Here is a 120,554-nt window from a genome sequence, read left to right as displayed (position 1 = left end):
TCAGTTACTCCCCAACCCTGCGTAGACATCAGTTGTCCAATATGTTTATATATTGTATTAAATACTTTCTAGGAAAAGCATTTCAAAGCATTAGAAGGTAAGACATCAGTTGATAAGTTTGATTATGATTTATTACTTAACCAAACCATAGTTTCTAATGCTGTTGAGTGTTCCATTGCATTTCTTCAAATCAAAAAGTATGATTTAGAAAATGTCTAAGTAAATCACTGGCAGTGACATTTCCCATCTAACATGAGCATAATTATTTATGAATAGGAATCAAAATAATTGCAATATCACTGCATGCTAAAATTAAATTATTCAAATGATTGTGTGCAAGATAACCTATAAACATTCATAACATGTCTTGTTTGTAATATAGTTAAATAATATGTAATTAATCTGGACGCTATAATCAGCAGCTTGAAAGTCATTAAGGGATAATTTCACAACATTTAGCACTTATGAATGAATCTTTTTTAAAGTGGGTGTTAATAATGACATACTGGTAAGTATGTACCGTTTAACTATTTTAATTGCGTTATATTTATATAATTTACTACTGTTTTGGGTATATTTCATGTGTCAATATGATTACAAATGTTACGTGCAATTTCTGACATGAAATAACATTTGATATACCCTTTTTCACTTGTCCCCTTTTCAGACGTGGCGACCACCAAATGAGTACCGAACCTGTTGCCTGTTAAGGGCATCAGAAAACGAATGCTTTGAGGTAACTGTTCTTTGATGGCTAATTTCTTGGCACCAAGAGTCTTGGTTGCTTTGAACTTGAGCGGTATACTCAAAATATATCTTGTCTCTTGGAAATTCACGTCATGGCAGTGGACTCATCAATTACTGGAATTAGTGCATACATTACATGGAGAAGTGTACCTGGGATTGGATGCATATTGCAGACGGCGTGTGGATATTACATGCTGGACTAGAAGGTTGTGTTAAGGTATACCCATCTATTTATACACAGGGTATTTTCCTAACATTGAGTTGCACCCACCCCTTTTTGCCATCAGAACAGCCTCAATTCGTCGGGGCATGGACTCTAAAAGGTGTCGAAGGCAATCCATAGGGATGCTGGCCCATGTTGACTCCAATGCTTCCCACAGTTGTCTCAAGTTGGCTGAATGTCCTTTGGGTTGTGGACCATTCTTGATACACACAGGAAACTAATGAGCATGAAAAAACCCAGCAGCGTTGAAGTTCTTGACACAAACTGTCTCGCCTGGAACCTACTACCATAACCTGTTCAAAGGCACTTAAATATTTTGTCTTGCCCATTCACCCTCTGAATGGTACACACACATTCACAATTGGTCTCAAGGCTTGAAAATCCTTATTTAACCTGTCTCCTCCCCTTCATCTACACTGATTGAAGTGGATTTAACAAGTGACATCAATACGGGATCATAGTGTCCACCTGGATTCACCTGATCAGTCTAGGTCATGGAGAGAGCAGATAATGTTTTGTATATTCAGTGTATATTGAAGGCTAGGAATATTTTTCAGATACTGTGTAACCTTGACAAAGGGTGTTTTTCTTTCCTCACAATGAGGTATTTATTTACAAATTGATACACATGGTGGTATTATGACCTTAGATGAGATATTGCTTTAATGTTATTCTAACCTTTGTTCAGTGTCCCAAAAAAGAAAATGAATGTAAATGTTTACGCTTTTAACTTCAGTCATGTTGTTTAAAGCAATACTCCTGTGTATGATTTTAGCATAGTGTTGTGTAGATTCGAAATGTAGCAATACATCTGTGTGGAGAAAGTCAGTACTACAGTATACTGCTGTACTACACATTTCCACCAATCACGTGTGTTTTGAGTACAAGATCAAAAACAAACTCGATGTGGCTTTTCCCTCCTACCCTTTTACATTTTATAGTGAAAAATAAAGTATTTTCCTACAATATCTTAATTTGTGGGGGTCAATTGGTTATTTCATTAAATTGCTCACAATCAAAATGTATTTCAATGAATTTTCCATCCACATTGTCAAAGGATTGTTATTTTATGATGATTATAAGAATATCCATTCAAAGTCTTTGGCTCTTTACTGCCCTTCATTTGGATCAAACAAACAGTCCTCAGCCGTTTAGGAAGTACACATAGAAGTAGTCTTGCTATTAATTACAGTACACACAATGATAAAAGGTAGACTACATTTATTTCCTATATTACAGTGCAACAATCAGCATACAATAGAAGTTAAATCTGAAATGGAAAAATAGCTACAAAGATGACACTGAGGAACGTGTAATGTCAACATTATTTCACTAAACAGAAAATAATAAACAAGGATATCACTCATTATTAAATTGTTAATAAATTATAACTGCTGGTCCACAATGAGATGACGGACTCATAAGAAAGTCAAATATCACCAAATGGAGTCAAGTAATCTAGATATCAAACCTGAAGGACAAAATAACACAATCACACTTACAAACCTTACAAACTTTCAACTTGGTTATAGATGGGTTAGCAGCTAGCTGACGTCATCACGAAAAAGATGTACACGCGTTTCCACGGGGCAGTCGTCAGCGGTGTTTGTTGTGATTCTGGACGGACAGATTGCTAGCAAGAATGACAAACTGCCACGTGGGAAAGTGTAAGTGGCTCGTTTCATCTTGTTCTTGGTACCATGTCTTGTTTTGACTGATTTCATGTCAATAATAATATGGCTAGAATTCGCTAGCTAGCTAAACAACTAACAATGTATTTGAGAGACAAGTGGTCATTGTGCACATTTATGTTTTCAATAAACATTGGAGATTAAATATAGTTTACATGTTGTCAACAATTTAAGCCAACACCGTCTGTTTCGCCCCATTGGTTGTGCACGCATCAGTTTTGTTGCTAAACCAACCCACCTATTAAAATAGTTTGACAATTGCATTTTATATTAGTGGTGAACAGAAAGCGAAATTTCAGACGGTCTTTTCAAACATCTCTTACACATTATCAGAATTTTCACAGTATTATTCCAACCTCATATTGTATCTTTGAAATATGTATAAAACACAGGAAATCATGTTTTTGACTACACTGGGCCTCTTAAATGAGAAGTTCTTAGATGAGAATATATTGTGTCACCATGGCCTACAAATATAGTGCTTGAGGTTTTTTTCTCCATGACATATTCATAGATAATAGGTAGAATCTACCACTGTGTGGCCTTCTCTGTCCCACTATTGTTTGTGGAGATATGTTCTGATGAAGGTTGGCTGCCGGAAAGCTCAGCTATAATTAAGTTACATTTGCATCTGACTGGATGTGTGCAGATACTTTTTCCTGTTTCTCCAACTATGACAAATAAAAAAAATAGAAGATATTCGGGAAAGTGTATATTTTCACAGCACCCCAAAGTGGTTTGTGCTCCACTTAATCTATGGGAGTTGTGGGTTAACAATGACATGTATAATTCAGTATTAGCTCAAATTAAGATGTTATTGTAGATGCAGTATAAAAAATACAAAGTGTAGTAACTAAATGTAACATGTCCCAGCATCACTGCAGCAACACATAATCTGTTCTATTTGGACAATAACACTACGTATGACCTGCTTTATGCTGAACAGGTAAACTCTAAATCCTAATTATACAAGATAACATGTCGACACACTCAGTTATTCCCAGAGCTCATAAAGCCAAATACTTGTAACATTTATTCAATCAAATATAACAGTTCCAACAGTGCTTCCTTTTCATTTAGCAATGAAACAAGGACGTGCAGCTTTGAAACGTGTTTCAATAATATCAAATAGTTTTAAGGCCTCGTAGTAAAAATTGAATTTAAGATGGGATGTATATTGGTCTTTATTTCCACACAGCAAAATAAACAAAACCTACAAAAATGACAGAAATCTACTTTTAAAAAACACAACAAAGATCTAAGTAAAACTTTGAAATGCCCTTGGTGAGATAACTAACCGTTGACCGAGTTTGGGAAACGCTGGGCTATCTGTGCACGTTTTGGTTTTAGCCCTAACATTACACAGCTGATAAAAATGATCAAAGCTTGATCATTAGTTGATTATTCGAATCAGCTGTGTAGTGCTAAGGCAAAAACATGTACCCGTTGGTTTGGGAAACCCTGTGTTAGCCTGAAAGGCTGCTATGATAGAGGGTGCTTCTGCCCTTTTCCGTTTATTTATTGCATTCCTACTGAGCCTATGGACATGGGTGGTCCCTCTGGCTCACTGGAGGAGGTTCTGTAGCATGGCTGTGGCATACGTGGGCCTGGCCTGCTTGCTTTCAATGGCATTTCGCAGGTATGTGATCCCGTCGCAGCGTTCCCAGATCTCCTCAAACTGCCGAGGCAGGATCTCAGCCCCTCTCTTCCGGGTCAGCCCGGTCTCTTCCAGGCTTAGCTCACACATCTCCATGTCGTCTTTCCCTGAGGATGGAGGGAGGGAGATAGAGAGAGACACTGACTGTCAAAACAGGATTTAATAGGGTAGGGAGAATGCATACACAGAGAATATATATGATTGAATAGGGATATTTTCAGGACACATGTACAAAACCATCTACTTGACACACTCATAATTACTGACCAACTAAATGTAATAACTAAAACATGCACTAATACATACTGCGCTTAGAGTTTCATATTACAAACACATCAATGTACATATCCAGAAGATATCAAAGCTGATCCAGCTAGAGGGACCCACCTGCCACCAGCAGGATGGGCTGCTTGTCTGGGTGCAGTTCCAACTGCCTGGCGATCCAGGGCCCGTCAAAGTGGGCGTACCACCAGCCCTTCTTCTTGTTCTGGGGGTCCTTGTACTGGTCAGCGGGCCGGATGAAGGGAATGCGGAAGTATCGTTGCTGGCGGTTCATGGCCATCTCCTGCTGCTGGGTGGCCACGGCCGGGGCCGGGTTCTGTTGGGCTGTATGTGGCGGGTTTGATGTCATTATACTGCCAGATATGATATGTGATCACATTTGGAATTAGGGGTGTTTTTGTTTCGTAAGAGGAGCAATCCTGTGTTGGTCCCGTGTGGCTCAGTTGGTAGAGCATGGCACTTGCAACGGCAGGGTTGTGGGTTTGATTTCCACGGGGGACAAGTATGGAAAAAGAGTATGAAAATGTATGCACTCACTACTGTAAGTCGCTCTGGATAAGAGCGTCTGCTGAATGACTAAAATGTACAATTTTATACAGAGAAGAGTCCATTAATGTTTGAAGCAATTTCCTCTCTGAAGTTAAGAGCATGACTGAGTTGAAGGGGTGAATCTTTGGGTGGTGGAAGTAAGCAAAAACATGAAACTCTGAAAATATGAGACATCAAAGATGAGATAAAATACACAAACGCATGCCATAGGGGGAAGCCAGGTAAGCTGCTTACAAGGCAGACTTTCAAGTACTTGCTTCCTGAAGCCAAACCAAAAGGCAAAGTAAATGGGACCTTCGAGAAAGCTTTCACATCAATAGAGACATATGCAAATACAGGGAAAGCAACTAAATCTGTCTGTTCCTGGGATGAAAAAGAAATGAAGGGCAAACAAGGAGACTGTAGCTTTCATGTGCGTAAAGAATACATTTACTTTAAAAGTGTTTTTTGGGGTCCGAGGTGAATGCATCATGCTTAGCTGGTTTCTGAGCCCGAGATGAATGTATCATGCTTGGCTGTTTTCAAATCAAATCAAATTTTATTGGTCACATACTCAAGGTTAGCAGATGTTATTGCGATTGTAACGAAATGCTTATGCTTCTAGATCCGACAGTGCAGCAGTAACAGGTACTATTTAACAATTCCACAACAAAACCCAATGCACACAATCTAGTAAAGGAATGGGATGAGAATATATAAGTATAAAATATATGGATGAGCAGTGACAGAGCGGCTAAGATGCAATAGATAGTAAAGAATAGATAGTGAAGGGTACAGTACACAGTATACATATGAGTTGAGTAATGCGAGATATGTAAACATTCTTAAAGTGACATTATTAAAGTGACTAGTGTTCCATTTATTAAAATGGCCAATGATATCAAGTCTGTAGGTAGGCAGCCGCCTTTCTGTGCTAGTGGTGGCTGTTTAACAATCTGATGGCCTTGAGATAGATGTTTTTCAATCTCTCTGTTCCAGCTCTGATGCACCTGTACTGACCTCGCCACCTGGATGGAAGCGGGGTGAACAGGCAGTGGCTCGGGTGGTTATTGTCCTTGATGATCTTTTTTGCCTTCCTGTGACATTGGGTGCTGTAGGTGTCTTGGAGGGCAGGTAGTTTGCCCCCGGTGATGCGTTGTGCAGACCGCACCACCCTCTGGAGAGTCCTGCCGTTGTGGGCGGTGCAGTTGTCGTACCAGGCGGAGATACAGCCCGACAGGATGCTCTCAATTGTGTACCTGTAAAAGTTAGTGAGGATTTTCGGTGACAAGCCACATTTTTTCTGCCTCCTGAGGTTGAAGAGGCGATGTTGCGCATTCTTCACCACAGTGTCAGTGTCTGTGTGCATGGACCATTTCAGTTTCTCGGTGTACACCGAGGAACTTTAAAAAACCTTCCACCTTCTCCACTACTGTCCCATCGATGTGGATAGGGGGGTGCTCCCTCTGCTGTTTCCTGAAGTCCATGATCATCTCTTTTGTTTTGCTGACATTGAGTGAGAGGTTATTTTCCTGACACCACACCCCGAGGGCCCTTAATGATGAGTTTGGAGGGTGTTGAATGCATCATGCCTGGCTGTTTTCTGGGTCTGAGGTGAACACAACATGCTTGGCTGTTTTCCAAGGTCCGAGGTGAACGCATCATGCCTGGCTGGTTTCAGGGTCCGAGGTGAACGTATCATGCCTGGCTGGTTTCCGGGTCCGAGGTGAACGCATCATGCCTGGATGGTTTCCGGGTCCGAGGTGAACGCATCATGCCTGGCTGGTTTCCGGTTTCGAGGTGAACGCATCATGCCTGGCTGGTTTCCGGGTCCGAGGTGAACGCATCATGCCTGGCTGGTTTCCGGGTCCGAGGTGAACGCATCATGCCTGGATGGTTTCCGGGTGAGGTGAACGCATCATGCCTGGATGGTTTCCGGGTCCGAGGTGAACGCATCATGCCTGGATGGTTTCCGGGTCCGAGGTGAACGCATCATGCCTGGATGGTTTCCGGGTCCGAGGTGAACGCATCATGCCTGGATGGTTTCCGGGTCCGAGGTGAACGCATCATGCCTGGATGGTTTCCGGGTCCGAGGTGAACGCATCATGCCTGGATGGTTTCCGGGTCCGAGGTGAACGCATCATGCCTGGATGGTTTCCGGGTCCGAGGTGAACGCATCATGCCTGGATGGTTTCCGGGTCCGAGGTGAACGCATCATGCCTGGTTGGTTTCCGGGTCCGAGGTGAACGCATCATGCCTGGCTGGTTTCCGGGTCCGAGGTGAACGCATCATGCCTGGCTGGTTTCCGGGTCCGAGGTGAACGCATCATGCCTGGCTGGTTTCCGGGTCCGAGGTGAACGCATCATGCCTGGATGGTTTCCGGGTCCGAGGTGAACGCATCATGCCTGGCTGGTTTCCGGGTCCGAGGTGAACGCATCATGCCTGGATGGTTTCCGGGTCCGAGGTGAACGCATCATGCCTGGCTGGTTTCCGGGTCCGAGGTGAACGCATCATGCCTGGATGGTTTCCGGGTCCGAGGTGAACGCATCATGCCTGGCTGGTTTCCGGGTCCGAGGTGAACGCATCATGCCTGGATGGTTTCCGGGTCCGAGGTGAACGCATCATGCCTGGCTGGTTTCCGGGTCCGAGGTGAACGCATCATGGGTGGATGGTTTCCTGGTTCGAGGTGAACGCATCATGGGTGGATGGTTTCCGGGTTCGAGGTGAACGCATCATGCCTGGATGGTTTCCGGTTTCGAGGTGAACGCATCATGCCTGGTTGGTTTCCGGGTCCGAGGTGAACGCATCATGCCTGGATGGTTTCCGGGTCCGAGGTGAACGCATCATGCCTGGATGGTTTCCGGGTCCGAGGTGAACGCATCATGCCTGGCTGGTTTCCGGGTCCGAGGTGAACGCATCATGCCTGGCTGGTTTCCGGGTCCGAGGTGAACGCATCATGCCTGGCTGGTTTCCGGGTCCGAGGTGAACGCATCATGCCTGGCTGGTTTCCGGGTCCGAGGTGAACGCATCATGCCTGGATGGTTTCCGGGTCCGAGGTGAACGCATCATGCCTGGCTGGTTTCCGGGTTCGAGGTGAACGCATCATGCCTGGCTGGTGTCCGGGTCCGAGGTGAACGCATCATGCCTGGATGGTTTCCGGGTCCGAGGTGAACGCATCATGCCTGGCTGGTTTCCGGGTCCGTGGTGAACGCATCATGCCTGGCTGGTTTCTGGGTCTGAGGTGAATACATAATTCTTGGCTGGTTTCTGGGTCTGAGGTGAATACATAATTCTTGGCTGGTTGGAGCGAGTGGTCATGGTAGTGCACCACTAAACCCGATGAGGCGTCGTGGCAGCTGAGTCTTTTTGGACGGGAGCTACAGAGCCGGGCTTTTTAGAATAAAAATTGAATGTCTGAAAAGAACATGCGGGCTGTTTATAAAATGTGCATTAATCCTCCTCCATCATCATGAGAAGAGATGACGCCATGGACACCCCTGTTTTTACCGTCTAGGGCTCACTGGAGCATTGCTGATTTTTCTTGCTTCTATTCCATGTTAATACAACAGGAATGCAAATATGTGACATTTTCCCATTTTAAAAGCTTGCCAGACACATTGGTCAAGTAGTGTTGTCATGATACCAGAATTTTGACTGATACGATACAGTTTTAATATCACAATACTCGATACCATCATGATACCAAACTGATACCACAGCAAATAAAAGAAGGCATATTAACCAAAGTGACAGAATGGCACTTGATCCAGACAGATAACTCTGCTCCCCCTACAATCGCTGGGCATCTTTTCAGTTCAACATCATTTCATTTGAAAAAGGTTACATAAAAATATTTTAGAGACAGTTGATTAATTAATGCATACATGGCTATATAAATCATACGCTCAATTTTACTTTGTTTTTTACCAATCTAACTACATAACAGTAATAATTTATTTGAATGGTAAATCTCTATTGATAAACTGGGTCAAGGCCTGGGTCAAGGCCTATTCACAATACAGGTGAATGCATATTCAATAGTAGTCTGTGCATGCATTGAGTTACTGAGCCTGTTTTGGCTGATTTCATGGGGCTTCAGATGACAATCTGTTTCCCTTCCATTTGGAACTTGTGTTGTACTGATCAACATTTGCTTAGAAATATCTTCTTTTAGAAAAGTGTGCCCTGTCTCTTTAACCAGTAAGAACGTCATTGACGAGGCCAGAGGGTGCCGGCCCGTCAGAGCCCTATTCACACACACAGTTTGTTCAATAGATAAACTTTGGAAGAAAGAGACTGATGAAGTGGATAAATAAAGTTTGTCGCAATCAGCTTTGAAATCAGCATATTTTGCGTTATGGTTTGCATATTATCACAAACAAAGTACTGATGTTCTAGTAAGGGAAGTTATCCTACAAAGCTGGAAGCTAACGGTATCTTCTTGCATTGTAACGTGTTCTAGCTGGTAAGGACATTGTTTTGCCATTAGCTTCAACAGTTCTACATGTCGTCTTGCATTATTCAAGTGTGTTAACTTCTGTGCAGCATGAGGGAGGAGCTAACATGATGCAGGCTAAGTGGAGCTTGAGGGAGGAGCTAACATGATGCAGACTCCCAGTGAAGGCTAAGTGGAGCATGAGTGAGGAGCTAACATGATGCAGACTCCTAGCGCAGGCTAAGTGGAGCATGAGAGAGGAGCTAACATGATGCAGACTCCTAGCGCAGGCTAAGTGGAGCATGAGGGAGGAGCTAACATGATGCAGACTCCCAGCGCAGGCTAAGTGGAGCATGAGTGAGGAGCTAACATGATGCAGACTCCCAGCGCAGGCTAAGTGGAGCATGAGGGAGGAGCTAACATGATGCAGACTCCTAGCGCAGGCTAAGTGGAGCATGAGGGAGGAGCTAACATGATGCAGACTCCCAGCGCAGGCTAAGTGGAGCATGAGGGAGGAGCTAACATGATGCAGACTCCCAGCGAAGGCTAAGTGGAGCATGAGGGAGGAGCTAACATGATGCAGACTCCCAGCGCAGGCTAAGTGGAGCATGAGTGAGGAGCTAACATGATGCAGACTCCCAGCGCAGGCTAAGTGGAGCATGAGGGAGGAGCTAACATGATGCAGACTCCCAGCGGAGGCTAAGTGGAGCATGAGGGAGGAGCTAACATGATGCGGCCCAAACTCCCAGTGCAGGCTAAGTGGAGCATGAGGGAGGAGCTAACATGATGCAGACTCCCAGCGCAGGCTAAGTGGAGCATGAGGGAGGAGCTAACATGATGCAGACTCCCAGCGCAGGCTAAGTGGAGCATGAGGGAGGAGCTAACATGATGCAGACTCCCAGCGCAGGGTAAGTGGAGCATGAGGGAGGAGCTAACATGATGCGGCCCAAACTCCCAGTGCAGGCTAAGTGGAGCATGAGGGAGGAGCTAACATGATGCGGCCCAAACTCCCAGTGCAGGCTAAGTGGAGCAGGCACAGTGCTTTTGTCCTATAAGGGGGACATTGGCTGCGCTGATAGACAGACTTGATCTGTGAAACACATTTAACAAAAGTATTGTTCTAGTATTGAAAAAGTAGCGACGTTTCGTGAATATCGTGCAGAAAGAAATAAAAAACAGATGAAAGAAACTGATAAAAAAGGATGCTACTGTAGAAAACGCGGAGTCCTTCATGGACACAAATTGTGATAGCGGGGTTAAGCCAGAACACGTTAATGTCTGAACACAATCCTGAGTTGAGGAGGGCAGTCTACAGTAGCACAACATCCCAGGACGGGGAATCTCACCGTAGTCAGTGATAGATTTGGGGGCTCTCTGCTCAGCAGCTGTGTCACGCTTCTTGTTCTTGGATTTCCAGGCGTGGTAGACCTTGAGACGGCGATGGAACTCCTCCCTGCATGCCGCCAGCAGCTCAATATCTACACAGGGATGACAACAGTAAATTAAACGTGCTTAAGGTTGTAGGAGTAGGCCCTTCTCTTTTATGCCTCCATTAATGTAATTTCTGTGAAACAAATGTGGAGTATTTTCTATACCACCTTTACCAATAAAATATAGATTGGAAAAAAATATAAACGATAAACGCAACATGTAAAGTGTTGGTCCCATGTTTCATGAGCTGAAATAAAAGATACCATACAGTTTCCATACGCCCAAAAATATTATTTCTCAAAAATGTTGTGCACAAATTTGTTTACATTCGTGTTAGTGAGCATTTCTCCTTTACCAAGTTAATCCATCCACCTGATAGGTTTGGCATATCAAGAAGCTGATTAAACATGATCATTACACAGGTGCACCTTTGTCTATACAATGCCACAGAGGTCTCAAGTTGATGGAGAATGCAATTGACATGATGACCGCAGGAATGTCCACCAGAGCTCTTTCCAAAGAATCAAATGTTAATTTCTCTACCATAAGCCGCCTCGAACGTCGTTTTAGGGAATTTGGCAGTACCTCCAACAGGCCTCAACCTCAGACCACCTATAACCATGCCAGCCCAGGACCGCCACATCCGGCTTCTTCACCTGTGGGATCATCTGAGACCAGCTACCCCGACAGCTGATGATCTGTTGGTTGGCACAACCAAAGAATTTATGCACAAAACTGTCAGAAAATGTCTCAGGGAAGCTCATCTGCATGCTCGTCGCCTCATCAGGGTCTTGACCTGACTGCAGTTCGGCGTCAGTGGGCAAATGCTCACCTTCACTGGCATGCTGGAGAAGTGTGCTCTTCACAGATTAATCCCGGTTTCAACTGTACTGGGCAGATGGCAGACAGTGTGTACGGTGTCGTGTGGGCAAGTGATTTTTATGTCAACGTTTTGAACAGAATGCCCCGTGGTGGAGGTGAGTTTATGGTATGGGCAGGCATAAGCTACGGACAACAAACACAATTGCATTTTATCGATGGCAATTTGAATGCACAGAGATACCGTGACAAGATCCTGAGGCCCATTGTGGTGCCCTTCATCTGCCGCCATCACCTCACAGACCCATGTCGCAAGGTCCCAGTTGGCCTGCATACTCACCAGACATGTCACGCATTAAGCCTGTTTGGGATGCTCTGGATCGACCCATATGACAGCGTGTTCCAGTTCCTGCCATTATCCAGGAACTTCACATATACATTGAAGAAGAGTGGGACAACATTCCACAGGTCACAATCAACAGCCTGATAAACTCTATGCAAAGGAGATGTGTATCGCTGCATGAGGCAAATGGTGGTCACACCAGATACTGATAGGTTTTCTGATCCACGGCCCTATTTTTTTTTTTAACGGTATCTGTGACCAACATAAGCATATCTGCATTCCCAGTCATGTGAAATTAATAGATTAGGGCCTCATTTATATATTTCAATTGACACATTTCCTTATTTGAACTATAACATTTTTGCATGTTGCGATTATATTTTTGTTCAGTATAATTTCTGTGAATCAAATGGAGTATTTTCTATACCTCCTTTACCAATAAAATGTTGGTTATATCGATATAGTTTGAACATTCACAACTGGCCCAATGGACAGTGAACAGGTAAGTCTACACTTACATACAGTCGTTGCAATGTTTTTTATAAACAGATATATCGATATGGAAAAATGCAAATGATATCGATACAGATTTTCCATATCGGTGCCCATCACTAGGTACACATGTAATAATATTCAAGGTAATACTCAAGTTTTAATCTGCACCGGTCAGGAAACGACAAACATTAAAATTGGGGGTTGTGGACATAGGTCACAAAATTCAGTTTTCCTCACAGTGAAAATGCAAGGAGAGAAAGCTGCAACAGGATGGGTGTAAATCATTCAAAAGGGACGTGGAGAACGTAACAAAATCGTTACAACCCTCCAGATTTAATTTCCATCACAATTAATGCATTAGACAATTAGACAGTTTCCCATCCACTCATATAGGGGACTTCAGGGCTGTGAACTAAATGAATCGGGCTATTAGCAGAACTGTTGGTCCGGAGCGCTCCCTAACTGCCAGCTGGCCTATTCATCTGTTGACATGTGGATTCAGACAGACGGTAGACTCTCCTCCATGTTTTACTACTGAAACTGCCACAGAGAGCAAAACACTGTAATCCACCATAATGGTAATCATTTCATCGTCTGCCATCGGACTGCATCCTTATTAACGTAGCAGCTGTGCGTACACTCTCCCGTCGGCCCTGGTCGACATAGAATTTCCGTCAGTTTTGCCCAGCTGCAATCTCCTCGAAATTACCCTTTGGCTGTCCCTGAAAACTATAGGAGAAATCACACCAAGGCAGGAAACTCAAGAGCGGGGCGAAAAAAACTAAAAACATACCACACTTTTGAAGAGGTTACATTACTGAAAACACGGCCAGATGTTCAATTATTAACAGAGGGGCTGCATTAATGATGGCGTGAGTGATGGAGGTGCACAGAGCAGGATCAAGAATCTCCCCGAGAGCTCAACACCTTGCCTGTTTCTCCCAGGGCTTTTTCAGAGTAGCATAGTGAATGGAAGGGGCCCCATGCTGATAGTAGCCCTTCAGGGCTGGTAGTGGTGAGAGGGGTTGTGGGGAAAGTCTTACCGCACGAGGTGTTGATGACGTCCCGCAGCTCGGCGTATTTCCACTTGCTCAGGTCGTACTTCTTCACGCCACCGGCTTTGAGTGCCTGCACCTGTGAACCCCTGCAGTCTCGGCAAGCAAGGGAGAGAAGAGAGGAAGTCAATTTAATCGTAATTGAACATCTGACAGGTCCGAGCAGTGGGACGTCTCGGAATCCCAGCTCGGATTGGCGCACCATAGTGCTGTGGTCATGTTCAGAAACTAAACTACTGGTAACAATCAGAGAAGTTATCAAGTGCTAAGTTGGGAAAAAAGGGGGAAATCTGTCTGTAGGGTAGCCGGACTGCATGTATATGCCCATTTCACCCTATAACCTACTCCCTAGTCCCCCCAAAAAAGAAAGTCTGGTCAAAATGTTAAAACGTGTATTTTTCCATATGTGTTTTACTAAAATCAACTATAAATGCATTGAGCTCATTGTTTGATGAAATAAGACAAGTAACTCAAGAGGGAGCCAGAGATCAAGATAACCTGACCATTCTCCCGCTCCTACTGGCTTTCGCAGGTTCTACTGTTTCTCTCCTGAAGTTGCTGGTAATACGCTACACGAGGAATCGGCAACCTTTCATGTGGAATTCCAATTTATCTTCCCATTTCTACCGATCCGCGTACCAGTTATGGTTTTCATATGCACATTTTTGTGGAACAGTTTAATTTAATTTCTAATAATGTCTTCGTATCTCGAAATCATTGTCATGTGGTTTATTAAAATTCTATCAAAATCTAAATTAAAATTCTACAAACCTAAAAAGTAACTTCTATTGCCATTTCCAACTACGTAAAAATAGCCTTTAAAGCCAACAAATAAAAACATTGTAGCCTGCAGGGAAAAAATATCCTGATAAAAATAAATATTCTGTAAATCACATTGGCTACATTGCAACAAACTTGAAACATTGTATCCATTAACTTGGGTCCCTCCAGAAGCCGGAGCGAGCGAACTTGCAACATTATAAAATATTCTGGCCCAGTGAGCTCGGGCCAATTTGAGCAAGGGATAAAAAGTAATAAGGTAGGCCTATTTCATGACATTTCCACGATCAGAGAGCTGGAAAGATTTTTCAAATACATTGTCATTCTCAATGGATGTAAAAACAGACTTCATTCGCTTGATGTTTGAGGTATAGAAAACATTACTTTGAGAAGCTCCACAGCTCATTAGCGGTGGTGAGTTAAGCCAAACAGAAGTACTATAAGATCCCCAAATGGGCACATTTATATGCCTACATTTGTACGCGGGCCAGTTACCCTATAGGCCTAATTCTATGTGTAATCAGGTGCGTGTCCTTACTCAAAATTGACAGGAGTGCTCAAAACAAAAGACAGTGACTAAATTTACAATTTTTTTAAGTGGAATTAAATAAACCAAAATGTTTCTTAAAAGTGTAGCATAAGTTGTGCACTCTACAAACAATGTGTCCACATCGACAGTGAGAACAGTAAAAGACTGGAATAATAATAAATTGAATGCATTAACAGAAATAACCGTAACCAAACAAACATTGTAGAACAGAAATTATAGGAATTAATGGTAAATGTACTACTGGTGATGTACGTAATGGAGAATTGGTAGACACTAACTTTCACACAATGAAGTTATGAAAAAATGAATGTGCACAAATTTGCGTGAGCGTGCGCATTCTGGAGATGAAAATTGTACATCTCAGCCACACGCCGCTTCTTTGACTGTGCCATCCCCGTGGCCTCCACAACGGATTAGTCTCGGCCTCCACAACGGATTAGTTCACGGAGATGGGCGCGAATAAGATAGGTGTCTCATGTGCCCCAAAAAAGTATATATTTGATTTATACATAGTACCAGTGAAAAGTTTGGAGACACCTACTCATTCAAGGGTTTTTTCGAAATTTTTTGACTATTTTCTACATTGTAGAGTAATAGTGAAGACATCAAAACTATGAATAAACACAATTGGGATCATATAGTAACCAAACAGGTGTTAAATCAAAATATATTTTATATTTGATTATCTTCAAATAGGCACTCTGTCTTGACAGCTTTGCACACTCTTGCCATTCTCTCAACCAGCTTCACCAGGAATGCTTTTCCAAAAGTCTTGAAGGAGTTCCCACATATGCTAAGCACCTGTTGGCTGCTTTTCCTTCACTCCGCGGTCCGGCTCATCCCAAACCACCTTAATTTGGTTGAGAGGTTGGGGGATTGTGGAGGCCAGGTCATCTGATGCAGCACTCCATCACTCTCCTTTCTTGGTAAAATAACCCTTACACAGCCTGGAGGTGTGTTGGGTCATTATCCTGTTGAAAAACCAATGATAGTCCCAATAAGCCCAAACCAGATGGGATGGCATATCACTGCAGAATGCTGTGGTAGCCATGCTGGTTAAGTGTGCCTTGAATTCTAAATAAATCACTGACAGTGTCACCATCAAAGCACCCCCACACCGTAACACCTCCTCCTTCATGCTTTACGTGAGAAATACACATGCGAAGATCATCCGTTCAGACACACCGCGTCTCACAAAGACATGTCGGTTGTAACCAAAAATCTCCAATTTGGACTCCAGACCAAAGGACAAATTTCCACCAGTCTAATGTCCATTGCTTGTGTTTCTTGGCCCAAGCAAGTCTCTTCTTCTTATTGGTGTCCTTTAGAGGAGGTATCTTTACAGCAATTCGTCCATGAAGGCCTGGTTCACACAGTCTCCTCTGACCAGCTGATGTTGAGATGTGTCTGTTACTTGAACTCTGTAAAGCATTTATTTGGGCTGCAATTTGAGGATGGGAACTAATGAACTCATCCTCTGCAGCAGAGGTAACTCTGCATCTTCCATTCCTGTGGCGGTCCTCATGAGAGCCAGTTTCATCATAGCGCTTGATGCTTATTGCGACTGCACTAGAAGAAACTTTCAACATTCTTTACATTTTCTGGATTGACTGACCTTCATGTCTTAAAGTAATGATGGACCGCCATTTCTCTTTGCCTATTTGAGCTGATCTTGCCATAAAATGGACTTGGTCTTTTACCAAATAGGGCTATGATCTGTATGCCACCCCTACCTTGTCACAACACAACTGATTGGCTCAAACGCATTAAGGAAAGAAATTCCAAAAATACATTTTTAAGGCGGCACACCTCGACAACAGCAAGTGAAATTGCAGGGTGCCAAATTCAAAACAACAGAAATCCCATAATTAAAATTCCTTAAACATACAAGTATTATACACCATTTTAAAGATAAACTTCTTGTAAATCCAACCAGTGTCCGATTTCAAAAAGGCTTTACAGTGAAAGTACACCACGCGATTATGTTAGGTCAGAGTCTAGTCACAGAAAACCATACAGCCATTTTACAGCCAAGGAGAGGGCTCACAAAAGTAAGAAATAGCGATTAAATTAATCACTAACCTTTGATGATCTTCATCAGATGGCACTCACAGGACTTCATGTTACACAATAAATGTGTGTTTTGTTCGATAAAGTTAATCTTTATGTCCAAAAACCTCAGTTGAAATTGGCGCGTTATGTACAGTAATCATTGTCTCAAACAAACATCCGGTGAAATTTCAGAGAGCCACATCAAATTACAGAAATACTCATCATAAACATTGATGAAAAATACAAGTTTTATGCATAGGATTAAAGATATACGTCTTGTTAATCCAGCCGCTCTGTCAGATTTCAAAAAGGCTTTACGACGAAAGCACACCACACGATTATGTTAGGTCAGCGCCTAGCCACAGAAACCATACAGCCATTTTACAACCAAGGAGAGGTGTCACAAAAGTCAGAAATAGCGTTAAAATTAATCACTTACCTTTGATGATCTTCATCTGGTGGCACTCCCAGGTCTCCGTGTTAGACAATAAATGTTTGTTTTGTTCGATGTCCCTCTTTATGTTCAAAAACCTCAGTTTTGTTGGTGCGTTTAGTTCAGTAATCCAAAGGCACAATGCGCACTCTCAACATCGACGAAAAGTCAAAAAAAGTACAATAAAAGTTTGTTGAAACATGTCAAACAATGTTTAAAATCAATCCTCAGGTTGTTTTTGTCATAAATAATCAATACAATTTCAACCGGACAAAAGCTTCGTCAATAGAAAAGGAGAAACAAGAAAGGCGCACTCCCGATCACGCGCTGGACTCATGTCTGGAAATGTCCACTGTCCACTCATTGAAAGTGCTGTAACACCCTCATTTTTCAGAGTAAAAGCCTGAAACAATGTCTAAAGACTGGCCACATGTAGAAGAAGCCATAGAGATTGTGAACTGGGTCCTAAGTTTTTGTCTGGTGGATAGGCTTTCAATGGAAAAACAGCCGTTCAAAATAATAGTACTTCCTGGATGGATTTTCCTCAGGTTTTCGCCTGCCATATCAGTCCTGTTATACTCACAGACATTATTTTAACAGTTTTGGGAACTTTAGAGTGTTTTCTATCCAGATCTACTAATTATATGCATATCATAGTTTCTGGGCCTGAGTAGCAGGCTGTTTAATTTGGGCACGCTTTTCATCCAAAATTCCGAATGCTGCCCCCTACCCTAGTGAAGTTAATTGAAATTAATTCCAGGTGACTACCTCATGAAGCTTGTTGAGAGAATTCCAAGAATGTGCAAAGCTGTCATCAAGGCAAAGGGTGGCTATTTGAAGAATCTCAAATATAAAATATATTTTGATTTGTTTAACACTTTTCCATATGTGTTACTTCATAGTTTTGATGTCTTCACTATTAATCGACAATTAGAAAATAGTAAAATAAAGAAAAACCCTTGATTTAGTCGACCAACAGTCTATCAACCAAACAATTGACCAGTCAACAAATTGGGGTCAGCCCTACCACCCACCCACCCTGAATCAGTGTGTTCCTGGGCTTATTTAACCTCATGGGAGGAGGGCCAGCCTGGGCAGATAATAGAGCGACAGAAAGATGACAGGGAGAGACAGTGGAGCGCGTGGTGGTGACAGCTCGTGGGGCTGAGTGCTGGATAATTGACACGTCACCCCCTCAAAGTGCTCCTGGGGTAACAGGGATTGATGGTTAGATAGAGACTCTGGGGGGTGTTGGCCAACGTTGGAGGGATTAAGAGCTACTGTAACAAGGGCTTACAAAATAGTGCCTACTGAAGATGAGGCGAGCAACTGATGGATGTCATGCCTTTAAGGAAGTTAGTTGTGTTTAAAGTGCTATAGCTGTTATCAAACCACAGAGGACACAAAATCTGATTTTATCCTAAAATAGACACACACAATCTGATTTCAAGATTCAATACATTTAACAAGATAACACCCTTGGCAAAAATGTCTTCATTTCCCATTGCTCACTAGGATTTTTAACTATTTTATAACGAATAAAAAAATGATTTTCGGAAATTATTTGTTTGATTAATTTGGATGATTCTGGTGATCGTGTATCTGGCAACAAACTATTTATCGCCATTACCACCAAGCCAGAAGTTGACATTTCCAGGGCCATTTCCTCCCTATAAACACAATAATACCAGTGTACAAAAATGACTGAACAAGGTCTCTGAATCATACATATTCATACACAGGTAACTGCCAAAATAAAGGAAACACTTGAGTAAATGAGGGATACAAAGTACATAGGTAGTTATCAATAAAACGTCACAATACTGTGCAGAGCGTTCAATTTGGCTGCTGGGGGGCAAGGAGATCCCCAGCTCCGCTAAAACCATTGATAACTATATGCCATTTTCATAGGAGTTAAATCTTATAAATATTTGGTTTTATTTTCATCACCTTATAAAAAACATAGTCCGATATATTTTTTTAATTTTTCCATGCAAAATGGTGAAGTTTTATTGATAACGACCTATTGCAAGCAGGTGCTTCAACAGACGTGTGGTTCCTGAGTTAATTAAGCAATTAACATCCCATCATGCTTAGGGTCATGTATAAAAATGCCCAGTTGCCCATTGTTTTGGCTACCATGGCTAGAAGAAGAGATCTCAGTGACATTGAAAGAGGGGTCTCAAAGGAGCATAGGGGGTTTAAAATGTGTGTGTCTCTCAGTCACCAGATTTTAACCCAATAGAACACTTATGGAAGATTCTGGACTGGAGCCTGAGACAGCGTTTTCCACCACCATCAACAAAGCACACAATATATTGTGGTGTCGCATCCCTCCAAAAGAGTTCTAGACACTTGTATAACAAGGCACATTGAAGCTGTTCGCCCTATTAAAATACACTATGTTGGTGTTTCACTTATTTTGGCAGTTACCTGTATCCGTAGTATAATAGTATTCCCCATTAGTCACGGAGACCAGGGAGGCTTCCACTAAGAGCTGTCTGTGCAGCCATCTGATACGTGATGTCAGCGCGTGTTGTGACAGTCTCACACTGTTGTGACACTTGTGGCGTGTTGACACCTGTGAGCGGTGGAAGATGCTTAACTGTATCCCTCAGTGACCAGTTGTGAAGAAGTCACCTGATGGGTGAACAGGTACCTGTAGGCCAGGTGTTCAAGAAACACAAATACAATACGACTCTGTTCCAACTGTAACTAACCATGACTAAACCTATAATCTCTATGATGGTAGGTGCTACTGATACCATTACAAGAGTGTTAAGACTGAGTACTAACTAGTTATTAAGTCTCTTCACCAACGGTGGTTAGGAGTTAGTTCTACAGTACATCGCAACTGTGTAGTTGATTAGTTTACAGAGGGGAATGAGCATTGTGTGTTTGTTCAAGTAATTGTGCAAAGCTAGCTATTAAAGATTACAATAGGAATGGAAAATAAATGTTTTCCATGTCAATAAGAACAAATACAATGTATGAAAAAAGCCATAGAATATACATTGTGAATGCCTGGAGATGTTGATGTCCATCAGCGATGCAAACAGACGATAGTGTATGATTAGACTGGGGCAACAGAAAAACCATCAGAAGCTGATTGGAATTACCTATTATACATTCCTGTTTAGATTTGGCACGCAGTGGTCATGGTCATATGTTTGCGACAGGCTAATTATCAGACGTGCTTATCCCCTGGCCCTGTTGATTCATGCCCTGGGCGGGGAACACAATGCCGGATTGAATCATGACTGGAACGCAGTGTTATTTGGTTCTATCCAATGTGAAGAATTAGCGTATTGTTTATGATGGCTTTGCATGGGCTGGTATAATCCTGGATCTAGGTTGATGAAAGATTAGATGAGGTTGAGATGAAGGATTAATGGGTTGTGTTAGGTTACTGGAAGCAGGAGGCTAAGTTATTGGCTAATGTCTTACATGGCTCTCACTGTGTTTGGATAGAGACCTGAGAAAGACCCATTGCTGGGAGAGGGGAGAACAAGAGGAGAAAAGAGGTTACACATGCATGCAGTGGACAGGCATAGTCTCCTTATGGACCTAAGAAATACAACAGCTATTTTTATTTGACGTGTTGAATCCTTTCAGCTCCTATTAAAACATTTCTGGGTTAAACAACAACCTTGGTTAGGCCCTGTAAAAACCTAATCTAGGGCTTGAGTATTGACACGTGACAATATAATCATACTAACATATAGATGGACAGCGAAGTGTGTATATCTGTATGTGTACCTGCGCAGACTGGGGTCCATCTGGACCTCGTCGTTGATGAGTTCGGCTTCGCTCTGGGCGATCCTCAAGGCCAGCTCTCTGTCTCTCCTCTCCTGCTCCAACAAGGCAGATCGCTGGACGTCCTCCTCCCGCTCCAGAGCTATCTGGATGTCCATCTCCGCCTGAACACAAACACACATTCATCATCGTCACGGCATCACAATTCTCAACATCCCCATCGCATCATCATGAGTCGTTCATCTACAGGGCATACAATTCCTATATGAAAACCGTTTTTGATGTGGAACATCACTAGAGCAAAGAATAGACTATCATTATCACTAGGCCTCGACTTTCAAAAAGTTGAAATTTAAAAAGTTAGGAAGAGTATTTATTAACTTCTTATGGCTGAAGGGGCAGTATTGAGTAGCTTGGATGAAAGGTGCCCATATCAAATGGCCTGCTCCTCAGTCATAGTTCCTAATATTTGCATATTATTATTAGTATTGGATAGAAAACACTCTAAAGTTTCGAAAACTGTTTGAATTATGTCTGTGAGATTAACAGAACTCATATTGGCAGGCAAAATCTTGAGTTGAAATCAAAACAGGAAGTCAGAAATCTGAGCTTGTCTGTATTCACCAGAGTCCCTTAAGAAATCCATTTGAGTTATGAATGGCGTTGCACTGCCTAGGGGTTCCACTAGATGTCAACCATCAATAGAAATTCCAATGAGACTTCTATGATGTTGTGGGAGAGAATGAGAGCAGAATCAGTCAGGTGTCCATCAAGCAGCCATTTCCTGATCATGCCTTTTCTTCATGCAAGACACTGACGTTCCATTGCAGACAAGAACGAATACTCCGGTTGGAACTTTATTGAAGCTATATGTTAAAAACATCCTAATGATTGATTCAGTACTTAGTTTGAAATGTTTCTTCGACCGGTAATATCACATTTTGAAGTTTTTGTCCAATATAACGCTGACCAGAATTAGCGTTTGGATACGTAAACCAGACGCGCTAACAAAAGAAGGTATTTGGACATAAATAACGGATTTTTTCGAACAAAACAAACATTTATTGTGAACCTGGGATTCCTGGTGTGCTTTCTGATCTAGATCATCAAAGGTAAAGGAATATTTATCATGTATTTTATTGTTTATAGTGACGCCATCTTTGCAGCTGTGGTATGCTGTTTTTGAGCGCCGTCTCAGATTATAGCGTGCATTTCTTTTTCCGTAAAGTTTTTTTGAAATCGAACATAGCGGTTGCATTAAGGAGAGGTATATCTATAATTCAATGTGTATAACTTGTATTATCATCTATATTTATGATGAGTATTTCTGTTGAAACGATGGGCTATGCAAAGTCACTTGATGTTTTTGCATTTAGTGAATCTTGTAGCCTCAATGTAAACTCATATTTTTTTATATAAATATGAATTGAATCAAACAAAACATGCATGTATTGTGTAACATGAAGTCCTATGAGTGTCATCTGATGAAAATAATCGAAGGTTAGTGAAGTTTTTGTGAAGCTATCTTTAGCTGGGAAAAATGGCTGTGATTATTGTGGTTTTGTGGTGACCTAACATAATCGTTTGTAGTGCTTTCGCTGAAAAGCCTATTTGAAATCGGACACTTTGGTGGGATTAACAACAAGATTACCTTTAAAATGATATAAGACACATGAATGTCTGAGGAATTTTAATTATGAGATTTCTGGTTTTTGAATTTGGCGCCCTGCACTTGGACTGGCTGTTGTCATATCGGTCCAGTTACTGGGACTGCAGCCATAAGAAGTTTTAAATGCCATAGATTCACATTTTCATAGTGATTGACCGAACACGCCACTTTTAATCTTCAAACACAGCCAGTAAACACAGCTCGGATGTTGTTCTTCTCACACTTTTCAGGGGAGAAATCCAGAGACCTCTGTAGCCAGACATTAGAGCAGGGCCAGGGGCTGAGGGGCTGTGCCGGGCCAACTCTACCCCATCAGTCTCTGTCATGGGGAGTGATGGAGCCTCGATTAGCCCTGAGTGACAGGAGAAGAACTTAGGCAATAACATGGCCTGCTGTGTGGTAAGGCCTGATTAGATATATTATCCTGGTTGTAACAGCTGCTAATGAGTCTCTCCCTGTGATTTCGCATCTAGACGACGCAGAAGTGCACCCAGCAGACAGAAGGGTACCCAGCAGACAGAAGGGCACCCAGCAGACAGAAGGGCACCCAGCAGACAGAAGGGCACCCAGCAGACAGAAGTGCACCCAGCAGACAGAAGGGCACCCAGCAGACAGAAGGGTACCCAGCAGACAGAAGGGTACCCAGCAGACAGAAGGGCACCCAGCAGACAGAAGTGCACCCAGCAGACAGAAGGGCACCCAGCAGACAGAAGGGCACCCAGCAGACAGAAGGGCACCCAGCAGACAGAAGGGCATCCAGCAGACAGAAGGGTACCCAGCAGACAGAAGGGCACCCAGCAGACAGAAGGGCACCCAGCAGACAGAAGGGTACCCAGCAGACAGAAGGGTACCCAGCAGACAGAAGGGCACCCAGCAGACAACCACAAAAACAACTTTAAATCAGAGACTAAAGGTCAGTGGGAACTCTTAAGACGTTATGAAGAAGTTAGAGGGCTGTTAATCGGAGGGCTGTTTATCGGAGGGCTGTTTATCGGAGGGCTGTCTAGGTAGGCAGCAAAGGAAGCTGGAGAGGGAGAAACAGATTTTTGCTGTTCTAGACAAACTCTGAGAAGTTGCAGAGGAAACCTTTGAGGTAGGTTGAGCTGAGGCTCTTGTGGTCCTAAGAGAGAGGCTTCAGAAACTCATAACCGAGGAAAGTTTTGTGCGTGAAACGGTCCGCTAAAAGCAACGTATATATGAATATCAATGCTGGGCTGGGTTGAGCTGAAAAGAGCAGACGTGAGTGCTTCCGCTTGCGGTCCATTCATTGACCTATCGTCGGTACTCCTAGACTAGCATGAGAGCTTTTAACAGACCTGGGCCTTTACCCCTGGTAGATTAGAGAGAGTGTAGTGGTGGTGACCTCCAGGAGAGAATCACCAAGGCGATAATAGGAGGGTAGAGGAAGACGCAAAAGGGGGTAGAAAGGGAAAGAATAGGAGGGCAGGGAAAAAGGGAGTGCTGGTGGGTTGAGGGGCTCCAGCGGTCTAAGGCACTGCATCTCAATGCTAGAGGTGTCACTACAGACACCCTGGTTCGAATCCAGGCTGTATCACAACTGGCCGTGATTGGGAGTCCCATAGGGCGGCGCACAATTGGCCAAGCATCGTCCGGGTTTGGCCGTCATTGTAAATAAGAATTTGTTCTTCACTGACTTGCCTAGTTAAATAAAAACAGGATTGCAGGGGAAAAAAAGGGAGGGCTGGTGGGTTGAGAGGGACAGAACAGGATTGCAGGGGAAAAAAAGGGAGGGCTGGTGGGTTGAGAGGGAGAGAACAGGATTGTAGGGGAAAAAAAGGGAGGGCTGGTGGGTTGAGAGGGAGAGAACAGGATTGTAGGGGAAAAAAGGGAGGGCTGGTGGGTTGAGAGGGAGAGAACAGGATTGTAGGGGAAAAAAAGGGAGGGCTGGTGGGTTGAGAGGGAGAGAACAGGATTGTAGGGGAAAAAAAGGGAGGGCTGGTGGGTTGAGAGGGAGAGAACAGGATTGTAGGGGAAAAAAAGGGAGGGCTGGTGGGTTGAGAGGGACAGAACAGGATTGTAGGGGAAAAAAAGGGAGGGCTGGTGGGTTGAGAGGGACAGAACAGGATTGTAGGTACTAGAGAACAGTAGAGCAAGAAGAGAGAAGACTGGCGAGAGAGAAGGCGAGAGTGAGAGAGAGCTACATTTTCCACTTCATATTACAGTAACTAGGCTACTTTTCATTTAAAAGTTTTAATTGGTTAGTCCATCGTGCCCGCTCTCACTATAATGAACAATATGCATCTTCGAGCGATCTGTTGATAGGATAGGCTCCAAATGAAATCAAATTGTATTTGTCACATGCGCCGAATACCTTACCGTGAAATGCTTACTTTACAAGCCTTTAACCAACAATGCAGTTCAAGAAATAGAGTTAAGACAATATTTACTAAATAAACTAATGTAAAAAAATAAATATTCTAAAAATAAGAAAATTACATTACAATAACGAGGGTATATACAGGGGGTACCGGTATCGAGTCAATGTGCGGGGGTAAAGCATAGTGACTATGCATAGATAATAAACAGCGAGTTGCAGCAATGTAAATAGCCAGTGTGACCTTTGATTAATTGTTCAGTCGTTTTATGGCAGAAGCTGTTGAGGAGCCTTTTGTGGTCCTAGACATGGAGTTCCGGTACCGCTTGCCTATGACTTGGGTGACTGGAGTCTGACAATTTTTGGGGCCTTCCTCTGACCACCTAGTATATAGGTCCTGGATGTCAGGAAGCTTGTCCCCAGTGATTTACTGGGCCGTACGCACTACCCTCTGTAGCGCCTTACGATCAGATGCCGAGCAGTTGCCATACTAGGGGGTGATGCAACCGGTCTGGATGCTCTAAATGGTGCAGCTGCATTATCTTTTCAGTTTCTTGACTGCCCTCTTCACAACTGTCTTGGTGTGTTTGGACCATGGTAGTTTGTTGGTGATGTGGACACCAAGGAACTTGAAACTCTCGACCCGCTCCACTTCAGCCCCATCGACGTTACTGAGGGCCTGTTCGGCCCGCCTTTTCCTATAGTCCATGGTCAGCTTCTTTGTCTTCCTCACATTGAGGGAGAGGTTGTTGTCCTGGCACCACACTGCCAGGTCTCTGACCTCCTCCCTATAGGCTGTCTCATCGTTGTCGGTGATCAGGCCTACCACTGTTGTGTAATCTGCAAACTTATTGATGGTGTTGGAGTCGTGGGTGAACAGGGAGTACAGGAGGGGAGTGAGCACGCACCCCTGAGGGGCCCCAGTGTTGAGGATCAGCGTGGCAGATGTGTTGTTGCCTACTCTTACCACCTGGGGGCGGCCCGTCAGGAAGACCAGGATCCAGTTGCAGATGGAGGTGTTTAGTCCCAGGGTCCTTAGCTTATTGATGAGCTTTGAGGGCACTATGGTGTTGAACGCTGAGCTGTAGTCAATGAATAGCATTCTCACATAGGTGTTCCTTTTGTCCAGGTGAGAAAGAGCAGTGTGGAGTGCCATTGACATTGCGTCATTCGAGGGGATGGCTTATTTTGGACCCAAACTTGTCGCTTGCCTTCCCGCCTTTGGGACAACGACTCCCATTGTTAGTGTGGAGACAGTAGCATCTCGTCATACAGATCTCTGGTTGCAGTCTAATTTCTTTACACGGAGGAGGGAGAGAGCATGATGCTTGTGGATTAGCACATCCCATGTAACATAGCTGAATTCAGAAAAAAGTGGGCCATCATTTAAAAACTGGGAAAGCTTAATCCTTGTTTATTCCTTGGTCTGACAAGTGAAAATCAAAACTATTGTCACATGATCAAAATCATATCACTTCACTAGTGTGACATTGATGGGGGCAGAGCAAGCTCCCAACAGGGAGCTCACTCTGCGAAGCAGATTTTTTCTATTTTGACGTTAAGGTTATAAAACGGTCATAAATAATGCACTGTGCAAAACTGTGATGTAAATGTAAATACCATGTACTGGTGCATCAAAATAAATAAAAAGTGGCCAATATTATGTTAAAATGTTATAATTTTTTTAGTCCCGCTTTATCAACCATAGCTAGCTAAAGTAGGACAGTCTTATAGGCATTTTCAATTGATGAAAGCAATCCAGTGTACTTAGACTAGGCAGGCCTCTGGTTCTTGTAGAACTGTTATCCTGCAGCAAGCAGAACTATAATATTTAAGTTGCTGTCCCTGTAGACCTAATGCGAAATTAAAATATGGTTTTGGCTCAGTGTACACAATTGGGTGTGTCATGCCTGTTGTGAAAATGATATCAACATTTGTCCTTTTTGTGTAATTAGGAAACATCTTGAGGATTTCAGAAATGTATAATGTGTTGGGCTAATATGTTGGATAGATGTTGAAAGAGGTTACAGAAGACGGAAATGCAAAAAGTGCCCCACTTACTTCCGAACTCACGAATTCCGAATTCAAGTGGTAACGAGGAGTCGAAATCCACAACTTGGCCAAACTATTGTTTTCTGATACATACATTTTCTTTTGAGTGTTGCGCATAGTAGGCCATTTACTGTGCTTTGATTGACAACTGAACAGCAAGAGTTGACTAGTTTATAAAATGTGCCTAACTGACTGAATATAGACGGAATAAAGTTGATCTTCTATATCCCTTTGCCATTCAGAAATCATGCAACATGGTTATATATCCATGGTAACGAATTGGGACAAGTAAACCAAAGGATTTTCTAGGATGTCGGCCCTTGCCAGACAGTGACTTTAAAGTGAGTGACTCTCGTCTCGTGGTGAGGCGTTATGCCCATAGGGGGTACGTGCCCCCCTTTGTTCTGTTTAACATTTATATGGCTCTGGAAAAGTTGTTTCAGGTTTTTGAAAAAAGCATTCTCCAACTTCCGGTTGGGGTGCCTAGCCACTGCCCAGCCATCCTCCCGTACTTTGTGTACAACAAAAATAAAAATAATAAAAAACATAATTTAGAGAACAAACATCGGTGGCAATACATATCTTACAGTAAAACTGTAAAGACTTTAATCTCAAGAGAGGACAGGTTAAATGTTAAAAAGGTTTAATGTTCTCTTACTTAGAAAAATGTTCCTGATCAGATCAAATCAAATTTATTTGTCACAAACACATGGTTAGCAGATGTTAATGCGAGTGTAGCGAAATGCTTGTGCTTCTAGTTCCGACCATGCAGTAATATCTAACAAGTAATATAACCTAACAATAGGCCTAGACAAGATCCAAAACATCTAAAAATACACTGAATTCAAACATATTCAGTAATATAAATATTAAAGTAATGTCTTTCAACACAATACCACAACTATTGTTTCCAATCTATGAGGTAAACTTGATAAAGTATTCAATCATTTCACTGTGTATTTTAGATGGAGTCAAGCCATTAGAATGTACCAGAGGCCAACAAAATACACCTCATTCTGCAAAAAATGTCGAACCACCGGCCCAGGGGTGGCCGGCTACTGTATGTACTTGTGGAACAATGTGATAAATGAGGAAGGAAGAGGGGTTGATGGAGATGGAGAGTTGAGAATAGAAGAAGAATGAGAGGAAAACGGAAAAAAGGAGGGGGAAAAGGGGGCCCGAGGATGGGAATAGAGGGCAGAGGAGGAGAGAAAGAGGGAACAGCATATGGCAATACAAGACAGAAGAAAAGGGGGATGAAGGTAGGAAGAGGGCCAGAGGAAGGACAGAAGAGGACAGGCAGGGGAATACAGGACAGAAGGGGAAGGCGGGGGAATACAGGACAGAAGGGGACAGGCGGGGAATACAGGGCAGAAGAGGAATACAGGGCAGAAGAGGAATACAGGACAGAAGAGGACAGGCGGGGAATACAGGGCAGAAGAGGAATACAGGGCAGAAGAGGAATACAGGGCAGAAGAGGACAGGCGGGGAATACAGGGCAGAAGAGGAATACAGGGCAGAAGAGGAATACAGGGCAGAAGAGGAATACAGGGCAGAAGAGGCCAGGCGGGGGAATACAGGGCAGAAGAGGACAGGAGGGGGAATACATGACAGAAGAGGACAGGCGGGGAATACAGGGCAGAAGAGGAATACAGGGCAGAAGAGGAATACAGGGCAGAAGAGGAATACAGGGCAGAAGAGGAATACAGGGCAGAAGAGGAATACAGGGCAGAAGAGGCCAGGCGGGGGAATACAGGACAGAAGAGGACAGGAGTAGGAATACATGACAGAAGAGGACAGGCGGGGAATACAGGGCAGAAGAGGACAGGAGGGGGAATACATGACAGAAGAGGACAGGAGGGGGAATACATGACAGAAGAGGACAGGCGGGGAATACAGGGCAGAAGAGGCATACAGGGCAGAAGAGGAATACAGGGCAGAAGAGGACAGGAGGGGGAATACATGACAGAAGAGGACAGGCGGGGAATACAGGGCAGAAGAGGAATACAGGGCAGAAGAGGGATACAGGGCAGAAGAGGCATACAGGGCAGAAGAGGACAGGCGGGGGAATACAGGACAGAAGGGGACAGGCGGGGGAATACAGGACAGAAGAGGACAGGAGGGGGAATACAGGACAGAAGAGGACAGGAGGGGGAATACAGGACAGAAGAGGACAGGCGGGGAATACAGGTCAGAAGAGGCATACAGGGCAGAAGAGGAATACAGGGCAGAAGAGGCCAGGCGGGGGAATACAGGGCAGAAGAGGCCAGGCGGGGGAATACAGGGCAGAAGAGGGCAGACGGGGAATACAGGGCAGAAGAGGACAGGCGGGGGAATACAGGGTACGAGAGTACAGGAGGGGGAATACAGGGTACGAGAGTACAGGAGGGGGAATACAGGGAAGAAGAGGACAGGATGGGGAATACAGGGTACGAGAGTACAGGAGGGGGAATACAGGGAAGAAGAGTACAGGAGGGGGAATACAGGGTACGAGAGTACAGGAGGGGGAATACAGGGTACGAGAGTACAGGAGGGGGAATACAGGGTACGAGAGTACAGGAGGGGGAATACAGGGTACGAGAGGACATGAGGGGGAATACAGGGTATGAGAGTACAGGAGGGGGAATACAGGGCAGAGGAGGACATGAGGGGGAATACAGGTCAGAAGAGGACAGGAGGGGGAATACAGGTCAGAAGAGGACAGGAGGGGGAATACAGGGCAGAAGAGGACAGGAGGGGGAATACAGGGCAGAAGAGGACAGGAGGGGGAATACAGGGCAGAAGAGGACATGAGGGGGAATACAGGGTACGAGAGTACAGGAGGGGGAATACAGGGTACGAGAGGACATGAGGGGGAATACAGGGTATGAGAGTACAGGAGGGAGAATACAAGGTATGAGAGTACAGGAGGGTGAATACAGGGTACGAGAGGACATGAGGGGGAATACAGGGTATGAGAGTACAGGAGGGGGAATACAGGGCAGAGGAGGACATGAGGGGGAATACAGGGCAGAAGAGGACAGGAGGGGGAATACAGGGTACGAGAGGACATGAGGGGGAATACAGGGTACGAGAGGACATGAGGGGGAATACAGGGTATGAGAGTACATGAGGGGGAATACAGGGCAGAAGAGGACAGGAGGGGGAATACAGGGCAGAAGAGGACAGGAGGGGAATACAGGGCAGAAGAGGACAGGAGGGGGAATACAGGGCAGAAGAGGACAGGAGGGGGAATACAGGGCAGAAGAGGACATGAGGGGGAATACAGGGCAGAAGAGGACAGGAGGGGGAATACAGGGCAGAAGAGGACATGAGGGGGAATACAGGGCAGAAGAGGACATGAGGGGGAATACAGGGCAGAAGAGGACATGAGGGGGAGTACAGGGAAGAAGAGGACATGAGGGGGAGTACAGGGCAGAAGAGGAATACAGGGCAGAAGAGGACATGAGGGGGAATACAGGGCAGAAGAGGACAGGATGGGGAATACAGGGCAGAAGAGGACAGGATGGGGAATACAGGGCAGAAGAGGACAGGATGGGTAATACAGGGCAGAAGAGGACAGGATGGGGAATACAGGGCAGAAGAGGACAGGATGGGGAATACAGGGTAGGAGAGAAGAAAATAAGCAAACTGGCAAATGGTAATGGAGGGCAGTGTGGAAAGCAGATGACTCAGTCTAGAGGGAGCAGGGTAGGTCTGGGAAGGAGAAAGTCAGCAGGAGTGATCCATCATCAGCTAGCGATGACCCACTGGGGAATCTGATGAATGCTAAGACGCTGGCAGTCTCCCTGTGAGACGGGGGAGCAAATTACTTTCACTCAGCGGGAACAGTAGTGTAGATCAGTTGGTAGATCATAGTGCTTGCAAAGCCAGGGTTGTGGGTTCGATTCTCATGACTAAGTCGCTTTGGATAAAAGCGTCTGTTAAATGGCATGCATATATCTTATTAGGTTGGAAGAAAAATATATACTTACATATATACAGATCAAATTTAGAGATATCAGTACAGCAAACACGACTGGTAAGCAATCAATCCATTACTGCTCCATAGTAAGAGACTACAGGCTGCTCCATAGCAAGAGACTACTCCATAGCAAGAGACGACAGGCTGCTCCATAGCAAGAGACTACAGGCTGCTCCATAGTAAGAGACTACTCCATAGCAAGAGACGACAGGCTGCTCCATAGTAAGAGACGACAGGCAGCACTAATAGCAAGAGACGACAGGCTGCTCCATGGTAAGAGACGACAGGCTGCTCCATGGTAAGAGACTACTCCATAGCAAGAGACGACAGGCTGCTCCATAGTAAGAGACGACAGGCAGCACTAATAGCAAGAGACGACAGACTGCTCCATAGCAAGAGACTACAGGCTGCTCCATAGTAAGAGACGACAGGCAGCACTAATAGCAAGAGACGACAGGCTGCTCCATGGTAAGAGACGACAGGCTGCTCCATGGTAAGAGACGACAGGCTGCTCCATGGTAAGAGACTACAGGCTGCTCCATAGTAAGAGACTACAGGCTGCTCCATAGTAAGAGACTACTCCATAGCAAGAGACGACAGACTGCTCCATAGTAAGAGACGACAGGCAGCACTAATAGCAAGAGACGACAGGCTGCTCCATGGTAAGAGACGACAGGCTGCTCCATGGTAAGAGACGACAGGCTGCTCCATGGTAAGAGACGACAGGCTGCTCCATGGTAAGAGACTACAGGCTGCTCCATAGTAAGAGACTACAGGCTGCTCCATAGTAAGAGACTACTCCATAGCAAGAGACGACAGACTGCTCCATAGTAAGAGACGACAGGCTGCTCCATAGTAAGAGACGACAGGCTGCTCCATAGTAAGAGACGACAGGCTGCTCCATGGTAAGAGACGACAGGCTGCTCCATGGTAAGAGACTACAGGCTGCTCCATAGTAAGAGACTACAGGCTGCTCCATAGTAAGAGACTACTCCATAGCAAGAGACGACAGACTGCTCCATAGTAAGAGACGACAGGCTGCTCCATAGTAAGAGACGACAGGCTGCTCCATAGTAAGAGACTACAGGCTGCTCCATAGTAAGAGACGACAGGCTGCTCCATAGTAAGAGACGACAGGCTGCTCCATAGTAAGAGACGACAGGCTGCTCCATAGCAAGAGACGACAGGCTGCTCCATAGCAAGAGACGACAGGCTGCTCCATAGCAAGAGACGACAGGCTGCTCCATAGTAAGAGACGACAGGCTGCTCCATAGTAAGAGACGACAGGCTGCTCCATAGTAAGAGACTACAGGCTGCTCCATAGTAAGAGACGACAGGCTGCTCCATAGTAAGAGACGACAGGCTGCTCCATAGCAAGAGACGACAGGCTGCTCCATAGCAAGAGACGACAGGCTGCTCCATAGCAAGAGACGACAGGCTGCTCCATAGCAAGAGACGACAGGCTGCTCCATAGCAAGAGACGACAGGCTGCTCCATAGTAAGAGACGACAGGCTGCTCCATAGTAAGAGACTACAGGCTGCTCCATAGTAAGAGACTACAGACTACTCCATAGCAAGAGACGACAGGCTGCTCCATAGCAAGAGACTACAGGCTGCTCCATAGTAAGAGACGACAGACTACTCCATAGCAAGAGACGACAGGCTGCTCCATAGTAAGAGACGACAGGCTGCTCCATAGTAAGAGACTACAGGCTGCTCCATAGCAAGAGACTACAGGCTGCTCCATAGTAAGAGACTACAGGCTACTATCAGGCAAAAGGGTCAATATGTGATAAAGTGGGCAGTGTTTGGAGTGTCTTGTAGGTGGAGAAGGGTAACAAAGCTCTCCTTTACCACAAAAAGGTCACTTCAGTGGGGTCACAAACCTGCATAATCTTCTTTTCTTCCTCCCTCCTCTTCCTCTCCTCCTCCTCCTGCTTCCTCTTATGCTCCATCTCTGATTTCCTAATGAGAGGGGGCAGGGACGACGGAGGTGGTTAATGCTCTTATATGGCAAAGCGCCATGTTACTTTAGATCACAGATGGACATGCCTCCAGCCTGATCAATGTTCTCAATGACATGATCAAACCACGAACCATGTATAAGCTCAGTCACTGAGCATCAACTCTGGACATATCCTGTTAGGGGTTTCTTTAAAATTGAGAGGTTTTCATGCTAATGACTTCAACCAAAATATGAAAGGCTGCTTTGGTGCACTTGTGCAGGCTTTTACTCCAGCCCAGCACTAACATACTAGATCCAAAAGCCCTCCACTCCCGAAATAGCCCACCCCAGTGCTAGCCCATATATGTTCCGACCCCCCCCCCCTTACTTCTTTCTGTCGTTCTCCTCCTGCTGCTGTTGCTGGTCGTCCTCCTCCCTCCTCTTCCTCTCTCTTTCCATCTCCTCTTCGATGCGCTGCAGCCTCTCCATCTCGTCTTCCTCCTGCTTCTTCTTCTGCATGGAAGAGAGCAGCTGCTCCAAGCTCTTCACCAGCCCCTGGTACTCCTGGTCAATCTCCTTCCTGGTCATCACTGTGGCCTATAGGAGGAGGCATAGGTCAAAGGTCATAGGAATGGTGTCATAGGCCTATTCCAAAAAAATCAATAGGCTAAAACCAGAATTATTTGGACTTATCTGTCATACAGTATGTCATGGTCAGTGTTATAAACATATACAGTGCATTTTGATAGTATTCAGACCAGTTTACTTTTTCCACATTTTGTTACGTTACAGCCTTATTCTCAAATGGATTAAATAAAAAAATGTTCCTCATCAATCTACACACAATATCCCACAATGACAAAGTGAAAACAGGTTTCCCCAAAATATTTGCAAATGTATTAAAAATAAAAAAGAAGTACTGTATTTACATAAGTATTCAGACCCTTTGCTATGAGACTCGAAATTGAGCTCAGGTGCATCATGTTTCCATTGATCATCCTCGAGATGTTTCTACAACTTGATTGGAGTCCACCTGTGGTAAATTCAATTGATTGGACATGATTTGAAAAAGGCACACACCTGTCTATATAAGGTCCCACAGTTGACAGCGCATATCAGAGCAAAAACCAGGCCATGAGGTTGAAGGAATTGTCCGTAGAGCTCCGGGGCAGGATTGTGTCGAGGCACAGATCTGGGGAAGGGTACCAAAATATTTCTGCAGCATTGAAGGTCCCCAACAACACAGTGGCCTCCATCATTCTTAAATGGAAGAAGTTTGGAACCACCAAGACTCTTCCTAGAGCTGGCAAATGGGGGAGAAGGGCCATGGTCAGGGAGATGACCAAAAATCCGATGGTCACTCTGATAGAGCTTCAGAATTCCTCTGTGGAGATGGGAGAACCTTCCAGAAAGACAAACATCTCTGCAGCACTCCACCAATCAGGCCTTTATGGTAGTGGCCAGACGGAAGCCACTTCTCAGTAAAAGGCACATGACAGCTCACTTGGAGTTTGAAAAAAGGCACCTAAAAGGACTTTCAGAGCATGTGAAACAAGATTCTCCAAGATTGAACTCTTTGGCAGGAACCGCAGACTGGGGCGAAGGTTCATCTTCCAACAGGACAACGACCCTAAGCAAACAGCCAACACAACGCTGGAGTGGCTTTGGGACAAGTCTCTGAATGTCCTTGAGTGGCCCAGCCAGAGCCCGGACTTGTACCTGATCTAACATTTCTGGAGAGTCCTGAAAATAGCTATGCAGTGATGCTCCCCATCCAACCTGACAAAGCTTGAGAGGATCTGCAGAGAATAAATGGGAGAAACTCCCCAAATACACGTGTGCCAAGCTTATAGCGTCATACCAAGAAGACTCGGGGCTGTAATCACTGCCAAAGGTGCTTTAACAAAGTACTGAGTAAAGGGTCTGAATACTTATGTAAATGTGATATGTTTATTTTTTTCTAAAAACCTGTTTTTGCCTTGTCATTATTGGGTATTGCGTGTAGATTGATGAGGGGAAAAAACGATATAATCAATTTTAGAATAAGGCTGTAAAGTAACAAAATGTTGAAACTGTCAAGGGGTCTGAAAACAATGTAGACAACATATGCCTTCATAGACTAAACCTTTTTTATCGTTGGTTATGATTCCCAATATGTGCTACTACCATTCCCATTAGCACTGCTGCAGACACAGGAGCGCACCGACTAACACAGGCATATGAGATAGTCTTTTCAGTGTATGGGGAATATGCTAAAAGTAACATCCAATTCCCAATATCCCAGAATCTCATTTAATTCAACTTTTTCTTATTTAATCCTTGTTTCCTATACAAGTGGTGTAATTAAAACTGTCCGATTCCAGGAAGTGAGAGGGGGTGCCCTCCGCAGTGGGCCTGGCAGAAATCCCCTTGTCTGTTTAGGGTTGTGACACCCTCCAGATCTATCCAATAAGCTAACCAGAAAGACATCGACTGAGAGCCCCACCCCCACCTGCTACCACTGCTGCCCTGGTCACCTTGGTGTCACACCCTGTCTGTCAGTGGGGGTTTAGGGTGGATTGATTTCCCTGACGTGGTTCAGACAGACACCACAGGGGGAAATGACAAGCTGACTGAATGACAGCTATTGTTTATGACTATTGTATAATTCAGCTAGTGATGCTATGCTAGGCCCTTAGCGATGCTACGCTAGGTGCGTCATAAAGGGCTAGGAATAGCATCAGGCGCTGGTGAACACAGAGCAGATGCCAATGGGCTAGCAGAGGAGCGCAGGGTCAGGCAGACGCACAGAGGTGACTGAACTAGGGAGCGAGGGAGAGAAAGAGAGGAGACTAGAGACATTTGCTCATGTGGAAATTGTTCTGCTCGGATGCCAGTCATCTAGTCTCCCGAGTGGTGACTGATGTTTCTAGCAGAGGGAGAGAGGGGAGTGTTCGATTAAATGGACAGGAAAAACACAGTATTTCTCAACCTCTTTCCCTAAAGAAATACAGCCAAAATGCTGTAAAGTTTGGCAACTCATTTCAGAAATAATTTGAACCACATGCCACCAGAGGTCTCTTCACAGTCCCCAAGTCCAGAGCAGACTATGGGAAGCACACTGTACTACATAGAGCCATGACTACTTGGAACTCTATTCCACATCAGGTAACTGATGCAGCAGTAGAATCAGATTTAAAAACCAGATAAAAATACACCTTATGAAACAGCGGGGACTGTAAAGCAACACAAAACACACACACACACGATAACATAAGCACTACACACACACACGTACACATGGATTTTGTGCTGTAGATATGTGGTAGTGGAGTAGGGGCCTGAGGGAACACACTTAGAGTGATGTGAAGTCGGTTATGAATGTATTGTAATGTTTTTAAAATTGTATAACTGCCTTAGTTTTGCCGCACCCCAGGAAGAGTAGCTGCTAATGGGGATTCATAATAAATACAAATCCCTTACCATATACAGACTGATGTTTATAGCAGAAGAATAGAGCGCAGAACCATTACCATATTTAGCCATATTAAAGGATTACAGATCAAAACAACCCCAGGAAATGGCTTCCTGACAAGATGACAGGGAGATGAAATGAGATTAGAGAGAGATGTGATGAGATGAGCGGGATTAGTTTAGAAAGTTAAGACATATGAGGGTGTGTTCGTAAATTCACTCTCGTAAATTCAGAGCGTTGTCAGATTGTCCGTTCCTAATTTCAGAGCGTTTCGCTCTCGGGAGTGTTCAGAGTGCACACTGGACGATCTGGCCGAGGAGTAGGGTTGATCCGAGCATTCTGACCTCACAACGGCAGTCAAGCACCCAAGCTAACTGGCTAAAGTTAGCTAGCTTGCTAGCTACTTCCAGACATAAATGAGAGAACACCTCACTCTGGCCATTTTTCTTACCCTAGCAGAGCTGGTTAGGCTGTTCTCATGTTATCCAGAGCGTTGGTGACTGTAACTGTGCTGCTCGCAACAATTTAATTACGTTTTTTTTGCCAAGGTTTACTGACACCGGTCATATTCAACGGGGTGTTGAGCGTTCGTAAATTCATCAGTTATTCTAAGAGCGAATTTACGAACGCACCCGGAGTTACCTTGGCCTCCTTGGTGTAGGATGAAGATGGCCCTAGACCAGTGTTCCTAAACTGGAGGCCCACTGGCTGAATTTGGCCCGTGGGTGATTTTATTTGACCCCCAAGTTTTCTGAGCAATTTCAATATTTTTTTTATTGTTCGACATAAAAGTTTGTAAAACACAAGCAAATCAGCTCCAAGTTATTTTAATTTTGGAAATCTGTTGCAAAGTATTCCCATGCATAATAGAGTGATATGTGTATACAAATTAAGCAAGGTTTGAAATTATGTTTTAGGCAAATATCTTTTTGGGCTTCTTGTGGTCAAAAATGTAATTATGAAAATTATGCTAATGCACTTTCAGTGTAAGATTTGTTTGAAAAGACCGTCTGACATTTCAGCCTGCTGTGGCCTTACCAGGCAGTAAATTAGTTACAAACCAAGAAAAGCCTCTGCCAATAACAGCTAGTTTTCAGTTATCCCCACTCAGACAACTCTCAGACAGTCCTAGAATTTTGCTAAGAAGCTATTTTTGTTTATTTTTGACCATTTTAATTGAAAACTAAAATCACAGTAATGTATTTAATTGTTAGCCAGAAATGATTTGATATTGAGATAAAAACAGCTGCATTGGACCTTTAAGGTTAGGAATGGGGCAGGGGAAGCTGATCCTAGATCTGTGCCTAGGAGAGCCCTCCTCACCTTGATATTGGCCATGAAGGTGTCGATGGAGGCCCCCAGCTCCTGGACCTGCTGGGCCATCTCCTGCTTGCCCTCCTTCAGAGCGCCCACCACCACGTTGAAGCGTTCCATACGCATCTTCAGGTTACGCACCTTCACCATGCCATCGACGCTGTGGCCGTATGAGCCCACGCATACACACGTAAGTGTGAGCACACTCGCACGTGCACATACACACGTACATACAGTCAGAATACCATGATAACAAAACAATTCAAAAAGCCATCACCCGGATGGATGCATTCACCAAAGCAATATATATTTTCCAAATGCAATACGGTGACAGAGACGGCCACGAGTCACGGCTGAGCTCTCCAGATTGATTTGAACTTCTAACTGCAGAATGTGGAGAAGCCATCAAAAGGCACAGAGTGTGAAGCACTTTTAAACAAAGATAATGTGTGTGCGCGCGGGCGTGTGTGTGTGTGTGTGTGTACACCCACCGTGGCTTATGTTTCTTCTTACAGAGCCACATGCGGACGGTCTTCTGAATCTTAACAAGGGCAGAGGCACGATACTTCATCTTCTCCTTCACTGGGGGGGGGGATAAATTGTCAAATCTAGTCAACATAGTATTGTCAACATATCCTACATTACTCATCTCATATGTATATACTGTTCTATACCATCTACTGCATCTTGCCTATGCCGCATGGCCATCGCTCATCCATATATTTATATGTACATATTCTTATTCATCCCTTTACATTTGGGTGTATAAGGTAGTTGTGAATTTGTTAGATTACTTGATAGATACTACTGCATTGTCGGAACTAGATGCACAAGCATTTCGCTACACTCGCATTAACATCTGCTAACCATGTGTATGTGACCAATACAGTTTGATTTGACTTGATATTGGGCCAATTCACACAGAGATAAAGGAAATAAAATGGAAGAGCAGCCAGCCATCACAATGCATATATCCTCAGATATGGGATATCCTAACGGTGAAAAAAGCAGGTAACTGGTGGGCCGAGGCAGTCTACAGTTATTACTTACAAGGTGATATCATTGATTTGATACTTTACCCTAATAAGCACTGCCGGTGCTGCACTTTGTTAAATGGGAGGGAAAATCAATATAACTTGGGACGGAGGGTAATGGTTCAAGGAACAGCTTTTAGTGTGAAAGATTGCCTCGAGCAATAGAAATGTGAAACATAAGAACTATGGTAGTGGAATACAGCTGCCGGAGTGTGGTAATCAGTGTTCGACTAAATGGAGGGGAAAAAACTATTTCTCAACCTCTTGCCCTGTGAAGAAGTAGAGTCAAAATTAGGTAAAGTTATGACAAGTTTAACAACTCCTGACTCAGCAGAAATCATTTGAACCCCTTTCATTATATTGGCTGTTTTGTTTGAGAAGTTAGTTTGGTCTTTTCCACCATTTTAAAGCCCATGTAGGGACTGACGCTGCAAATTAGCTCAACCTAAAGCATGACGCTACAAATTAGCTCAACCTAAAGCATGACGCTACAAATTAGCTCAACCTAAAGCATGACGCTACAAATTAGCTCAACCTAAAGCATGACGCTACAAATTAGCTCAACCTAAAGCATGACGCTACAAATTAGCTCAACCTAAAGCATGACGCTACAAATTAGCTCAACCTAAAGCATGACGCTACAAATTAGCTCAACCTTAAGCATGCCGCTACAAATTAGCTCAACCTAAAGCATGAGGGTGCAACGTGTCAATTTTTTCATATCGGTCCCTAACAACTAAATCCATTATTATTGTTAACTAGGAGGAGGGCTATTGTTCTACAGTACATTGTCCAGCTCAGTGCGAGTATGAGTCAGGGGTGTTGACGTACATTTGATGACAGAAAGGGAGCACCACTGGACCTTCTTCCAACGGCTGACGACCAGCCACTGGTTGACCTTCTTCACCAGCTCTGCCAGGTGGTCCGGGTCCGACTTCATGATCTGGTCAAACTCCGCAAACTGACCACGAAGCAGGACATCAAGAGAATTACTCAAGGTAATTTGGCCCGTATGACCTTCATGCACATTAAAAAGAGAGCTGAAAGCAGAGCTCACCTTCCCAGGGCGGAAGAACACTCTGGTCAAACCAAATTTGTAGTCATTCTCATTCAGCCCCAGCGCTTTGAACAAAGCCTGCAGAGGAACAAGAACAAAAACCCCCAGTCAAAGTCTTCTAAAAGTATGAACATCTGAATAATACAAGGTTTATATGAAATGGAATGCTGATCTTGGGGGAGCCACCCACCTTGCAGAAGAGCCTGGGGTCCAGTCGTGTGAGCTTGTCAGGCATGTACTGTTTGTACATGTTGTAGAGCTCATGGAAGGGGGCTCGGGAGGGGAAGCCTCCCTGCATCAAGTCCAGCACTGACACCATGCCTGGTGAGGTAAGGGGAGAGAATGGTGTTTGTGTACGTGTGTGTATCCGTAGTCATCTTCAGAACGGATAATGAACGACTGCATTTTGTAACTTTTTTTAATTCTGTGAATATGTTAATAATAGTTTTGCGAGTATGTTCTTCCTCTCCTAGCCAATACCTGAACATTGCAGCTGAGACAGAATCTGGGCTCCTTCAAACTGGTGGCTCACCATCTTCAAGTTGGGTTTCACACAGCGAATGAAGCTGGAACCCTTTGAAAGACAGGTAAAACATATCAGATGCAATCTGAGGCCAGTTGCTGACTACCAGTGTGAGAGAGAGGACATCAGATATGGCAACACAGATACTCACAGTGCTGCAAAGCTTCTCCAGTAGTACGTTCAACTGGGTCTGTGAAGGCAGGCAGAAAAAGAAGCTTGTTTAATACTTAGTCTGAATCCCACCACACTGCACAAGAAGGTCCTTAGGAGCACGTACAAACAAATTGGTAATATATTTGACATTGCACATTTAAAGCTGAAAAGAGCATTAGTTATAATGCTGACATACCCAATAGAAAGTAAGACAGGTGAGGGATAACAGCACACAGAAAGACAAAAAGATCCATGCATGACTCAGGAGGATTCTGCAGAAGCCACTTGCATTGTTCTCAATAGGATTTGCTTACAACAGTCCTAAATTAAATTGAATGTTTTCGTAAGATATATATAAAACATTTACTGAAACTGTGCTATGTAGATAATTTTATGCAACACAAGATAATGACTCTGTGCAAGACCCAACTTGGCAATATTTCACTGGTGATAGTAGAGATTCATATTTTAAAACATATTAAAATAAAAAAATAAAACTTACTTATGTTCCCTTCCTCACAGCATTGCAATAGATTGCCTCATTGTTATTTGATGTTTTATTAATAAAAGCACATCTGTGTGTAATCAAACTGAATAGATCCGTCTTTCTCTTTTCTCTACAATGCTACACTCGGGTAATTTTGTCATGTCTTATGTGATGAATTATTAATAAAAGCATCAACTCAAGCATCCCCACACACAAACAGACCATACAGGAAGACAGGCGGAGGAGGAGTTTGATAGGAAAACAGCAATGGGTGCTGTGTGTGCGCATCTGCTGATGCAGTATTGGGTTATCGAAACAATCAACAGTGAGACAAGTTACCTTCTGTCCCTGGCTGATGCTACACTTCTTCATGACTGACTTTTAGCCCTGTGCTACTTTCTGACTTTTTCATACCCTTTTCTCTAGCTGACTTTATCCAACTTTTTCCACAAAGGAAGGATTTCTCAGGAAAAGAGGCGGGAGACTGGAAGAGGCCTACAGGAAAGGAGGGATAGAAGAAGTGGCAAGGAGAGCGGCAGGGAGAGGAAAGGGGTTTGAAGTTCAAAGGTCAAAGTTGGACATTTGGAAAGTTGAAAACACAGTTCTCTCTAGCATTGTGTCAGAAAACATCTGAAATAAGAAAAATGATTAGACTACAAACTACTTTAGAGGCCCATATCTTGGCAAATTTCCTGCAAATCTACCATTTCTCCTTGGAGCTGAGAGAAATGCTTGCAGTTTAAAAGCAAATTTCCTGCAGTTCTACAACTTTTGCCATGCTGCTGAGAGAAAATGTTGCAGTTTAAAAGCAAATTTCCTGCAGTTCTACAACTTTTGCCATGCTGCTGAGAGAAAATGTTGCAGTTTAAAAGCAAATTTCCTGCAGTTCTACAACTTTTGCCATGCTGCTGAGAGAAAATGTTGCAGTTTTAAAGCAAATTTCCTGCAATTCAATTATTCTGGCTAATGCTGTGTTCTTTTGCTCAAACATAAAACCTATACTGATAAATTCATTGTTTTTATTCATTTTTAATTCTCCCTCACGGTCTTTTATTTTGGTGATTTTTAGTTCTCAAAGATTATTTTCTTAAAAAATATTTTACACTGAAAGTTTTTCCATCCCGAAAATGTATTTTCACTTTTTGGACTTGGGCAACCCGAAAAAATACTTACACAAATTAACTTGAACTAGAAAAATGTATTTTAAAATCAAAGTGACATCTCAGGACCAAATGCTGCTACAGTCTCCTTCCTCACCTTGAATTTGTTGCCCACACTGATAAAGCTGAGTTTGCCAGCCTTTTGTTTGGAGTCCTTGCTGTTGTTGGAGTTCTCAAAAAGCTCCCTCACAAACTTATCCTTGGACTCACACACCAGGCTCTCCAAGGACATATGGAGAGCATCATTATTCTTCTCTACAAACTGGGTCTGCAGACACGCGCACGCACGCACACAAAAACAAATACCCACGCATACACAAAACATTTAATTAACAGACTTTGCCATGTGTGCTACTGCTAACAAGCTAAGAAGACTATTACCAGCAGCAGCTGTATATTGTAATGAAAACATTTCAAAAACATTTCTTTTTAAATGGTTACACCACGTTTGAGATATAACGGAGTACAGGTTGACCTAGTGTTATCAACCAATCATCCAAGAGCAAATCGACATATAACCATCGACGTGCGTGACGGTTACCGTCTCGTAGCACACGGCTCCGGCAAAGTGTCTGACGATGAATCCTTCATCATCTCTGACGTTCCTGTGGACAGCCAGTTTGGACTTCCTAGGAACCTGAAGAGACAGCAGCAACATAATATATTAGACCCTCTTTACATAATTCACATAGTGTCTGTGTACATGTGTTGTTTTGTGTGTGTGAGCATGTGTTGGTTTGTGTGTGTGAGGTGTGCGAGTATGTGTTGGTGTGTGTATATATATGTGTTGCTGTGTCGGTGTGTGCGTGTCTGTGTGTGCGTCAGTGTGTGTGCGCGTCGGTCTGTGTGTGTTTGTGAATGTGTGTCGGTGTGTGTGTGAATGTGTGTGAATGTGTGTTTTTGTGAATGTGTGTCGGTGTGTGTGTGTGAATGTGTGTTGGTGTGTGTGTGAATGTGTGTTGGTGTGTGTGTGAATGTGTGTTGGTGTGTGTGTGAATGTGTGTTAGTGTTGGCATGTATGTGTGTGTGTGAATGTGTGTAAGTGTGTATGTGTGTTGGTGTTGGTGTGTATATGTGTGTGTGAATGTATGTATGTGTTGGTGTGTCTGTGTGTACGTGTGTTGGTGGGTTTGTGTGTGTACGTGTGTTGGTGGGTTTGTGTGTGTACGTGTGTTGGTGGGTTTATGTGTGTACGTGTTGGTGTGAGTGTGTTGGTGGGGTTTTGTGTGTTGGTGGGGTTTTGTGTGTTGGTGGGGTTTTGTGTGTTGGTGGGGTTTTGTGTGTTGGTGGGGTTTTGTGTGTTGGTGGGGTTTTGTGTGTTGGTGGGGTTTTGTGTGTTGGTGGGGTTTTGTGTGTTGGTGGGGTTTTGTGTGTTGGTGGGGTTTTGTGTGTTGGTGGGGTTTTGTGTGTTGGTGGGGTTTTGTGTGTTGGTGGGGTTTTGTGTGTGTACATGTCTATAAGACCCTCATCAATTTGCATGACCAGTGCTAACAGTATGATTTTACATTGTGCGTGGATACTATTTATAAAAGAATACTCACCTAGCTCTGGAGGTATGGCATTATGATTCATATTATACAACCATAAACAACTGAGAGAATATTATTTTCAATATGAAAGGGATGATTAATATCACCTAAAAACATCTGCAGCCGGCCCAGTCTAATCCTTTGGTCTGAATTGATACCAATGCAGCATTTCAAACAGGATTTTTACACCTGTTAAAAATGTATAGAAAAAGGAACAAAAGTTCCCTAAGGGAATGTGGCTGCTGGTTCACAATAGCTCTCATGTTTCACATAGAAAAAGTAGCAGAACGTCTATTATAATACCATTCTGATCCCTCGGCATGAAGATCTGGTTAGACAAGGCAGTATCAGTTGACTAAAAGCTGAACCAAGGTCAGTTTAGCATTTTTCAATATAAATGTTTCAAGTTAGGATCCAGGATGGGTAAACTGATCCCAGATACGTGCCTGCAGGCAACTTCTACCCAAAGCTCTCACCGTCAGTCTGAAGTGGTCTTTGTGCTTGCTGTGGATGGCCTCTGCAAAGTGCTGGTCGCTGGGCAGTGGTAGGCGGTTCTCTTCATCCAGAATGTCCAGGATGCCCACCAGCTTGGCTTCCACCAGGTCTATGGGAATAAATGAGATGCATTATTACGGATGCAGTCGGCAGCATGTTCAGTTCAAGTCCAACTATTGAGATAAGAAAGTTCTTTATTGATCCCAAAGAGGGAAATTAAATGTAAAAAGTCCTGTGCTCCTAATGTTGCAATGCCATCAGCGTTTTTAAAAGTTTGTCAATGTCACTGTGTGAAGCCATATGCAAAATGTCCACACTGTGTGGACAATAAAGTTATATTCTATCCTATTCCAGAGAGGAGCAGTCAGTGAATCAATGTTCCCTTTCCCTGGGAAAATTGACAACTTTTGTGTCTGTCTTTCATTGTGCGGTGTGGTCTGAGCCGTCTGGTTTCACTGTGCGGTGTGGCCTGAGCCGTCTGGTTTCACTGTGCGGTGTGGTCTGAGCCGTCTGGTTTCACTGTGCGGTGTGGTCTGAGCCGTCTGGTTTCACTGTGCGGTGTGGTCTGAGCTGTCTGGTTTCACTGTGCGGTGTGGTCTGAGCCGTCTGGTTTCACTGTGCGGTGTGGTCTGAGCCGTCTGGTTTCACTGTGCGGTGTGGTCTGAGCCGTCGGGTGTTGAAATTGGAGGCACAATGCCTTGTTTATTCAGATGTTCATCATAATACGTCCCAGTGAATTATTCATTCAGTACATGATTGGAATAGGATCTGACAGAGGCACACCAATACATTTGCATTATTAGGCACCTGTGCATAAATTGGGGGAGATTGATGATATATTTAAATGGACATCCAAGCAGGTCATTTGCAAGTTAAATAAACATTATTCATGGTTGCCAGTTAACCTGGCAGCTGAATAATCATAACTCTGTTTGATATACAAATCTAAAATGGTTCACCTTGCCACCAATGGGACGTTTTATCCCATTCACTGGAGGTGGGGTTGTGAAAACACAGGCAGCCTGGCTGAGTCTCTCAGTCTCTCACCCCAATTCAGGGGGTTCAAAGAACACTGACAGTCACTCATTACACTGACCGGTTCCATTCAGAGCCCTCAGCGATGGAAACTTCCTGGTTTAATGAGGAGCCACATGTTGTGGTGCCCTCAAGTCACTAGCACCGGATAAGTTATATTGTTAAGCCCACAGCAGTAGGGAATGAGCCCAAACTGTTTTAGCCAATCTCAGTTTCTGGAAAGTGTGAGTGCTCTGTGGAGGGCTACTTCTCCGTCAGTCTGCACCTCTGCCAGTCTCTCTGTCAGTCTGTATCTCATCTCATCATGTCTTGCATGAGCCTTCAACATTACATGCAGACCAGACACGACACGTCACACTTGGTTCTATTTGTGACGCTCAACGCGCTGCAAGTCCGGCATCTCCCATCTCCTCATTGGTGTTTAGGAGCATATACCCACGTGGGTGATTGAAAGATTAACTGACGTCCACACTCCAGTTGGTTGTAGTAATGGATGTAAAGTTTGTTGCCAAGCGCCAAATAAAGTCCAAAGAAGAAAAATAATCCTGAAGGAAGGAGGAGAGATGACGAGAAACTAATTTGGTTTACCGTTTTATCTGTGGATTAATTGGTCGGAGTAGAGGACCTTGTGCATTTCAGGTAAAATAACAACCCAATGTTTATATCCCAAGACAAATTATCTAGCAACAGCAAGCTAGCTAGCTAAATTGCCATAAATATTTAATGCTTTTCGATCTGACCCCAAATTAATAAATTTGGTTCCAAGTTTGTTCTGATATTTCAACATACGTGTCCTTATCGTGTCTGGTGTGGGGGTACAAAACCAACAGGCGCGGTTTGGCCAGCATGTTAAACATACAGGGATTCAAGTCAATCCTATTTCTATATTTCCTCCTGCTGCTGAAGATTTCCACTCCAATCTCTACAACGTGCACACTCAATTCTCCTTGCCTCTCCTTCTGTTTGGTTCTTAGAGGCCACCCCTTGCCAGACCCAGATCCCAACTCTTTCCTTCTATAGCCAATCCAGAATCAGATCCCAACTCTTTCCTTCTATAGCCAGTCCAGAATCAGATCCCAACTCTTTCCTTCTATAGCCAGTCCAGAAAAAGATCTCATATATCTTTCCTTCTATAACCAGTCCAGAAACAGATCCCACATATCTTTCCTTCTATAACCAGTCCAGAATCAGATCCCAACTCTTTCCTTCTATAGCCAGTCCAGAATCAGATCCCAACTCTTTCCTTCTATAGCCAGTCCAGAAACAGATCCCAACTCTTTCCTTCTATAGCCAGTCCAGAAACAGATCTCATATATCTTTCCTTCTATAACCAGTCCAGAAACAGATCCCATATATCTTTCCTTCTATAGCCAGTCCAGAAACAGATCCCATATATCTTTCCTTCTATAGCCAGTCCAGAAACAGATCCCATATATCTTTCCTTCTATAGCCAGTCCAGAAACAGATCCCATATATCTTTCCTTCTATAACCAGTCCAGAATCAGATCCCAACTCTTTCCTTCTATAGCCAGTCCAGAATCAGATCCCAACTCTTTCCTTCTATAGCCAGTCCAGAATCAGATCCCAACTCTTTCCTTCTATAGCCAGTCCAGAATCAGATCCCAACTCTTTCCTTCTATAGCCAGTCCAGAATCAGATCCCAACTCTTTCCTTCTATAGCCAGTCCAGAAACAGATCCCAACTCTTTCCTTCTATAGCCAGTCCAGAAACAGATCCCAACTCTTTCCTTCTATAGCCAGTCCAGAAACAGATCCCAACTCTTTCCTTCTATAGCCAGTCCAGAAACAGATCCCAACTCTTTCCTTCTATAGCCAGTCCAGAATCAGATCCCATATATCTTTCCTTCTATAGCCAGTCCAGAAACAGATCCCAACTCTTTCCTTCTATAGCCAGTCCAGAATCAGATCCCATATATCTTTCCTTCTATAGCCAGTCCAGAAACAGATCCCAACTCTTTCCTTCTATAGCCAGTCCAGAAACAGATCCCAACTCTTTCCTTCTATAGCCAGTCCAGAAACAGAACCCAACTCTTTCCTTCTATAGCCAGTCCAGAAACAGATCCCAACTCTTTCCTTCTATAGCCAGTCCAGAAACAGATCCCATATATCTTTCCTTCTATAACCAGTCCAGAATCAGATCCCCTCTTTCCTTCTATAGCCAGTCCAGAATCAGATCCCAACTCTTTCCTTCTATAGCCAGTCCAGAATCAGATCCCAACTCTTTCCTTCTATAGCCAGTCCAGAATCAGATCCCAACTCTTTCCTTCTATAGCCAGTCCAGAATCAGATCCCAACTCTTTCCTTCTATAGCCAGTCCAGAATCAGATCCCAACTCTTTCCTTCTATAGCCAGTCCAGAAACAGATCCCAACTCTTTCCTTCTATAGCCAGTCCAGAAACAGATCCCAACTCTTTCCTTCTATAGCCAGTCCAGAAACAGATCCCAACTCTTTCCTTCTATAGCCAGTCCAGAAACAGATCCCAACTCTTTCCTTCAATAGCCAGTCCAGAATCAGATCCCATATATCTTTCCTTCTATAGCCAGTCCAGAATCAGATCCCAACTCTTTCCTTCTATAGCCAGTCCAGAAACAGATCCCAACTCTTTCCTTCTATAGCCAGTCCAGAAACAGATCCCAACTCTTTCCTTCTATAGCCAGTCCAGAAACAGATCCCAACTCTTTCCTTCTATAGCCAGTCCAGAAACAGATCCCAACTCTTTCCTTCAATAGCCAGTCCAGAATCAGATCCCATATATCTTTCCTTCTATAGCCAGTCCAGAATCAGATCCCATATATCTTTCCTTCTATAACCAGTCCAGAAACAGATCCCATATATCTTTCCTTCTATAGCCAGTCCAGAAACAGATCGTATCTATTTCCTTCTAAACCCAGTCCTTACATTATGTTTGACCTTGGAGCGTACAGTACAGGTACAGAATGCATCACCTAGAGACTTGTTGTCAGTGTGCTGTCTCACATATTAAAACAGCCAAATAGTTTAGTAGCTGCTCTTGGGGAGTTAGACTTCCCACCCTGATGAGTTGAGATAGATTGTGTGAGAACCAGGTTCTGGGAAATATCCTGGAATCTATCTAGCTATACTGTAAGTGCAATATTAGAAAAATGTTGGGGTTATGTAAGAGCTCCACCATAGAATGAAATATAGCATAGACATCTCAATGAGCTTCACAGCTTACTGCAGAAGACAACAAGATCTGTGTAATAATACATCGACCCACTTCCCTCCCAGCTGTGTCATGAGAAGTTGTGAGCGCAGTTCTGACCCAGAAAGGGGCGTGTTTACGGAGTCAATACAACAACATCTAACTTCAAATGCAGTTCAAGTTAACAAACACGTAATCAGATGTTTATCGTCTACAACATTGCAGATGTCTTCGGAGGATGGAATACCTAGCAAACTACCTCAATGTGTTGTGAAATCTGTTGTGAAATGTAGTCTGAAATTAAATCTGTCATGAAATGCAATCTGTTCTGAAATGTGATCCAAAATTAAATCTTGTGAAATGTATAACGGTCTTAATTTTGCTGGACCGCAGGAAGAGTAGCTGCTACCTTGGCAACAGGTAATAGGGATCATGCTGATCATAGCTATAGTCATCCGTCTTGTGTTTTCATGGTCATCACTCACTTAAATTTGTCAAGGTCCCATCCTGACATCTGCATGTTGCTATTCTGCTATAGGGCTTTTTGACGCAAGAATGAGTGCGCATCACTCAAACGTGACGTCTGCTTGTAAACAAAAAAAATGTCTCTATGGAGTAAGGTGAAAATGGTTTGGCAGTGGCACCCACCTATACAGTCCTGGTTGTCGACATAATGAACTTCACTGACTCCCAGTCCCTCCTTCTGATACAGCTCTTGTTCCTGCAGAAAGAGTGGCAAGTCAACACTGAAGTAGGAAGATGTTTCTCCTAACCACTGATGCTGGCTCAGATCTTATTTCATCCTCCTAATAGGGCTAGTGCATTGTTGGTTAAGGGCTTGTAAGTAAACATTTCACTGTAAGTTCTACACCGGTTGTATTCGGCGCATGTGACAAATAACATTTTAATTAGTGTAGATCTAGCAACACTCATGACTTACTGAATCAAGTACTGAAAATGGCTTTTTATTTATTTATTTTTCTGGATCATTTAAGGCCAACAGACACAAATCTCTGTTTTATCTAGTTCAAACATTGTGAAAATTCCTTAAAATTATCAATTGTTAATTGGAGACTGTTGCAAATCAACAGGAGTCCCCAGTAGAGAAGAGAAACACTCATCTCCACAGACAGAAACATTACCATTATAATGAATGTAACGTGCAGAGTGACTCTTCTATGGAGAGATTACACAGGCTGTGTGTGACTGTGGAGAGACCGCACAGGCAGGCTGTGTGCGTCTGTGGAGAGATCGCACAGGCAGGCTGTGTGCGTCTGTGGAGAGATCGCACAGGCAGGCTGTGTGCGTCTGTGGAGAGATCGCACAGGCAGGCTGTGTGCGTCTGTGGAGAGATCGCACAGGCAGGCTGTGTGCGTCTGTGGAGAGATCGCACAGGCAGGCTGTGTGCGTCTGTGGAGAGATCGCACAGGCAGGCTGTGTGCGTCTGTGGAGAGATCGCACAGGCAGGCTGTGTGCGTCTGTGGAGAGATCGCACAGGCAGGCTGTGTGCGTCTGTGGAGAGATCGCACAGGCAGGCTGTGTGCGTCTGTGGAGAGATCGCACAGGCAGGCTGTGTGCGTCTGTGGAGAGATCGCACAGGCAGGCTGTGTGCGTCTGTGGAGAGATCGCACAGGCAGGCTGTGTGCGTCTGTGGAGAGATCGCACAGGCAGGCTGTGTGCGTCTGTGGAGAGATCGCACAGGCAGGCTGTGTGCGTCTGTGGAGAGATCGCACAGGCAGGCTGTGTGCGTCTGTGGAGAGATCGCACAGGCAGGCTGTGTGCGTCTGTGGAGAGATCGCACAGGCAGGCTGTGTGCGTCTGTGGAGAGATCGCACAGGCAGGCTGTGTGCGTCTGTGGAGAGATCGCACAGGCAGGCTGTGTGCGTCTGTGGAGAGATCGCACAGGCAGGCTGTGTGCGTCTGTGGAGAGATCGCACAGGCAGGCTGTGTGCGTCTGTGGAGAGATCGCACAGGCAGGCTGTGTGCGTCTGTGGAGAGATCGCACAGGCAGGCTGTGTGCGTCTGTGGAGAGATCGCACAGGCAGGCTGTGTGCGTCTGTGGAGAGATCGCACAGGCAGGCTGTGTGCGTCTGTGGAGAGATCGCACAGGTAGGCTGAGTGCGTCTGTGGAGAGATCGCACAGGCAGGCTGAGTGCGTCTGTGGAGAGATCGCACAGGCAGGCTGAGTGCGTCTGTGGAGAGATCGCACAGGCAGGCTGTGTGTGTCTGTGGAGAGATCGCACAGGCAGGCTGTGTGTGTCTGTGGAGAGATCGCACAGGCAGGCTGTGTGTGTCTGTGGAGAGATCGCACAGGCAGGCTGTGTGTGTCTGTGGAGAGATCGCACAGGCAGGCTGTGTGTGTCTGTGGAGAGATCGCACAGGCAGGCTGTGTGTGTCTGTGGAGAGATCGCACAGGCAGGCTGTGTGTGTCTGTGGAGAGATCGCACAGGCAGGCTGTGTGTGTCTGTGGAGAGATCGCACAGGCAGGCTGTGTGTGTCTGTGGAGAGATCGCACAGGCAGGCTGTGTGTGTCTGTGGAGAGATCGCACAGGCAGGCTGTGTGTGTCTGTGGAGAGATCGCACAGGCAGGCTGTGTGTGTCTGTGGAGAGATTGCACAGGCAGGCTGTGTGTCTGTGTGTTGCGTGTCACACATCTTTAGCTTGTTGACCGACATCCTCCTGGGTCTTCAATGGGGGTCCAGAGCTTAAAGAACACTAGCAACCCACCTCCGCGCCCCCCACAAGTCTCCATCAATCACTCACCTCTTTAAGTATGCGCTCGTTGAAGAACTGCTGCAGCTTCTCATTACAGTAGTTGATGCAGAACTGCTCAAAGCTGTTGTGCTCAAAATACTCTGTGGGGGGGGGGGGGGGGGGGGGTAAGAACATGAAAGTGTAAATGATCTGCCACGTCCAGTGTTGGAATGAATAATGATCATCTTCAGGCAGTTACTGGTACTGTATATATTCAATTAAGTCAGTAAAGTTTTTAGAAAGATAAGAGTTTATGTGAGGCCATGCAGGAAACAAAAGCCTTCCAGATAAATGAATGGTGAGATGGATAGATAGACAGAAAAAGGGAAAAAAAGACAGACAGAGGGAAAAAAAACAGACAGAGAAACTCACTGCTCTAGAACGACATACTTACCAAAACCAGCGATATCCAGCACCCCAATGAAGTTGGAGGAGGTGTTGAAGGGGAAGCACTGGTTGACCCTCCTGACCACGTGATCGAAGAGGCAGCTGTACACGGCCTTGGCCAGGGCGTCCCGGGCATTGTTTGCCTGCTCCACCTTCAGAGGCACCCTGGGGGGAAAAGACAGCGGGGCACTGAGCAGCCAAAACTGTGACAAGGCTACGTCTTAATAAAGATACACAGTTTTAATCAATGCAGCCATTTCTCAAACCAGGTTAATGTGCAAAGAAAGTTGGAGTTGTTTCTTAATTAGTATTTACAGGATGGTATAAGTGTGTTATTTTCTAAGACAAGGAGGTCCGGAGGTCAAAAGAGACGCTATTAGAAGTGACTGTACTCCCTGAACCCTGGCTCACTCTCATTACCATAGCACTCTCCAACACCACTTGGCTTCAATTATTCAAAGTGGTTGAATAGTTCTTCTGAACTGAACAAGTTCAGCTATAGTGTAGTGCTCCCCATCCTGCACCCAGTCTTGTGGCTGGTATCTAAAATGGTGGACTGGAATACTATTCAAAATGTATCCTGCTGTTTTTTCTCTCCTGAACAGGCTTAGAGCTGTAGCAGCCGGTTCAGAGCAAACCTTTGACCTTTTGAAGTCAGGCCCAGATACCATTTCTGCCCTCAACATATTCTCATCTATAATATACTCACGATCAGCCTCCTTAAATGGTTCTCCATATAGACCTTAGCCAGCCACTCCACTTCAGATCCAGAGACACCAGCCACTCCACTCACCCCCCCCCCCCCCCCCCGATTCTCAACCTCCCCAGGAAAAGGCAAAGTGTCTGGGGCCCAAATGACATGGCCCAGCCCCTTTTCCGGGGTGGCAGGTAGCCTAGTGGTTAAAGCGTTGGGCCAGTAAACGAAAGGATCGAATCCCAGAGCTGACAAGGTAAAAATCTGTTGTTCTGCCCCTGAACAAGGCAGTAAACCCACTGTTTCCCAGTAGGCCGTCATTGTAAATAAGAATTTGTTCTTAACTGACTTGCCTAGTTAAAAAAAGTTTAAAACATTTAAAATCCACCTGCTTTCAAGGCACCAGGCTCCAGTCTACCTCCCCTCCCCCCTCAGAAACAGCTGCATTATTCATGGCGAGAAAAGACTGAGGCCAGGCTGCATCTGGGCCTGTTGAAATATTAATCCAGCCCTGTTACTCTTGGATGGTATCAATACAGCACCACTGGGTTGTTTCCTCCTAGGATCTCTGCTTTGAAATAGCTGTCTAGGAACACTGTGGGCTCTATTCTCAGCTGGCGTTAAGGAGGCACAAATGTCAAATGCAATTTCGTTGTGTAAAAACGGTCATTTTTCAAGCCCTTATGCCAGGTTCGTCAATTTACCTGTCTAACATCATCTGGCTTGCGTTGAGGTGGGAGGGGTGGTGATGGTAGGCTATAGCTATATATATATCTGGACGCAGTAACGATGAGTGAATGTTCCCCGTCTCTTTATATTGGCTCTTTTTCCAGCTCCTATAAAAATAGTTTGAATGTGTGTAAAATCCTAAATTGTTTTTTCCCCTCATCAATCTACACACAATACCCCATAATGACAAAGCAAAAAACGTTTTTTTTTTAATATGCTGCAAATTTATGTTAAACCCCCCCCCCCAGAAATATCACATTTACATAAGTATTCAGACCTTTTACTCAGTACTTTTTTGCAGCGATTACAGCATCGAGTCTTATTGGGTATGACGCTAAAAGCCTGGCACATCTGTATTTGGGGAGTTTCTCCCATTCTTCTCTGAAGATCCTCTCAAGCTCAGTCACTTTGGATGGGGAGCATCACTACACAGATATTTTCAGTTCTCTCCAGACATATTAGATCCGGTTCAAGTCCAACCTTTGGCTGGGCCACTCAAGGACACTGAGAGACTTGTTTTCCGAAGCCACTCCTGCGTTCTCTTGGTTGTTGTCCTGTCGGAAGGTGAACCTTCGCCCCGGTCTGAAGTCCCGAGCCCTCTGGAGCAGGCTTTCGTCAAGGATCTCTCTGTACTCTGATCCGTTCATCTTTCCCTCAATCCTTACTAGTCTCCCAGTACCTGCCGCTGAAAAACATCCCCACAGCATGATGCTGCCACCACCATGCTTCACAGTAGGGATGGTGCCAGGTTCTCAAGATGTGACGCTTGGCATTCAGGCCAAAGAGTTTAATCTTGGTTTCATCAGACCAGAGAATCTGGTTTCTCATGGTCTGAGAGTCTTTATGTGCCTTTGGCAAGCTCCAAGCGGGCTGTCATGTGCCTTTTACTGAGGAGTGGTTTCCGTCTGGCCACTCTACCAAAGGCCTGATTGGTGGAGTGCTGCAGAACCACCTGACCAAGTCCTAAAGCAATGAGACTCCCTAAATCTTTCTCAGATTATTTCCAATCCCACAAGGTATGACTCCACACACCCAGAAAAGGCTACTCTCCTCAATGTTATCCTCACAAATAATCCTGATAGGTATCAGTATGGTGTTTTCTGTAATGACCTTAGTGATCACTGTTTAACAGCATGTGTTCATAATGGCTGTTCAGTGAAACGACCTGTCCTGATTTGTCATACAGTAGACGCTTGCTAAAAAAACTTTAATGAGCAAGCCTTCTTTCATGAACTGGCCTCTGTAAAATGGTATAGAATCAGCTTGATCACCTCTGTTGAAGACGCTTGGACCTTCTTTTTTGATATTTTCAGTGATATTGTGAACAAACACACCCACATAATGGGAATTCAAAACAGGTTCAGTCCCTGGTTCGACTGTGATCTTGCAGAGTTACTCCACCTCAAGAACTGCATTTGGCGAAAAGGCCCGGCACACGCATACTCAGACTGACTGGCTCTCGTTCAGGCAAATGAGAAATAAGTACACTCCGGAAGGCCAAAGTTAGTTACTTTAAGGAGCAGTTCTCTCTGTGTGGGTCTAACACCAAGAAGTTCTGGAAAACGGTTAAAGATCTGGAGAATAAACCCTCCTCCTCACAGCTGCCCATGTCCCTTAATGTTGATGTGGTTGTTTCTGACAAGAAATACATGGCTGAGCTTTTAAATCACCACTTCATTAAGTCAGGATTCCTATTTGACTCAGCCATTCCTCCTTGCCCATCCAAAATGTCCTCATCTCCCATCCCTTCTAATGCGACTAGCCCCGATGCTCATCCCTCTTTTTCCCCTGCCCCGCTACAAAGTTTCTCCCTGCAGGCAGTCACTGTGTCCGAGGTGCTAAAGGAGCTCCTTAAACTTGACCCCCCAAAAAACATCTGGGTAGATGGTTTAGACCCTTTCTTATTTAAGGTTGCTGCCCCTATCATCGCCAAGCCTATCTCCGACCTTTTAAACCTGTCTCTCCTTTCTGGGGAGGTTTCATTGCTTGGAAGGCAGCCATGGTGTGTCCTTTATTTAAAGGGGAGATCAAGCTGATCCTAACTGTTCTAGGCCTATTTCTATTTTACCCTGTTTATAAAAAGTGTTGGAAAAACTTGTCAATCAACTGACTGGCTTTCTTCATGTCTATAGTATTCTATCTGGTTTCCGCTCAGGTTATGATGTGTCACTGCAACCTTAACGGTCCTCAATGTCACCATTGCCATTGATTATAAGCAATGTCGTGCTGCTATTTTTATTGACTTGGTCAAAGCTTTTGATACGGTAGACCATTCCATTCTTGTGGGCCGGTTAAGGAGTGTTGGTGTCTCTGAAGGGTCTTTGGCCTGGTTTGCTAACTACCTCTCTCAAAGAGTACAGTGTATAAAGTCAGAACATCTGCTGTCTCAGCCACTGCCTGTCACCAAGGGAGTACCCAAAGGCTCAAGCCTAGGCCCCATGCTCTTCTCAAATTACATCAACAACATAGCTCAGGGAGTAGGAAGCTCTCTCATCCATTTATATGCAGATGATACAGTCTTATACTCAGCTGGCCCCTCCCAGGATTTTGTGTTAAACGCTCTACAACAAAGATTTCTTAGTGTCCAATTTCTCTCTGCCCTTAACCGTGTTCTGATCACCTCCAAAACAAAGGTCATATGGTTTGGTAAGAAGAATGCCCCTCTTCCCACAGGTGTGATTACTACCTCTGAGGGTTTAGAGCTTGAGGTTGTCACCTCAAACAAGTACTTGGGAGTATGGCTAGACGGTAGACTGTCCTTCTCTCAGCACATATCAAAGCTGCAGGCTAAAGTTACATCTAGATTTGGTTTCCTCTATCGTAATTGCTCCTCTTTCACCCCAGCTGCCAAACTAACCCTGATTCAGATGACCATCCTGCCCATGCTAGATTATGGAGACATAATTTATAGATCGGCAGGTAAGGTTACTCTCGAGTGGCTAGATGTTCTTTACCATTAGACATCAGATTTGCCACCAATGCTCCTAATATGACACATCACCGCACTCTATACTCCTCTGTAAACTGGTCATCTCTGTATACCCGTCGCAAGGCCCACTGGCTGATGCTTACTTATAAAACCCTCTTAGGCTTCACTCTCCCCTATCTGAGATATCTACTGCAGCCCTCATCCTCCACATACAACACCTGTTCTGCCAGTCACATTCTGTTAAAGGTCCCCAAAGCGTACACATCCCTGGGACGCTCGTCTTTTCAGTTTGCTGCAGCTATCGACTGGAACGAGCTGCAACAAACACTCAAACTGAACAGTTTTATCTCAATCTCTTCATTCAAAAGACTCAATCATGGACACTCTCACTGACAGTTGTGACTGCTTTGCGTGATGTATTGTTGTCTCTACCTTCTTGCCCTTTGTGCTGTTGTCTGTGCCCAATAATGTTTGTACCATGTTTTGTGCTGCCACCATGTATTGCTACCATGTTGTGTTGCTCCCATGCTGTGTTTTCATGTGTTGCTGCCATGTTATGTCATTGTCTTAGGTCTATGTAGTGTTGTGCTGTGTGTTTTGTTCTATTTTTATTAAATTGTTTTATTTTTAAAATCACAGCCCCCGTCCGCGCAGGAGGCCTTTGCCATTTGGTAGGCCGTCATTGTAAATAAGAATTTGTTCTTAACTGACTTGCCTAGTTAAATAAAGGTTAAATAAAATAAATGGTCCTTTCTGGAAAGTTCTCCCATTTCCACAGATGAACTCTGGAGCTCTGTCAGAGTAACCATCGGGTTCTTGGTCCCCTCCCATTCCAACGCTCTTCTCCTCAGATTGCTCAGATTGGCCGGGCGGCCAGCTCTAAGAAGGGTCTTGGTGGTTCCAAACTTCTTCCATTTAAGAATGATGGAGGCCACTGTGTTCTTGGACCTTCGACACAATCCTGCCTCAGAGCTCTATAGACAATTCCTTCCACCTCATGGCTTGGTTTTTGCTCTGACATGCACTGTCAACTGTGGGACCTTATATAGACAGGTGTGTGCCTTTCCAAATCATGTCCAATCAATTGAATTGACCAGAGGTGGACTCCAATCAAGTTGTAGAAACATCTCAAGGCTGAGCAAAGGAAACAAGATGCACCTGAGCTCAATTTTGAGTCTCATAGCAAAGGGTCTAAATACTTAGATACGTAAATAAGGTATTTTTTTGTTTATGTTTAATGAATTTGCAAAAATTTCTCTAAACCAGTTTTCACTTTTTCATTATGGGTTATAGTGTGTAGATTGATTAGGATAATGTTTTACTTAATACATTTTAGAATAAGGCTTTAAAATAACACAATGTGGAAAAAGTCATGGGGTCTGAACACTTTCCGAATGTATTGTATTTAGCCATTGATTGGCCAGTGAGGGGTCAAGGCCCGACACACCTTCAACTTGTTTATTCATCAAAAGACAGCCCTTTCGCGTCAGTTACTGCGCCCAAAATTCTGGTTGTGAAATTAGCAAAAATATTTGAAACCCCCCCCCTTACCTATAGCGCTACCGCCAGGGCTTAGATTTTCAATTCGTTCGTTGAGCCCTGAGTGTATAAGAATTAATAAAAACGAATAGTAATTTGTGAATGGCCAGAGATTAATATTGAGTAAGGATAATGAAATTGAGTGCTCATTCCACATGAACGGAGGATTGAATTGTGTTTATGGGTTACGTCACATAAACAGCTTTATAGAATACTCAAGACTAGATCCACAATGTACTAGTCTTAGTTAAGTTTTAAGCTTTTCCCTCTTATGCAATCCATCTATATAAATAAGGGCGGCTAAGCATGGCCCAAATGGGTTTAAGAGCCAACAGGACTATTACTGTCGGCCAGTGCCATAGTTGATTAAACAGTATAGATGTAGCCTATACGATTAGCCCATTAGCCTCTCTACTGACTGGGTCCATCGTAATGGGGAGACGTCAACATACGTAGCATCAAGACAGAGCATTACGCCACACAGTCACTGTATGGGAATACGGCAATTTCACGGCTGGCCAACAAAAAGTGTAATCTTTCATCTTTTCTCAGCTCCACATACCAGAGCCCTGCACTGAATTCTGAAACAGTTGAAACTCCCTCTGGCCCATGCCCTCGACACTTTGAAACCCTTGAGGGGAGTGAAAAGTGTACTCGTGGGGGAGAAGGGTATGAAATTGGAATTCAGCACTAATCTTCTTCACCACACCACAACGTTGACTAGTAGATAAGGGCAGGATGCTAAGTGCAGCAGTAGTGGATTTACAATCAATTAGGATTTTACTATTTTATAGTCTATGATTGTAAATTGGTGTACAATTCAGTCTATGACTGCGAGAAACCAATAAAATCTACTCATTTAATGTAGAGGTATTCTTACTTGATAACTGTTCCTTTTGCGCCCCCTGCTGTTGTGAGCATGACCCTGGTGGTGAGGCTGACTCTCAGGTCTTCCTGGTCCAAACCCAGCAGGTCAGCACAGTAGGCTAGTGTCGGACTGGACTGGTTCATCAGGATGCAGCCGCCTGGAAACACACACACAGGCACAAGTAGACACGCATACGCACCACACACACACAGAAATGATTGGTGCGCACACAAAGAAACGGGCAACTTCCATCATGCCACTTCAATTGGATTTTGGATGGATTCTACTTCTTTCTTTCTGCTGCCTAGTGCTTGAATACAGCATCTCACGGTGAACACACGCCACACATTCGCAGACGTAATGGCTTCATTGCAGGAAGTGAAGTCGGCCTAGATAATGTCCTGCAAAGACAGGAAGAGGGTGTGATGGAGGGAAATGGGCAGATGTATCCATTTCAGAGGAGCGAGAGCACCGTGCGATGTTCCAGGTAATATCTGCTCTCCAGGCAGTACTCTATTACATCATCCATCTTCAGCTTGAATCATGACTTTTCCTATCTGTCAGATGCATTTCAGCACTTCTGGGTCAGTTACATTATAGAAGAGTGGTTTCAGTTGAGCATGTTCTTTTCAATGGGTCTACTTCCAAAGTGGGACAGTGAGACCCGACAGAGAAGAATGTGTCAGCAAGGGGTGGGGAGTAGAGGAGAGGAGACGAGAGGAGAGTAGTGTAGACGAGAGGAAAGAAGAGGACACTAGAGGAGAGGAGACTAGAGTAGAGGACACTAGAGGAGAGTAGAGGAGACTACAGGAGAGTAGAGGAGACTACAGGAGAGTAGAGGAGACTACAGGAGAGAAGAGGAGACTACAGGAGAGTAGAGGAGACGAGAAGAGAGTAGTGTAGATGAGAGGAAAGAAGAGGGGACTAGAGGAGAGAAGAGGAGACTACAGGATAGAAGGGGAGACTACAGGAGAGAAGAGACTACAGGAGAGAAGAGGAGACTACAGGAGAGAAGAGGAGACTACAGGAGAGAAGAGGAGACGAGAGGAGAGAAGAGGAGACGAGAGGAGAGTAGTGTAGTCGAGAGGAAAGAAGAGGAGACTAGAGTAGAGGGGACTAAAGTAGAGAAGAGGAGACTACAGGAGAGTAGTGTAGACGAGAGGAAAGAAGAGGAGACTAGAGTAGAGAAGGGGAGACTACAGGAGAGAAGGGAAGACTACAGTAGAGAAGGGGAGACTACAGGAGAGAAGAGGAGACTACAGGAGAGGAGACGAGACTACAGGAGAGGAGACGAGACTACAGGAGAGGAGACGAGACTACAGGAGAGAAGACGAGACTACAGGAGAGAAGACGAGACTACAGGAGAGAAGACGAGACTACAGGAGAGAAGAGGAGACTACAGGAGAGGAGACGAGACTACAGGAGAGGAGACGAGACTACAGGAGAGAAGACGAGACTACAGGAGAGAAGAGTAGACTACAGGAGAGTAGAGGAGACTACAGGAGAGTAGAGGAGACGAGAGGAGAGTAGTGTAGACGAGAGGAAAGAAGAGGGGACTAGAGTAGAGAAGAGAAGACTAGAGTAGAGAAGACTACAGGAGAGTAGAGGAGACTACAGGAGAGTAGAGGAGACGAGAGGAGAGTAGTGTAGACGAGAGGAAAGAAGAGGGGACTAGAGTAGAGAAGAGGAGACTAGAGTAGAGAAGAGGAGACTACAGGAGAGGAGACGAGACTACAGGAGAGAAGACGAGACTACAGGAGAGAAGAGGAGACTACAGGAGAGAAGAGGAGACTACAGGAGAGAAGAGGAGACTACAGGAGAGAAGAGGAGACTACAGGAGAGAAGAGGAGACTACAGGAGAGTAGAGGAGACTACAGGAGAGTAGAGGAGAGGAGAGGAAAGAAGAGGAGACGAGAGGAGAGTAGTGTAGACGAGAGGAAAGAAGAGGAGACTACAGGAGAGAAGGGGAGACTACAGGAGAGAAGGGGAGACTACAGGAGAGAAGGGGAGACTACAGGAGAGGAGACGAGACTACAGGAGAGAAGACGAGACTACAGGAGAGAAGAGTAGACTACAGGAGAGTAGAGGAGACTACAGGAGAGTAGAGGAGACGAGAGGAGAGTAGTGTAGACGAGAGGAAAGAAGAGGGGACTAGAGTAGAGAAGAGAAGACTAGAGTAGAGAAGGGGAGACTACAGGAGAGAAGAGGAGTCTACAGGAGAGAAGAGGAGACTACAGGAGAGTAGAGGAGACTACAGGAGAGTAGAGGAGACGAGAGGAGAGAGGAAAGAAGAGGGGACTAGAGTAGAGAAGAGGAGACTAGAGTAGAGAAGAGGAGACTACAGGAGAGAAGGGGAGACTACAGGAGAGGAGACGAGACTACAGGAGAGAAGACGAGACTACAGGAGAGAAGAGGAGACTACAGGAGAGAAGAGGAGACTACAGGAGAGAAGAGGAGACTACAGGAGAGTGAGGAGACTACAGGAGAGTAGAGGAGAGGAGAGGAAAGAAGAGGAGACGAGAGGAGAGTAGTGTAGACGAGAGGAAAGAAGAGGAGACTACAGGAGAGAAGGGGAGACTACAGGAGAGAAGGGGAGACTACAGGAGAGAAGGGGAGACTACAGGAGAGAAGGGGAGACTACAGTAGAGAAGGGGAGACTACAGGAGAGAAGGGGAGACTACAGGAGAGAAGAGGAGACTACAGGAGAGTAGAGGAGACGAGAGGAGAGTAGTGTAGATGAGAGGAAAGAAGAGGGGACTAGAGGAGAGAAGAGGAGACTACAGGAGAGAAGGGGAGACTACAGGAGAGAAGAGACTACAGGAGAGAAGAGGAGACTACAGGAGAGAAGAGGAGACTACAGGAGAGAAGAGGAGACGAGAGGAGAGAAGAGGAGACGAGAGGAGAGTAGTGTAGTCGAGAGGAAAGAAGAGGAGACTAGAGTAGAGGGGACTAAAGTAGAGAAGAGGAGACTACAGGAGAGTAGTGTAGACGAGAGGAAAGAAGAGGAGACTAGAGTAGAGAAGGGGAGACTACAGGAGAGAAGGGAAGACTACAGGAGAGAAGAGGAGACTACAGGAGAGAAGGGGAGACTACAGGAGAGAAGAGGAGACTACAGGAGAGAAGAGGAGACGAGAGGAGAGAAGAGGAGACGAGAGGAGAGTAGTGTAGTCGAGAGGAAAGAAGAGGAGACTACAGGAGAGAAGAGGAGACTACAGGAGAGAAGAGGAGACTACAGGAGAGGAGACGAGACTACAGGAGAGAAGACGAGACTACAGGAGAGAAGAGTAGACTACAGGAGAGTAGAGGAGACTACAGGAGAGTAGAGGAGACGAGAGGAGAGTAGTGTAGACGAGAGGAAAGAAGAGGGGACTAGAGTAGAGAAGAGAAGACTAGAGTAGAGAAGGGGAGACTACAGGAGAGAAGAGGAGACTACAGGAGAGAAGAGGAGACTACAGGAGAGTAGAGGAGACTACAGGAGAGTAGAGGAGACGAGAGGAGAGTAGTGTAGACGAGAGGAAAGAAGAGGGGACTAGAGTAGAGAAGAGGAGACTAGAGTAGAGAAGAGGAGACTACAGGAGAGAAGGGGAGACTACAGGAGAGGAGACGAGACTACAGGAGAGAAGACGAGACTACAGGAGAGAAGAGGAGACTACAGGAGAGAAGAGGAGACTACAGGAGAGAAGAGGAGACTACAGGAGAGTAGAGGAGACTACAGGAGAGTAGAGGAGAGGAGAGGAAAGAAGAGGAGACGAGAGGAGAGTAGTGTAGACGAGAGGAAAGAAGAGGAGACTTGAGTAGAGAAGGGGAGACTACAGGAGAGAAGGGGAGACTACAGGAGAGAAGGGGAGACTACAGGAGAGAAGGGGAGACTACAGGAGAGGAGACGAGACTACAGGAGAGAAGAGGAGACTACAGGAGAGAAGAGGAGACTACAGGAGAGTAGAGGAGACTACAGGAGAGTAGAGGAGAGGAGAGGAAAGAAGAGGAGACGAGAGGAGAGTAGTGTAGACGAGAGGAAAGAAGAGGAGACTTGAGTAGAGAAGGGGAGACTACAGGAGAGAAGGGGAGACTACAGGAGAGAAGGGGAGACTACAGGAGAGAAGATGAGACTACAGGAGAGAAGAGGAGACTACAGGAGAGAAGAAGAGACTACAGGAGAGTAGAGGAGACGAGAGGAGAGTAGTGTAGACGAGAGGAAAGAAGAGGGGACTAGAGTAGAGAAGAGAAGACTAGAGTAGAGAAGGGGAGACTACAGGAGAGAAGAGGAGACTACAGGAGAGAAGAGGAGACTACAGGAGAGTAGAGGAGACTACAGGAGAGTAGAGGAGACTACAGGAGAGTAGAGGAGACGAGAGGAGAGTAGTGTAGACGAGAGGAAAGAAGAGGGGACTAGAGTAGAGAAGAGGAGACTAGAGTAGAGAAGAGGAGACTACAGGAGAGAAGGGGAGACTACAGGAGAGGAGACGAGACTACAGGAGAGAAGACGAGACTACAGGAGAGTAGAGGAGAGGAGAGGAAAGAAGAGGAGACGAGAGGAGAGTAGTGTAGACGAGAGGAAAGAAGAGGAGACGAGAGGAGAGTAGTGTAGACGAGAGGAAAGAAGAGGAGACTACAGGAGAGAAGGGGAGACTACAGGAGAGAAGGGGAGACTACAGGAGAGAAGGGGAGACTACAGGAGAGAAGATGAGACTACAGGAGAGAAGAGGAGACTACAGGAGAGAAGAAGAGACTACAGGGGAGAAGAGGAGACTACAGGGGAGAAGAGGAGACTACAGGAGAGTAGAGGAGAGGAGAGGAAAGAAGAGGAGACGAGAGGAGAGTAGTGTAGACGAGAGGAAAGAAGAGGAGACTAGAGTAGAGGAGACTAGAGGAGAGAAGAGGAGACTACAGGAGAGAAGAGGAGACTACAGGAGAGAAGAGGAGACTACAGGAGAGTAGTGTAGACGAGAGGAAAGAAGAGGAGATTAGAGTAGAGTAGAGGAGACTAGAGGAGAGAAGAGGAGACTACAGGAGAGAAGAGGAGACTACAGGAGAGTAGTGTAGACGAGAGGAAAGAAGAGGAGACTAGAGTAGAGGAGACTAGAGGAGAGAAGAGGAGACTACAGGAGAGAAGAGGAGACTACAGGAGAGAAGAGGAGAGTCGAGAAGACTAGAGAAGAGAAGAGGAGACGAGAGGATTATTATTGGTAGTTTGACTGCGAGCATTTGATGAAATGCACGCAGCATCATATCTTGATATGGCTGAAACATTCTGAGTATAGCAGCACATTTATGAACTGGGATATAGGCTGCTGAATATAGCCTATTCACGTCGCATGTTGTTGGAAGACCAAAGCGAAAGTCATTTGATGTTCGGGACACACAAATGATTCTTCTTGACAGTCATAGATGGATTTAACTTTTTCATAGATGCATTTTTGGCCAATAAACAAATTACTAGCATGGACACGTGGTTTTGTTGAGGCGTTTTAGTTTGTTTGACATTTGGCAATGTGAAACCAACTGAACCAAATGAAAAAAATAAGTAATGTAAAAAATAACCAAACTGAATCAAACTTTACCTCTGAGCTATGTGTGAAAACTCGTTAAGAGAGAGGTTGTGTAGGTAACTTGATTTACCCGATGTGCTCCCAGTCTCCTCAAAGTCGACGTTGCCCAGGTGCAGCACCCCGGCCACCACCCTGAACAGGTCCAGCTTCTCCGTGTCGTCCAGCCCAATCTTCTTCATGGCCCCGCACATCCTGTTGAAGTCTCCCTGGTCGTCCAGCAGAAGGTCCTTCAGGGCGCCGAGCTTCACATGCTGGAAGAAGGTGAGACTGGAGAGTCAGGATACTGCACCTGGGCCCGTATTCACAAAGAGTCTCAGAGTAGGCGTGCTGGGGACCTGATCCTAGATCAGCACTCTTTGTGAATACAGGCCCTGTACTAGTTAAGGTCAGGAGTCTTTCCAGCATCATGTGGCCTGACTATGGGAAAACTCCTGGTCCCTTGTAGGCTGTCATTAGTCGTGTGAGAGCCATCACACACACAGCAAACTATCCTACTGTATGAACAAGACTGCAGTGATACAGTAGGCTTCACTGACTGGGACGAAGTGGATTTATGCCCACTCTTCACGAACGCGCACATTGTGTAATCTGTCATTACATTAAAATAGCTCATTCTATTTCTCTTATGCATTTTGCCTTTTCTTTCTAGAAGCATTATACTGCACATGACTATATTATTATTTAGCTCCTTTGTTAGCAGTAAGCTACAGTTTACAGTTCTCTGTTAGTATTAAGCTACAGTTTACAGTCCTTTGTTAGCAGTAAACTACAGTTTACAGTCCTTTGTTAGCAGTAAGCTACAGTTTACAGTCCTTTGTTAGCAGTAAGCTACAGTTTACAGTCCTTTGTTAGCAGTATACCGTTCTTTGTTAGCAGTATACCGTTCTTTGTTAGCAGTATACAGTCCTTTGTTAGCAGTAAGTTACAGTTTATAGTTCTTTGTTAGCAGTAAGCTACAGTTTACAGTCCTTTGGTAGCAGTAAGCTACAGTTTATAGTTCTTTGTTAGCAGTAAGCTACAGTTTATAGTTCTTTGTTAGCAGTAAGCTTCATTTACAGTTCTTTGTTAGCAGTATACCGTTCTTTGTTAGCAGTATACAGTCCTTTGTTAGCAGTATACAGTCCTTTGTTAGCAGTATACAGTCCTTTGTTAGCAGTATACAGTCCTTTGTTAGCAGTATACAGTCCTTTGTTAGCAGTAAGCAACAGTTTATAGTTCTTTGTTAGCAGTAAGCTACAGTTTAAACAACGGGTGGGTCTAATCTTGAATGCTGATTGGTTAAAACCGCATTCCAGCCGGTGTCTATTCCACAAGTTACCACCGGCTAAATCTATGACGTTAAAATGCCTATTTACTCTGTTCCATCTGACCGTGCAATAAGCACAGCCAAGCACTGTGCACACACCATCTCCACTATAAAAAGCATCTAGACATTATCTCACATTTCTTTTAGACTAACATTTAGTTTTCAACACCAGAGATTTGTATAAACCTTGCTGTCTGTCTCTCCGACATTTGTAACATTGTTTCAATATTCAAATTCGATCTCCAGCTGTCTCATAGTAATGAACTTGTCGGGAGTCTGGACGAGACAGACAGACAGGCAGGCAGGCACTGTTTCTCAGCCGGTCTAAATCATTAATCTGCCATCATTTTTATGGATCTCTACAAAGAAATGTTAATTGAAAAAAGGTGAAACAAAGTGCAGCTAGTTTGCAGTCGTTCCAGTTTCAGTTTGAAGTGATTGTGTTAGCTGTGTTGTTGGCTAGCTCCTCTGAGCAACAGTGTCCTGAGGAGTAAAGCACATTATCTATGTCAGGTGAAATCAAGCCTCATTTGCTCATTGTTATGGATGTATCCAAATAAACATCACTAGAAAACAACTTAAACAAATGCAAATACAGCTACTTTTATTCTGGCTGCACTTTTTGACTTGGCTGTAAGTTAGCTGTAGTTGGTTAGCTAGCAAGCAAGGGATTAGAACATCTCAGGCATAACAACACTTGTGCCAATATATCCTCCAAACACCGGTTTCTCAGGCATTATCACTTAAATATACACTGAATTTACAAAACATTAGGAACACCATGCTAATATTGAGTTACACCCCCTTTTGCTCTCAGAACAGCCTCAATTCACCCGGGATGGACTCTACAAAGTGACAAAAGCATTCCACAGGGATGCTGGCCCATGTCAACTCCAATGCTTCCCACAGTTGTTTCAAGTTAGGTGGTGGAACATTCTTGATACGAGAAAATGTTCAGCGTGAAAAACCCAGCAGCATTGCGGTTATTGACACACTTAAACCGGTGCGTCTGTCCCCTACTACCATAACCCGTACAAAGGCACTTAAATGTTTTGTCTTGCCCATTCAACCTCTGAATGGCATACATACACAATCCATGTCTAGATTGTCTGAAGGCTTAAAAATCCTTCTTTAACCTGTCGCCTCCCTTTCATCTATACTGATTTGAAGTGGATTTAACAGGTGACATCAATAAGGGGTCATAGCCTTCACTTGGATTCACCTGTTCAGTCTGTCATGAAAACTTGCAGGTGTTCCTAATGTTTTGTCCCTCAGTGTAGTTTATGCCCAGTTCAGAAGGAAAATGTTTGTATGGAAAAAGTAGTTTAATATAAACTGTTGCACACATCAATGCAGCAATTTACCGGTCTATAGCCTACTCAAAGAGTGAAACGCTGTTTCTGTGCAGAGAACCATCGTTAACACCCACAATTAGAAACTCTGTTAAGTTCATTCTGTTAATGTTTTCCTTTGTTCATACTTTCCACGTTGTGTCGGAGTGCCGTGTGTCCCGCCTGTGTCATTTGGGTTGTGCGTCAGGAGCACGCACATCTACGCACACTGTTATATGTTACTGGGTTGCCGCCATTCGCCGGTTCCATTCATCATTAATGCTATTTAACGTGTGCCAAATTTAAAGTCTACATGGAAGTGGTCACGTCTGTTTTAGACAGAATGTATGTAATGAGGTAATTACAAAGAAGCCAGTTACATTTGTATTAGCCAGGTGTTGGTGTTCTATTGCCCTACATATTGGTATGTTCCAGGAAGTATACCGTGGGCTTGTTTTGGAGAGTAATTAAGTTCTGTTTTAGAATTCAAGTGGTTAGGCTCCTTGAGCCAGGTACACCCCCCAAGCTACAGGGTAAGCCTGTTTTAAGCTTAGTGCATATTATTATTATTTTTTTAACCTTCATTTAACTAGGCAAGTCAGTTAAGAACAAATTCTTATTTTCAATGACGGTCTAGGAACAGTGGGTTAACTGCCTTGTTCAGGGGCAGAACGACAGATTTTTACCTTGTCAGCTCGGTGATTCGATCTTGCAACCTTTAGGTTACTAGTCCAACGCTCTAACCACTAGGCTACCTGCCGCCCTGCCGCATGCAGTTTGTTATTTTGTTTTGAGAAGTAAGTCTATTGTCTACCTGTTTTGTACATATTCATCGCCGCTAGCACTATTGAACACTGGGAATAAATATGGACACCTTTGCACCAGAACTTTCGGCCGCCTTCTGAAAATCTGTCCTTAAGACCGCATCTCTGCGTTACCTGTTTCACACTGACATATCAAATGCTCCGTCTCACTATCCCAGTATCAGAAATTAGAAATCCACCACTGACAGATATAAGCAGAGGTATAGAAAAGTACAGTGGATTTGTGATTTCAGGTTTGAAGGAGGGCTGGAGGACTTGGAAGCAGAAAAAGAGGCACACCAAAGCGAATGTCACAGTGTTTCGTTGTTCAATACTACTACGGCAGGGATTTTTCTGCTATTGAAATCCCAAATAGTCACCAAAAATATATATTTGGGATGGAAAAACACCTACAGTGTAAACTTAAGACTAAAACCAGATAAACTATGTAGAAAAGATAATGGAACTATATATTTATTTTTATAATATAATCTTTCAGAACTAGCAATCACCAAAATAAAAGCGAGACAGTCGGGAGAATTGAACATGTAAAAAATAAATGTATGTATAGTATTGATTTTGTAATAATGTTTGAGCAAAGAACACAGCATTAGCCATGGCAAGATGCTTAGAATTGCAGGAAATGATCTTTAAAACTGCAACATTTTCTCTCAGCTTCATGGCAAAATGTATAGAATGGCAGGACATTAGCTATAAAACTGAAACAATTTCTCTCAGCGCCATGGAGAAATGTGTAGAATCGCAGGAAATTGGCTTAACATTTTTTTTTTTAAATCCACTGACCAGTCATAAGTATGTATCTGTAACAATATCTATTTAGACTGAGAATACACCACACTGTGACATTCTGAGCCAGATAGAAACTAGACAACAAAGAATAAATGGCAAAGCCCCATCCATGCACATTGATAAAGAAACATGCTCTGCATAAGGTCCTGCTTGCACTACAATCCCATGCATGTGAAGCTGAGTCTCTCCTCAGGGTTTACATGGTGAATAATACACGGAGAGTCTCCTACAGAAAGCGTCATCACCTTATTATCCTGCATTACATTGACCCGAGGCAAGGCAAAGAGACGCACAACAACCTTGATTAGTAACACGCCAAGTGTCATGAAATCATTGCTCTCTCAACACACTGAATAGAAGCTGTGAAAAGGTACACTTGGTTAATTGTCAAAATGGTAAAAACATAGACCAAATCAAACAGGCCTGCATAGGAATATAACAATTCACACATAGCCTACAAGAGATTGGCCAGACTTTCAACTGTGCCAATGATTCTATTTATTTTCCTTTTTTGTGCACAATAAATGTTTAATAAGCAAACAATGATACATGTTCCTACTTCACACACTGAAATGAATGTATTGGTAAAACACCCGAGGGACAAAAATGGTGCGTTATTCTTATGAGAGTTAAACAACACAATTAATCACATTACCTGCATGGGCAAAATTATAATTATTTTCACATCTTACATAATTTAATGAAAAAACACAGAACTCAACTAATTCCGAAACAACAAATTCTCATTTGATTTGGATCCCCCCCCCCCCCCCAATTTCCATACGTGCAATAATTTACTCAAGAGCTTTCTCTCATATCAATGTTCAGTGAGCGTACAGTACAATAACGTTTGCAACGCAAGTTGTTTATTTCTGAAGACAAACCTTGATACAGTTTGGCATGAAAACCTGTCCCAAAAAGTCTATATATTTATACGACTAAATAAATGACTACTCAGTCCTTAAAGTTCATATTCACATTCAATTCAAAGCCATTTGTGTCACTATCAAGCACTACCAGCTGTGAAGGCCCTGACTGGTCAGAGAGGTAAAACAGAATAGGCTGAAAGGTACAGTACCTCAGGACTCTTGCGATTCTGCATGATCTGTTTGTCTGTGTCCTTGCTGGCAAAGTATCTTGTGCATCCTCGATTCAAATACTACAAAGACAAAGGAGAACACACACAAACAATTAGCATTCAAGAAATAACCTAAGTGTAGACACACCGTATAAGCTAAACTATGTTGGATATGTTTATAAAATTGAGAGATATAGACGTCGGCAGAATATATAACTTGAATGAGACTGACGACGACTTGGAACAAGAGACCTAAAGTGGTTTATGTGCAAAGTGAATGAGGTAGCATTAGGGATAAGTGCTTTTTTATAGCAGGTTGGTCGTGTATACCTATCCTTAGCCAGTATCTCTGCTCTCTCAACTCCAGTATTGATGCTAATAAATGATTTGTTTAATTTAGCAATTAATACATTTGGTAGAGTAACAATAAATTCAAGAACAGTGGCATTGCTTTTTGTCATGTTCAATGAACTATCTATTATGTAAACGTGGCTTCACGGTTGGCTTGGTTTTAATTGCATTGGAATTAATTGCCTCTGTTGATGTGACTGTCTCCGTGGAGACTTGATATAATCATACTGTGAAAAATACCCAAAACAACAACTATAGTTGTTGAAGTATTGTTATAGCGTTGTTTAGAGCGCAGGTGAAATTAACCAAATAATTTAGGTAATCCCCTAACACCTTTAGTGTGTTAGTTTCTAGAACACCAATCACAGTTCTATTATATCACAAATCCCATATTCACAAAAATACGCTTAGTTACACTGGGGGCACAGCTGGAACAGAGAAATGCCTAACAAATACTAAGTAGCTGCAGACTCTCTCCACCTTCAAACACAAGTAACAGACTTTAGTTCATTAGATACAGCACACATGACATCTAGTGGTCATGTAGAGAATAGCGTAACACTACTAACCAGACATAGGCCTGTATTTGGGTCAGTTGAGAACATGGTGGAAAGCCTGTTGTCTAGGACTACTTTTACACTATTTGGCAGCAAGATTATGTCAAGAGGAAAAATGAAGACACAGTGATGCCGAAACTTTGGTGGTTTACCCAATAAATTACTGGGAGCTTGTAATATAGAGTGTGCAACTAGTTATTTTTATAGCATACAATTTATTCGCCATTAGTCAGCACCTCTACACTAAATAATTGTCTCTGGGTGTGTGCTAACTCATGCTTTTTAGTGGAAAATGTCCAACTAAAAAAGAAAAGACACTGGAAAATTTCCACCAATGACACGACTGACGATTCAATGAAGTTTTTCCATTGACACAATTTGCTTCACGGTGGAAGAATTTGGCAGCGGGATCTGTGCTGCTTCATTAGGCAGGGAGAGGAACAGACGACCATTAGGCAGGGAGAGGAACAGATGACCTCCCTCTCTCAAAGAACCCAGTGAGGCATGGGGAACAGGGCTATTTGCAGCTTTCTTTCAAAAGGACTCATCCATCCATTCTCTCAACTTGGTATGCAAAGACTTGACGCTCTCTGGTTACACTCTTCAGTGATACACTGGTCGTGCTCTGTGTGTGTGTGTGTGTGTGTGTGTGTGTGTGTGTGTGTGTGTTTGTGTGTGTGTATGTGTGTGTGTGAGACTGACCCTGAAGCTGTCAGGGGAGTCAAGGTGCAGCTTCTGTCTGATGTCTTCAGAGGCACCGGCACACAGCCTGTAGAAGATGTGGTAGTTCCTCTCCTCTTTACTCTGCATGCAGATCCTTGACTTTTCCAGCAGGTAGTGGGACACGAAGCCACCTACCACATTATTCTGTTACACACACACACACACACGCCGGATGCATACACACACAAAATGTGGGCCGATGAAGCAACAATGAAATTGGCCAACACGCTGCAATGCATTATGTACATTGAATTTGACCAAAATACTGAAATTCCTTATGACAAAGAAAAAAAATCCACAGAAAATGATGGCTAACCTTTTCATTGAAGTGGATTTCCACAAATTTTCCAAAACGACTGCTGTTGTTATTCCGGACTGTCTTGGCGTTTCCAAAGGCCTCAAGCAGGGGGTTTGCTGAAATTCACAAGCACAAAATAAGTATTTGGGATCTCTTCAACTTTAGAAGAGTAAGTATGATGAGGAAGTTATATGTTAAATCCTACCTTCAACAATTCTCTCATCAATATCTTGCCCAGTGCCGTATGACGTTGTTAAATATCTATGGGATGAATGTCAGATGAAGACTAACAACAATCCTACAGTATATGTAGTTAATGTTTGGACATGAGGTATACTACAGAAACCATGGCTTACTCATTGAGAACCAATGTCATTATACACAACAAGCTAAGTTTGGTTAAAGGTAGAATCAAGTAGATGACATGGCAAAGAACTGTAACGCCTCACCCACACAGTTACACAATGTATGTGCTCTTCATGGTGTTTCAAAGTGGTAGCTACAGGACTAGGGCTGTTACGGTGACCATATTGCCCCCACACCGGATGTCACGATTCATGACCGCAGTCAAATTCCACCTGACCGTTGAGTCCCGGTAATCTACTCCTATGTGCGCTGTAGGCTACATGAATGGCTCTGATACGTTGGTATTACCCAACTCGCTAACAACCGTCAGGTCGGTACTCAGTGCCCCATTGTCTCTAATCACTCTGACATCAATGCAAATATAATGGAAAATCACATCAAACAATTATGATCAAAACAGTATTAATCTTTTGAAATTCACTGTTAGGCTACATTGTTTGACCTCACTGTGATCAATCAAGAAAGAAGTGCAACAACAGGTTGAAACTGAGTGGTTTTGGGTTCGGAGAATATGAAATATACTTATTCATATCACTGATGGAGTGCTACACTAGAAGGGTCTACACTAGAAGTTAAGGGTTATAGGAGGAAGGTATATAGTGTGTGCAACTAAGCTTGGAATGTGTTGAGTGCAGGAAAGCGATTACATGTGGCAGACATTGATAAGGGGAGAGAGCCATGGATTAGTGGTGGAGGGGGGTTGAGGTCAGGTCAGGCATTGATAAGGGAAGAGAGCCATGGATTAGTGATGAATGGGGGGGATTGAGGTCAGGTCACCTTTTGGAAATAAATAAAAGTTTATGGCCCATATCACTAGTGTCCTGCCTAGCAGTAAAGAACAATGTTTGTACAGATGGGTAGGAGGAGACTCCGCCTAGGAGGAAGGGTTAAATATCAGTGCTTGTGTGAGAATGTTTTTGTCTGAATGCAGCTGTATTGACCCTCTGGGAAGAATTAAACTTGGTTAAGCTTTCATAATGTCCGTTGAGTGTTTTACTCAGAATTAGAACAGTGGAAAGAATGGTTGTTGTGGATCTTATTTCAATTCCAAACAACAAAATGGACAGCTTTCTCTAAGGTGATTATTAATTCTAAACATTTAAGTTGCCGCATGTAGAACACCCAGACCCATATTAGAGCTTATGCACACGCCTATAGCCCAAGCCCGAAAGAAAAACCTGATTTAAAATAATGATTGTCCCTTTATACAATACATAGGCTAATAGACTACCGCATATTGCGCAATGTAGAAAAACATATTTAAGATGTCTTTAGTACATTTGGTCTAGCCTATACAGGGCATTCGAAAAGTATTCGAAAAGTATTCAGACCCCTTGACTTTTACCAAATTTTGTTACATTACAGCCCTATTCCAAAAATTGATGTAGTCTCCCCCCCATCAATCTACACACAATAGATCTACACACAAATGACAAAGCAAAAACAGATTTTTAGACATTTTTGCAAATGTATTAAAAATAAAAAAGTATTTAGACCCTTTACTCAGTACACCTTTGGCAGCGATTACAACGTGGAGTCTTCTTGGCACACCTGTATTTGGGTTTTATCTCCCATTCTTCTCTGCAGATCCTCTCAAGCTCTGTCAGGTTGGATGGAGAGCGTCGCTGCACGGCTATTTTCAGGTCTCTCCAGAGATGTTTGATCGGGTTCAAGTCCGAGCACCGGCTGGGCCACTCAAGGACATTCAGAGACATTGTCCCGAAGCCACTCCTGTCTTGTATTGGCTGTGTGCTTAGGGTCATTGTCCTGTTGGAAGGTGAACCTTCTCCCTAGTCGGAGGTCCTGAGAGCTCTGGAGCAGGTTTTCATCAAGGACATCTCTGTACTTTGCTCTGTTCATCTTTCCCTCGATCCTGACAAGCCTCCCAGTCCCTGCCTCTGAAAAACATCCCCACAGCATGATGCTGCCACCACCATGCTTCACCGTAGTGATGGTGCCAGGTGTCCTCCAGACGTTACGCTTGGCATTAAGGCCAAATAGTTCAATCTTGGTTTCATCAGACCACATAATCTTGTTTCTCATGCCTTTTGGCAAACTCCACCCGGACTGTCATGTGCCTTTTACTGAGGAGTGGCTTCCGTCTGGCCACTCTACCATAAAGGCCTGATTATGGACCATCTCTGCAGCAGTCCACCAGAGGAACTCTGGAGCTCTGACAGTGACCATCGTGTCCTTGGTCACCTCCCTGTCCAAGGCACTTCTCCCCCGATTGCTCAGTTTGGCCGGGTGGCCAGCTCTAGGATGATGGAGGCCACTGGGTTCTTGGGGATCTTCAATGCTGCAGAAATGCTTTGGTTCCCTTCCCCAGATCTGGGCCTCGACACGATCCTGTCTCGGAGCTCCACGGACAATTCCTTCGACCTCATTGCTTTGTTTTTGCTCTGACATGTACTGTCAACTGTGGGACTTTATATAGACAGGTGTGCCCCTTTCCAAATCATCTCCAATCAATTGAATTTACCACAGGTGGAATCCAATCAAGTTGTCGAAACATCAAGGATGATCAATAGAAACATGATGCACTTGAACTTAACTGAGTCTCATAGCAAAGGGTCTTCTGTTTTTTATTTGTAATAGATTTGCAAACATTCCTAAAAAAAGTTTTTTCTTTGTCATTATGAGGTAGTGTGTAGATTGATGAGGGAAAAAATATAATTTAATACATTTTAGAATAAGGCTGTAACGTAACGAAATGTGGAAAAAGGCAAGGGGTCTGAATACTTTCCGAATGTTTTGTAGCACAAAACAAACTCAAGTAATCGCCTTTGAGTATGGACTGTAATATTATGCATACTGGAAGCACTGGTTACCGTATGCTAAGCTGCAAACGTTCTATCCATTAGTCTGGGAGAACGTAGGCCTATGCAATGCTGTTGGTACATTGATTGTGCAGGGCGGCTTACAGAGTAGGCTAGTTAGCCTACAATTACAGCGAATTTGTATTTGGATAGTCTAGTAATAAGGAATTTCCATAATTAATAGGCTGACATTACATTTAGCTACAGAATGTCTCACCACCGTGTGTTTCCATCTCCTCCTCTCTCTCCTTCATTCCTTTCTCCAGCGTGCAGTGAGGGACTGTCAACAGTTTAATGAAATTTGTTTTGTTGTGAAAACATGTTACTATCGATGTTCTCAAATAGATTTCACTTGGTTTCCCACATTAAGCACTGGGTAGCTTCAGGAACAGGGTTGGAGAGCCCATGGCATGCAGCGTTTGGGCAGAATATCACCTGTTGCACAGTGAGAGTCTGGCTGCTCCTCACAGTGGTTGATGCGTAGAGTGAAATAAGGGTTCTTATAAGCCCAGATATTTCTATATGAAATCACTTGTGAAAGTAGAATTTTGATGGTTGCCACTAAAAAGAGGATGGTCCCAGCTTTCTACTGCTACTATATGCATTTCTTAGCTGCTAATATTAAGCACATTGCTCCACTGTAAAACCAGAGTAGTATGCACGGCATGATTGAAAAAGGAACCGGGAAGGCACATTTTTCCCTCTGCCACTGTTCCTGCCCATTTGATAACGGGACATTCTAAAAAAAATGTAATGTCTTTACTAATATAAGATTAAATTGAGAATAGTTTGATGGGTGAGAATATGATCACTTGAGAGAACAGCGTATTAAGCCTGAGGCCAGGAACAAAGCACAAGCTTTTTTGCAACTTTTTCAAATCATAAATATATAGTTGATTCATGCAGCCCAAGGTTTGTATAATTCACAACTAACGTGGCATAACGGACCTATTTCAAATAGCCACTTCACTCGCTCGGGAATAGGAAAAATATCCATTCTATTTCATTCAGCTGAGATCAATTATATTCTTCTTACTACAAAATCATAATATAAAATAAATGCCACAGGATTTATAAGCATACCTTGTCTGCTAAATGAACTAGATAATAGATTTAAGCATATATTGTCAGCTAATGAACAAGTTAATGGATTTATAAGCATATATCGTCAGCTAATGAACAAGTTAATGGATTTATTGTGAAAGTGTGTGTAAAATGTATTTATTAGTCTATTTTTAAAATGTAGATGTTCCAAAGGCGGGCGTCTGCTGCTTGTATGAGTGGAGGCCTGGAGATGCTTAACGTGTTTATGTTAATTATCTGTCAATTACCATGAGCCCGGCAGTCATTTGTATGACAGTTACCGGCTGACAAAGTTTCATTACCGTCACAGCCCTATACAGGACCAAAACATCGGCAAAGTTTAGCCTCGAGCTTAAGCGCTCTAAGTTGTTGTGGAAATTACCCCAGTGTTTACTTTGTCCATGCAATGTCATCTTGTTGAGTCTACCTTTAAGATTAGTATGGTTGTCTGTAATAACTAACGCAATCATAGTGGTCTTTTAGCCCAAACCTGAGGACAAACTTGGTGTTTTCTGTCTTCCCGGCCCCAGATTCTCCAGACACTATGATAGACTGGCTCATCTTCAGGACTCTCATGTCCCGGTAGGCCTTGTCCGCTGAAAAACCACATCATCAATCATGTAACGGATATGATGCTTTGAAAAACACCTAGCCTTAATTGAAATGTAACTCAAATATAGCCATTGCTTTAAATAGACTATATTTATGTCCAGAAACCAGGCAGTATAGCAGACATTTTTGTAATAAGAGATATGTGCTCTCACCGATTGCGTAGACGTGAGGTGGTAGAGTGCCCAGGGACCGGCCACGATAAGACTTGATGGTCTCTGGAACGTACAGTTTGGGGATGTCATAGTAAGGGTTCACCGCAATCAAGATGTTGGCCACGTATGTCTGTGTTGTTAAAAAAAAAATCACATTAGATAGAGCAGTGGTTCTTCACCTTTTTCAGTTACTGTACCACCAAGTACATGTTGCTCTGCCGGGAGTACTCCCTCGTGAATTTTACCAATCTATGGTCTCCTGAGTCTTCTCAAGTACCCCTTGTAGATAGGCCAAGTATCCCAGGGGTCCTAGTTCCTCTAGTTGAGAACCACCAACATTTTCACAACTTGAGAACTAGGCATATGACCACCAGATGACTCTGACAGGAAGAGACTGGTCTATCTTCAAGGCCTAGGATTAATGTACCATTGATTTGGAATGTCTTACATAGATCTTGTCTTTACTATACCGCACTCGGACGTTGTTTAAGAGCGTGCCTTCATTCAGGTACATAAGAGAACCTGAAAGAAAGAAAAACAAAAGTCGCTCGTGAAGAAGCATCCTTTAAAAACGTCTGCGCATTAAGTTACATACACAAACATTAAGTCCATATCAACTTGAGGATAAAGGAAAGTTCTTTACATTTTAACTGACGCTCTTATCCAGAGCGACTTACAGGAGCAATTACGGTAAAGTGCCTTGATCAACGACACATTGGCCGATTTTTCACCTAGTCAGCTCAGGGATTTGAACCAGCAACCTTTGAGTTACCGACCCAATGGCCTTAACCACTAGGCTAACAGGCTGACTACAAAATAAATTTAGAAACATATTTAATTCAATTATTGCACCCACACTGCTCACGCGCGCCAACGAGCGTCTGCGTTGCCAAGAGCTAAAATAGAAGTCACTTCTATTTGTGACGAAGATCGCGCTGCAAGTCCTGCCTCTCCCATCTTCTCATTGGTTTATAGAAGCAGGTACCCACGTGCCATCTCCTCATTGGTTATACCCATGTGGGTGACAAAGACGAACGGGGTCAGTGGCGATAATGCACCTAATTTATGAAAGTTGCCAATCGCAATATAAAGTCAAGAGAAGAAAAAGCCTAGGAGGAGGAGAGATGACTAGAAACTATTCGGTTGACCGTTTTGTGTGGATTAATTGTCGGCGTAGAGGATCTTGTGCATTTCAGGTAAAATAACATCTCAAAGTTTATATCCCATGACAAATGAGCTAGCAACAGCAAACTAGCTAAATATGACAAATTAGCTAGAAAGTAAAAGCTAGCTAGCTAAATTGCCATAAATGTTTAATGCTTTTCGACCTGTCCCCAGATTAATGTGATTTGTTTTGATATTCTAACCTGCGTGTCGTGATCGCGTTTGGTGTAGGGGGACAAAATAAATGTATGCACGATGGAGCACACGTGCAGCCGGTTTGGGTTCCGTGTAAGTTGCGAGTATGAACTTACAGTTATCCTCCATATGTTTGTTGACGTCTTCCTCAGCAGGGAACACTTGGTTCATAGGAGCCAGAAAGGTCTGCAACATCAAAAGCTCTTCTGTTATACTAACATTAACATCTAAACATTCTCATGAGAAGTCTTCCACCAATTGTCGTGTCTATGAATATGAGTGTTTGTTGTCATTTATTCATGTCTCATAAGGGCCTACTGAAAATGTTCTACTTCAACCTGGTCATTAGCAATGCATTAACATACTAACAAAAATCTACGTTTGAGTGTTTGTTGTCAAGTTCATCAACTAAGTCTCTCTCCCAGTAGGCTACTATACAGTCTGAGGTAATGGCAAAACATTGAAAGGAACAAGCTGCTTGTGAGAGAAACAAGGGGAGGGACATGGCAGGCTGATAAATAATTTGGTGGGAGGGAAACAGGATATGAGCTGTGTGTGTGTGTGTGTGTGTGTCTGGCTAGTGCTATGAGTTTAGATATGGCTCTGTACTGTTACTGTGGGAACAGAACATTATTTACAACACCGTGTGACAGGCCTAAACACACCCTCCTGCCCAATACATTTTATGAGTGCTACAAGTGTGTGTGTGTGTGTGTGTGTGTGTGTGTGTGTGTGTGTGTGTGTGTGTGTGTGTGTGTGTGTGTGTGTGTGTGTGTGTGTGTGTCCCACTGGCACAAACAGCATGTACGTGAAAATAATGAGCTTTTTGAGCCATAGCACCTAGCTGCCAGCCCAAACAAAAATGGGTACACAACTTCCCGCTAACAAGACATAGCCAGGATACAGCTCTGACAGAGAATTATGCTGGGCAGAGCTGTGGCTTTAATGAGCTCAGTGAAATACACTCAATGAGCCTCTGTATCCCTTAATGACTGCTCCAGGGCCTGTTTATGCCAGCTCATAACGGTTTCTGGTTAATATATATATATAATACTGAGAGTCGATGTCCGAGCCCCCAACGAACATCTAATTACCAGAAAAAAAGAAGAAAAAAACCCATTCCTTACAAATCTGTCAGTTAAACTGGAGATATCTGTGGTGGAAGGTGACAGAGACAGAGCGGTGTTTGTCAGACCATGAGACATCCCGAAAAGCGGTATTCTCACAAAATTGTCTGTAGCGTTCAAACGGTTTGGCCTATTATGACCCCTTTATGGAAAGGTGAGACTCTCACAAACACGATTTGCTCTACGACCCCCACAAGCGCCTTGGGACTCGTCTGAAGTCGTTACAGCCGATCTGCCAACCTCTGTCTGTAGCGTCCAAACAGTTTGGGCTACACACTAATTCCTCTGTGGAAAGGTGAGACTCTCACGAACATATCAGTTATTTTGCTCTAGGACGCCCACAGGCCTCACAAGACTCGTCTGAAGGTCCCCTAGTACCAGCTGAACATTTTTTATGGAAGTATATATATTATGGAGACTGTTTAGTGACAAAAATGTATTTAACATGTATAAAATTAATACATTCCTGATATCTCTCAGATACAGGCCATACAGTTCAGAACAAACTTCCTTCCGATTTTTTTTCATCGGTTGTTCCATGTAGTGAATCTGTTATTCAATGCGTTTGTATGGGCTAATAGCAGTAAGGCCAAATCAACACTTATTAAATAGATTACACACACACATTTTAAGGGGTCTTGGTATGACCTTAAAACAATTCCATATAGCTTAGTAGAACCCCTTTCCTCAGACAGGGCTTAGACTGGAACAGGTTAAGGATAGAGTGTAACCAGGGAGGGCACTAAGAGTTAGCTAACTAACTACTCTGCTGTTAGCTTGCTATACACACACAGGCTTTTGTTGTTGTGAATATCAGGCTCATTCAGTGAAAGCAATGCACTGGGGAGTGACCTAAGGTGTAGTGCAACAGGTGGCTCCTTTTCCTTTAATGATCTTTCCCTCCCAGTAACACAATCACCACACCTGCTGCTGCTGCTCACATGACTTATTGATTGCCTATGTTAGTGACACTGGTACAACGCAGGGCTGTTTAACATGCTCTCATATTGCTTACGTTTTACACATTATAGGTTTATACATCTCTGTAATTCAGGTTAGGGCTGGGCGATATAATTTGTGATTTAGAGTGATATTTCAAAATGCCTGAATCACAAGAATCCAGTTTTATTTTATGAGCATTTATGTCCATTAGTTCTCATGGCTTTTTGGTCTCGTCTTCTTCACTCCTCCTGTCCATTTACACACACAAATCCCCTCCCCCCTCCACACCAAGAAAAACAACAAAGATGAGAGATTACTTCTTCCTCTCTGACGAGCAGTTTCAACACACTATTTGCATTTTAGGTTTGTCCAACCCTAAACGGGGTACCCGTTTTATGTCTCAACTCCTCAAAGTGCGCACAGAGCAGACACTATTAAAACAGGAGTATCAATGAACAATGATTCTAGAAAATGAATACTCAGTTTGTCGCACATGGCATTGTGGTACTACATAGTGCTAGCAGCATTTTAGCTAAAGGCATATACTAGCTGTCTAGTCTTTTATAAATGTGCAATAAGCATAATCCACAATTATATAAAAGGAATTTGCAACTCGTTCTCATTCTGAGAAATAAGGTAGGCTACTTGATTTCAACATCTGAACACAGTGGACAGGCTAGCGTGTTGTTCAAACAGTTGGAGACAGACAGAAGGGTGTGTTCATAACAATTCAACTGTTCTTCCTTGTTAGCTGGCTAATAGATCCAAGTTAGCTAAACGTAAAATATAACGATTAGCTGGCTACTCACTAGCACATGGCCTTGTGCTTGAGAGATGTAATTTTCTATAATGCCTGCTACAAGAAGTTAGTCATTATTAGGGAATGTGCATTATGGATGGTTCTGGTTAGATTTGTAGCAAAAAGGGCATTTTCATAGACCGACTTAAAAACCAGATTGCAAAAAAAGCAGGTTAAACCATTTGAATAAAATGTAACTATTAGTGTGTCTTATGGTTGTGGAAGGCTTATATTTAGCCTGGGTATAATTTCATGAGCCCTGAATTCATTACATTATTGCTGATTGAAATGTGGTATATTTGACCTTTAAAATAGAACAAATCAAATCAAGCTTTATTTAAATCAAATGTTATTGGTCACATACACTCGCATTAACATCTGCTAACCATGTGTAACGAAATGCTTGTGCTTCTAGTTCCGAAAGCGCAGTAATATATAAGTAATCTAACAATTCCCCAACAACTACCTAATACACACAAATCTAAAGAGGTGAATGAGAATATGTACATATAAGTATATGGATGAGCGATGGCCGAGCGGCATAGGCAAGGTGCAGTAGACGGTATAAAATACAGTATATACATGTGATATGAGTAATGTAGGATATGTAAACATTATTAAAGTGGCGTTATTTAGAGTGCATTGCATAAAGTGACTAGTTATCCATTTATTAAAGTTGCCAATGATTGGGTCTCAATGTAGGCAGCAGCCTCTCTGAGTTAGTGATGGCTGTTTAGCAGTCTGATGGCCTTGAGATAGAAGCTGTTTTTCAGTCTCTCGGTCCCAACTTTGATGCACCTATACTGACCTCGCCTTCTGGATGATAGCGGTGTGAACAGGCAGTGGCTTGCGTGGTTGTTGTCCTTGATGATCTTTTTGGTCTTCCTGTGACATCAGGTGCTGTAGGTGTCCTGGAGGGCAGGTAGTTTGCCCCCGGTGATGCGTTGTGCAGACCGCACCACCCTCTGGAGAGCCTTGCAGTTGAGGGCGGTGCAGTTGCCGTACCAGGCTGTGATAAAGCCCGACAGTATGCTCTCGATTGTGCATCTGTAGAAGTTTATCACGGTTTTGGGTGACAAGCCAAATAACTTCAGCCTCCTGAGGTTGAAGAGGCACTGTTGTACCTTCTTCACCACACTGTCTATGTGGGTGGACCACTTTAGTTTGTCTGTGATGTGTACGCCCAGGACCTTTAAAAAAAACTTCTGCCTTCTCCACTGCTGTCCCTTCGATGTGGATAGGGGGGTGCTCCCTCGGCTGTTTCCTGAAGTCCACAATTATCTCCTTTGTTTTGTTGACGTTGAGTGAGGATGTTTTCCTGACACCACGAGTGCCCTCACCTCCCTGTAGGCCGTCTCGTTCTTGATGATTGAGTTGGAGTGGTGCATGGCCAAGCAGTCGTGAGTGAACAGGGAGTACAGCAGAGGACTGAGCACACATCTTTGTGGGGCCCCAGTGTTGAGTGTCAGCGAAGTGGAGATGTTGTTCCCTACCTTCACCACCTGGGGGCAGACCGTCAGAAAGTACAGGACCCAGTTGCACAGGACGGGGTTGAGACCCAGGGCCTCCAGCTTGATGATGAGCTTGGAGGGTACTATGGTGTTGAATGCTGAGCTGTAGTCAATGATAAGCATTCTTACAGAGGTATTCTTTTTGTCCAGATGGGATAGGGCAGTGTGCAGTGTGATGGCGATTGCGTCATCTGTGGACCTGTTGGGGCGGTATGCAAACTGAAGTGGGTCTAGGGTGACCGGTAAGGTGGCGGTGATAGGATCCTTGACAAGCCTCTCAAAAAACTTAATGATGACAGAAGTGAGTGCTATGGGGCGGTAGTCATTTAGTTCAGTTATCTTTGCCTTCTTGGGTACAGGAACAATGGTAGCCATCTTGAAGCATGTGGGGACAACAGACAGGGATAGGGAGCAATTATATATATCCGTAAACACACCAGCCAGCTGATCTGCGCATGCTCTGAGGACGCAGCTGAGGATGCCGTCTGGGCCAGTAGCCTGGCGAGGGTTAACAAGTTTAAATGTTTAACTCACGTCAGCCACTGAGAAGGAGAGCGGGGGGGCGCAGTCTTTGTTAGCGAGCCGCGATGGTGGCACTGTATTATCCTCAAAGCGGGCAAAGATGGTGTTTAGTTTGGAAGCGTGAAGTCGGTGTCCGTGACGTGGCTGTTTTTGTAGTCCGTGACTTCCTGTAGACCCTACCACGTACATCTCGTGTCTGAGCCATTGAATTGCGACTCCACCTTGTCCCTGTACCGGAATTTCACTTATTTGATTGCACATTTAAGACGGAATGCAGCGCAATGTGCTTCACAGAACAAAACTAATAAAAAAAACTATTAAAAACAAAAAATATTTACTAGACAAACATGAGAATAAAAAACAAAAGAATAAACAAAACTGAATGATTAAAAGCAAGGCAAAAAAGTATTTTAAGATATTTTTAATATGTCCACAGTTTTGGCTCCCCTCAGGCAGGCTATTCCTGAGGCTGGGGGTATAATAACTAAAGGCTGCCTCTCCATGCCTCTTGGTACTCGGGAAAATGTTAATATCTAATATTTTCAGGGATAACGGAGAATGACAAAAGCAGAGGATGTGAGGGCACAGTCCGAGACTTTATGTCAACTAAACTAAAACTGCCCACTGATGTTGTGCGTAATGTCACCTTCTCCAGAGTCCATAGAATAGGTAAGGCCTCTGGAAATAGGCCACGGGCTATTATTGCATGTTTTGACAAATTTAAGCAAAAGGAAATGACGAAGAACATGGGCAGAGAACTCAGAAACACTGATTTTGGAATGAATGATCACTTCCCCACCGAGATCAATGAAAGGAGAAAAAAACTATATCCCATCATGAAAGAAAAGCATTGCCTGAATCAACGCGTTTCCATGGTGTTGGATAAACTTTATATCAACGGGCAATTGTATCGGGACTCTGAAGTAACTCCCTGGCTATTTTAATTTAATGTTCAAATGCGAGTTTGTGTGTTGTAGTGTATCATGACAACTTCAACTATAATGAATACATGCTCTATTGGTCTCCACTTGATAAGGAAAGGGTTACATATGGCTCAGGTTAATGTATGTAGCCTTCCTAACAAAATACATGAGGTTTTTAACTTGGTGAACATAAATAATATTCATATTTTGGCTTGGACCGAAACACATTTAGATACATCTGTAAATGATGGGCAAATGAACATTCATGGATATAGTCTACTGAGAAGGGACAGGAATCATAGATATAGTCTACTGAGAAGGGACAGGAATCAAGGATATAGTCTACTGAGAAGGGACAGGAATCAAGGATATAGTCTACTGAGAAGGGACAGGAATCAAGGATATAGTCTACTGAGAAGGGACAGGAATCATAGATATAGTCTACTGAGAAGGGACAGGAATAGGACTGGTGGGGGTGTAGCACTGTACATTCAGAATCATATACCCTTTAAGAGAAGGTATGACCTTAATGTATGTCAAATAGAGGCACTATGGGCTCAAGTACATCTGCTTCACCAGGCACCCATATTGGTAGGATGTGTGTATAGACCTCCTAGCTCTAAGGTGTCCTATCTGGATTACTTATGCACTGCGTTTGACCAGGCCACAGATAGTAACAGATGTATTTATCTTGGGTGATTTTAATTAAAATTGGAAGGATTACAATAATTTGAATAGAACAAAATTGATGAGATATGCCAAGAACTGTGGTTTGAAACAAATGGTTAATGATACTACTAGATCATCAATTAAGTTGGATCATCGTTCAGACACATGCATTGATCTGATTTTCTGTAATATACCATTGCAATGCTTAAAAGCCAGATCAATGCCAGTGGGCTGGACAGACCATAATATTGTGACCATAACCATGAACACCAAGGTTCCAAAGAAACCCCCTAGGATTGTGGTTAAGATACATTTTAAAACATTTAATCATGAGCTATTTCTAAATGATTTGGCTGCTGTACCTTGGGAGCTGATTTATCTAGAGGATGATTTAAATCATGCTACAGAATGTTTTACTGATTTGCTCACTGAGGTAATGGACCATCATGCCCCAATAAGAAAGAGTACAGTTGGTGCTCGTCCATCTCCATGGATTGAAGATGAACTGGGTGAGGATTTTTCTCAAAGAAATATGGCAAACGTCTTAGCAGCCAAGTCAAAATTAGAAATTGATGAACAGAATTATAGAACATTACGTAATTATGCAGTTAAATTGAATCGAAAGGGAAAAAAAGTTATTTTACAACAACCTTTTATTGATTGTAAAAATGATTCTAAAAAGGTATGGAACACAGTTAAGGGCTTACTTGGTACATCTATCTCATCATGCCCATCTAGTGTGGAGGTTGACGGGAGAATAATAACAAAACCAGTTGATATTGCCAATCACTTTGCAGATTTTTTTTTACAAAGAAAATTAATTTACTGAGCAACAATGTAAACATACATTCTTCCAAACAAGCTATTGTCCAATGGATTGATGATCATATTATGAGCAACAAGATCTGCTCTTTAAGTCTGCAAACGGTGTCAGTGGAGGAGGTGTTAAACCTATTGAAGTCATTACCTGATGGTAAATCTACAGGTTATGGTCTTATGGACAATTTTTTGCTTCGCTGTGCTGCTCCCCAGATTGCATTTCCACTGAGATAAATATTTAATTGGTCACTGGAAAAGGGGATGTTTGCAAATATATGGAAGCATGCGAAACTGTGTCCTATTCCGAAAGATTGCAAAGAACCCATTACTCCTGCCAATAGTCGACCAATTAGTCTACTCCCTACACTCAGTAGGATATTGGAGGGTATTGTGAGTCACATTAGCACACATTAGCAACAACCGGTTTAGGGACACCTATCCCATAGAAGTTTTAAGACAAAGCTATGGTGATCTATCTCTAGAAAATTATTACATGGCTGCATTAGAGAACATTATTTCTTCAAGAGTTGAGTTCATAAGATACTTTTTATTATGGGAATGCAAGAGATGACTGACAACATTACATATTCCCTGCAGTCCTGGGATGGCACATGTTGAATGAATGTGTCCAACCAAATGAGGATTGGAACGGTCCCCCATCTGAACCGTCCAAATGGTCATCATCGGGAATACCTTCCAGGGGTTGCTGGCTATCAATGATCCCGGTCAACACGTCCCCCAGCTCATCTGTCTATGGTCTTACTGGGGGACCACCACCAGTCTTGAAATGCTCCCTACGAGCAACAGCATTTGTCTTCTTTAAGTAGATTTCTTCAAGTAGAAATTAGAAAGACAATATAGGAATAATACTAGTAATGATATTGTTTGTGTTTTATTTCTGTCACACAAATACATTTAGGCCCCACTGTGTTGTGTTACACAAGAAAACTAACATTTCAAAGTGACTGATTTGTAAAAGAGGACCGAGCACACCCCCCTTCTCATCGACAGGGCTGCAGTGGAGCAGGTTGAGAGCTCCAAGTTCCTTGGTGTCCACATCACCAACAAACTAACATGGTCCAAGCACACCAAGACAGTCGTGAAGAGGGCACGACAAAGCCTATTGCCCCTCAGGGGACTGAAGATTTGACATGGGTCATCAGATCCTCAAAAGGTTCTACAGCTGCACCATCAAGAGCATCCTGACTGGTTGCATCACTGCTTGGTATGGCAACTGCTCGGCCTCCTACCGCAAGACACTACAGAGGGTAGTGCGAACAGCCAAGTATATCACTGGGGCCAAGCTTCCTGCCATCCAGGACCTCTAAACCAGGCGGTGTCAAAGGAAGGTCCTAAGAATTGTCAGACTCCAGCCACCCTAGTCATCGACTGTTCTCTCTGCTATCGCACAGCAAGCAGTACCGGAGCGCCAAGTCTAGGTCCAAGAGGCTACTAAACAGTTTCTACCCCAAGCCATAAGACTCCTGAACATCTAATCAAATGGCTACCCAGACTATTTGCATTGCCCCTCCTCCCCCTCTTTTACACCGCTGCTACTCTCTGTTGTCATCTATGCATAGTCCCTTTAATAACTCTACCTACATGTACATATTACCTCAACTAAGCGGTGCCGCCGCACATTGAATCTGTACCGATACCCCCCTGTATATAGTCTCAATATTGTTATTTTACTGCTGCTCTTTAACTACTTGTTACTTCTTTTTCTTATTCTTATCTGTATTATTGTAAACTGCATTGTTGGTTAGGGGCTTGTAAGTAAGCATTTCACTGTCACCGGTTGTATTCGGCGCAAGTGACTAATAAAATGTGATTTGATTTGAAAAGTGGGCAAAAAAAAGAATTGTATCTCACCTGAAGTTGTTCTAGCGTCCTTTTGTTTACTTTTTAATTTGAGTTGAATTCATTACAAATGGTAGTTCAGGGATTATTTATTATTTTGGGGGGGGTTGATGAATCATGCGGTTTGTTCTCCATAATTGGGTGGTTTGAGAACTCGCTTCAACAGGCTTTTTTTAAAGTCACTGAAATTCGTTGAATGTTTTCTTTTACCTCTGTCCATTACTTGCTTTAGGTGACTTGCTCCAATTCTACACAATGCTTATGTATTAACATCCCATTCCTTTTTTTTTTTTTAAACATCCTCCAGTCAGCACCAAGTGCACATCATTAATCTAATCAGGCTTCAAAAAGATTAACTGGTTAGTCCCTATTTACCTTAGTCTGGGACTCTCTAGCCTAGGAACTAATTAATCTGAAGTTCAGCAATGTCTCAGAAAGCAATTTTTTTATCTGAATTAATTTAAGTAGGATTAGCCCAGTCCTGATTTAAATTAAACACTGTCCGCGAAATGCTTCCCACAGTTGTGTCAAGTTGTCTGGATGTCCTGTGGGTGGTTGACCAATCTTGAAAACACACAGGAAACGGTTGAGCATGAAAAACCCAGCAGTGTTGCAGCTCTTGACACACTCAAACTGGTGTGCCCGTCACCTATTTCCATACCCCGTTCAAAGGCACTTAAATCTTTTGTCTTGACCGTTTAGCCTCTGAATGGCACATATACACAATCCATGTCTCAAAAGTCTCAAGGCTTAAAAATCCTTATTTAACCTGTCTCTTCCCCTTCATCTACACTGAGTGAAGTGGATTTAATAAGGGATCATAGCTTTCACCTGGATTCACCTGGTCAGTTTATGTCATGGAAAGAGCAGTCCTAATGTTTTGTTCACTCAGTGTATATTGTGAATCGCTATTAAATTTGAATAAATAGATAAATAAATAGAGATATGATTTTTAGGCTATATTGCCCAGCCCTAATTCAGGTCTTTCTGAAAGGGGAACCTTCATGGCTGCAGTGTGCCAGCCAATAATCTAACCTACAATGACACCAAATGTTCAGAGGTTAGCGTTACAATATATATTATGTTATTCAGCTACTGACCCAATGATAGCTCTGGAACGTGTGTGGGGAGAGAGAGCAAAATGAAGGTTGTGTGATGAGTATGTTATAATACAAAACATAAAACAGACACTCATTCCATGGAGGGCCGAGTCGAGTGTGTCGGTTTTTGATATTTCCTTTAAAATTGGAGTCCAACTACGACCTAGATGAGTTCCTAACTAATCAATGACCTTTAATGATCAATCAAATACAAGGGAGAGAGGGAAAAAAAAAGCAGGCACTCTGCCGTCCATGGAACGGGATTGACACGTGTTCTAAACTGTGCCGAGTCGGACTGACCTTGCCCTTCTGGTTGAGTGGTTCGATGGCGAGGGTGTCAGCTCCGATATCCACAATCATGCCCAGCTGGAACCCATCGGTGGGGTGGGGCGCCCACACTGGCTTACCATCCTCCATGGCTAACCACAGCTACCTGGTGGGCTCTGCACAACATGAAGAGAAGAGTCAGGAAATAGAAGCCTTATAACATGTATGCCAACAACAAAATACTGAGTTTTCCATTGTGGGCTAGGACAAGTTTAATAAAGTATTACGAAGCTATTCATCTATAGACAGGTCTACCTTCTGTACATCCCTGATCGAATAAATATGCTATGTTCCATACTTCCTCCAGATAAACAAGAAGCCTATAAACACAATTCTATGAATGACAAAATTCATCCAACCATGTGAGTACGTGCAACCCTAGTGTGTACATTGCTTTCCATTATCTTGTTATTCCCTTCATGAATGACTGATCCTGTAAATTGGGATTTTCCATTGGGAAAGGACAGGACCTACACATCTCTCCAAAATGAGGATTTGCCATTGCGAGAGGACCGGAATAGGGTTGAATATTTTCCTGGTGTTTTAAAAACGTTCCATCCCAACACTACATTTCTTCTCTCCTTGTTAATCTGGTATTTCCTGCAAAAATTGGAAGTCTCATTCTAAAGCATATAAATGTCTAGATTTGATTAGTTTTGAAATTAAATACTGATGCAAAATTAGCCCTACAATAAAATACATTTTATGAGCCCCACAATAAAATAAATGTTATGTACCTAAGACCAAAAAATCGAATTATGTTATACAACACATAGCCTTCGATATAAAAGTACCAGTCAAAAGTTTGGACTCCTATTCATTCAAGGATTTTTCTTTACTTTTACTATTTTCTTCATTGTAGAATAATAGTGAAGACATCTAAACTATGAAAACACACATGAAATCATGTAGTAACCAAAAAAAGTGGTTCTTCAAAGTAGCCACCCTTTGCCTTGATGACAGCTTTGCACACTGTTGGCCTTCACTCAACCAGCTTCACCTGGAATGCTTTTCCAACACTCTTGAAGGAGGTCCCACATATGCAGAGCACTTGTTGGCTGCTTTTCCTTCACTCTGCGGTCCAACACATCCCAAACCGTCTCAATTGGGTTGAGGTCGGGTGATCGTGGAGGCCAAGTCATCTGATGCAGCACTCCATCACTCTTCTTCTTTGTGAAATAGCCCTTACACATGAGGTGTGTTGGGTCATTGTCCTGTTGAAAAACAAATGATAGTCCCACTAAGCGCAAACCACATGGGATTGCGTATCGCTGCAGAATGCTGGTTAAGTATGCTTTGAATTCTAAATAAATTCTTGACAATGTCACCAGCAAAACACCCCACACGATCACACCTCCTCCTCCATGCTTCATGGTGGGAACCATCCACGCGGAGATCATCCATTTACCTGCTCTGCGTCTCAAAGACACAGTGGATGGAATCAACAGACAGATTTCCTCCAGTCTAATGTCCATTGCTCTTCTTATTGGTGTCCTTTAGTAGTGGTTTCTTTGCAGCAATTCAACCATAAAGGCCTGATTCACGCAGTCTCCTCTGAACAGTTGATGATGAGATGTGTCTGTTACTTGAACTCGGAAGCATTTATTTGGGCTGCAATTTCTGAGGCTGGTAACTAATGAACTTATCCTCTGCAGCAGAGGTAACTCTGGGTCTTCCTTTCCTGTGGCGCTCCTCATGAGAGCCAGTTTCATCATGATGGTTTTTGAGACTGCACTTGAAGAAACTTTCAAAGATCTTGACATTTTCCGGATTGACTGACCTTCATGTCTTAGAGTAATGATGGACTGTCGTTTCTCGTTGCTTATTGGAGCTGTTCTTGCCATAATATGGACTTGGTGTTTTACTAAATAGGGCTATCTTCTGTATACCACCCCTACCTTCTCACAATACAACTGATTGGCTCAAAATGCATTAAGTAAAAGAAATGCCACAAATTAACTTTAAACAAGGCACACCTGTTAATTGAGATACATTCCAAGTGACTACATCATGAAGATGGTTGAGAGAATGCCAAGAGTGTGCAAAGCTGTCAAGGCAAAGGGTGGCTACTTTGAAGAACCTCAAATATAAAATATATTTTGATTTGTTTAACCCTTTTTTGTCTACTACAAGACTCCATGTGTGTTATTTCATAGTTTAGATGTCTTCACTATTATTCTACAATGTACAATAGAAAATAGTACAAATAAAGAAAAACCCTTGAATGAGTAGGTGTCCAAACTTTTGACTGGTACTTTGTATATTTATTTATTTTAAAAGGCACACGAGACACCTGTCTGATTCATGCTCAGTGAATTAATCCATTGCGGAGGCCATGTGGATGGCACAGTCCAAGAAGGGGAGTGTGGCTAAAATGCACGTCTCTCTCCGGAATGCGCTCTCTCCAGCCAATTTGTGCACATTCATTGTTTCATAACTTCATTGTGTGAATTGTTTGCCTTGATTATTAGTCTATCAATTCACCATTACATGTATCACTAGAACTAGCCTACATTTAGCTTTAGTTCCTATACATTTCTAATCTACAATGATTGTTTGGTCATGGTCATTTCTGTTAATCCATTCAATATATTATTATTACAGTATTTTACCGCTGTCATTGTCAGAGTGGACACGTTGTTTGCAGAGCACACAACCTATGCTACACTTCTGAGAAACAAGTTTTGGTTAATTTCATTCCATTTACGAGTTTTGTAAGTGTAGTCATTTTCTTTTGTTTGGCGCGCTTCTGTCAATTTTGAGCAAGGATGCGCACCTGATTACGCATAGAAGTAGGCCTATAGGATACCTGGCCTGTGTGCAAATGTAGGCATATAAATGTGCCCATTTAGGGATCTGATAGTATTTCTGATTGGCTTAATGCACCACCACTAATGACCTGTAGAGCTTCTCAAAATAATGTTTTCTTCACCTCAAACAGCAAGCAAACAAAGTCTGTTTTACATCCATTGAGGACAACCTTTCCTCAATGTATTTGAAAAATCTTTCCAGCTCTCTCCCTTTCAATAACCACTCAGCATGAAAGCGAAAAATGTAACACTCTGATCCAGTGGAAGCTAGGCCTAAAATAGGCCTCCCTGATGAGCTCTCATCCCTTCCGCAAAATAGCCTACAGCTGTGTCTGTCCCAAACTCACTGGTGCTGGAAACTTTGAGGACCCAGAGTATTTTATACAACGCAAGTTCACTAGTGCTAGCTTTGGGCCGGACCCAAGTTGATACAATGTTTCAAGTTTGGCTACACATGGCCTGTCTGCAACAATGTGATAGGATATTTGATTTTAAAAATCAGGATATTTGATTTTAAAAATCAGGATATTTTTCTACCTGCAGGCTGCAATGTTTATATTTGTTGGCTTTATGTAGGCTATTTTTACATAGTCGGCAATGGCAATAAAAGTTCGACCTTAAAAGTATCATTTTAATTTAGATAGAATTTTGATTAACCACATTACATTGGCATTCCACATGAGAAAGGTTGCCGACTCCTCATGTAGTCTATTACCGGCAACTTCAGGAGAGTAATGGCAGAATCTGCGAAAGCTAGCAGGAGGATGGTTGGGTCAGGTTTTTCATTTCTGGTTATCTTGATCTCTTGCTCCCTCTTGAGTAATTAGTGTCTTATTTCAAACAGCATCCGACAATATATTTGCTTTTCTTAAAAGACCCAGGGTGTGTCTATATATGGAAAAATAAACGTTTAAAAGTTTTAACCAATCAATTGATTGAAAGAACCAACGACTTTCGGTCTACACACACATATATATATTTTTTTTTTGGGGGGGGGGGGGGGGGGGACAGCCCTAATTGATACAGTAGCCTATATATTGACATTTAGGCCTAAGTAAGTTATGCCATTAGTACAGCTAAACAGGATGCGCTCTTAGGCTTACAGCTCAATGGTGGTTATACAATGCAGCTATACTAAGCCTACGAATGATGGCATTATTTATTATAATGATGATCATAATAATAACAGGAGGGTATAGGAGCAAGAGCTGCGCACGTATTGTGATACAGGTACTGTTAGATTACAATATTTTTCTGACCATTTGTAACAATGTAAACACTAAATAAATTATAAGTAATAGTGTGTGTAAAGCTTTTATTACAGCATAGCAAAGATTCAAAACAGACAAATTTGTGAAAATGCTTTACCCGACATGTGGTTGCGGGAGGCTTTGGAGCACACGGAATCAGTAGGCTTTTAAACAAACGCGCAAACATGCAATCGAAGCAGGATCTGTCTTATTTCTTTCGATATATATGGATGATTTATAAAGTCAGGCACATTTAACAGTTAGGCTGTTGATTACAGACCTATTTAAGTTGGGGTTTCCGCACTCCTCACTTTTCTTAGACAATTAAGGCAAGGGCTATTTTCTCAGCTCCTCAACTTGCTGCTGCCTCCACCGCATTGTTCTCAACACCAAAATGCTGGGTAACTTTGCCATTACGCACATAGCAACAAGAAAAAGGTGACAAAATTCAATAGTGCAACTGATGTTTCAGAACTGCGGACAGCGACCGCTATCCAACAAAGCGCATTTGTTATAAAATAACATTATTTGTATTAAAGTTGCACCATTGTTCTTTCATAATAGAACCATGCAGGGCATTCGGAAAGTATTCAGACCATTTGACTTTTTCCACATTTTATTTTACAGCCTTATTCTAAAATGTATTAATATTATTTTTCCTCATCAATCTACACACAATACCCTATAATGACAAAACAAAAACTGTTTCAGATTTTTTTGCAATTTCTGAAATATCACATTTATGTAAGTATTCAGACCCTTTACAAAGTACTTTGCTGAAGCTCATTTGGCAGCGATTACAGCCTCGAGTCTTCTTGGGTATGACGCTACAAGCTTGATGCTTGGCAGTCAGGCGAAATAGTTACATTTTGCTTTGATCAGACCAGAGAATCTTGTTCCTCATGGTCAGTTCTTTAGGTGCCTTTTGGCAAACTCCGAGCGGGCTGTCACCTTACTGAAAGACGAGCTGACCAGATGTGACGTAATATGCTGAATATAAATATAAAACGCAACATGCAAGAAATTCAAAGATTTTACTGAGTTACAATTCATATAAGGAAATCAGTAAATTGTAATAAATTCATTAGGCCCTATTCTATGGATTTCACATGATGGGAATGTGCCTTTCCAAATCATGTCCAATCGAAAATAAGAATTTGTTCTTAACTGACTTGCCTAGTTAAATAAAGCTAAAATAAAAATAATATGATTTCAGTACACGTCTTAGAGTGATGGACTGTGCCATCCCCATGGCCTCCGCAATGGATTAGTCCACTCAAACAGGCACGAATTAGACAGGTGTCTTGTGACCAATGAAATAAATAAACTATTTGCAACCGACTGCTCGACTAAAGAAATCATGATGTATCAAACAAATGGGGTCAGCCCTATAGCTAGCTAAGCTAATTAATTATCCCCAACCCCATTCAGATAAAACAGTTTTACCCATTGGTTGCTCGTTGTAGCCTACTCCTTCCGCTAACTTTTAATTCTGTGACTTATTCCATCTTGTATTGCATTAGTGAACTCTCACTCAACTTGCTACACATTGAGCCTCTTTGATTGGCCAACATAAACAACAAGCTACACCCGTGAAGGCTCCCGGTCTTTTTTTAAAACATATTTGTTTTTTTTTGTTTTTTTAAATGGGGCACTTGTCATAAAAATTACATTGAAAATATTATTTTATTAAATCATTTGAAATGTCATGGTATATCCTTGCATGAAAAAAATGTCACATGGATATTTTAAGTTAGGAAAAAGCCTGTATTAAAAATAGGCCAATAAAATGTTTGTGCAAAAAAGAACATGCTGAGGCCCTCGACATTCATACTCCATGCAAAACATCAACAAGCACAACACAACACGTGATAGTGCTGATAGCTTTACTGTACACTTTGCAAGCCTTTAAGTGGTAGGCCTAATCCTATGGCGTAGTGTATACATTCAGAACTGACCCTTGGCTCTGCTATCCTATTAGTTTGTGGGATTGAGGTACAATCAAGTGCTGCGATGACTGGCTCCTTTACTCTGCAACTTCTCTCACATGGATATTTTAAGTTAGGAAAAAGCCATTCGCTGCTGTTGCTGCTGTCAGCGAATGGCCAAAGAGGATTTCAAACCAATTACTTATGTCAGGAGTTCCCCTAGGGGTCATGATTGAGGCTGTACCAAAAGATTGATGTATTAGAATAATTGATTATGTGTATGTTGTATTAATAGATATAGTTATAAGACCCCTCCCTCCTTATATTTGTAGGGTCCTAGACTACAGATTAACAATATATAAACATTATGAGGTTTTAATATTGTTACACAGTTGTTTTCTAGTTCTCTCCCTCTGCCTCTTATAAAAGAGACCACTCAGAAATGTGTGACAGAACTCTGCAGGGGAGTGTAGGAGATAAGACTAGTCAGACATTCCACTATAAATCAACTTGGACATTTACTGCTAAGCTTTTAGATAACACACTAAAAGCCTTGTTTATATAGCTGTGTAGGCATGGTTTTGGTCTCATGAGTAAAAGGTAATGACGTAGGCAGTGACATCACTAAGGTTGGACTTCAGGCTTAATAAAAGCAACTTGAGACCTTTTCTATTTTGCAGAACTTACTCAGAAACATGCGTGCTATGTTCCTGATTGTCAACTTCTGTCTGCAATTGCATTAATAAAAAGGTTTTGAATGATTTAATTAAAGATATTGTCATAATGCTAATTTCACCAATGAGCCAATGATTGACAAGGAACAAGGAAACGAACCACAACACATACTATAAACGCAACATGCAAGAATTTCAAAGATTTTTACAGAGTTACAGTTCATATAAGGAAATCAGTTAATTGAAATACATTCATTAGGCCCTATTCTATGGATTTCACATGAATGGGAATACAGATATGCATCTGTTGGTCACAGATACAGTACATAAAACAAAAATGTAGGGGCGTGAATCAGAAAAACAGTCAGTATCTGGTGTGACCACCATTTGCCTCATGCAGCGCGGCACATCTCCTTCGCATAGAGCTCATAGGGTTGTTGATTGTGGCCTGTGGAATGTTGTCCCACTCCACCTCAATGGCTCTTCAATATGTGTACAGATCCTTGCGACATGGGGCCGTGCATTATCATGCTGAAACATGAGGTGATGGCAGCAGATGAATGGCTCCGTCAAAACGTGAGACATCTGTGGCATTGTTTTGTGTGACAAAACTGCATATTTTAGAGTGGCTTTTTACTGTCCCAAACACAAGGTGCACCTGTGTAATGATTAAGGATGCAAAGGGTCAGAAACTTTCCAGTAAACTCCAGAATTCTTCTGTACATTTTCCATGGGAATTTAAGTACTGGAATTTGGGGAATTTTGCTTAAATTCATCAAAAAAGCTAGCTTATAACAGTTAACCTATTTTGTGAGATATATAAAGCAATTCTAGGTGTTACGGCATATTTTGGTTAAACTATCCCTAATTCAATGGAATTGCAACCCTCTGCATGCACAGTGCATTCTTCCATCACATGTACAGCTGATTCTCAAGATCTTGCACAAATATGAGATGCTATTGAGCCCACACTACTGCACTGTCTGAGCCAAGGACTACATGCTTTCTGGTAAGTTTTGATTACAATACTGGGTGGGGTGAATATATTTTATATGACATACATAATTTCTGTTAACTAGTAAATAGTAGCCTACAGCAAAGTATGTTTAAATCATTTCTAACAATTTATGCTAGTTAGTTTTTCCTACGATGTGGGTTTTAGCTTGATTGAGCCGAACTGAGGAGTGTTAATTCACCTGTTTCCAAACATGTTTAATTTTAAAACATGCATCTTACAAAATGAGTTGTTTAATCTAACTGCTTAACTATTTATCTGTACATGGAATTGTATTTGTTTTTTTAAACTAATTTTGTTTCTAATCTTTACAGGAAAAAGCCACGGGCACTATCTGATGTGTGACGACATTTCACTGCAGCTAATGTAGAAGGAAAAGCTGTGTTCATTTGCAAATACTGTGCCAAATCATATGTGAATAATACAACAAAGGTGCAGAATCATCTGGCAAGGTGCATAAAGTTCCCTCAGCACTCACAACCGCTGACAAAAGTCCCTCTACTTCTATTTGAGGTGAAAATGATGAATCAGACACCTTATCAATAGCAACTACTCATGGTCCTCCTGAAATCAGAAGTGTTTTTTATTCAATGGAGGAACGTAGTCAGAGAAATGCTGATGAATGTCTCGCTCGACCTGTGTATGCAACTGGTTCACCTCTGATGCTCACAGGCAATGTGTATTAGAAGAGATTTATGAATGTTCTTTGCCCAGCATACACCCTTCCAACCAAACATGCTTTATCTACTCATTTTATGGATGCAGAGTTCAACAGAGTTCAAGTGAAAGTCAAGCAAATTATAGAGAAAGCAGACTGTATTGCAATCATCTCTGATGGGTGTTCGAATGTCTGTGGGTAAGAAATAATTAACTACATCATCTCCACCCCTCAACCAGTATTCTACAAGAGCACAGACACAAGGGACAACAGACACACCGGTCTCTACATTGCAGATGAGCTGAAGGCAGTCATCAATGACCTTGGACCAAAGAAGGTATTTGCACTGGTGACAGACAATGCTGCAAACATGAAGGTGGCTTGGTCTAAAGTGGAGGAGTCCTACCCTCACATCATACCCATTGGCTGTGCTGCTCATGCATTGAATCTGCTCCTCAAGGACATCATGGCACTGAAAACAATGGATACACTCTACAAGAGAGCCAAGGAAATGGTTAGGTATGTAAAGGATCATCAAGTTATAGCAGCAATCTACCTCACCAAGCAAAGTGAGAAGAATAAGAGCACCATTGAAGCTGCCCGGCAACACCTGTTTGACAGTCTCCTGGAGAGGAAGAAGTCTCTCCAAGAAATGGCCATATCATTCTGCCGATATGGACAGACCCATCTGTTTTTACAGAGATAAAATTAGTAACTTACCTTTTATGATCTTCATATTGTTGCAATCACAAGACTCCCATTTACTCAATAAATGTTTGTTTTGTTCGATAAAGTCCCTGTTTATATACAAAAACCTCTTGTTCGCGCGTTTTGTTCAGTAATCCACAGGCTCAAACGCAGTCACAACAGGCAGAAGGAAAATCCAAATAGTATCCGTAAAGTTCGAAGAAACATTTCAAACGATGTTCATTATCAATCCTCTGGTTGTTTTTAGCCTAAATAATCAATAATATTTCAACCGGACAATAACGTCGTCAATATAAAAGGTAAACAAGAAAGGCACGCTCTCGGTCTCACACATGAAAAAGCTCTGGGACACTATAGGGTCCACTCATTCAGAGTGGTCTTACTCCCTCATTTTTCAGAATACAAGCCTGAAACAATTTCTAAAGACTGTTGACATCTAGTGGAAGCCATAAAAAGTGCAATTTGAGTACTAAGTCAAAGGATACTGTAATGGCATTCAATAGAACTACAAACATTTAAAAAATCCCACTTCCTGGATGTATTTCTCTCAGATTTTCACCTGCCAAATCAGATCTGTTATACTCCCAGACATTATTTGAACAGTTCTGGAAACTTTAGAGTGTTTTCTATCCAAATCTACCAATTATATGCATATCCTAGCTTCTGGTCCTGAGTAGCAGGCAGTTTACTTTGGGCATGCTTTTCATCCGGAAGTGAAAATAGTGGCCCCTACCCTAGTGAGGTATGATATGCCACACCTGTCAGGTGAATGGATTATCCTGGCAAAGGAGAATGCTCACTAACAAGGATATAAATAAATTTGTGCACAACATTTCATATAGATAAGCTACATACTTTGTGCTCTTTAAAGATTGACAAAACTGAAATCAAATGTTATTGGTTACATACATTTTTTTTGTGTGCCACAAGCAGACTTCAACATCAAACAGTACAGTAGAGGAGCAGTTAGTATGAATCATAATTATTATTAGTTTTAAAAAATGGGCACAATGTTTAAATTCAGAGATGCTACGCTATAACATCTATATAATCAGTGCATCATTTTGTGTTCTTTGCTTATGCCATATTGATAGTGTCTGTTACACCAAAGTAACAGACACTGCTTATCAAATTAATCATCACAACAAACCAGCCACCTAATACAGGTCCCATGTGGTTAGCTTCGACTCGAACATGTAATCCTCTTATGGCTCCTAAGCCCCAACGGAAGTGAGATATTTGTGAAGACTGTTGAAGTGTAATAAGGTGTGGTCAGCAGTCAGCCCTTGAAAATAAAAAAACAGAGGGGAGATGCACAGACATAGACACCAGTGCGGTCATGGAGGAGACCAGGGTTCAAAGGTTAAGATGTGTTTCCTGGAACACACATACCTCCTGCCTGCTTCCTGTTCCCTCTATAGAAGAGAGGATATGGAAAATACATTGGGATATCTGCTCTGCTGCAGTCTGACCGGATGTAGGGAGGAGTACAGTGGTGCCGGGTGTGTCAGTGGCCAAGCAAGCATTACAACCGAAAGGTGGCCATACATGGCTCGTCAGAGAACTCGTTTTTTTTTTTACGGGGCATACTAGCAAAATCTATTATTGTACAGAACAGAGAGCATTCATTAAGCACATTATCAATTAGCCTATCGCAGCATTTCCCAAACTCGGTCTTGGGGACCTCAAGGGGGGCACGTTTTGGTTTTGGCCCTAGCACTACACAGCTGACTCACAACAAAGCTTGATGATGAGGTCATTATTTGAATCAGAGGTGTAGTGCTAGGGCAAAAACCAAAACCTGCACCTCCTTGCGGTCCCCAGAAACGAGTTTGGGAAATGCTGGCCTGGTGCATGAGGACATAGGTCTCCAAGCGTAAATATTTTGATGGTTCTAGACACAGACTGCTGTTGATAACAAGCCAGAATTATGCCACTTCAATCTTTTTGTGATGCTTATTTTATGGTAAGTGAAGCATCATGGCATGCACATTACTTTAGTTCAACCTACTTCCTAGCTTTGTCCAACAGCCATCGGCTGAAACTAGCTAGCTTTATTATGTCTAATAAATTTAATGCATAATTCTTACCTGACAGATTTAATCACGTTGACATTATACGGATGGATATTTAGCGAAATTTTGGAGCATTTAACAATTCAATACTAGCTACATTTACCAAATAACAGCAGGCACGCTCGAGCTAGATAACGTTACCTTTAGCCCTGAGCTATCACTAAACAGCCCAATAATAACCTAGCTATACAAATGGCAGGCATTAGCTATACAGCTAGCGTCTGTAGTTAGAAAGCAAGCTATAGTATTGTGAGAAACTTCAGGTCGGTTTATACTTGGTCTAACGACATGTCTGTAGACAATTAGAATGCGACAAGTTTCGCTGGTCAAAACATAACATTTTTACTCCGTTGAAATATCTTTAGACAGTCGCTGCAACTGTCGCTTTCCTTGTCGCACAGACATTAAATAACTTAATGTCTCCACGACTGTCGCAACTAGAGAATGACCAATAACCCGAGCCGCTATAAAGTCGGGCAAATATTGCTCTGCACTTGCTCTCCTTGTCAGATATGACATTTGCTACTAAGCTATAAATGTGCATTGCCTTTGAGCTACTTCTCATAGTAGCTTCAGCAAGTGATATGAGTGATGGAGAGAGATGTGAGGAGAACTAAAAAGGAACAGAGTTACAGCCTCACCCTATCCAATCATAGCAGTAAGATCAAGTTACAACGCGCCCATTTTTACAACGCACCCATTTCTTGACAGATAGTTGAACGAGCCAATCGAGTCTTTCTGGCAGCTGAATTGTTTAGATGTGTCCTGGCAGCTGAAAAATATACACTGAACAAAAAAATAAAAACGCAACATGAAGTGTCCCATGTTTCATGAGGTCAAAAAATTAATAAAAATGTTCTATACGCACAAAAAGCAGATTTTTCTCAAAGTTTGTGTACAAATTTGTTTACATCTCTATTAGTAAGCATTTCTCCTTTGACAAGATAATCCATCTACCGCAGGTGTGGCATATCAAGAAGCTGATAAAAAACATTACAAAGGTGCACCTTATGCTGGGGACAATAAAAGGGCACTTTAAAATGTGCAGCTTTGTCACTCTACACAATGCCACAGATCTCTCAGGTTGAGGGAGCATGCAAATGGCATACTGACTACAGGGCTGTTGCCAGAGAATGTAACGTTTATTTCTCTACCATAAGCTGCCTCAAATGTTATTTTAGAGAATTTGTCAGTACGTCCAACCGGCCTCACAACCGCAGACCACGTGTAACCACGCCAGCCCAGGACCTCCACATCCGGCTTCTTCACCTGCAGGATCGTCTGAGGTTGGTGGTGCTGAGGAGTATTTCTGTCTGTAATATAACCCTTTTGTGGGGAAAAAATATTTCTGATTGGCTGGGCCTGGCTCCCCAGTGGCTGCACCCCTGCCCAGATTAGCGCTTAATGCATTTCAGTTAACCGATTTCCTTATATGAACTCTAACAGTAAAATCTAACAAACTATTGCATTTTGCTTTTATATTTTTGTCTAGTATATATACACTCGATCACGGAAAATTACAAAAAAAATACTACTTTCAGAAGCATCCGTGATCAGAAATCATGACGATGATACATTTTATATTCTCAAACTAACAGCAGTGCCTATATGATGTCCTTCCACACAGTCGTGACATGCTGGGAGTGATGCTTCTATGCAAATGTTGATAAAAACATTTTACATAGTATATTCATATGTATATATTATTATTCCATTACTTTACTTAGATGTGTGTATTAGGTAGTTCTTGTGGAATTGTTAGATTACATGTTAGATATTGCTGCACTGTCGGAACTAGAAGCACAAGCATTGCGCTACACTCGCAATAACATCTGCAAACCATGTGTATGTGACCAATAACATCTGCTAACCATGTGTATGTGACCAATAACATCTGCTAACCATGTGTATGTGACCAATAAAATTGTATTTGATTTTTAAACTAAGTCTCAAATCTGTAGCACCACAGACGACTGATGAGCCAAAACAAGCTCAATGCCATAAGCATGCACACACTCCTACTGTATTGTGAGTAGGCCTATGCCATCTTAAAATGTACCCAGTTTCTCAAGAGATTTACCACTCAAATAAAATTATTACCATTATGTTGTTATGTAGTTAGATTACTTCGTTTTTATCAAAATGTATTGTTTGATTTTAAAATGTGTGCATTAATGCATTCATGGGTTTCTGGGGAAATGTCAAAATGTTCTAATTCAATGATACTGAATATCGTCCATCGGCCTCCTTGACCCCCCCCCCCCCCAAAAAATCGTTAGAGCCCCCCCCCCCCAAAAAAAAATCCATATCTGCCGTGGTTACTGGGCTGCTACAGCAACAAGACCAAATCCATCTGTGATGAGACGGTGCAGGAGTTCTAAAATGTTCAGATAGAATGACCTACTTTTATTCCGACACACTCATAACATTAGTTATTTTCTGTAAGCTCACCATCATTACCTCGTAAATAATGATGCAAACTGGAAACCACATATCATGAGGCCACATTTATTGCAGCTGAGGATTTTAACAAAGCAAATGAGGAAAACGCTATTGAAGTTCTATCAACATATTGACTGTAGTAATCACTCTGGAAACACTGGATCACTGCTACTTCCCCTTTCGAGACGCCAACAAAGCCCTCCCACGCCCTGCCTTCGGTAAATCAGACCACAACCCCATTTTGCTCCTCCCTTCCTATAGGCAGAAACTCAAACAGCAAGTACCCGTGCTAAAGTCTATTCAACGCTGGTCTGACCAATTGGAATCCATGCTTCAAGATTGTTTTGATCACGCGGCCTGGGTTATGTTCCGGGTAGCCTCTGAGAATAACATTGACGTATACACGGATACGGTGACTGAGTTCATCAGGAAGTGTATAGGGGATGAGGTTCTGTGACTATTAAAACCTACCCAAACCAGAAACCATGGATAGATTGCAGCATTCGCGGAAAACTGTGGTGCACACGACATTTAACCATGGCAAAGTGACTGGGAATATGTTTGAATACAAACAGTGTAGTTATTCCCTCCGTAAGGCAATCAAAAATGGCAAGAACGTCTGTACAGAGACAAAGTGGAGTCGCAATTCATCGGCTCAGACAAGACATATGTGGCAGGGTCTACAGACAATCACGGACTACAAAGGAAAAACCAGACATGTCGAGAACAACGACTTCTTGCTCCCAGACAAGCTAAACACCTTCTTCGCCCACTTTGAGAAAAACAGTGCCCCCGACGCAGCCCAATCCCAAGGACTGTGGGCTCTTGTTCTCCGTGGCCAACGTAAGAAATTTCACCGTGTTAACCCTCCAAGGCTGCCGGCCCAGACGGCATCCCTAGCCGCATCCTCAGAGCATGTGCAGACCAGCTGGCTGGAGTGTTTACGGACATATTCAATCTCTCCCTATCCCAGTCTGCAGTCCCCACATGCTTCAAGATGTCCGCCATTGTTCCTGTACCCAAGAAAGCAAAGGTAACGGAACTAAATAACTATCGCCCCGTAGCACTCACTTATGGGATCATGAAGTGCCTTTAGAGGCTAGATAAGGATCAAATTACCTGTACCTTACCGGACACCCTAGACACACTCATTTGCTCACCGCCCCAATAGATCCACAGATGATGCCAGCACACTGCATCCTGCCCTATCCCATCAGGTCAAGACGAATACCCATGTAAAAAAAACAAAAAACTTAATTGACTACAGCGCAACCTTCAACACCATAGTACCCTCCAAGCTCAACATTAACTTCTTAGGGGTAGGGGGCAGCATTTTCACTTTTGGATAAATAGCATGCCCAAATTCAACTGCCTGCTACTCATCCCCAGAATATAGGATATGCATATTATTAGTAGATTTGGATAGAGAACACTCTGAAGTTTCTAAAACTGTTTGAATCATGTCTGTGAGTATAACAGAACTTATGTAGCAGGCAAAACCCCGAGGACAAACCATTCAGATTTTTTTTTTGAGGTCACTGTCTTTTCAATGCGTTTTCATTGGGACACCAGATTTCTAAGGGACTTGTTTGCAGTTCCTACCGCTTCCACTGGATGTCACCAGTCTTTGGAAATTGGTTGAGGTTTTTCCTTTGTGTAATGAAGAAGTACGGCCATCTTAAATGAGATTCACTTGAAGTAAATTGTTTGAGGCACATTACCAGAAAAGTTGCGTCAGTTTGTTTTCTTTTTGTATTGAACACAGATCATCCCGTCTTCAATTTGATCGATTATTAACGTTTAAAAATACCTAACGTTGTATTACAAAAGTAGTTTGAAATAGTTTGGTAAAGTTTACATGTAACTTGAGATATTTTGTAGTGATGTTGCGCAAGTTGGAAGCTGTGTTTTTCTGGATGAAACGCGCCAACGGAATTAATCGAACGAAAGGACCATTTGTGATGTTTATGGGACATATTGGAGTGCCAACAAAAGAAGTTTGTCAAAGGTAAGGCATGAATTATATTTTTTTTCTGCGTTTTGTGTCGCGCATGCAGTGTTGAAATATGCTACTCTCTTTGTTTACTGTTGTGCTATCATCAGATAATAGCATCTTATGCTTTCGCCGAAAAGCCTTTTTGAAATCTGACATGTTGGCTGGATTCACAACGAGTGTAGCTTTAATTTGGTATCTTACATGTGTGATTTAATGAAAGTTTGATTTTTATATAAATGTATTTGAATATGGCGCTCTGTATTTTCCCTGGCTATTGGCCAGGTGGGACGATTGCGTCCCACCTACCCCAGAGAGGTTAAGCACGGGACCGTGGGTCTGAACCCTGCCCTGTGCAACTGGGTCTTGGACTTCCTGACGGGCCACCCCCAGGTGGTGAAGGTAGGAAACATCACCTCTTCGTTGATCCTCAGAACCCTCATGTACTCCCTTTTCACCCATGATTGTGTGGCCACGCACGCCTCCAACTCAATCATCAAGTTTGCAGACGACACAACAGTAGTAGGCCTGATTAACAACAATGACGAGGCAGCCTACAGGAAGGTGGTGAGGTCCCTGGCGGAATGGTGCCAGGAAAATAACGTCTCCCTTAACATCAACAAAACGAAGGATCTGATCGTGAACTTCAGGAAACAGCAGAGGGAGCCCACCCCTGTCCACATCGACAGGACCGCACTGGAGAAGGTGGAAACTAGAGGTCGACCGATTAATCAGAATGGCCGATTAATTAGGGCCGATTTCAAGTTTTCATAACAATCATAACAATAACGGTGGGTTAACTGCCTTGTTCAGGGGCAGAACGACAGATTGTTACCTTGTCAGCTCGGGGATTCAATCTTGCAACCTTACAGTTAACTAGTCCAACGCTCTAACCACCTGCCTCTCATTGCACTCCACGAGGAGTTACACGAATGCAGTAAGAAGCCAAGGTAAGTTGCTAGCTAGCATTAAACTTATCTTATAAAAAAAATCAACCAATCATAAATCACTAGATAAACTACTAATATCATCAACCATGTGTAGTTATCTAGCGTGTCCTGCGTTGCATATAATCGATGCAGTGCGCATTCGCGGAAAAAGGACTGTCGTTGCGCCAACGTGTACCTAACCATAAACATCAATGCCTTTCTTAAAATCAATACACAGACGTCACTCGCGCTGAGATTTGGATTAGTTGTTCCCCTTGCTCTGCATGGGTAACGCTGCTTCGAGGGTGGCTGTTGTCGATGTGTTCCTCGTTCGAGCCCAGGTAGGAGCGAGGAGAGGGACGGAAGCTATACTGTTACACTGGCAATACTAGTGCCTATAAGAACATCCAATAGTCAAAGGTATATGGAATACAAATGGTATAGAGAGAAATAGTCCTATAAATACTATAATAACTACAACCTAAAACCTCTTACCTTGGAATATTGAAGTCTCGTGTTAAAAGGAACCACCAGCTTTCATATGTTCTCATGTTCTGAGCAAGGAACTTAAACGTTAGCTTTTTTAAATGGCACATATTGCACTTTTCCTTTCTTCTCCAACACTTGTTTTTGCATTATTTAAACCAAATTGAACATGTTTCATTATTTATTTGATGCTAAATAGATTTTTATTGATGTATTATATTAAGTTAAAATAAGCGTTCATTCAGTATTGTTGTAATTGTCATTATTACAAATAAATAAATAAATATATATATATTATTATAATTGTTTTTATTTTTTATTTTTTTAAATCGGTCGATTAATCGGGATCTGCTTTTTTTGGTCCTCCAATAATCGGTATCGGCGTTGAAAAATCCTAATCGGTCGACCTCTAGTAGGAAACCTTCAAGTTCCTTGGCGTACACATCACTGACAATATGAAATGGTCCACCCACATAGACAGTGTGGTGAAGGCGGCACAACAGCGCCTCTTCAACCTCAGGAGGCTGAAGAAATTTGGCTTGGGCCATAAAGACCCTCAAACCTTTACAGATGCATAATTGAGAGCATCCTGTTGGGATGTATCATCGCCTGGTACGGCAACTGCACCGCTCGTAACCGCAGGGCTCTCCAGAGGGTGGTGCGGTCTGCCCAACGCATCACCAGGTGCACACTGCCTGCCCTACAGGACACCTACAGCACCCGATGTCACAGGAAGGCAAAAAAGATCAAGAACATCAACCACCCCACTATCATCCAGATGGCGAGGTCAGTACAGGTGCATCAAAGCTGGGACAGAGACTGAAAATCACCTTCTATCGCAAGGCCAGCAGACTGTTATATAGCCATCACTAGCAGGCTACCACCCGGTTACTCATCCCTGCACCTTAGAGGCTGCGGCCCTATATACAGTGCCTTCGGAAAGTATTCTGACCCCTTGACTTCTTACACATTTTGTTACAGCCTTAATATAAAATTGATTACATCGTTTTCTTCCCTTATCTATAAAAAAATATACAACTGAAAAATCACATTTAAATAAGTATTCAGACCCTTTAATTCAGTGCTTTGTTGAAACACCTTTGGCAGCGATTACAGCCCAGAGTCTTCTTGGGTATGACATTACAAGCTTGGCACACCTGTATTTGGAGGGTTTCTCCCATTCTTCTCTGCGGATCCTCTCAAGCTCTGTCAGGTTGGATGGGAAGAGTTGCTGCACAGACATTTTCAGAGATGTTCAATCGGGTTCAAGTCCAGGCCACTCAAGGACATTGAGACTTGCTTCAACATAGGGATGGTGCCAGGTTTCCTCCAGATGTGATGCTTGACATTCAGGCCAAAGAATTCAATCTTGGTTTCATCAGAACAGAGAATCTTTTTTCTCATGGTCTGAGAGTCTTTAGGTGCCTTTTGGCAAACTCCAAGCAGGCTGTCCTTTGCCTTTCAGTGAGGAGAGGATTCTGTCTAGCCACTATCATAAAGGCCTGATTGGTGGAGTGCTGCAGATGGTTGTCTTTTTGGAATGTTTATGCTCTGACATGCTCCGTCAACTGTGGGACCTTATATAGATGGATGTGTGCCTTTCCAAATCATGTCCAATCAATTGAATTTACCACAGGTGGACTACAATCAAGTTGTAGAAACATCTAAAGCATGATCAATGGAAACAGGATGCACCTGAGCTCAATTTCGAGTCTCATAGCAAAGGGTCTGAATACTTATGCAAATAAGTTATGTTCTTTATTTTTAACAAAATGTGGAAAAAGTCAAGGGTTCTGAATACTTTCCTAAGGCACTGTACATAGACATGGAATCACTGGCCACTAATAAATGGAACACTAGTCACTTTAATAATGTTTACATACTGCTTTACTCATCTCATATGTATAAACTCTATTATATTGTACATTGCTCATCTTAATATTTATTTCTTAATTACATTCCTTTACTTTTAGATGTGTGTATTGTTGTGAATTGTTAGATACTACTGCACTGTTGGAGCTAGGAACATAACCATTTTGCTACACCCACAATAACATCTGCTAAATGTGTATGTGACCAATAAAATGATTTGTTGTAGGTTTATTTTCATGTAATAATGAATAAAAAGTATCTAAAGTTATGACATTGTCAGCTATACTCGGCATTATTTGAACTGGCTAACTAGTTAGCTGGCATCGACCCAAAAGATTGCTTAGAAACTACCCTCCTGCATGTTTTCGCTCCAACCCCAGTTGAAACTAACCTGTTTCAATTTATCATCCAGCTAATTATTAGAATCGGGTGCGCTAGATTAGGGTTGGAGCGAAAACCTACAGGAGGTTCGTCTCCAGGAACAGGATTGGAAAGCACTGAAAGACATTTCCCCCATGTTATCCTACTGTATGCTATTTGGAGCACCGACAAAGTGTGATATCGGCAGAAAATAGAATGAAAGTTGTCGCGGTGACATCATGAACAAACGTTACCGACATGTCATTAGACCAACTGTAAACTAGCCTTTTCACTCAAAAAAATTGTTTTATCCTATGCAAAGCGAAATACAAATGAATGTATATTGTATCACTATTTCGACTAATAATTGCTGTAGCTAGCGATCTCTCACTGTTAGAAAAATGTGTTCGCTCCATCATAACATATAGCTAGCCCCCCTACCAGCTAGCCACGAGCTAACAAGTGCAGCCTACTAACGTTAGTTAGCTAAATGGTTTGCAAGATATCTAAAAAGTGAGGGACTTACAACAATGTATCCCTCAAATGTTACGTCTGTGTTCTTGATGTGGCTCAACGAAAACGGGTTCAATTTCCCGCATACAGAATATCCTTGAGACAATATCCGAGCTTTTTCTCTTGGTACTCTGTCCAGCACTTAAGCACAGCAGCATCCCCAGAGCGGCGCAGACTTTAGTCCAGGCCAGCTGGGAGGCAGAGATGACGTCACTGGGAATGAACTTTCCAAGAGCAGGTGCAGCCATGTACAGTAACAACCATCATTCTGCTTATCATACCTGTAGCATAAAAAGGCATAAGTTCTATTAATTGTAACATGACTTGATAGTATTTGAATACGAGTGCAGATTGATGATTATCTATGTTGAAGGATATTTATTTACACTTAATAACAATAAAAGTAAAGCATGTCATTGTTTAATGTTTATGTAGGATTGCTTTTAAATGATGTTATGCTTCCCCTTTTCACCAGATGATGATGGAACTAAAGCACTGAGGGCAGGTGAGACTGCAGCAAATTGGCATACAACATCACAATGGTTACACACCTTTATTGAAACATGCGAACTTCAGACCCATAAATATTTGAGGCTAGTCATTTAAACCTTTATGAAGACATCACATGAAGACATCCTATCCCCCATTGAAAGTCAACACTGGGTTTATAAATCTAATTTGGACATCTGATACCCATTGTATCACATTTCCCATAGGTAGAACGCGTGTAAACATGACATGCAACATTTACATGTTTACTTTCTTTGCGGACAGGACTATAGCATGAGCAGTGTCCAGTTCACACATAAAAGACAACTGCACACCTAATACAGCAATGCTGGCAAAACAGTTGTTTAGGCCTATATTTTCTGCAAGTCACATTTTCTGGGTAACTGACCACAAGGGTAAACCATTGGAGGAATGAACCTTTGTCCAATTGATTGAGGTCAGTGAGAACATCTTATTGACAACAACCTGAGGAAGAGTGGCCTTACCTTCTTACTTCATTTGCACACAGTGTATACAGATCTTCTATTGTGTTATTGACTATAAGTTTGTTTATCCCATGTGTAACTCTGTGCTGTTGTCGCACTGCTTTGCTTTATCTTGGCCAGGTCGCAGTTGTAAATGAGAACATGTTCTCAACTGGCCTACCTGGTTAAATAAAGGTGAAATAAAAGGTCAACATGAGGCTGAGGATAGAAGGAAAGGGAAGCATAGTCTTTCAGGGAGGGACTGTGACATAACTGGAGAGCTGAGCTGTTACATGAAGGCTGTGCCAGAGGAACAATTTAATCAGATTAATAGAGCAGTACATCTGAAGCTGAGCTCCCATTGGCTCGGTTGAGCCCACAGACTGTCATGCAAGCCATGCTAGACTGGGGAATCCCCCAGCCAGAAATGGGCGTGACCAAGGGACTAGACAGAGCACACGATGAAACTGCAGTTAAATCAATATCCCTCCTAAAGTGGTTTGAACTCACTGTACCAAAAGTCTTGTTTTTGCATAGGAAACGGGTTGTTGCCCATCTGCTTCATAAAAGGACCACTAAACAAAACTTGGTCCTTAAACATTCACTTTATTTTTCACTTTAATAATGCTCACTGATCATATTTAAGTGTTTCTAGGACATTTCATCTAAAGTTAACATTCATTATTAATTCACTCCAGATGCTAGGCTTCTTGCTCAACAGATTGGCAATCCAACAAAGTGTCCCTCACAAATAATTCAAGTGCTAGAAGAATTCAAGCTAAAAAGGTTTCCTCTGAAGAGACATTCGAAAAGGTACAAAACATATTATAATTCACTCATATGTCTCCGACATATTTTTGAACAGGACAGTAAGAATAAACCGGAGCCATTTCTAGAACAAAGCTCCATCTGCACTGAAATTCTCCTTTAAGTGATTTTACTGCGATGTGACAATAAGGGAAGAATCATGTCACCATCCTATCAACCAATAAACAGTCACAAGTGCAGCCCAAAAAATATATATAAAAAATGCCTTAAAAATAAATTTAAAAAAGTTGGCATATATACAACAGATTGGCTGTACCTGTACACAGCCAATCTGTAAATAGCACACCCGACTACCTCATCCCCATATTATTACTTACCCTCTTGCACCCCAGTATCTCTACTTGCACATTCATCATCTGCACATCTATCACTCCAGTATTAATGCTAAATTGTAATAATTATTTTAGCCTCTATGGCCTATTTATTGCCTACCTCCCTACATTTGCACACATTGTACATAGAGTTTTAAATTTTTATTTTATGTTATTGACTGTACGTTTGTTTATGTGTAACTCTGTGTTGTTATTTTTGTCGCACTGCTTTGCTTTATCTTGGCCATGTCGCAGTTGTAAATGAGAACTTGTTCTCAACTGGACTACCTGGTTAAATAAAAATATAAAAATAACTGAAATCCAGTGAGACACAGAAACTAAAGGTGCTACAGTGCCTTCAATAAGTATTCACACCCCTTGACATTTTCCACATTTTGTTGTGTTAGACAGAATTTAAAATTGATAACATGTTGATTTTGTATCACTGATTTACACTCAATACCCCATAATGTCAAAAAGGAATGTTCACAAATTAATAAAAAAATTAAAAGCTGAAATGTCTTGAGTCAGTAAGTATTAAACTCCTTTGTTTTTTCAAGTCTAAAACGGTTCAGGAGTAAAAATGTGCTTAACAAGTCACATAAGTTGCATGGACTCACTCTGTGTGCAATAATAGTGTTTAACATGATTTTTTAAACGACCACCTCATCTCTGTACCCCACATATAAAATTATCTGTAAGGTCCCTCAGTCAAGCAGTGAATTTCAAGCACAGATTCAACAACGATGACTAGGGAGGTTTTCCAATGCCTTGCAAAGAAGGGCACATATTGGTAGATGGGTTAAAAAAATAAAAATAAAAAGCAGATATTGAATATCCCTTTGAGCATGGTGTATCAATACACCCAGTCACTACAAAGATACAATTGTCCTTCCTAACTCAGTTGACGGAGAGGAAGGCAACCACTCAGGGATTTTAGAGAGGCTAGACTGAGGGCATGTAGGCCTGTTGTAAGACCCAGATGCAGACGGTGTCAAAGTAACAAAAGTGTATAACTAGAACAGGGGCAGGCAAAACAACAGGTCAAGGTCAGGCAGAGGTCAGTAATCCAGATTAGAGTCCAAAAGGTACAGAACGGCAGGCAGTCTGAGGGCAGGCAGGGGTCAAAACCTGGAAAACAGGAACTAGAAACAGACAAGAGAAAAGGGAAAACCGTTGGTATGCTTGACGATCAAAACGAACTGACAGACAGAACAAAGGTATAAATACACAGGGGATAAATGAGGGGAGATGGGAGACAAGCACACAGGTGAAACAGATCAGACCACACACAACTAGGCAGGATATATGCTTTGATTTAAACAAAATAGAAAGAGGCTAATAGTTTGTTAACACCATCTGCTCTACTTCGCTCACGAAACAGTAATTCAAGATGATCGAAATGCATAGGCTATTCCCAATCAAATGATTGATGCAGTTTCACAGGTAAAACATTAATAATTATACTTCATGATTGACAGTGATGATGGCCTATAGGTATGCCTAACTTGGTGTTTGAGTAAATTAAAAAAATATGTATGGGCATAGGCAGACGTTGCAATTGGAAGATGCATTTTATGCATATTATATATGCATCTGGAAGCCTGCTCCAGGAGAGCTACAATCCTGCTACCGTCATTCCAACCCTAATCTAGCACACATGATTCTAATAATTCGCTGGTTGGTAAGATAAATGGGGTTAGTTACAACTGGGGTTGGAGTGAAACCCTACAGGAACAGGGTTGGAGAGCCCTGTAATGATAGGCTACATCTGTCGGCAAAAAAGATGACATCATTTACATATTGTTTGCGCCCCCCCCAATCTAAAAAATAAATCAAAATAGCACTACACCACTGCAAGTCAGATCTGTGGTAGGTCTGTAGCCGTGGAGTCTGTGTGCTGCATGTGTTCCCCCCTGGCTTTATCCATCTGAGCAGAAGACAAAATGCAACCTTCCTGTGCTCATTATGAAAAGGGTAAATGAAGGACCTTGAATGACAACACCATGGACAACTCCTCTTTACACCCGGAGACTTTGTGCTGCTATTTTGATCTGCCGCTGACCACATTTTAGTCTTCTCTATTTACATTGTTTCATAGCCTACACTTGGATTAGCCTACACTGTAATTCATTAAACTTGACTGGATTATTTTACCGCACCAGCATTACAATACAACGTATACTATGCACAATTTCTGCAATAAAAAGATGTATTGCGGCGCTATAGTTTTTTGGGGGATGCGCTACAGAAGGCTATATTGGTCAGTTTATACAGGACTAGTAAAGGCCAAGTGAACTACTTGATTTATTTAGATATTAAACAAAATTGCAAAATATATATATATAATTATGCTGGAAATGGAACTCATTTGAATCCTGGTCAGGAGAAAAGGAAAATATATAATTTTCCCTTTCAGATTCATTGCAATCATCTAAAACATAAATCAAATGTAGGACAAAATGCTTACCATTTTTCCCAACTTCACCAGAAACTGATGTGGCTAAATCCAAACTATATTTACAATGCCGAGTTAACAATCAACTAGACTGTATTCTCCTCCTCACTCACCTGAGAGATGCTGCTGCTGCTTCTCTATCCGACCCAGACCATGGACCCGTGGGGGTGGGGCACACACTGAGCTCCTTCATGGCCGACCACAGCTTCTCTCCTCCCCTTCCGTCTGAGCACACGCTCAGCCTCCCCTCTTTGTTGAAGTCGCAGTCTGGAGCCGCTGGGCCTGGCCAAACCCTTGGTGCTGCTGCCCGCAGGGCTGAAGAACAGTGACATGGGGTTGGGGGAGGTGTAGTCCATCAGGAACCCCTTGTCCAGGTCGCTCTCTGCCTCCTACAGCCAAATTGGAGACACGGGCTCATGTTGGGGGTCATCTAGGCCAGGAAAGCAGATGACCGCCAGGAACCAGTGTGCCCTGGAGTAAAGAGGGTGTTTTGACATGATTTTACCGAGTTACAGTTCATACAAGGAAATGAGTTAATTGAAATACATGTATTAGGCCCTAATCTATGGATTTCAGATGACTGGGCAGGGGCACAGCCATTGGTGGACCTGGGAAGGCATAGGCACACCTACGTCAAAACACTAAACATTATGTCATGGATAGGATTTACTCTACAGTAGGCTTTTTCTGAAATGGCAGTGAAGTAGGAATTAACCTGCATTTTCTAGATCCTTTTTTCCCCTTGGTGTATTCCTCCATTTGTAGATGTAGCACACAGTCATTCCTATAATATATTACATATTTGAGATTGACAAGTGTTTGAAACCCTTAATTATGTTTTAAATAAAGGAATATTTTACCATTGAACATTTTTCTGAGAAACTACAGCAGAGGCAAATCCATGTTGGAAGATTCTGCTTTGGACAACCACTCCTGGAGAGTACCTGGCTCACCAAGAAGTACTCACCACTGTCGATAACGCCACTGTCGATGACAAACGCCTTAATTATGTTTTAAATAAAGGAATATTTTACCATTGAACATTTTTCTGAGAAACTACAGCAGAGGAAAATCCATGTTGGAAGATTCTGCTTTGGACAACCACTCCTGGAGAGTACCTGGCTCACCAAGAAGTACTCACCACTGTCGATAACGCCACTGTCGATGACAAACGCCCCCCCCCCAAAATAAACATATTGACATGAGTTTGTAAGTGAGAAAGCCAGAAACACATACCATGGCATCTTGCCAATTCCCTGCATATTGAGTCTGATGACATTTCCTTTTGTCAAAGGTCTATTTGCACAAAGTCCTGTCAGTCAGCACTACAGGCAGAAACTGTTGGAAATTAAAACATATATTCAATTGAGGAAATCCAAATCCATTACAGCCACCACACTACGTAGTATTTTCACACACAAACAATAACCAATACATTTTTTTTATTGGATTAACAAACCATGCTAACGTTTAGTTAAGACTAAGACAAACGTGGCTAGCCAGTTCGCTCGCTAACTTGACTTGGGTTGCGTTACATACACAGATATTATTGCTGGATGACGTAACTTTGACTGTCCATTCATCTAGAAAATACTAGCCTTGTTTCATCCCAGAACATATCTGCAATGCTGAATATGACCGATATGATTCGCACAAACACCTGTGACCACCTGTCCGTGGGTAGAGTCCATTTAAGAACCAATAACATGGTCGAAAACTACCAACTCCGCTCATCAGGAGCACCGGGCCATGTAAAATGAACTCAAATATAATAACGTTCAATGTTGATTCTATGCTGGGCCAATCAGCTCCTCAGATGCCGTTTTTTGAAATGAAAACGAGATTTTCTATTGGACATATTCAGGTTGGTTGCTCCCGGTTTCGTTCCGTTTGCTCTGCTTGCTTCCGTTTGGTTCCGAGAGTAAACGGTAAACAATTTCCGTTGCAAAACGTTTTGCTACAGACCAAACATTTTGCAACGGAATCGGACTAATGAATACACCCCAGATGTGGATGATGTCAGTGACCCCCACACTTTCCCATCCAATTATCTCTGAGACCCCAGCTGCCCCTGGCTTTATCTGTGAAACTGTTTATGGAAGGCCTTTCACACACATTCTAGGGTCCTGAGGAGGAAAAATGAAATCCTTTGAAAAGACCACCAGTCGGCAAGCCCCTGTTAACTCACAAGGACAATTTGGGAAAATCCTCAGACTGAAGCTACTTGCTGCTTTGGGATCTGGAAAACTCCACAAAAGGTAGGCTAAATGTAGAACTATTGATGTGACTCCTGACCCACATGATTTGCTGTGTATGCCATGATAAAGCAAGCTTGGTAAAAAAAAAAATGTGGTTGGGGGGGGGGGGGGGTGTGTTGTTTGTCGGCATGCGATCTGTCACAACACTTTGTCTTGTTTCATCTGGAATGTCCCAACGCACTTTAAGGGAATTTAAGCCAGGGAAGAACATTTGGTCTTAGTTCAGGAAAAGTTTTTGTCAATCACATTGTTTTGTACTGAGTGATGTGATAGTTGATTTGAGGTCTAAAATCAGTTGTTGTGATGTACTGTATGAAAGCAAACTATCAAATAGGCCTGAAGAATCATTGCTCATATCTGCAATAATTGTACCACGGTGCCAACCATGACATTGTATTTTCTCAATTGTCTGCCAATCAGTCTTACCTCGGCTCTCCTGGTGTCTCTTTGTTTGTGTGTTTGCCAGTCAGTGAATATCTAATTAAATGTCTTTCAGTCCATCAACCTGTCCATGTTGCAGGATGAGAGCAGAGGAGCTGATGCCTTGTGTTCTTATCACTCTGCTGGGGCTGACCCTGATGGAGTCAGCTCATGGACAGCACATGTCAGACGAACCCTGCTCCGTCCAGATCCTCGTCCCAGGACTCAAAGGCATATACACTGAGTGTACAAAACATTAAGAACACCTTCCTTATATTGAGTTGCACCCCCCTTTTGCTCTCAGAACAGCCTCAATTCGTTGGGCATGGACTCTACAAGGCGTCGAAAGCGTTTCACAGGGATGCTGGCCCATGTTGACTTCAATGCCTTCCACAGTTGCTTCAACTTGGCTGGATGTCTTTGGGTGGTGGACCATTCTTGATACACACAGGAAACTGTTAGGCGTGAAAAACCCAGCAGCATTGCAGTTCTTGACACACTCAAACCAGTGCCCCTGTCACCTACTACCATACCCCATCCAAAGGCACTTAATAAAAAATGTGGTCATGCCCATTCACCCTCTGAATGGCACACATAAACAATCCATGTCTTGATTGTCTCAAGGTTTAAAAATCCTTCTTTAACCTGTCTCATCCCCTTCATCTACACTGATGGGAGTGGATTTAACAGGTGACATCAATAAGGGATCCAGTTCCTAATGTCTTGTAGACACAGTAGAGCTCCACAGTAGAGGTGTCATAATACCCATAAAAACTAGCGGTCGAATAGGGAAATGGTTCCAATTGTTTTTCCAACATTACATTTTCCCATACAGTGTAGGGGATTTTAGAAAAGCTTAAAATAAGTTCTGTGTTTTGTGTAGGCTTACCCTGGTGTGATGTTTTGATAACCGTGTAAATCTCTCTCAAACAAGGTGACCTTTATCAATATATTCGGCTCTATTTACATTGATTCGAAAATGCTATTTAGCATCAAAGTATACATCATGGAAAACTACAAATCCCTGCACATCCTCTCTAGCTGACACCTTTGCTAACAGGTATTGTGTCAATTTCAAACTTGCACAAGACAGACAGTTCACAGAATTGTCCATTTATAGAAATTTAGCCAATTTATTAATTATATTTAGCTAACATTAGATAGTTAATCCAGAGATTCTTACCTTTGCCTCGATTCGGCAGTCTCGTCCAGATTATCATGGCATTTGTACTTCTTTATGATAGCCACATTAGCAGCTAATTAGCATTTCATTTTTGGGGTGTAAATAAAGGACAATATATTGAAAAGTCACCTTCTCCTAGAGAGATTTACACAGTTATCAAAACATCACACCAGGGTAAGCATGCACGAAACACAGCCCTAATTTAAATGTTTCTAAAATCCCCTGTGGGAAAAACGAAGGGTGGAAAAACAATTGGAACCATTTCCCTGTTTGACTGCTTGGTTATATGGGTATTATGACTCAGACTGTGGTACTCTATACACTCATTCCAGAGGTGTGAGGTTGTTGATTCATGAAGCTTTTTTTGATCCGTGAAGCTTTCTCTCCATTTGACAGGAGAGCCAGGAGAAAAGGGAGAGAAAGGGGCACCTGGGAGACCAGGAAGAGTGGGTCCACTAGGGGAGATAGGTAAGCATCCATCTTTGAAAACAGAAACAAGTACAATGTGCAGTATTCTCTCTGTACAGGTGCTATGCTTCACCCCTCACAATATCACAAAATGCTGATGACTCATCTATGGAGGCTTGTGAAACTTGAGAAATAAATTGATTTTAAATGTATGAGTGGTCATTTTTTCAGTTTCAGAGAATGCTGAGGGCAGTTTGAGAATTTGGTTGTCATGAAAATCTGTTTAAACAGCCCTTCTGATTGACCTTTGGAAAAGGTATTTGGATAACCCTTTGGCCTCTCATTATGGTGTCTCATTATATTTGTGGACAAATGTATTTTACAAGAGACGAAACCATACAGATTTTGTTCAGAATGGTTTAAAATAATCGTATTTCCCTTCAGAACATGATTCTAGAGTTTATTTAATTGGACAGTTATTGTCTATAAACTAGGGTAAAGATCACAGTATGCACTGACAAGAATTTATCCTACAGGATGTTGTGATCTGGTTACATCGCTGCTAGGCAGTCCAGAGCAACAAAATGTTTACTTTAGGTCAGAGGTTGTGTGAGAAACGCTACCCAGAATCCCCTGAATCACTGACAGGTGCTGACTGCAGCTGTTGTTGATGAATGATGCGGCTGACATCGAAGACAGATTAAATTCTCACATGGAGACTTTGTTATTTAACCCAATTATTCATTTGATTCTGAAATCAGTCACAAAAAACCTAGTTACAGTAACACATGTTTCCCTGCAGGACATACTGGAGTTAAAGGACATAAGGGTATTATGGGACGTTATGGGAAAATGGGCCCCTGTGGAATCAAAGGTAGGAATAAAAAACAGAAGAACATGCATTTACAACAGTATTTGTACATTACCATATTTCCCATGTACTTTGACAATGTTTCCATACTCAGGTTTAAAAGGAGATATGGGGGATCCTGGGCCAATGGGCCTGAATGGGGATCCAGGTACAACATGTATTTGTTTTGGGAAACATTACAGGTCTAGTTAACAATGAGTCCACAAAGAGTGTGGAAAATATGCATTCCTTTTGTCTCATCAGGTGTTCCATGTGAATGCACACCCCTGAGGAAGATGATTGGTGAGATGGACATCCTAGTGGCCCAGTTATCCAATGAGATGAAGTTCATCAAAACTGGTACGCTTTTAGGATGTCTGGTTTATAGTAAAATATGAATGTTGAATTAGGAATTTCCAAAGAGTAACGCAAAGGTAAAGACATCAGTTTCCTTTCAGTATCACTCTCATCTATGACCATTTGGCTTTGTTTGCTTCCATTCCACAATGTGAATGCTGGGTATATATGTCAGTGTGATTATAGAAATACAAGTGCTCATTTTTCAGCACTGCCCTCCCCTGCAGCTGTCGCTGGCATCAAAGAGACCGACAGTAAGGTCTATCTATTGGTCAAGGAGGAGAAACGCTACACAGATGCAGAGGTCTATTGTCAGGGAAGAGGTGGACACCTGGCCATGCCCAAGGACGAGGGGGCCAACGCAGCCATCGCTGGGTACATCACTGAGGCGGGCCTGAGCCGGGTGTACATTGGCATCAACGACATAGACCGTGAGGGCCATTTCACCTACGTGGATCGCTCCCCCATGAGCACCTTCAGCAAGTGGAGGGAAGGAGAACCCAACAATGCCTACAGGGACGAGGACTGTGCTGAGATGATGGCGGCGGGGGACTGGACAGATGTGGCCTGCCATCCCACCATGTACTTTGTGTGTGAGTTTGACAAGGACAGTGTCTGAGGGGCATTTTGAGAGTGGTAGTGAGTTGGAAGGGCAAAGGCCTCATTGGAGCTGCATGACAGAGAGAGGCTATAATTATAGAGAAGCCTTTATAGTTACACAGATGATGTTCAGTATGTAACATTATTTTGACACAGCTGCATTTGTTTAATCACCCACCAGTTCTAAATATCATTGTACAGTTTAGAATATTGTATATAGAATACTGTGTATACACTTCTCAGTTTTTCCAGAATTCTGCTTTTTTGACTTGAAAGTTTGAATTGAATGGATGCTGTTTTTATAACCCTTTGCATTGAATGGCTACAGCAATGTTCCCTTTAATCTCTTGATCTGATTGTTAAAAAAAAAAAAGTAAGATATAACACATTATTTTTGGGGGTCTGTTTCTTGTCATTATTAGTCATTCTTTTTTAAAACAAATATTCACCATAGTTTGTTCTGCAGTACTGAATATTGAACGTGAAAAATACTATATTGCTTTAATATGGACCATACAAACTCAACAAAGTAGTGAGTAACTGTAGATGCAAAATGTATTTACTATTACCTAATACATGTTGGAAAATACACAAACATGTCTTGCAGTATGTTCATATTGTTGGTCCATTATCTTTTTATGAAAGTCATTTCTTGGAAAGTGCACTTACAGGAACTATAGACAAGCTAGCTATGTAGGTTGGCATAGAGTAGTTGGGGATGGGCTTGAAAGTGTTTGAGGTCTGTCAGATGTCTTGACTTCTGCCGTGTGCCTTGACTTCAATGATGGTGCAGAGTTCATGTAGCTGAAATTATCCAGATAATTAATGGTTTCTGGTGTGTTATAGGATATTCATCAGCAAAAAGAGAAAGAAATAAGATTTTGTGACATATCATAATGTCTGTTTTACCAATAGGCTTTCAACGACTGAATGCAGTATCTATTCTAAAATATGGAAATGTATGTCCTTTTAACAGAACAGTGTCCTCAGGGATGCAGATGGTGAAATATGTGGTTTGGTATTGATCATTTGCCTGTAATGTACAACATAAACACTGATACTAATAGTAGGTCATGAATTTTTACAAGTTGGTAAACGCTATGTAACTGTCCTACTGGTTTATTTTGTAGGCTACTGCCACCTAGTGGCTAATAGTGAAACACTCCTACCACTGTTCACGGTTGATCTCACATAGAGCTATCGGGAATGTTTGCAAATTAAAATGGAAAGATAAGAAAGACACAAACCAGATGTGGCTATTTCTAGCAAACCAAAATATACTGACACCACATTCAATTTTAACCGGCATACCTTGCATGTGAACCTATTAACTTATATAGACTAACAGGTTTATGATGCTTGCAGATCATCTACAATTTAATTTTAAAAATCCAGTCCTTATAATGACCTTTTCCTCTAATGTTTATAAAATATGTACCATGTTACTCTATAGGGATACCTCTTATTTTATTTAACTAGGCAGGTCAGTTAAGAACAAATTCGTATTTACAATGACGGCCAAACCCTAACCCGGATGACGCTCGGCCAATTGTGCGCTGCCCTATGGGTCTCCCAATCATGGCTGGTTGTGATACAGCCTGGAATCAAACCAGGGTCTGTAGTGACGCCTCTAGCACAGTGCCTTAGACCGCCGCGCCACTCGAGAGCCCCAAATTCGACCAGGTACAGAAGCAAAAGGTCTGTCTGCACATGATGTAATCTGGTGAAAACATTTGAAAAGATGCCATGACCTTTAAGGAGCAATTGAAAGGTAAGAAACAAAAATGACATGTGATCAGAAAATTGTAGCAGTAATCGTTTGCAATGAAGA

General features: G+C 42.8%; 2 protein-coding genes across 6 annotated transcripts; one reads left to right on the top strand and one right to left on the bottom strand.

Moving 5' to 3' along the window:
• Positions 1-2,174: 2,174 nt before the first annotated feature.
• LOC129811412 (unconventional myosin-VI-like) lies at positions 2,175-108,331 on the bottom strand. Of its 3 annotated transcripts, XM_055862697.1 has the most exons (33): positions 108,090-108,293; positions 88,337-88,479; positions 77,881-77,950; positions 76,854-76,927; positions 76,406-76,535; positions 76,132-76,237; positions 71,579-71,634; positions 71,392-71,489; positions 71,055-71,219; positions 69,445-69,525; positions 64,187-64,367; positions 58,580-58,724; positions 51,816-51,973; positions 51,431-51,522; positions 49,316-49,388; positions 44,430-44,557; positions 42,966-43,061; positions 42,522-42,692; positions 40,776-40,814; positions 40,582-40,675; positions 40,292-40,422; positions 40,102-40,179; positions 39,876-40,005; positions 38,502-38,592; positions 38,020-38,170; positions 33,631-33,839; positions 33,184-33,262; positions 21,281-21,441; positions 20,969-21,013; positions 13,695-13,795; positions 10,910-11,041; positions 4,706-4,924; positions 2,175-4,425 (listed from the first exon to the last, which is right to left on the bottom strand). In XM_055862697.1, the coding sequence occupies exons 2-33, from the start codon at positions 88,451-88,453 to the stop codon at positions 4,226-4,228; spliced, it is 3,801 nt and encodes a 1,266-aa protein (XP_055718672.1). In that variant the 5' UTR covers positions 88,454-88,479; positions 108,090-108,293; the 3' UTR covers positions 2,175-4,225. The 3 variants fall into 3 exon arrangements, 2 of the variants coding, with proteins under 2 accessions (XP_055718672.1, XP_055718673.1); XM_055862698.1 differs by lacking the exon at positions 20,969-21,013 and having other exon boundaries at positions 108,090-108,292; XR_008752876.1 differs by lacking the exons at positions 2,175-4,425; positions 4,706-4,924; positions 10,910-11,041; ... (8 more) ...; positions 40,102-40,179; positions 40,292-40,422 and adding an exon at positions 41,679-41,759 and having other exon boundaries at positions 40,631-40,675; positions 108,090-108,331.
• Positions 108,332-114,757: 6,426 nt separating this feature from the next.
• Positions 114,758-119,338, top strand: LOC129811411 (collectin-11-like). Of its 3 annotated transcripts, none has more exons than XM_055862694.1 (7): positions 114,758-114,905; positions 115,402-115,556; positions 116,905-116,976; positions 117,719-117,790; positions 117,882-117,935; positions 118,031-118,126; positions 118,333-119,338. In XM_055862694.1, exons 1-7 carry the CDS (start codon positions 114,787-114,789, stop codon positions 118,740-118,742), a joined length of 978 nt encoding a protein of 325 aa, XP_055718669.1. In that variant the 5' UTR covers positions 114,758-114,786; the 3' UTR covers positions 118,743-119,338. The 3 variants fall into 3 exon arrangements, with proteins under 3 accessions (XP_055718669.1, XP_055718671.1, XP_055718670.1); XM_055862696.1 differs by having other exon boundaries at positions 114,759-114,905; positions 115,426-115,556; XM_055862695.1 differs by having other exon boundaries at positions 114,759-114,905; positions 118,351-119,338.
• The last annotated feature ends 1,216 nt before the right edge of the window (positions 119,339-120,554 follow it).

The sequence above is a fragment of the Salvelinus fontinalis genome, chromosome 15 (assembly GCF_029448725.1).
Source record: "Salvelinus fontinalis isolate EN_2023a chromosome 15, ASM2944872v1, whole genome shotgun sequence".
Classification (NCBI taxonomy): Eukaryota; Metazoa; Chordata; class Actinopteri; order Salmoniformes; family Salmonidae; genus Salvelinus; species Salvelinus fontinalis.
Note: the sequence above shows the minus strand (reverse complement) of the source record. Positions and strands in the feature narration are given on the sequence as shown.

Excerpts from the sequence above, each read along its gene's own strand:
- LOC129811411 (XM_055862694.1), top strand. The coding sequence starts at position 114,787 with ATGAAATCCTTTGAAAAGACCACCAGTCGGCAAGCCCCTGTTAACTCA. Across the intron at positions 116,977-117,718 it reads GGGTCCACTAGGGGAGATAG|GACATACTGGAGTTAAAGGA; the intron begins GTAAGCATCCAT and ends GTTTCCCTGCAG. Across the intron at positions 117,936-118,030 it reads GGGCCTGAATGGGGATCCAG|GTGTTCCATGTGAATGCACA; the intron begins GTACAACATGTA and ends TTGTCTCATCAG.
- LOC129811412 (XM_055862697.1), bottom strand. The coding sequence starts at position 88,453 with ATGGAGGATGGTAAGCCAGTGTGGGCGCCCCACCCCACCGATGGGTTC. Across the intron at positions 51,523-51,815 it reads GCTGGATATCGCTGGTTTTG|AGTATTTTGAGCACAACAGC; the intron begins GTAAGTATGTCG and ends CCCCCCCCACAG. Across the intron at positions 40,180-40,291 it reads ACCCCAGGCTCTTCTGCAAG|GCTTTGTTCAAAGCGCTGGG; the intron begins GTGGGTGGCTCC and ends GTTCCTCTGCAG.